At 47.8% G+C, this 144,179-nt stretch overlaps 2 protein-coding genes across 2 annotated transcripts; one reads left to right on the top strand and one right to left on the bottom strand.

The window, feature by feature from the left end:
• Positions 1 to 55,306: 55,306 nt before the first annotated feature.
• On the top strand, positions 55,307 to 80,692 carry LOC144145162 (uncharacterized). The gene is made up of 6 exons (XM_077676668.1): positions 55,307 to 55,464; positions 56,666 to 56,766; positions 60,565 to 60,627; positions 63,699 to 63,773; positions 78,216 to 78,269; positions 80,540 to 80,692. Exons 1-6 carry the CDS (start codon positions 55,341 to 55,343, stop codon positions 80,621 to 80,623), a joined length of 501 nt encoding a protein of 166 aa, XP_077532794.1. The 5' UTR covers positions 55,307 to 55,340; the 3' UTR covers positions 80,624 to 80,692.
• Positions 80,693 to 89,028: 8,336 nt separating this feature from the next.
• Positions 89,029 to 125,700, bottom strand: LOC144145161 (uncharacterized). Its single transcript, XM_077676666.1, has 6 exons — positions 125,566 to 125,700; positions 123,365 to 123,465; positions 121,321 to 121,383; positions 109,246 to 109,320; positions 93,090 to 93,143; positions 89,029 to 89,191 (listed from the first exon to the last, which is right to left on the bottom strand). Exons 1-6 carry the CDS (start codon positions 125,684 to 125,686, stop codon positions 89,108 to 89,110), a joined length of 498 nt encoding a protein of 165 aa, XP_077532792.1. The 5' UTR covers positions 125,687 to 125,700; the 3' UTR covers positions 89,029 to 89,107.
• Between the last annotated feature and the right edge of the window lie 18,479 nt (positions 125,701 to 144,179).

The raw sequence follows: 144,179 nt of genomic DNA, 5'->3' as shown, positions 1-144,179 counted from the left end.
TTGACTTTTCCCTTGAATGGTCACATTTAATGTTTGATGTGTGCTTCTTTTCAAGAAATACTGATTGCTACTGCAATTAAGTTCAGTAATTATGTGTGGAAGAAGGAAGAAGGTGTAGTGGAAGCCGCTCGGCACCCGCACGCAAGTGGCTCCCGCCGACGGGGACTTTTCCTTTCTGTCCGGTCTGCCGCCCGCTTGACGACAGTGCGCCTTTGTGTAAGACGCGTATTGGCGACGCCGCCACAGGCTTACTACAGGGGTCATTCGCCCGCCCTCTTCAACGGTCGCCTTTCGGGGGAGCGCTTAACTTGTTGTCCGGCCGACTCCTGGCATTAGTCCTGGGGCCGTTGTTGCCTGCTCACTTGGGGGGCCTTTTTCCTCTCTCTTTTCAAGGACGCTCTGCAACGGCTGCCCCAGTCGGTGCGCGTGGTTCTCGGGGGTTGAGATGAGACGTCCCTTGATCGACCGGCGCAACTTGCCGACCGCATCACGGTAACATCTACTCCACATTTCGCGCCGATAGCTGCTGCAAGAACACACGAACAACCAGATTGACTGTCACGCCTGGAGGAGAAAGTGCAACAAATTACCGAAACCACTCAGCAACTTTTTCAGTCTGGCACTCACCAACAGGACGAGCAACGACGCAACCGATCCCCTTCAAGACAGCCAAATTCTTACCAGAGGAGCCAGTCACGAGATAGACAGGACGGAGTTTGCTGGTACCACCATCGTTTCGGCACGGGTGCTAGCCGCTGCACTGAACCCTGCTCATTTGCGGGAAATGCTCCGGCCAGTCGTTAACGGTGGCTTGCGACATCGGCCCTCCACCCAGCCGCCTGTTCTTCGTAGTCGACCGCGCAAGCAACTCGCTCCTGCCTGTCGACACGAGAGCCGAAATCTCTATGGTCCCGGCAACCACCGGAGATCGCCGACGTAGCAAGAACATGTCGTCGCTGCAGGTGCTGAACAACACTGCCATCGCTACGTACGGATTCCGCTCGCTGACAATAGACGTCGGACTCAGGCGCCTCTTTCGCTGGGTCTTCGTGGTGGCGGACGTTAATTCCGCCATACTTGGAGCAGACTTTCTGAGCCACTTCAACCTCGATGTGAGCGTACGTGACCGTTGCCTCAAGGATAACAACACGTCCCTCAAAATGCGTGGTGTGGAGTCAAACATCTGCTCATGTGGCATCTGCGTCTTCCAGTGAGTATCTGCCTACCACCACGTCCTGGCCGAATACTCTTCTCTCACGAAGTCCCGCAACACGAAACAGCCGGTGAAACATAACGTGACGGACCACATCGTCACCACCGGGCCGCCAGTCACCGCCCGGCCACGACGGCTGTCCAGCAACAGGCTTCAAGCTGCACGCAGTGAGTTCGAGCATATGCTGCAGCTGGGAATTATACGCCCTTCGTCTAGCAACCATTCGGCGCCGCTGCACATGGTGCCTAAAGACGACGGGGACGACTGGCGCCCGTGCGCTGATTACAGAGCCTTGAACACATCGACAACGCCGGACCAGTATCCGCTGCAACAGCTTCAAGATTTTAGTGCGCGATTGGGTGGTACGAAAATATACAGCAAAATTGACCTCGTAGCGGCATACCTCCAAATCCCCGTTGAACCGGAGGACATACTAAAAACAGCCAGAACAGCTCCGTTCGCCCTGTTTGAGTTTGTCCGTATGCTGTATGGCTTGAAAAATGCAGCACAGTCCTTTCAAAGGTTCATGGATGAGGTCACCCGCGGTCTTCCTTTTGTCTTTTGTCTTTCTCTACCTGGGTGACCTTTTGGTGAGCAGCAAAACTCCTACCCAGCACGAACAGCACCTCCGCAGCTCTTTCAGCGTCTGGATGAGCATGGTCTGGTGTTGAAACCTCAAAAGTGCATGATTGATGTCGAGGCTCTCAACTTCCTCGGCCCACACATCACTGCTAGAGGCATTGTGCCTTTAGAATCGAGGGTGGAATCAGTCAAGACGTTTCCTGCTCCAACATCTGTCCGCAAGCTGAGAGAGTTCCTCGGGCTCTTAAACTTCCACCGGTGGTTCATTACGTCTTGTGCTCGAGTACGCCAGCCATTGACCGACCTGCTGCACCGAGATGGCCAAAAGGCACCAGAATTTTGTTGGTCTGACGAACACCAGAACGCTTTCCAGAAAGCTGGGCGCGAGCTGGCCGCGGCTACCCTTCTTATTCATCCAATGCATGACGCTCCTACACGCCTCATGGTGGACGGCTCCTCCGCATCGGTCGGAGCAGTGTTGCAGCAACAGGAGGGTGCACAGTGGAACCCGCTTTTCTTCTTTTCGAAACGCCTGAATCCTGCAGAAGTACGATACAGCACTTTTGGAAGAAGATGCTCGCAATTTATTGTTCCATTAAGCATTTCCGCTACTTCCTCGAGAGTCGTGATTTCTACATCTAGACAGACCACAAGCCCCTCATCTACGTATTCAACAACAGCAATTCCTGCTACTCAGAACGGGAAATTCGTCAGCTCTCGTTCATCGCTGAGTTTTTTACAGACCTCTGCCACGTTCCAAGGGTCGATAACGAAGCAGTGGATGCCTTGTCTCGCGTCAACGCTTCCGGCACAAAAGTCCTGGACTTCGAGGCGATGGCCACGGCTCAGCGGGAGGACACTTAGTTGACGAGACTGAAAGGTGGGAGATCTTCACTCGTGCTTTCGGAGGTTGCACTTCCCTACGTCTAGGGCACGATAACCAGCGACACCTCCCAGGCATCCCCGCGACCTTTCGTCGCACTGAATTTTCGCCGAGTGGTATTCAAGACTTTCCTCTCCATCAGCCACCCAGATGTCCGCGCCACCCAGCGGCTGATAACAGAACGCTTCGTTTGGCCCGGCAATAACGCGGACGTGCGACTTTGGGCTTGGACATGTGAAACGTGTCAGCAAGTGTAGGTGACTCATCGCACTCATACTGCACTGCAGGAATGTCGGACTCCTGAGTCGCGGTCTGACCACGTTCACCTCGACCTTGTGGGAGCGCTACCGCCCTGCCAAGGATTCAGGTACCTGCTCACATGCATCGACAGATACAGCCGATGGCTCGTAGCTATACCAATTTCGGACATATCAGCTGAGACCGTCACGCAGGCCTTCATTCAGACATGGGTGTCCCGCTTTGGCTGCCCCGCGCATAACAACTGACCGGGGACGGCAATTCCAGAACAACCTCTTTTCCGTGCTTTCGACCCTCTTCGGCACTAGGCTGCAGCATACAACCGCCTACCACCCCGCTAGCAACGGAATGGTTGAGCGCTTGCATAGGCAACTCAAAGCTGCACTTAGAACGAAACTCCATCGACAGCACTGGGTGGAAAAGCTCCCGCTCGTTCCTCTAGGCATACGCTCAATGGTGAACGAAGACCGCAGCTTCAGCGGAGCGGGAATGGTGTATGGCTCAACAGTGCGCCTCCCGTGAGAATTCTTCTCCGACCAGACACTTTCCGGCCCCGCAGCCACCGACCACATCGAGAAGCTGTGCGCATGGCTTGGGCAACTCAGGCCAACGGCACCTCGCATCGCCCGCCACAGAAAGGGTTTCAGTTTTCCCGACATGAACTCAGCTACACATATGTTCGTGGCACACGACGCAACGAAGCTGCCCCTCGCTCCGCCGTACGACGGCCCTTTCAAAGTTTTGGGATGTAATAACAAGACTATCACAATCGACGTGCGGGGCAAACAAGAAGTCCTCGCCGTCGACCGCGCCAAGCCTGATCATATTGAGGTTTCTGTTCATGCAGCCTCTCAAGTACGTTTTAAGTGATAACCATTGGACTGTGACCTTTTGCCATTCAGCCGGTTACTGTTGCCTTTATTTAAAAGCTTCGCAATCTACGGCGGGGGCCTCTGTAGCGGAAGCCGCTTGGCACCCGCGCGCAAGCGGCTCCCGCCGACGGGGACCTTTTTCCGCTCTATTTTGAAGGCTGCGGGGGTTTGCTTTGTTTCCCTCGTCGGGAGTCGGGAGAAGCTCTCGGCGTACACATCTTTTGGAAATAAACATTCTTGTATTGAAACTGCAAACCAGCTCTACTTCCGCTTTCTCGCCTTCTTCAGCAGCCGAAATTCCGGGCTGCTTCAAAGGAAACACACACAACATCTGTGCATAGGCCATTGGGTGAAGATGCGTTTAGCGGCATATGCAGCCTATAGACTGCGACTGACCTGCTCCCCTCCAGGCTGCGTAGTCCTACAATGTTGCTCCTCGTTATCCATTATCATCGTCAACTTACATAAGACTATTGCTATCGATTGCTATTCAGTGCTATCGATGTAATCTGTAGTATTCTGGCGAACACGCTCGCATTCTAACATGGGAGAGAGAAAGCTAAAGTAATAATGACAGGAGGGGTGAATAAAGACTGGAGGGCTTATAAGCTTTGTTATTAAGCGTAGAAAGCGAGAGAGTTGTAATTGACTGTGAGGAAGGCTCTAGAGCGGCCGGCACAAAGACACGCCAGCGCATGTATCATAAGCGTCCTCCTACGCTTATGATACATGCGCTGGCGGGCCTAGGGATATGCATCTTTCTGCAATGTCCGTAGCATTAATAGCACTCTGTACAAAATTGCGCACATTAGAGGCGGCACACTACCTCATGGAGGCCGCACAGAGATTGTTCTTAAAGAGCCTGATATTCTTCACGTGAAAAAACAATCAACGTTTATTGGCTTGAAAAAATGCTTTTTCTATGGCCATTTTCATGTCTAAAACAAAACAAAAAAAACCCCGCTGCCTCTGTCAGTCTTTTTGTTTTTTTGCAGCCTTGAGCACTAACCGCGGCTACTGGAAGAAATCTGCTTGTTCTACATTTCCTTTTAATTTATTGAAATAGAAGAACCTCAGCATTATTTTGGCCCGTGAAGCTCCTATTGAATAGATCGTGTATTGTGCTTTTTATTTTAAAGTTTGTAGATTGTGAGCCAACACAAGCAAGAGATTCTTAATCTTTCGTACTTGTAGAGGGCTTGATTCCATCAAATTAAGTATGTTTCTTTTCCTCGTGTTTGCTTTCTTATTTTCCCATTGGTTTTCGTTTATTCGATTATATGCAAAAACTGGTTTTCTTTCGGCTCAATGTATTTTGCCGTGACTGTCCAACCTTGCACACAGGCCTCTCTAGCTTAAGCGGGCCACATATTCCGGTGTAAAATAGCTTGACTAAATTACAAAAATTTCAAATTCCCTCCTTCTAACGACGAACATTGTTGAAACGCAAAGCTCTGATGCGTGCATAACTCAAAGGGTGAAGCGGCAAAGTCCAAGCTGCTGCAATCAAAGTTCAAGCGTAACGATGAAAATGCGGACTGAGTGCAAGTCAAAGTCCGAACTCAGACGACAGAAAACGGAGTCCTCATGAGACAGGTGAACACCACCCCCTACCCTCCCTCCACCCGTTGTCTCACTTCAAAGTGGAGCGTTCAAATTCACCTTAAAAGACGAACTGCTTCGGACGTGTCAAAATGGCGCGATAGCAAAATGTTAGCGTCATATCGCCAGTGACTCAGGTTCGAACCCGACCACGGGAGGCGTTTTTAACAGCGAACCTCTTTAGCACGTCGTAACTTTGTATTTGCACAGTTAAACAAACCAACAAACTGCCGAGCGAGCGCACGTGAGCGCGGGCCTTGCGGCGACCGCCCGGCTGCTAACAAAACTAAGAAAATACCTAGCGCTGGCATGTGCGTGCGTCACGAAGACCGCCCGGCATTCCCTATGGTTGTTCGCCAAGCCAAGCCTACCACTTAGGGAGATTGACCAAGATTGGCAGAAAACGGTACTCCATCGTTCGCCGTAATAGTGGTGACATTTGCTCAGAACGAGCAAGACACATCTTAACGTACGCCCCTCCAAGGTGATGTCCAACGGTTATCACTTCTAAAAGAAATGAAAGAATCTCGCATTTCCAGCAACCACTATGGAGTAAAGGTCGTTTTGAAACTGAAAAAAAAGCAAATGGGCAGCAATCGCGGACTTAAACCTTCGTGACGGTCGTGAAGGTTGCGTACAGCTTCTCTACCTTCAAGTATTACGCGCTAGTGTTTGTTTATTGGTTGGTACAAAAAATCTGAGCGCGTACCCAGTCTGGGGGATTGGCCAAGTCAGATTTGGTAAAAATGTTAAGAATTCAAAGTAAGCGTAAAATTGAACTGTGGAGAATGTGAGGGATGCAATGTTAACAATTTTGAGAACCCAAGAAAATCGAAATAACTATAGCATACTGAAGCAAAAATCGGTACTACACGTACCAGAAAAAGAAAGTACGATATGTGTTTTAACAGGTTAGACCACCGGATTCTGAAATAAAAGCGTGAAGGGCGCGACAAGCATCCCTATCCCCGTGGCAGAAACCTATACCCGATGCCCCAAATGACAGTAAACTCGAAACAGACAAGGAAAGACCCGAAACAGACAAAACTCAAAACAGACAAGGAAAGACAAAAACTCGAAACAGGCAAAAACTCGAAACAGACAAGGAAAGACCCAGGCGCCGGAGAAGGACCTCCAGGAATGGATTTCGGAGAGAGGAGAACCGCCGGCAAGTAAGCAGGAAATGTTCAATTGTCTCCTCCTTTTGACAAAAATTCCATATGGCCGAAGGCGATATGCGTGCCCGGTGAAGGTGGAAGCTCCTTCATTTTGTTTTCTTGCGTCATCATCGTCTTCGTCATCATGTCCCCCCCCCCCTTATACAAACACACACATTGTAAAGGTTCGTTTTTTCTGCAGTGAGTTTGGCCATCAGTGAGACCAAAAATGCTTCGGTTTAATATTATTATTAGTATTATTAGTCCAGCGGACAGCGCCGTCGGGCGAATTTTATTCACGTTAGGCTATATCTGCACAGATATTTGGACATTTCAGGTCATCGTCATGATCATCACTTTACTCAGATACACTGCAGGATGAAGGCCTCTCCTATTGACCTCCAACCACTCCTGTCCTGGGCTGCTCGAGTCCACAGTTTACCACCGAATTTCTCCGTTTAATCTCTCCATCGGCTTCCATGTCTTCCAGACCCATCTCTTGGTATCCACTCTGCTACCCTAATCGTCCCCCGGTTGTCGGTTCGCCTCACTACATGGCCAGCCGAAGTCCATTTTTTTCCCTCTACTTCAACTATGATATATTGTACTGTAGTTTGTTCTCTAATGCAGGCAGCTCGTTTCCTGTCCCTGAGTATTAAGCCCATTCATTTTTCTTTATTTGTAATATATCTTCTACTCTAGTTTGTTCTCTGGTCCAGGTAGCTCGTTTATTGTCCCTTAGTGTTACTCCTAACATTATTCCTTCCATGGCTCGTTGAGCCGACCTAAGTTTGCCTTCTAGTTGCTTAGTAAGGCGCCAAGTTTCAGCTTCATACGTCATTTCCGGAAGTATGCACTGGTTGTAGATTTTTCTCTTGAGTGACAGAGGTAGCATACTTTTCATTATTTGGGAGTGCTTGCCGAGTGCTCCGTAACCCATAACTATTCTGCGGCGGATTTCTCTCTCGTGGTTGGGGTCAGCACTAACCATCTGTCCCAGGTAGTTACATTCGCTTACTTCTTCTAACGTTTGTTACCTAAGCTGAAGAGGACGTTTTTCGTATGGTTCTTCCTCATTATTTTAGTTTAAGATTAGCTTGATTTTTTTACCGTGGTTTAGTTTAATTACTTCACTTTAATTAATTTAGATTACATTACATAACTTTAGTGCTAAATTTTGATTTAGGTTACTTTAGAATAGATTTGAGGTTCGTGCAGTAAAAGAGCTGAGGTTGTCACCCCGTGAGTCAACGACCCAAATGGTGTGGGTGTTTGTTTATGTTAGGGAAAGGGGTGACAGCTGTCGCATGGAATTGGGTGCGGGGCCATTGACCCTCGCCGCGCGGCAGCCTTATTATTATTTTTTTTTGCTAGTTCGAAAGGGCCTGGCGTAGCGAAGCATGGCGGGAAAATTGCTGTGGACTCATTACCTTGTTAAAGCAAAAGAAGTTACTTGGAGGAATTGGAAACAACTGCACCTGGCGAATCACAGCGGGGGCTTGTGCCATGCCAAAGTTGAGTGTTTTTCAGCAGTTATGTGACACCCCCCTTATGGCCTTTTAATGGAAATCGTAATAACTAACCAGTTTGTTGTTTTGTTGCTGCTGTCGCTAGTTTTCTCATTGTTTTTCTTCTTGTTTTACTTTTTAAAATGTTGCGCGACCGCACTTTCAGTAGCCATGGTTAACCGGCACAGCTGTAACGTGCGGGCGCTGTTTGCGCATGTGTTGCTCCTTATAGTTGTTTGATTTTTTTTATATAGGTTGCGGGCGTTTGGTACTATCTCTGCTTGCCGTTACAGCTGGCGGCGTCGTAGATTATCAGCTGTCTTGGCGGGAAGTACGTATAAAGCGGGGCCATCCCATTTCAAAGTTGCCTAGGCCAGGTGTTTCCATTGCCAGATTGTCGTTGTTCTGCCGGAACCATCCGCCACCGCTGACCGTTGTTATTGCTCGGTCTGTGATTCGCACAGTGGCTCGCTGCGCGGGCGCTCTGTCGCGACAGAGAACAACTCATTCTCCCTAACCCGCTATAATTTTGACTCGTTGCCAAGGTTTTTTTTCATACATGCTTATCGGGTTGCGTTACGAAAGGAGAGGTTTTCGTGTAGTCAGCACTGCTTTCGCCTTGACAGAAAAAACTTTACTTGAAAACGACAGACAATTGTACCGGCTTGCAAAAAAAAATCAAAACGATACACAATAGACACCCTCAGTTCCGCTTTTCTTGCCCGCCTGAAACATGCATTGTTATCATTAACTTTCCCTACCCTCCATGAAAATATTCAGAAAAACAACACTGCGCCTCGCCCTCCCGTTTCACGACGACGATGGCTGAACACGGAGCTTTCTTGTGAAGGATTCCTTGGCTGTCGTCTGAGTTAAGACTTCGATTCGTGGACGTTTTGGATTTTGACTTGCTGAGCTTTGACCTTTACTCGAACACAGTTTGAAGTTTTGGTCGCACCGGCTTTGACTTTTACTCTTTGCAATTGATTTCGCACAAAGAAGGCTTGGCGTTCAACGATTGCTTCCGGAAGACGAAGGGGGGCATTATTTCGGTCTTATTTTGCAAGTACATGCACCTGTGCCAAATACAATGTTATTCGACCGCGTCCTAACGACGCAGTTGAATAGACGTCCGCATTATAACGCGGCGGACCTAGATTCGATTATCACTCAGCCATTCGTCCAAAGCTAAAAGAATTCCTGAACGGGAAGTTTACGTAACAAAAGCTTTTCGAACCTCTAATTCGGGACACATACTTCGTTCTTGTCAATAATGTTTAGCAAAAAGAAGACATTACGCATATCTAAGGCAAAACATCGAAGACAATTGTTACTCTCACTGTTATTTTATTTGAATATAAATGTATGCTTGATATGTGCTATACCAAATGACAAATACGCGTTGAAAATCACATGTCGACCTAGAAACACGAAAGATGCTCGCGCGAGTCCGGAGTATTTGTGGCAGTGCTCTAGGTCAACAGTACCAAAAGGTTACAGTTTATGGCGCAAACAGTGGAATGGGTGGAACTTTAATTGACTTGAGCAAATCTTGTGTGTGTCTATCGTGGGAAGAAGGGAAAAGAAGTAAAAACAATGAGGGGTGTCCGGGGGAGAGGAGAGGAATTGTATGGCAGAAGCGGCAGAAAACTATCATCTTTCGACGTTTGCGAAGTGAGCAGATGCGCGGCCATCATTTTTGTACACTATGTAACTGCTGTTTTATGGTAAAATAAATGTTACCATCTCGTAGAAAAAAGCACCCATAACTCATTTTTCTTTTTGACTGTTTCATTGGAACGCAAACTACCTGAAGTTGCTCTTGTGCTTCAGATGGGATACCAGGGCACGTATATATTAAACTGCATTCGAATATTTTAGGAATTGTAAGTCATTTTATTAGCCCACTTTCAAAGCTTATGAGAACCTAGCTTCATCTAGCCTGCACCGGATGGAAGATTTACATCTCATTGCATATCTACGAAATAAAATTTGAGCTCTACTTGCAATGCAGCCGAACGGCTTCAAAGGAATTGTATACAATGTGGTTAGATAACTGGCATTTTAAAAACAATTCACGCTGGACCACTAGAAGTTTTTTTTTAAATCGTGGAGTTCTTGAGAAAGCGGCGAAGTTTGGTTTTGTAGGCATTCAGCTGCATTTAAGGTGGGATTAAAATTTTTTTTTTGCAGAATCTTGCTCCACCTGGAGAACTTTCCCTAAATCATGTGGACTGCATTGCGAGTCATGTGCGTAGAGGGTGCATAATATTGTGGGTGACAGTCATTTTTATAGTGTGGTTGCCTGTATTAAAACAAGCGTACATGCTGAACAAGCAATACACAATCATAATATGTCCGCATGTTTAATTATACTGCCTCAACGCACGTTCGGTACTCTCTCTGACAAGTAGAAATCAAGCCTGTCGAGGATATTTCAAAACAAACCTACGCACAGTGCCGGATAAGGAAACCTTGGGGCCCGGGGCTACTGCGTCCTTGGGACCCTAATGATGCTAGTGCAATGGTAATGATTCGCGTTTATTATGCTCAAATTCTGGAAGCCCACGTAAGGCTCTCTGAACAGTGATTAATTATACATAATTTTACGGTTTCCGGAAACTGATTTCTTGGCTTGATGCTTAGTAATATATACCAGATTTTATCAGGCGTAAAAGTTACTATCGTTTGATTGCCGGTCCATAACAAATTCACAATAACTGAAAAAAAGCGTCCCTTTGTCGAGATTCGACACAATGCAACCCCGGTTTCAGGCACGCGCCATGTGTGCAGATATCTTATCATAGCTGTTCGGTCGACCAACCACTCTGTGGGGAGAAATGCGTTAATTTTTTTGACAGAATGCCGTCGGTTTCACTAAAAAAGCTTTTGCTTTTAAAGACACAGTTGAACTTTCGCGCTCGTCCCGCGCATTTTCGTCTTTAACTCGTCCTGCAGCGCCCAATAAAATGTACTCAGAATCATTTACAGTTGTTTCACTTTACAATAAATAGTTACATTCTACAAGATAAAAGAAAGGTGTCATGTTAGACTATGTCTTTTTCCATAGACATGATGGATAAATATTTCAACTTCTTGAGCATAGTGGAGCCAAAGAAGCTTTAATGAAGAACAAATTTCAAAAGACATGCTCCAGTGCATGCTCAGCTTTATATAGAGAAAGTTGAAGGAGAGCCGTCCCGCATTCCTCTTTCGGGGCGTTAGCCTACTTTCATCAGGACACAATCACTAGCCGAGACATCCAGCCCCTTCTCCTTGACTTTTTGAAGGACACAAGCCTTTGTCGCTTTTTGGAATTGGCCACAAATAGTTTTAAAAGGTGTCACTCGGGCGAGGAATTGCCGGCTGATCTTGTAAAGTTACGTCTGGCTATTTGCGCGCTCGCTCGCTCGCTCGCTCGCTCGCTCGCTCGCTCGCTCACTCACTCACTCACTCACTCACTCACTCACTCACTCACTCACTCACTCACTCACTCACTCACTCACTCACTCACTCACTCACTCACTCACTCACTCACTCACTCACTCACTCACTCACTCACTCACTCACTCACTCACACACTCACTCACTCACTCACTCACTCACTCACTCACTCACTCACTCACTCACTCACTCACTCACTCACTCACTCACTCACTCACTCACTCACTCACTCACTCACTCATTGAGTGTTCAGTCTGGTAGTTTGCTGCAGGAACATTTGGTATAAACGAACAGCAATGGAAACAATATCTTTTCAATTACGATTTAAAGAAGATCACTCGTGATTGGGTCTTGGAAAGTGCAACACTTCAGGTAGCGCAAACAAACTGAACCACTTCACCGAGAAATATCGAGTCAATATCACCTTTGTGCGATTCAACTAATCCACTATACTTTATGCAACGGGTTGTCATCGCAATGAACTTCCTTGTCAAGCGCTACACACTTAAATTTCCGCAGAAACTGCGGACGCACATATCTGAGCCCATCGGGCAGTGCTAATGTGGTCAATAATTACATTTACCGTCCATCAGGTTTAAACAGTTTACAATGTTCTTCAAAAACTAGTTTATTATTCACATGCCTGACCCTTTCTTATGTGGAAAGGTGAGCGCGCCTAAACATCCGCCTACTTAGAGGTCCGTATACCGAAAATATTACAGAAAGAATCTGTGCCGAAAAAGACCGGAGCCAAGCTACGGGCCTCTTTCATGTGGCGTCTTAGGTCCCGTTAAGCTGTGTACCGCGACTTTTGGTCCAAGACGTCTTCTCAGAAACCTCGGGAAAGTATGGAGGAGGGATAGGAATAACTAAATTAAATTGCAATTTACTCAAAGGTTGTCAACCACAACGTGAAGGACCTCCTTCCCCCTCTCCCTGTCACGGGCTAGTCAGCTTCGGTGTGAAGGTGAGGTTGAAGCTCCTACGCTGAACTTTCGATGCGGGCAGCAAGCACACTGAAACATTTTTTTTTGCATTTTTTTTTGACAGCGGGGCGCCCGTTGCTGCAGTCCCCGTATCCCCCTTTAATCCGGCCCTGCCACGCACGAAGATGCAAGAATGAAGAGAATCGACAGGGTGAGTGCAGGAGTGCAATGCGGCGTAGTTCGTCCTGTAACTTTTATTGATGTCTCGTCCATGAGAGCAGGTTCACGTTATAATATGCAAGCCCATCTAGCTCAACAACATGTTTTACCGTGTTGAGCTTCTTGAACCTACGTGGTAAGGTTTAAATTTACGCAGTGTACAATATTACCGAAAGGAGTGACACGCCGTTAGTCATAGACACACGGCGCCTCTAGACGCACACTAGGAACTCTGTAAACACACCCTGTAGACACAAATATAGGCACACACTGCCTATCACGAACGAAGGCGTCCTTCACGTAGTATTCGAAGCTTCGATCATATCAGACTTATAAAAATGAAAATAAGCCTACTTCACAGCTGTGCGAGACACCTCCCTATTTGAAAAAGTATAAATTCCTGACACATATCACCTTTCAGAAGAACGTCTTTGCCACGTCGCTGAGCAGAGCGGTGCTTCACAATAGCCTAGGCATGTTGAGCCGTATAGCGTATTTTTGAACCCTGTGTTGCATGTAACAAGTGTGCGGCCAGAAATGGCAATATTGTGGTAATAGACCAGAAAAAATGTTTGAGTCAAATTTCTGTAGGATTCAATGAATCAGAAAATCTCTATTCTAGAAACAAACTGGAAAAGCTTCCAGGGCTAAAAGCTGCATGACGCAGCTTGACGGGGCTCCAGAGGCCCGACAGGCCGCTGTGTTGCTCATGAATAAAGGCGGTTTATTTGAGACACGTGGGTGCCCTGCGCTAAACACCGCCAAGTTTCCAACCTAAACAGCGCATGGCGCTCTGTGCAATGCAGAACTTCCGGAGTTGCTGGTGACTGCTGTGCCATGTTAGAGAAGGCAGACGCAAGCCGCGAGCGCAACAGGTGCTGCTACCGCGGCTGTCTGCGTGCGCGGACAATGCCCAGGAGCGCACGCTCCGTTTTCTTGTGTTGTTCCGTAAGACAGCCCGCGATGCTTCCTCAAGCAAAGCTGACTGGAAAGCGGGTTATTTGATATAAACGCGATGCAGCAAAATCCACCTCAAGGAGCTCTGATGATGACGATGATAATGATGATGATGATGACCTTTATTCACGTTCGCTGGTATATGGGTAGGCCAGGGTGATTCGTTCAAGCAAAGAGCAGGCCATTATGCATGCCCGTTCTCATGAGCGTAACTGTGACCGTGCTCATGAGCGTCGTACGGACCCTTAAATACACAGTTTTGGCAGTCGGAATGCCCGTTGGGCCACAGTGCGGCTGATGCGTATAAGAACTGGCACGGCCCTTACGCCTACTACGCCTCACTACTTGCTGGAACGTGTTGAAACCCGTAAAGCTCTCTTAACTGCCAGAAATGTGGAACCGGGGTCCTGTGCAGTGCGCGACACCTTCTGTGGGAATGCTCGGCGCTAAAACGTTTCTAAAAAACGCTGCCTAAAGGAACTTGGCCCGCTACGACCGGGAAAGTACGAACTTTGGGTTAATCCACTTGAAGCCCCACTTCACAGGAAGCACCTGCTGGACGCTCTGTTAAATTTCATCAGAAAAGCCTGCATTGAGGAGTGCTTCCAGCTGCCCCTCTTCATCTGTTCTCCCCGCTCCTTAATTCCTATCCCATTTCTGACTTCTGGCCAGGGCCTCCAGTCATGTCAAGAGGACGTCTCTCACTGTTTTTTTTTTCCAATAAACGTGTGTTTATAATTATTTAATTATTAATAATTAATTAATTATGATTCGTTCATTCATGAATTCATTTATTCGCAATGCCTTAGCGCTGGGAACCGAATAAAACCGCAGCTATTAACTTAAAACTTGCACCTCAGGCTAGCCTCACCACCATATAAAGGCTACGAGCCCATAAAAGCACGGTGTGCGATATCGTGTTCCAAGGGGTATTTTCTCTATAAGCACTGCTAAAATACAAACCCGGACTTTTAATTCCCGTTCTCCTCATTGCACATATAGAACATGAAAGGAATTTAACAACACAGCTGTTCAAGCTCTTAGTTGTGGCGTATAGCGTTGCCACAGAAATACCAACAAAAACTACCGAGAGCCCGTGAGCGTCCACCTCTTGAGGAGCGGTAGCCGTTTCCTTGCACCGGGTAAGGAGTTCTGAAAACATTCAAAGAAAGAATACCGAGCGCAATTGAGCTTGCGCCTTGCGAAGAGCCCATGTCGTCGGGCAGCTCGATCTTCGAGAACACTCTGTCCAGCGTATGGGGCGTCATCTCTCGCGTGCTCTTCTGCTTGCCAGTTCACGTGCGTTCCCGCCTGCAGTGGTAAGCGCGTCAGACGCCGAGTTTGCGCTACAGACGGCACGTTCGCGAAGCAGGTTGCCGCGGGTTCTGTCGCGTGCCAACGCTGGTCGACTTTCGAACAGGTGTGCAACGCGGAGGAGAAAACTATGCGAGCATGCCAGTCATCGAGAGCTTTCAGCGGCAAGTTCAGGAATCCATGTAAGGTGCAACAGTGTGTCTCCGGCAACAGGAAAGAAGCTGCCAGCTCTGCTGCTTCCCCAGCCTTGTACAAATAGTGCAACCTGCGCCAGTTTTTCTTATGGCGTGTATAAGGCTGAATAAATTTTTGTGTTAACTTCACGATCCTGCGTTTTGTAGCAATCTAGGCTTTTGTTGGGTGACTAACGATGCCTTGTTTCCTAATACATAAATGATAATGGTGAAATTTCTTTCTGCCTTTCCACTCCATGCTTTTCGTGACGTTTCAAGCAGGTCACAAAGGCTCAGAGTGAGCCGATCGAGATTTCTCTTTGTCTTCGCTATCTTCCTGAAAAAAAAAACAACAAAAAAAAAACGCTGAAGAGAATTTTTCGAGTTCATGTTTTTGCTCGCGCTGCCTTGGCTGGCTCAGATAAAGACAATTTCATCGTTAAGCCGGGTGGTGAGGCAGTATTTATTTTATAAAGCCTGAAAAACAAAACTACCATGCGCGGTTTGCGTCGGCTGCACCAACTAACAACAGTGACATAAATACGAGATGCTACGTGACTGGACGATATCGAAGATTAGAATCTAAAGCAGTTTCGGTATCGGTTCTGTAAAACAACATTCTTGGCATCCTACGCTATTATTGGATCACAATTCAGGATCTCTAACTAAGTGGCATGCCGCGCTTCTGCCAAGTTGTCGGCTGTAATATGCGTTAGGTAAGCATAACAGTAAGGCTGTGAATCGTAGCAATCACTAGCCGAGGCGTACGCAGGGGATGAACACCCACCGCGCCAACGCAGACGCTCAAATGCTATGCGCTTTTCCGACATATTTGAAGCTTGCCTGGCTGGTGCCTGTATCGTAAGAGACGTGTTAACACCTTGTCAAGGATGCTGATTCGGGACTGTGCCCTCAAGCAGTCCGTGCTTATGGCAACACCACACCACCGAGAACTCGCCAGCACGTCAGTGTCCGTGTCAGTGTCAGTGTCAGTTTCAGTGTCAGTGTCAGTGTCAGTGTCAGTGTCAGTGTCAGTGTCAGTGTCAGTGTCAGTGTCAGTGTCAGTGTCAGTGTCAGTGTCAGTCAGTCAGTGTCAGTGTCAGAACGTTACAGCGCAAAAATGAGGAATTCAGTATAAAAAACGTTACCCCTAAACCAAATAAATCAACTTCAAAAAAAAAAAAAAAAAAGACATGCACTATCAGGAATTCGAACTTGCGACTTGCAAAACTGCATGTCTAGTGCTTCAAGCCAGTCTGCAATAAGCCAGCGATGGCAGGGGCGGTAATATAAAGTATATGACGTAGAGCCAATTTAGATGTTTATTTATATTTAGCATTTCAAGCAGCTTAGACGACTATTCCTTGTATAGCGCTCGTGCAGTGAGCGTCCCCGAAATTCCCACGGTATCTCACATTTAGGGACTTCATTCCTTAGATGGAAAAGCGTGTACAGGTGTGTAGTCGTTCCTTTATCGCTGCGCTAGTTCACCAAGCGCAAAAAGTGCCTCTTGCGTCGTGGTGTTTACGTTGCACGATAAAAGTTTCAGTTGATTTTAATTCCTTAGTAACTGTATTAACTTCGTTGACTCTTCACATGCCTTCAATTATCCTTGGATTTTTTTACAAGCGCACCAGTCAGTGAAGCGTCGCATCTGCGCTTGTGTGGACCGACTTGGATTTAGAGCTTGATACGGTCTACAAACTAATAAACTAAAGGCCCATTCCTCTCCCTCAGGCAGTAGTCTCTCTCCGCGTTGTCTCCGGTATATTTTCGCGCTGTGAAGCACATGGCACATTTTTTTAGATTCGACGGCATCTCATTCACTCGCCTTGTCCCTCCATACGGCGTTGTCGTTGTCCGTCCACACCCCTACCCATTCTCGTCGCCGCGCGAGCTGCGCTCTCCGCCGCTCACCCCCTCTCCTCTCCGATAGCGAACACTCTCTCGCGAGGGGCATTGGATTGGATTCGAGTGGATTGGCTTGGCTTGGATTGGATTGGATTGGATTGGATTTGGATTTGGATTGGATTGAATTAAAGTGGATTGTGTTGGATTGTGTTGCGTCATAGCCGCACCATGTTGCGTCATAGCCGCGGCAGGGGGTTCACGGCACGTTTCACGCGATGGGAAAATCAACCTAACGGAAACAACAACGGAACCCCCTATGCGTCGCATCTACACAGGGGTTCCCGCGAGGGGAGGTGGGAGGAATTTTTGGCGCGAACGTGCCGTGGCTTAGTTTTAACTGAGCGAATGAATTGCGATGGCCCACCGGGCGCCAGCCGCCTAAGCGCTGGACCGACCAACTGATTCTGTCAGAGGGTCGGAGAACCACACTGTTGCGCAGTGATGCCACGCCAGCGTGTTTTGGCATCATACGAAACGTCATACGAAATCAGCAAGGAGGAAGCAGAGAAGTGGACAGAAGGTTAGAGCTGATTTTTTACTGTATAAAGTCGCGTAAGAGCAGCGATAGTGGTCGAAACACGGCCTACAAGCTCCAGACTAAAATTACCGCTAGTAATCTCGCAATATTTACAAATTATTTCAGTGTCCCCTTAAAACCTGTTTTCAGTGGCTTTCACTTTCTGCGCAGACAATCAGAAATGATCGTTTTAACGTCGTTTTAGTGTGGTGGCGTGCCGGCAAATTCGTCCACCGGACACGCACTCCATCGGTGCAGGTTTGTTGTCTTAGAATCAGCTCCTCTGCAATGACCATGATGTGGTGCGACCGGTCAGCAGCTATTCAAAATTCACCAGCTTCTGATAAAGTAATTTGATGGCCGTTTTGTTTCAAGTCGATTGCGCTAATAATATGTCATCTTACTACAGCCTGATAAACCTAAATGTGCTAGGGCACACTAGGTACTGTAGGCTCTTGCGGTCATCCGTAAGCACCCGTCTTTTGACTGCGCTTGTAGGCGATGCAAAGCATTTCAAAGAAATCGAATGTGAAGCAACGCCGGACTGAGGCATCATCTTTTATGTTTATTAGTTAAGGTTTCTCTCTTTTGCAAACAGCGTGACCTGCAAGAGTTCCCATCTAAATATATTCTACATTTATGTTTCTGCTGTTTATGTGTCTGTTTCAGTCAAACGGTTAGAAAAGCTCCACCAATCCCTTTCACCATGCCTTCCCAATATGTGATATCGGAAATTGTAGTGACGGAAAGTGGACAGGGTATTAACATTTGTTCTAGCTGTTTTGGCGTTTTTCGCGCTAAAAAGCAACTGCTTCTGCTTCTAGTTGTATATTCGCGCCTCTAATCTACTGATACAAGCTAACATTAATTTACGCTAGCGTGTCCCTTTAGGCGATATGCATGCTCTGTATGTTGTGCAAGGGCGGCTTATGGTTCCTTTTATTAATGTTGCGAGGCGCGTAATATTTATTGCTCCCATCCTGCACTTAACACAAAAGGAAATGCTTAAGGCCGTTACCTCCACAGAAACGTCCTTGAAAAGTTTTTTTTAAGGTACAGTGGATGTTGGCTTATTTAAATGCAGAAATATTGCTGTGTCTGTCTGTCTGTCTGTCTGTCTGTCTGTCTGTCTGTCTGTCTGACTATTTATGTATATATTGTCAGGGAACATCTTTGTGAACAATGCCCCATAGCGCCATAACCCGCCACCGAAGACAACGAAGAGAAAATGGCTGGCCCGAGCTCTTTCATGGCCGCGTGTACATAGATCATCCTTGTAAATACATCACTGTACCATCGTACAATGTTGGTCTCATCTTTTCCTTGCCGCCCCGTAACATTTGGAGGAAGGTGCGGGGTACAGTACCATGCCGGCCCCGAGCTTCACCCCGTCTCGGCCCATGAACCGGTCTCATCCGGGCTCTTCGAAAGTGTCGGCCCACACCAGCCCCGGTGAGCCATAGATTTGACCATTCCCCAGCCCCGTGTCCCCTGCCCATGGCCCGCCGAGACCAGACAAACTGACCATCCACGACAAGACGTACCGCCGACGATGTTCTCCCGCCCAGATCTCCGGCGCTTCTCTGAGGGCTTTCGACGCTGCGTCGGGGGTCGGCGGTGGTCACAGATGTTCCGGGGCCGGTGTGCATCACGAGCATCGCCATCATGAGTGACGGCAAGGAATTCATTGTACATATTCTTATCGCAATGCTCATCGCAACCCTCCCCGTGTCTTGGCCTCGACCGGGACGGTCGTCCTCCGCCGGGGGGGGGGGGGGGGGGTGATGCAACGAAGCATCTTTGTCGACAATGACCCATAGCGCCATAACCCGTCACCGAAGACGTCGAAGAGGAGGTGGCCGGCCTGAGCTCCTTTCAGGGCCGCTTTTACACAGATCATCCTTGAAATACTCGCTGTACCATCGTCCAAGCGTCGTCTCATCTTTGCCTTGCCGCCACGTAAAAATATGTACGTAATTACGTATGCATATATTTCTGGGTGTGTCTCAATTCAGTCACGAACCAAAAACTAGAATTATTTTTGAACAAGACCTTTATATTGAAAAAATATAAATGAAAATAGAATAATTGAACATTTAACGAAAGACGCCTTTCGATTGAGCTAAAGGCGTATGTTTTTTCAAGATCGCTTTGAACTATCAATTTGAATTTTTTCACAACAGGTAACAGTGTTTCGAAGTAAATAAGAGACTTAGAGGAACGAAGAGAAGGACGGTATGAAACACGCGCTATTAGCAAGTGGTGATGATTTATATTAGCGCCGGTCTTGTCTCGTCACTGTCCCAATATTTGTTGAGCTCGTTTCGCTAATCTGCCGTTGAGTGTCAACCACTACGGCAAACAGCACATTTTATTTTGGCATTTCCAACACTGAACCGGTTCGGTAGGTGCTGTGTTCAAAGCAGAGCGAAATAAACTTGGTCGAATACGAACCGGAAACCAACTGCACTCGGAGCGCTCGGGCGGGCGCACGTGTGTGGTTGTGCCCGGGTGCGGCGAGACCGGGTTCCTATGTGTGCGCGCTCTTTTACTTCTGCGCGCGTCTGTACGTGCGTGCGTGCGTGACATAGTTAGGCAGGCTCACTCATGAGTGCAGTCGCACACACACAACTCACCACTCACGAGTGAGTGATGAGGGAGTCTCGTCATCGTTTTGGACTGGCGATTGCCAGCGCGAGTAAGTGTGAGCGCCATTCCCAGTGAGCCCCGCTCACCGCTTGGGAGGGCGAGTACAACTCGCGGCGAGCCCCGCTCACAATTCGCGAGTGCACGAGCCCATCGTGGGAAGCCCCGCTACCCCCTCTCGAGAAAGTGTTCACTCGTGAGTGCTGAGCCCCGACCTCCACTTACGAGCGCACTCATTTGACTTGTGCGATTTGTGGGGCTTACTGCGCTGAGCGCCTCTCTTGCGCTTGTACTCGCTGTTGGCTATTCGTTGCAGGAGCCGCTCGCTATGAAGGTTGTTAATGGCGCGATTGATCTTAGCCTCGCGAATAGGTCGGAAGTGCACTCCTGCTATGGCTCACCATGAAATTCACCTCGTGGTGGCGTGTTTATTTAAGAAAATGATTTCGACAAACTGCTGCGCACACTCGGATGCAAACGGTGACGACGTGGGGTGAGCGCGAGCGCGAGTGAGCACGAATGGTAAAAGCGAGTGGTGAGCATGAGTGCATGCGAGTGACATTGGGGAGGGCGACTGAGCGAGAGTGTGAGGAAGTGCGGGACAAAAAATATATTTTTTCTGAGGGAGTTTGAGTGACTGGCGTTCAGTTTTGCCGAGATATGGTGCGTGAGGCACAGTGAGACACTGGTTATTTGTAGCTACATGGTTCGCCGAATCTCTTTCTCATAAAAATGAAGTGACAATGGCCAATGACATTAACAATTGAGGAACACTTTTGTCACAGGCGAAAGCGGGGCGGGGGATGGGTCTCTATTTTTTGCGGTGTAATTTGCGGAAAGAATTGACGTCACTGGCAACTACGGCACATTTCCTCATCTGGACCATTTTATTTATTTTTTGTAAAATGCCAGATACACACGCCCACCTGAAATGGATATGCAGGCAACGATCTATTTCGCGCCATGCAAATATCCCCAAAACTAAACCCTCCAGTTATCCGGCTATCAAAAAGAAGCGCCTGAAAGACGAAAACTGTAGTTGGACGGCGGACGCTAAAAACAGCCAATCATTTATTATTGCAAACGTACGTATCATACACAAAAGATATTTTAAAAAGGAAAAAAGAATAATAGCGTACAAGAAGTACCAAGAAGTTCTGAGGGAAAATAAAACAGTCTGTATGGTTAGAGAAAGCACAATTATAATGTAAAAATATGCAAAATAGGAACGGTATTCTCGTAACTGTCCCTTTTGAAAACGTCCCTTTCACCGTGACGTACTTTCGGTTAAGGAGTGGGCCTTTGATTGAAATAGCGTAACTGTTCTTGCAAACGCATTTTAAAGAACTGAAACCATATCAGAGTATCTTTTATGTGTTTGTTGTTCCGCGAGCGAACCAACAATAAGGCGACGAAAAATCGTCTGCTCCAAATTGTCTGCTCGGAGTAGCCGCACCTCATAGCTCCGCCGTGCTTGCATGGCGTCACATCCGGGTGTTCGCTTTTATCCAATCAGTGCTCGCTCAAAAAGGACCTATTTGAAACGGACACAAAATGGTCAAAACACGGGAATACCGCCCTTGAACACTTCATGTTTGCGTATTGGCTTGTTAAATATGCGCTTCAGTTTTACAAGCATGAACCGCGTTCTTTTTAGTTTACAAAGCCGGAACATTTCTTTTCCGGAAAACAGTAACACATCGCAACGAAAAACTCATATACAGCATTTCGCTTGGCTTTAGTTTGTACACATGGTAAAAATCCTAAATATTGCAATGTAGGCATTTCATAAAAGCGTGCTATTTCTGTCGCAAGCCCTTTTGTAACCGTGCGCTTTTGCCGCCTCCCATTTTGTCGCGTGCTCTTTTATGGCCGGCTGTTTTTACCCCGGGTATTTTGACGCCGGCCTGCTGGAGTAAAGGTTTCCGAAATAAAATTTATATTACAGTCGTGGATTCCTATTCTCCTCTGCTCGTTGACGTAAAAGAGAATGTATCACCGTGTGGGCAATATCCATTTTTTTTCTTCTTTGCCTGTCGCCGCCAAGCAAGCACAGTGTGATCGAGTGAGATAAGTAGGCTTCCGTGTTTTCATAGACGGCGTGAATACTTCAGCCATATTTGTGGACTGGACGTCGGCTTTAGCGAAGAGCGAGCCGAAGCCGCGGAAAGTTTTGACGGCCACGATGGCTGGGGGAATCTTCAGGTGGCTATGATAAAACTGTGCTGGTTTTTGTTGCAGCCTTCTAATAATAATAGTAATGCTCCATGAGACGCTAATAATGAGACGTACAAAATGGCCCTTTGTATTTCCCTGTTCTCGTAATACCTTTAAAATTTGGCTATAAAATCGTTTCTTTGTAGTTTAAACTAACATAGCAATATTAACGTATCGTATCATTAAAACTGCAAATTGCTAGCTTTCATATTTGTGTCAATTTTTGCGAGGAATTGCAGTTGCTTGTTCAAGAAACGCTGACGCCTACACGCACCTCTGCCAGCGCCTTCTAATGGTTCGCTTGGAAAGCTCGATTGGTTCTCTTGAGCAACCGCTAATACGGGCATGCGGCCCAGAATCAAGTCCGCAGGAATTGAGTACAGTAGCCGGCCGATTTTTGCAACCTGGAGGGAAACAAAAAATAGTTCGAATAAAAGAGCAGTCAGAAAACTCCGTCAGTCAGTACTCCTAGGGGGACAACAGGCGGTTCCTGGGGAAAGATCGAAATACCCAGACAGTCCGTATTTTCGGATTCCGGAAAAACGGTAGGCTACTGTAATAACTTTTCGCGCTTACAGGCTGGGCCAGAGCATAGTTTTTCTCTTATTACTTTCAAATACCCGGATTTTTACGGCAACCTGATCTGTTATGTCGATAAAATACAATAAGTCTGAAAACCATGACTTTCTGAGGTTCTGTCTAAGCAAACCGTGATGTTAAAGAACCAACACGTTTAGTTATTTTTACAATTTTAGTACCAAATTAGAAAGGGGGGCACGCGGGTGAATCTGGACTGTCAGGTTGGTCAAATAGGCACCCGTTTGCTGCTGGTTTGCTGCCTCTATTGACAACAACCTAACACGACGGTAACCTCAATACCGCATTGTGCATTAAGGCATAAAACTATATTGCCGTGATTAAGACCGAAGCAATGTTATTGAAGAAATTAACGTTTGTTGGAGCGAACCCATACAAAAATGCCTTATGAGCGTCTATTGAAAAATGTTTGGTGAGCTATAGCCGCCTATGGGTCTCTATGGTCACTCATAAAAAGGCATCAATTAGGCTATAGCCAGCTATTGAAGTTCTTATAGATCCTGCACTAAAGACTGTAAACCATACAATTCTCTTTAGACGATTATAGGACATCCTGGTGTGTTTAGTCTATAAAGTCACAGGTATGCAGGTTACTGTAGCCAGCTAAAGAAATATGTATCGCTTTAGTTCTATAGACCAGGCGTGGCAAAGCTCTTTTGGCTAGCTATAGACCATTGTTTAGCTTTGAGTCTACAGACTTGAAACCATTCAGCTGTCTTTTTCCAGCTATTGGAAAAAATACTTCATTAAGCTAAACAGAGACAGCCACAAGAGCTCTTTTGGCTGGCTATGGGCTGTTGTTTATTTCTAACTCTACAGACTCAAAACCATTCAGCTGTCTTTTGGCAGCTCTTGAAAAGAGTTCGTCCTAAAGCTGTAGAGAAAAAGCCATAAAAGCTCATTTGGCTGGCTATGGGCCGTTGTTTAGCTGTAAGTCTACAATATTGGAACCATACGGCTGTCTTCTGCCAGCTATTGGAGAGAATTCGCTTTAAAGCTAAAGAGAGGCAGCCATAAAAGCTTCTGCGGCTGGGTACAGTACAATATATAACTGTAAACCTTTAGACATGTGATAATTAAGCAACATTTTGCCAGCATTAAGAAAGCGTTTGGCGCAGAACTTACAAGCCTGCATCCATAAAGGCTTCTTTAGCTAACTACATAGTACCATAAGGCTCCAAGTCTCCAGCCGCTAATCGAAAAGTGTTAGCCTATGAAGGTGTAATTCGAGCAACCATTAAATCCTATTCTGCTGGTTTAAATATGACTTATGACGCGAATTTCACATACTCATGATTTACGTAGCTGCATCTACAACACAGATTGGATAACGATGATGAGGTTGATCGGCCGGTTATATGAGCGTATTTGTTCAATAAGGTTAGGTACTTATTATACCAACAATACGGGGAATTACAATTAAAGGAAGCTACAGATTAACGCTCAAATTCAGGTTGCAACTTTGGATACTGCGCGTCCGCAAAGCTTGCAAATGAACGTTGACCGAAAGACGTATAATTTCGGAGAATTCTTCCTCTGCGGCCCTTAGCTGCCACGGTCAAGTGAAAAAGCGGGCTTCTCTGAAAACAGCCCTCATAGTGTCGAAGCAGATTGGAAAAACTTTCGCGGCCCACGGTACGCTCTCTTAGAAATATGGTGGAAGCTGCGAACAACCGCATTCTTTCTCCCGCGGAGCCCACTTTCAGATTAGTCATTGAGAAAGGGGGAGAGCGACCCACGCCGGACCGAAGGAGGCGCGGCGAGGAAATTCTGGGCAGCGATGAAAAGGTAGAGGGGACACCCCTGCTTCCTGTTTTATTTTCTGTTGTTTGTTTGGCATACTGGTTTTGGCGATGGGTACTGAAGGACACGGCCGTGCGGCCCGCGCTGTGTTAGTATTCCTGTGCGCAGGAATGCTAGTGACAAACAATTTTCCCTGAGTACTGAGAACAGATACAACGTTTTCGGATGAAGAAAACAAGACGTTAAGCGATGTAGTGTTTACAAAAAAAAATACAGCGAACAAGTTAGAAAAAGATCGAAAGATGGGCACGTATCTCCGCACTATTTGCTATCGCGATGGACCTGCTTATACCTGGGTGTACTCAGTCAGTCACATTTCGTCTCCTTGCTCATGTGTGCGGGCATGGCACGTGTTGCCTGGTGCTGGGAAATTACGATTCCACGGCAATGTGCTTGTGTATATGGTGGGACGCCAAGCAAATGTGTCGCTTTTTGGTGTCGTAAATTTCGGTGTTTACGGTGACAGTACGTTACGATTAATTCAACATCAACTTCAAGTCATGCGAAAATGGATACCTGCGATACTGTGACAGGAATTTCATCGTACGCAAAACTCCAGGGTGAGTGATCTTACGAACTGAAGAGACTCTATAGTACGAGAAATGCAGGACTTTTTTTGGTGTTCACGAATACTTTTCTAAACTACCCTGCACCACATGGGCATTGCAACGTACACAGAAGTAAAGATTTGGCCGCGGTGATGTGATAAAAATATTTAATTTTTTGTGAACTGAGAAAACTTACAAGGAACTAATTTAGTGAACTTGGAAAAACGTTTTTTTTATCATTGCATTGTGTGCGACCATCTTCATTGTTTTATTGAGAGTGCATTTCCATTTTAGCCACCGTACTTGCAGCTGTGTGCGTTGAGTACTGAGTGTAATGAAAGAATTCTGAGTGCTCCCTTTTCTGTGGACTACCCAGCACCTGTAGGTATTTCTGTCTCGGCGGGCGTTCGCGGGGAATGTGCTGCGCAGTATGGCTGTCGAGCGAGTAAATTAAGCGTGAGCTAGAGTGTTGGAATGCGTGTGCTGTGTGTTTCGATCGGTCTATGTGAACAACTGTTTACTGGCGGTGAAGTGGCGTAGATATATAGTAGCCCTTTATGTAATGAATGGAATGAATAAACGGCTTGGTTTTGCTTTCCTTGAATTTCTGTGTTTAAGCCTTTTGTGAATGAAAACTGGCGAAGTGTTTGCAATCGCAACCTCGCACTCCTCCTATATCGCTGAAGTGTTCACGGAGCATATATTACAGAATGCAGATAGGCACACAACCTAAGTACCACAGGAGAAGTTATAGAGATCTGCAAGACTCTATGCCGGCATGGCAGCGTGATAATGGACCTTTTTCCAGTAGCAACCTGCGCATGCGCGGGATGCTGGTGCGCCATTCTTGGCAGCCGCCTCCGGCAAAATAAACAAAGGGGCGCCCCCCCCCCCTTTCTGTTGGGCAGAGGCTTGCTGTCCAGCGCTGCGCGTTTTTATTTTTTCTCTTTCAACAGCTCGAAGTGGGTTCGTAAGTGCACACAAAAAGGGCTTTCTAGGGAAAGGGTCAAAGACATTGAGGCTGACCACGCTGGAAGCACATGCAAGCCAATGAGGGAATAACAAAAATGAAAAAAAGTAAAAAAAATGGGTGCTTCAACCACTGAAAATTAGTCACGGGAACGACGTCTGCTGCCGTGACATTCACGTGAAAGGCATGGGTGACCCGTTGGTGCGGAAGGGGCTACAGTACCAGAATATTTTTTGCGGATGAGTTCTACGAAAGCTCGACTTTTTGTGGGCGTGCATTGCTGCCAATTTTAGTTCGGCGTGGCGGCCACTAGGAGGATCGGTACTGGAAAAAGGTCCATTTCTCAGTGGCTGCTGCTGTCGCTGTGTTTCAAGTAGTGGTGATTCTCTTCTGGCTGCAGCCCATGCCAAAATATTGTATGGTCGGCTATTGAAAAACCTTCTTATGGTTGTCTTTAGCCATTTGGCCCAATTATCTTTAGACATTTCTATGGCTGTCTTTAGCCATTCCTATCGACATTCCTATGGGTGTCCTTATATTCTTCTATACCCATAGCGATATCGAAAAAAGAGCGAAAGATAGCCATAGAACCGGCTATAGAAGAAGCTAAAGACACCCGTAGGGATTTTGATACGAATAGCTAAACTCAACCATAGAACCGGCTATCGAAGAAGCTAACGACGCCCATAGGAATGTCGATACGAATATGTAAAGAAAACCACAAAACCGGCTATAGAAGATGCTAAAGACACCCATAGGAATGTCGATACGAATAGCTAAAGACGACGTATTACCGGCTATAGAAGAAGCTAAAGATACCCATAGGAATGTTGATCAGAATAGCCAAAGACAGCCGTAGAACCGGTTATAGAAGAAGCTAAAGACACCCATAGGAGTGGAGATAGGAATCGCTAAAGACAGCCATAGAAAAGTCTAAAGAGAATTGGGCTCAATAGCTAAAGACGACCATAAAAAGGATTTTCTATAGCCGACCATACAATATTTTTATGGGAATTTACAACCGGCATTAAAGCATGGATTACGCAACCGGTTAAGAAGAATGGAACAAAACCCGCTTCGGCGGGTCACTACCTGAGGCGTTGTGCTGCTGAGCACGAAAACACGGATTCAATCCCGTTCGTGGCGGCCGCTTTTCTGATGGAGACGTAAACCAAAAACGCCCGTGTGTGCGAGATTTCGGCACACGTTAAAGATCCCCAGGTGGACAGAATTGATATGGAGCCCTCCCCTACGGCGCGCTTCTTTGCCTGCGTTTCGTCGGCGCGTTAAACCCTACAATCAATCAAATCAACAAAGTGGCCTGCACAGGCGAACGTCACCGATTCGAATGTAGCGGCGTTTGGTTTCCACGCCTGATGCGGTGTTTATTTATTTATTTATTTATTTATTTATTAAAATACTCTCAAAGGCCGAAGGCGTTTCAGAGGAGTGGTTAACATTTCATACAATATTAGTTACAGCCGTTTTGAATGATTTAGGATACGGAATGCTGGTGATGGAGGTGGGGAGGTGGTTCCAGTCGTCGCAGGGGTTGGGAATCAACGAGTGAAAGTAGAGGTTTGCGCGACAGGTAAGAACCCCTACCTTGAACCTGTGATCATTACGTGCGCAGTTATACGATAGTGGAGAAAATGAGAGCCTGTTTGAAAATGGGGTTAGTAAAGTAAATCTTATGAAAAAGGCACAAGCGCGCAATTTTCCTTCTAGCAGCAAGGTCACTGAGTTTAGGAGAAGATTTATTTGACGTGATGCTAGCGGTTCGTGAGAAGTTTGGGACAATGAATCGAGCATCCCGGTTATGAATGGCTTCCAAGGATGAAGATAACACCACCATATGAGGGTCCCAAACCGATAATGCATACTCTAATTTTGATATAACAAGGGTTTTATGTAGTAAGAGCTTTAAAGACACTGGAGCAATAGCAAAATTACGGAGTAAGAAGCCAAGCATGCGATTAGCATTAATAGTAACATAATTAATATGTTCATGCCATTGCAGATTAGTACTAATGTGGACGCCAAGGTACTTATCAGAAGAGACAGAAGATAAATGTACATTGTTAAGTTCGTACGGAAATAGGTCAGACGGTTTATACTGCTTGACACCAGAAGAAACTCTCATTATTTTACATTTGCTAACGTTAAGGTGCATCAGCCAAATATTGCACCAAACAGATGCGGTATTAGTGTCGCATTGGAGAGAGACGCAGTGTTACGGATTAGTTATCTCATGATAAACCACGCAATCATCAGCAAAAAGACTAATTGTATAAGAAATGTTGTTAGGAAGGTCATTATATAAAGTAGAAAGAGTAAGGGACCTAACACAGAACCTTTCGGTACTCCAGATGTTACGTGTTGCAACGGTGAGTTACAATTGTTAGCACTTACATATTGTGGTTGGTTAGACAAAAAACACTCTATCCACTTGAGTAAGCTGCTTTACATGTTAAGAGCACTAACTTTTAACAAAAGAAGTTGATGGGAAACTGGGTCGAACGCTTTTTGAAAATCAAGAAAAATGCAATCGGCAATGGCACCCCGGTCTGTTATAGAAAACAAATCATTAGTGAAAACTAAAACTTGCGTTTTACGTGAAAAATACTTTCTAAAACAAGCTGACGCTTATAAAAAAATTTGTTGTCCTCGAGGAAAGTTATCAAATTGGAATGCATTACGCGCTCAAGCAGTTTGCAGGGGATACTTGCGAGTGTAATGGGCCTATGGTTGAAAGGGTTGGAGTAGTGTCACTAAATAAGCTACGCTTATTTAGTGAAAGCCTTTATTTAGTGACACTAGGTTGGAGGCATAACCTTGCTTCGGACCTGGCACCACCCTTCCCGCCTTGCAGTCGTTCGGCAGCACAGAAAACTGCAAAGATTGCGAAAACAGCTTTGACAATATTATGTGACGAGTATGTTTCGCTTAGCTTCAAGAACTGCGCAGTGATGCCATCAGCACCGGGGGAGGATACCTTTAAATTCTGAAATAATTTACTTATGCCAACCCAATTAACATAGGCGGGAAATGCACATTATCAACTTTGGGTAACATAGTAGAAACACGATTACAAAAAGAAAGAACAAAGGCATTTTGCAAGGCAAAGCAACACTTATCCGGTGGTATCACACTACCGTGATGATCACACAACTGGATCGTGTCCTTTTTAAAACCATTCACTGTTGACCAAAAGTTACGTGGGTTAGTCTGCAGCGAAGAGGGCAACGTTTTAGTAAAAAAGTCACGTTTTGCTGTAAAAAGCGCAATATTATATTCAAGGTTTACATTTCGATAGGCTGACCACCTTTCACTACTACCAGATAATACTGCGCTACAGTACAACCGTTTCTTTTTGTTGCACAGCCGGTTAAGAGAGGAGGTGAACCACGGAGAGCGGAAAGATGATCGGGTGGTGCGCAGGGGAATAAATCTATTATTGAGGGATTCAAAAGCATTACAAAATACTCACCAGTTTTCTTGCACAGTGCGCAAAGAAAAGCTACGCAGATAGCATTCCTTAAAACTTTCTATTTCCGCATCGATTGCGGCCACATCTGCATATTTGTAATTTCTTATAGTTTTAGCAGAAGCTGCTTGTTTTGAGGCGGTGACATCATAAGTAAAATGAAGAATACTGTGATCGCTTAACCCAGGAAGATAATGAACAGAAGAAGTTTTATCAGGGGTTGTGGTTAGTATCAGGTCCAGCAGACTCGAGGAAGTACGAGTGACACGTGTAGGTTCCTTCACTACTTGGGTGAAGTGAAAGTCATTACAAAGATTAAAAAAAAAACGAATTTACTTCACGTGTGCCAAAGGTAGCATGGTTACCACTACCGATCGAAGAGGTATCAGGAAGATAAAAATCCCCTAATAAAAAATTACTGCCCTTCCACTCTGTGAAGGGCGACCTGCAAAGCTACACGCAGTTCACGGAGTGCACGAAACAAAACACGTTTATCGTAATTTCCGCTTTAGCATATGTCCTTGCCAATTAGCTGAATGAATCTCTGACGGTTCCAATCTTTGTTCTTGCCGATAAGTATGGGACTGCCTGTGTCTCTCCCGTAAGCATCTCTCTGTGTGTGTAAGGCCGTGTATAGTCTGTTGCCGCAACTGTCGTAATAACTTTAAAGAATGACGTCATTTCACGTCTCACCCAACCGAATTGCGTGACATAGCATTTTTTTACGCCCATAGATCACGATACTGATTTTGCGCGGGTAATTTGAACATAGCCTAACACACAAACCGAATCCGCTCTACCACTAAGGACAGGTCCCATTGGGCCGTTTAACGTTCGCGTTTAAATGTCGCACCAGCACAACGGACATGCCATCTATCAGTACGGGCTTGAAACGTGTATCTGCGCGTGCACGCCTCCCCTCCCCGCACCCACTATCCTCCACTACAAACCTGCGCATGCATTCCTTACCCCAGCAACTGGTCATGTGCGCGAGCTTAGAAGTGACAGACACGGCCAAAAAGTTACACCATCGTCCCGTAGGGGAACCCTGAGTAGTATGCAAAGCAGCCATGGGGTCAATTCAAGTGCTTATTAGTTTTCAGTTCATCGTTTCCGTTAGGTTGAGGTACGTAGCTCCATTATATTTACAGTTTCGTTACCATGGTAACCACCACACTTTTAATTTACCGTAACTACGAAATGGGAAATTGCCTTGAGCCCATGGCTGCTTCGCATACTACTCAGGGTTCTCCTACGGGAAGATGGTGTAATTTTATTAGATGCGACGGGGCTATGTCCCTCCCTTGTCGTTGTTGCGCCGTCCACACCCCCACTGCGCATGCTCGGCTTGCTGAACGCCTGGTGGTGTCTTACTCTTTAATGGCTCCTGGAGCGACAGTGTTACCGGTGTCTTCTTGGGCCGGGCCGAAATGAGCCGAGCATAAGCAGTGGGGGTGTGGACGGCGCCACAACAACGGAGGGACATAGCCCCGACCATGAGATGCTGGAGCGATAGTGTTGCCGGTGTCTTCCTGGGCCGGCGGATAGATGGACGACGGACGACGGACGACGGAGCCGAGAGCAAGAGATGCTTTGCATCTACAATATCACCTGAAAGCCCTCTGAAGAAGTGATATTGGCTCCCGCCGGCGTTCCAAGCACGAAATTTGCTGTTCATCCGGGATGGATTCACCGCTATTCCACGAGCTGAACTTGAGGCGGTAATGGCGCTGCCAGCAGCTTTCTGTTCTTTTTGCACCCATTCGCGCTTGTGTTCGGGCCAACGCTTTGATTCTTGCGCTTCTTCCTCCAAACGAACGGCATGCATCCGTCCCATAACGAGTTAAACCTGGAAGCCCTTGAGCTCTATTCTCACGTACCAACATGTGAATGTCCGGTTTCCTTACCCCTCGTATGCATCTTACTGTGTTGGTAGGATGTCTGTGTAACACATCAAGCCACACCCGAACCACTCGATTGAGGAGAACAGCCGACTAACCGCATTGAGCCATGTAATTTCGACATGTAAATACCAGCACAACCGGCATATCATCGGTAGCGGCATGAAGCCTAGCTGTGCGTGCACGCCCCCATTTTTCTACCCGCAAACCGTGCACGCATAAACCGGCAACCGGTGATGGCGCATACTTAGGCGTGAAAGACACCGGCGAAAATGTCGCACGGAAGGCCTTCCAAGCTGAAAAAGAAGTATGAGGTCAAGCCGGCGCTCCAACTGGGGAAGTTTCTCTTCTACCGGGAGGGACTGGCAGCTACTTATTATAAAGAAAAAAATGCAAGCTCACACAAACGCGTATGAATGAAAGGTAGCAATGTTCTACGCTACCTTCCCAACCATTACGAAGGTTTAGGTCTATGATTGCACCCGATGTGCTTCTTCTTCACTGCTGCAATTGTTGCTATAGGTGTGAGTTTCTTTGATTTTTTTAAAGTGATAATCATTGGATATCATCTTAGAGCGGGGTACGTTATGACGTGTATTAAGTGCGAATGCACTTCTTACGCTACCCTGAGTCACGCTTCTGCCGCCGTCCGTCTTCAGCCGCAGGTGTTATCGCGCGCGCGCCTCCTCGCCCTTAGCAACGGCGCGGAGCGGAGGGGAGAGCGTGCGTAGCAACGGCGCCATGACGTAGTACGCCACGTGACGTCGCGCGCTCTCGCCTCCTCTCCCCTTCCGCTCGCCGTGACGTCACGTGCTCTCGCCTCCTCTCCCCTTCGCTCGCCTGCCGTTTGCGCGCTCTCGCCTCCCTCTCCCCTTCTCTCGCCTGCCGTTTGCGCGTTCTCGCCTCCCTCTCCCCCTTCGCTCGCCTGCCGTTGCCCGTTCTCGCCTCCTCTCCCCTTTCACTCGCCTGCCATTGCGCGCTCTCGCCTTCTCTCCCGCTTCGTTCGCCTGCCGTCGCGCTGCGCGAGGGTTTAAAGGCGAGGCTGTCGCGGCCCGAACGTGATCACGCGGGGGTGTTAATTTAACTAACGGGCAAATGCCACCAAATTTCAACAAACTCCCCCTCATAGCATCACCCGTGCATTCGCACTTCCTCATGCTCCCCTTCGGGGAAATGTGGGGGAATTTTTTTCTCTTTCCGAGCAAGTTTTGCAATGATTACGGCGAACGCTGGAGTCTTTCTCGTTTCAAGCGTGTGTTTCCACGATTACGGCAAAGGCTGCGGCGTTTTTTTCCAATCTTGGCTCATCTCCCTAGGTGGATATGCTTGGGTTGAGAACCGTGCGCAGGGAACTCAGGGCGGCCACCAAGGCACGCCCAAATGATCGATGACAATTTTTTTTTGTTTTTGTTGCTCCTGGACGGTCGCCACACTCTTCGCCGATTTTCCTAATTGGGTATGCTTGGATTGACTAACGTGTGCATGGGTAGCTAGGCGGCCGTCGCGAGGCATGCACACAAGAGCAATTGAAATTTTCTTGGATTTGTTAACTACCGCGCGCACGACGCGAGGTCCGCGCTCACCTACGCACGCTCGGCCATTTGTTGGTATTTCTAACTGCGGACACATAAAATTACGCTTGGTTAAAGAGCTTCGCTTTTAAAAGGTGCAAGCTATTCCGGAAGAAGGCGCCCGGGGCTGCAAAGGCGGGAAAATTGAATCGCATTGAACAAACCACTGCTCAATTCTTCAAGGGAAAATAACGAAAGGGAGGGGAAGCGCGTGTTCTGTGGTAGGAAACAAATTACACCATCTTCCCGTAGGGGAACCCTAAATAGTATGCGAAGCAGCCATGGGGTCGACTGAAGATCCCATTTGTTTTCAGTTCGTCCTTTCCGTTGACTTTCAGCTTCGCGTGCCTTTGTTGTATCAGTAGCTTCTTGACGTAGTTTGTGTGAGTGAAGGACATAAGGCGCGTTCGTAGCACATGCTCCCGTCTCGTTTTGTAGCGCAGTGGGAAGAACGCCACGTACCTCCCGTTGCGGCCAGTCTTGGGATCGAAACGGGTGCCGCCTAACTATTTCTTTTATATAGTGGACTCCGCTGACGTCAGCCCAAGTGCTGACGTCAGCCTGTACGCTGAAGGGGTTGAAGAGACGCGCATGCACAGTAGAGTGCGGACGGCGGGCAACGACAACGACAACGAGGGAGGGAGGGACACAGCCCTGAGAAGGACACAGCATCTAAAATTGGAGAACGGCACAACAACCCCTCCGGCGAATCACTGCTCCGCACTTAAAGCATTCAGGTTGGGGGAGTGCATAACTTCATTGTGCCCCAGACGAGGGCAAGTGAAAAATTGAGATGGGAGTCCCCTTCATTCTTCCCCCCTCAGACCACGGTCAGGAGTCCTTGCGCACTGGCGGCGTCTTCGGTCATCTGGACGGCCCGGAGCTGAACGTCCGGTTCTAAACGGAGCAGCACAGTCTCCCATTGCTCTGAGGAAGTGATGTACAGTGCTTGAGGTGTGGTGTTCACTTTAAAGGAGTACTGACACGAAATTTTCATGTTACGTTTTTTTCTCTGCTATGCGTGCCTACCAGCCCATAATCATAGAATGGCAGATTAGACGGTCGAGCGCAGCGTAAACATTGATTTACGGCGTCGTTTATTCGTGCCAGTTTCGGTTTCGACAAAAAAACGCCGAGCGGCCGCCATGACAGGATGTATCACATGGCGTCACCATTCTTGCCGTATCGCTGCCTCTCTGGAAGCGCGAGGTCGCCCAGGAAGCGCGAGGTCGCCCAGACCGGCCGAGGTCTTCGCCGTCCCCACAGGCCCGGGCAGCATGACGTCAGTCCCAAAACCATGACGTGTACACACGCCCGAGCAGCGCGCGCCAACCACAGCCAGCGCGTCGGCTTCGTCACGGGAGCCCCGACGTCGGCAGTTTGGGGCATGTAGCAGATGATGTCACGTCGGCCCGCTCTGGGCTTTCTCTTGCGGGCGCAGATTAAAATGGATTTTAAATATGTTCCGCTGAACGGTTGCTGTTGAAACTTGCTGGGAGATATCTCCTGATAAAAAGGAAGCGTTTTACATAGTTATCTCAGCTTTGAAATTTCGTGTCAGTACTCCTTTAAGGGGGCAGGCCCATAAAATGTTCAAGGTCGGCCCTTGGTGAATATAATTTACACTTATTTTTATATAGACCGGGGCAACAATCACTGTACGTCACCGGGTTCGGAAAAGTTTAGGACTAAAGTACACGCGATGCTACTGACTGCCACTTTCCCAAGGTGCGATGAGGGGTTCCAGATATTTGGGCCTCCCTAATCTGTAATCATCGATTATCTCCCTATACGTAACCATGCGATCTGTAAACCGCCCCTCCTCCTTCCCCGTGCGGAACGATGCCTGAGGTGTTTCTGGGAAATCTGGGAAGCTCAAACCTCGAGCTGCCTCGTGAGCGTTTTCTTTCCCCAGAAGTGCAGAGTGCGCCAGTTCCCATATAATTCGGACCCCTCGGAGTCTTTATTCTTTGAATCCTCTAAGATATTTCCCTTTGCGAAGTTTGTGATTACCGATTTGGAATCACCTAATATGAATTTCACTTTTGTAGAAGAAAGCGCCAGTGCAATGGCTGCCTCTTCTTCTACCTCCGGAGTGTCCGTGCGGATCGTTGCGGAGGCTATGCAATGACCCTGCCGATGGACTACTGCCACGGCCATGGCGTTGTGTCCACGGTACTCGGCAGCGTCCACGTAGACCACGTCATCAGAGCGTTAGAATCACTGTTGGAGGGCTTTGGCTCTTTCATTCCTGCGCTATAGGTTACGCACGGGATACATATTTTTGGGCAGAGGAGTTGTGTATATTCGTGCGCTCTGCTAGGCAAGGATATCCACCCTTTTTCCTTGTTGAGTCTCATAGTTGATTTGAAGCTCTTGTAGGATGTGTCTGCCTGTTGTGCTTTTGGGGAGTCTAGCTGTGCGGTTTTTTTTTGCTTCTACAAGCTCGATCATGGTGTTGTGCAACCCCATCACTCCAAAGCGTTAATTTGGTACCTTAACGGGCATATCTGGGGCCTGCTTTTAGGGTCGCCTAATGATGCTATTGATTTTTTTTCTTTCGTCGCCCCTTAGTACCAAGAAGGGCGTCGTGTAGACTATGCGGCTAAGAACAAAAACCTGCACTAGTCTGACCAGGTTAGGTTCTTTTATACCATGATGCCAGTTGGCAATTCTGGAGATGGGGCCGACTGTCTCGTGTACACTCGTTTCGAGCGCCTTTAGGGTCTCTGTGTTGCAACCATTGGCCTGTATGCGAAGACCGATGACTCTGGTGCTCTTTACGAGGGGAATAGGTCTGCCGTCCGCATAGAGCTGGATATTGGGAACATCTCGTTTGTAGCCTCTCCTGATTGGTCTGTAAATAAGCAACTCGGATTTCTGTGGCGAGCAGCTAAGGCCCTTCGGGGTCACATATGCAACTACGACTTCTATCGCCTGCTGTAGTTTTTTTTAATTCCTCCGTCACAGCTACCGGTCACCCACAGTGTGACGTCGTCAGCATATATGCTGTGGTGCAGGCCCTCTATTGTGTTTAGCTGCTGTGGCAAATTAACCACGGCGACATTAAAGAGAAAGGGAGAAAGAACAGACCCTTGCGCCGTTCTTCTGCTACCAACTTTCATCTCGCCAGATTCAAATCCTCCAATAAGTAGATGTGCAGTGCGCACCGAGACAAAATCTTTGACAGTTATAGACCTTTTCTCCTACCTCAAGCTGGGCGAGGTTGCAGAGCACTGCATCATGTCACACATTCTCGAAGGCTTTTGTTAGGTCCACGCCTAGTACTGCCCTGGTATCTAGTTGTGAGCACCCGTCTCCATAAATAATTTGGTGCTTAAGTCGGAGCATAATGTCCTGAGTTAGGAGTTCTGGTCTGAACCTTACCATGTTGTGGGGATAGAGGTCTCTCTCCCCCATGAATTTGTCAAGTCTATTGGGAATGACGTGCTCCAACAGTTTGCCTACATACGAGGTAAGTGATATAGGTCTTAAGTTTTCGAGCGTCTGTTTCTTGCCTAGTTTAGGAATATAAACAATCCTAGCTGATGTTCATTGAGGTGGTAAGGTTCGTCTTTCCCAGCAGTAGTTAATGTACTTGGAGAGTGCGTCTATAGAGTTGTCATCTAGATTGCTAAGCATTTTGTTAGTTATTCCATCAGGGCCCGGGGCAGCCTTGGTACGTAGGCAATGTATGGCATATCAATCGCACTTCTACTGCAGTGATGGAACGCTCTAGTTCGGGATTTGGTGCTCCTTTGAAGGTTGGGAGAGTCTCTGTAGGGTTACTACCAACATAACGCCTTCTGATTTCTTGAATAAGTTCGTCGTCTGTGTCCTTGAATTTATGGAGTATTCTACTGAGATTCTGCCTCTGAGTAAGCTTGCTCTTTTATGGGTATAGCAGGCAGCTCAGGATGTACCACGTTTTCGCGAGTCCCATCTGGAGCTCCAGCTTATCGCAAGCAGAGCCCCTGTTTGACGCGTGAGTTGGTTGGCGTAATCTTCAATATTTCTATTTAGTAAGGCGGGCCGCCTGCGGAGGTTACGGTTGAGCTTCTGGTTTTAAGGCGTTTTTAAAGGCCCGCCTTGGCTTCCCACACGTGTAGTGTCTAGAGTCTGCTTGTTGTATGTTGGCTTCCTCGGGTATAGTTTTGGTTGCTGCCTGGACATGTGCATGAATATCTGATAGCCATGCTGCGATGTCCTCTATCACTGTACAAGTTGAGTTTTGTTCAGCAGCCCTAATCTGCCGGAAAGTGTCGCAGTCTGTTATTTTGAGCTGTTCAACTGTGGCCCCAGCTGGTGCTGATCAGATGGTAGTTGTTAAAATTGAAGGATCACCCCATAGGTTTTCTTGAGTGTTCAGCCATGAGGCGTCCTTGTGAATTTAAGATCTGTAGTGGTGTCCATGCTAATACTATTCTTTCCTTGCGGCGTAAGTAGGATCTGTGACCAGGGTGAGGACCATTTTTTGTGCATCTTGCCAAAACTGCCGGCCCTTGCTGAGGTCCTTCCTATACCCCCAAGAAGAGTGATGTGCATTGAAGTCGCCCACAAAAAATAAGTGCCTGTTTTCGTGCTGCGTCTACCATTTTGCAAAAAAGGTTTGCAAATCAGTGCTTTTGGCGGGGGCTGCTGTACAAGTTACGCACAAAAAGGCTGCCGACCCGCGTTTTTTACCGGATAAAATTTTTGCGAGGATGTGGCCCACTGTCGCAATGCCGGTATTGTGTTGAATAGCTGGGATGTTACGTTTCACGAAAGTAGTAACGGTTTTTTTGGATTCACCCAAGTTCCAGTCGTAGTATGATTTATAGCCTGATATTTTAGCCTCGCCTCCCGTTTCCTGGAGGGCGATTTAGTCTGGCGTCTCCGGTTGCAGCTGGTTACTTGAGAACTGCCATAAATTTCCCTGATTTCGTTTGAACCCGCGGCACTTCCATTGCCAAATGACGTACAATCTTTTTCAAAATTTTGTAGGCCAAGCTGGAAACGCGAAGGGCGCAAAAAAATAAATGTACAAGCTTACGTCCCGAGCGAGACTGAAACTTTTCATACATGAAAGCTGGAGAAAACACCTTTTTTTACTGTCTCAAATTTTTCCTCACATTTAAACGAAAAGCCGATTATTTCAATTCTTTGTGGTCGAGAAGGCTTAGGCCCACAAACGTTTGACAAAGGGTGCACATATTTCAATTGTTACTCCGGCCCATAGTGTCCGCTAGTGTTATCAAATATTTTAGCACCTTCCCCTATGTAGAGCCTCAAATATGGCTTGGATTTATATGGTGCTACGCCTGGTGTCTGTTGTGCTATTTTTGGGCGTTTTCAATAGCGAGTACTCTAGTGTTCTCGTTTGCTAGTTGCTTGTTTACCGACTCCGCAGATTTGGAGAAGATATCTTCCACTTTCGCGAGACGGGCATCTATTTTTGTTTCTAATCCCTCGATAAACGTTTGCGTGGTGGGATCACAGCGTTCAGTTCCTTCTTTTCGCTTTAGGGGCGGTGGATCCACTTCGGACTCGCAAATAACTTCTACTGCTGCAGGTTTCACGGAAACTGGGATTTGCGTTGCGGGTTCAGTATTAGGGCGGTTAGCTTGCGCTGCCGGTGGTGGAAGGTTTTTGGCCTTGAGTTAGGCATTCTCCACCTTAAGCTGTTGATTTTCTCTAATATATATTTCAAGCATTTGCTTGATCTGCATTAGCTCTGCTTCAAGTGCAGAAGGGAGCCCTGCCTTATGTTGTGTATAGTTTGGAACAGTTCGGGACACCAGGCTGGCCCAGCTCACCTTGCTTTGATCCGCCATAGACTTGCGGTTGAGTCTGGAGCGTGAGCGAGATGACAACTCTCTGGGCTTCGCCTCCGGGCGAGGAGACTTGGAACGAGATCTGCGCTGGCCTCTTTTGCACTCCTTCTCCGCGATTGAGGGAGGAAGTCAAGGAAACGAACCAGAGTGGCTCCTCTTTTCCGCAATTCTCCCTTCTCGACGGTGTGCTTCCGGGCTGGCACTGCTGTCGGTGTTGTGCGTGCTCGTGAAGCTGTCCTTGGGCGTGGAACCACGATGCTGCTTCTCCCACTAACGTTGTTTGAAGAGATAAGGAGTCTTAAACAATTTACGGGTCTTCTTGTCACCAGTCGTGTTGCCTTTCCCACAGATTGCACACTGCAATTAAAAAAAATGATTGTCTGGTGGGTTCTGGAGGTGCAGCTCTTGCAGAAGGCTTGTCGGGTTGGGGACAAACATCTGCGCTGTGTCCGAGTCGACCACAGCCCGTACAGAATTCATGATTCTTGATTCTCCTTATGGCGGAAGCAGCGATACTGTGCACCTCTATAGTAGACGTAGTATGTGACGCAGCGGCCCTCGAATACGATAATGACTGAGTTCGTTTTGCCCGTGCGTCGGTCCTGTAAAACCGTTGGGTTCTTCTTTTAGATGAGGCTGCGTGTGATGTCGTCAGCGGTGTAGTAGTCAGGAATACTATGGATCACTTCTTTGGCAGTGTCCTCCGGGGCGGCAGTGTATGCGGTGATCACGTAACTGTGCTCGCCGAAACAAAGCTGTCGGATTCCGTTGTACGTTTCCGCGTGGGCCATCTTTGGGGTGCTCACGACTATGAAATTTTGCTTGGGGCTTGTCTGAAGTAAATCGTCCTCGGCTAATTCTTCAGGATTGCTGCGGCGGAGAGAACACCATCTCTGATCTGTGCGTCGATTAATTTGCCGACGTCATGTTAGTCCGCGGTTGGAAGACGATCTTTATGTCCTCTTTCGGCAGCGGCTGCTGGCGCGGCAACCGTATTGCGTGCTTGTGCTGTGGCTCTGGTGTCTTACTAACAGATGAGGCACTACCGCACCTGGTTGCCGCTGAGAGTTCTGGGCTAGGTTTAGACGTGCGCATGCCTTGCCACTTCTTTCCCAGTGACTCAAGAGTCAGCCGGCATCATTTTCGAAGCCTTTGGGTGAAATAGTATCACCCTCTACTTCAACGAGGTCAATAGTGCACGACAAAGAAGCCAGCGGCGCGGCTTGGGGTGGCGCCCTCCACGCGGTCACGTTGGGGGTCCCATGGCGCCCGTTACCATCGATCCGGCATGCCGGTGGTTTAAAACGCTGGTTAGGATTAGATTGTTGTGGCGTGGCCGCTCGGTGAAATGGGTGTAAAAAGCCTACTGGTGGGACAAAATTTCTCGGAGTTGGTTCTTCGAAGACCTGGAAGACTTCGGAACCCGATGATAGAGCTTTCAACAGGTTGGTCGTGGAATTTACGCCACAACAGAGAAAGATCTCAGAGCTCTTGCAAAGAACGTTTGCTTGCACATGGGCACGTGAAGTCCTCTTTCAACCGGGAGCCGTACTCTTCGGGGCCGCCGCAACAGTTCCGGCACGGTTGGGGAAACAGCTTTAATTTTTTTCCCACCGAGATTCTATTGATTTACACGTAGAGCCATTTGTAGACATGGTTGAAAAGTACGCCGAGAGTTTTGCCCTCCATTGAACTGTCTTGGTATGCATCCCGTGATACATTCCCCTTGTCGAAAGTGACCGTGTCGGTTGAGGCCGTAGTAAATGTACAGATGCGGTCAGGTAGCGCGATGACACAAAAAATGGAGAAGTCCTCGATGCCGCTTGTGAAGATGATGGTAATGAGCGCTGACCCGTGAGCAGCAATGCCCTCCAACACAGTGAAGCAGCGTCCATAGTCTCGGAGACGCGCTCGAGATGTGGCCGAGGGAGCGGCGTCCATAGTCTTGGAGACGCGCTCGAGATGTGGCCGAGGGAGCGGCGTCATCGTAATTTCAGGTCGCGACTGTTTACGTCGGTTGGTATTGCGTACTCCTAGTTCAAGCAACTTGCACGTAAAGCTCCCATAGCATTGCTAGTGCCGGTGTAGTTTCCCAGTTTTGTTCTTGTTTTATATTGGACATATATTAGAATTAGATATTGAGGGGCTAGTCCTAAAGCGAGTTTGTAGGCTTGCCGGATGAAGGTATTAGGTTTTTCTTTTTCGGCGCATTCGAGAAAGAGGTATGGTGGGTCGTGGCGTAAGCCATTTCTCACTATTGCTTGTGCTTTTCCGAGTGTCCTTCTCCTGAAGGCCGTACCGGCTATGGGCGGTGCCGCGCTCGAGTGGCGCAAGTTGTGGGGTGGTGTGTAAATGTACCGGTATAAATGTGCCTAGATTTTAATTAGCCGCTGAACAGGCCCCGTTCAGTAGCCTTCTTGCCTTGACCGCCAGGCATAAACGGCTGGTTCCACTTAGCGCATCTCTCGCAAAGGTCTGCCTGAAGCGCTTCCACCGCACCCAACAGCTCAATCCTACAATCTTCGTGCATCCAGCCGACACCCACGCCTGTGCTGTCATGACTGCTTCACCATGTTGAATCACCTGCTCACCGGTTGACCTATCTGTCGGGTACTTTACGTACAACATCAAATACTGCAACGACGTGGTGAACCAGCCTGTATAGAAGGGGCCATGGAGAACGAACGCCTCTACTACGGCTCCGTCTTTTTTATTTAACTGGCGGCAGCTAACAACTGAAATCGGGTCAACCACCAACCCAACGTCTGTCCAAAGGTGTCCGGCACGAGTGTGTACAATTCTATGGTCGTGCGACGGCTGGCTCGGAGGTCACGAGCCTTTTCTGTTCGATGCGGCACCCCCATCTGCTAAGGCTCACGAGGAGTCCGCCAGCCATCGAGGGAGCACGACGCGGCGGCCGTCTTGGGCCGTCCCGTACAACTTCGCGGGGCCCCCCGTAGGTGTGTGCTTGTGCCATGGACGTCGTGGAGGTCGAGGGTGAGTCCATTTCACCAGAGGACTTTAGTAGAGAAGCGGGCTGGATAACTAGCCATCACAGGAAGTGGGTGAAAGCCCTAGAAAAGCTAAGCCAATCGCTTGAACAAGACGACGCCGGCCTCCCCAAGAGCTCCGGGGTCAAAGGTCAAATGACAATAGCGCAACACCAGCGCGGCCGCTCCTCCTCGTCGCGGCGCAGGCAACAGAGGGCGCCACGGGTCCGAGACCCCCCCAAGGAGGACGTAAAAATTGTTTTGAGACCACGTGACGGTCTTGACTTGGCGCGCTGCAGCCAGGCACTGCTGAAGGACGGCGTTCTCCGCGCCGCGAATTTCAAAGCCGAAGAGGTGGACGAAAATACGCTTCGCGTTAATACCCTCCGAAACATCGTGGTAGTGAGCACGCCCAGCTTGGAGCGAGCGCCACGTACGGCAAGACCGAGTCGCTCACGATAGGAGACAAAACCTACGGAGTGGTTGCGTATGTTACGCCGCCGGGGGATTGCGCAAAGAGCGTAATCTACAACATTTCGGCCACGGACAGCGAGGAGAACATCTCGAAAAGCCTAGTCAATCGCCTAAACCCGACTGTGCTCCAAGCGAGACGCCTGGGGAAATCGAATGCGGCCATCATCGTCTTCGAGGGGGGACAAGTCGCCTACTTTGTTTACTATCGAGGGGCGGAATACCGCTGTTAAATCATAGGAAAAAAAAAGGAGTGTGCGAGAGGTGCGGACGCCTCGGTCACCGAGTCGACGTGTGCCCAGTGACGATGGCTACCATGTCGGCAAAGAAAGTGTGTCGGACATGCGGTGCCACAGAACCGCAGGATCATCACTTGTGCGAACCAAAGTGTGCCTTGTGCGGCAAGGGACACAAGACAGCGGAAAAAAAGTGTCCTCAGTGGTACCAAGTTCCGTACCTACTTAAGAAGAGAAGGCAGGAGAGGCAACAGAAGAAACGCAGCGGAGGAAACACCTCCAACAACAACCAGGGGAGCCCAAGCACTCAAGGCCATGGAGGGATCCTCAAGAACTTCAGGGATCGTTCCGAGTCCTTTCCTCGTCTCCCGTCGCAAAATGACGTAGAGAACCAGCGCCAGGGCGGCCACGAGCCTCGGAGTGCGTCCCGTTCGAGCCACTGACGTTCCTAGAGTTCCACATCGTCTCGCACCGGCAACTCTAGCAGAAAATCCAAATCCAGGTCTGCCAGCAGACGCAGAGGAGGGCGACGGGCCTCCAGATCGCCCTCGAGACCGGGACGACAACAAAGCGCCTCCACCTCGAGAGGAGGACTGGCAAGAAAAGGCAGCAGCGAGGAAAAACCGGCGCTGCAAGACAAGGGACAGAACTCGAACAAGACCAGGGAAGCGCTGACAGTGTCGGCATCCTCGGTCGAAACCAGGGTAAGCTGGGCGAGCGCGGTCTCCCAACCTAAGGGGCAGGGTAGAACCAACTCGCAGGAAAACAAAAATAAATATGCACGAGCCGCAACAGAGCAGTCTGAGCTAACCAAGGTTAGGCAGTTGCTAGAGATTCTCATTGCAGAGAATCGCTCCCTAAAGGAGAAAATAGCGAAGTTAGAATCCGCTGGAGAAAAGACCGCCGCGCCGAGCGCTGGGGGGGGGATCAGGCCTCCGCTAGCGAAAGCGAGGAGATGCTGGTGATGGCAGCCGATGATAAAGGTGAAGGGGTGGGGACGAAGCCGAGTCTCCCCCTGCAGCCGACATCGGGGCCATTGGTTTCTCCCGTGACGACGGAGATAGATGAAAAGCCGCCAGCGGTAGAGGCACCCGAATTCGAGAGAGCCTTAGACCTGGACGACCCCGAGATTGAGTCTCCTCCGCAAAAGCGAAGGGTAGGCCGCAACACCGGCAGATCAGGAGTCAAGCGCAAGGCCAAGAAACAAACGAGGATACAGGAAAACACAGAAATGAAATTTGAGGCATTCAGTAAAGCTTTCGAGGCGAAAATGAACGCGAAACTCGAAGAGATAAGGGCTATATTCAACGCATTTGCGGAAAACGTAACCAAGCAGCTTGACCCTTTCAACATGAGAGTGTCCGCACTAGAGAGTGCACAGACCGCAGCCAGACAGCAGCAGCAGGGTAGGGGAGTAGGTCCAATCAAATCCACAAAGCCGTACTCGAGACCGGCAGCAGAGGGTTGAGATCTGCCTTGTTTGATACAACGGTAGCAAATCGAAACTCAACCGAATAATCATGGCTAGGGACGATCGCAAAAACAGCAACAGGTACACCATTTGGCAGTGGAATTGTCGTGGGTATCGACGCAAGCGTGGTAACCTCCAACAATTCATAGACTCTAAAAGCGGTGGGGGAGTGCCAGACGTCATTGCCCTACAGGAAACGGGAGGGCAGGTAAAATTATCGGGATACACGTCTCATTTTGACGAGGAGCACTCGGACGACAAGCGGACCCCGGTCACGACCCTGGTTAGGCGCAACGTTCCGGCGATGCGACGCGAAACGGGCATAGGGACCGTAGACCATGTACTCGTGGAGATTATCTCCGCTCAAAAACTAGGACAGGGAAGTGTCTTCGTACTAAACGTCTATAGTAGTCCTCAGAAGAGACATAGATTCAAGAAACGTTTCCTCAAAGTCCTAGATATTGCGGGTAAGCAGCCGCTTGTAATAGTGGGAGACTTTAATGCACCGCACCCGGCGTGGGGGTACAAGAAGGATTTGATCAAAGGGAGAAATCTTTGGCTGGACTGTCAACAAGAGGCCCTCACTCTCGTGACGGATCCCGGGTGCCCCACGCGCACGGGAAACAGCGGGAGCGTCGACACCACTCCGGACCTTACATTTGTAAGGAATGTCGGGGAAGGCACCGTACGGTGGACGAACCTTAAGGAAAATTTGGGCGGCGACCACTTTATCGTGGCCACTGATTTTGTGGCGGGCCCAACGAAGGCTGGGTGTGGTACTCAACTGAGGCTGGTGGACTGGGATTCCTTAAGGCTCCCGAGGCATTGCGAAACCGGTGATGGCAACGAAGAGTCGGTAGGATCTACCCGCGACATAACAGATTTGGGAGCGTGGGTCACACAGCTGCACGGTGACGTTAAAGCGTCGACTAAGACAATCCCGGAGGAAGCGGGACTCGAGCAGACCGACGCCACGCTCCTGCATATGTGGGAAGACAAAGAGGGTCTGCAAAGACGACTGGCCAAGCAAAAATACAATCGCAATTTCCGCAGGCGGCTAGCCAGACTCAACAAAGAAATTGAAGACTACGCTAATCACTAGTCACAACAGACGTGGCACAAGAGATGTGACGAGATGGACAGGCAAATGGGGCTAGCAAAGACCTGGAACACACTCAGATATCTGATAGACCCCCAAATAAGCAAAACAACTCAGAAGCAGAATCTAAGCAAAATCATTCACAAATTCGAAGGCTCAGACGAGGAGCTCGTAAGAGAGATCCGAAACAGATACGTGGGCAATGACCCCCGCGTGAAACTCTAGGATTACGAGGGACCTTGGAACTCTAAGTTAGATGAACCCATAACGCTCAACGAGGTGCGCAGAGCCATTCAGGCGCTGCGTACAAAGTCGGCTCCGGGTCCCGACGGAGTGACAAACAAGAGTCTCCGGAACCTGGACGACGACTCGATAGAAGCGCTGACTCGGTACTTGAACTGGTGTTGGGAACGCGGCTAGATACCCACACAGTGGAAAGACGCAAAGAGTGTAATGATTCCGAAGCCTGGGAAAAAACTTCACCTAGAGAATCTAAGACCCATTTCACTAACGTCGTGTATGAGCAAAGTGTTAGAACACGTAGTCCTAAACAGACTTCACGCGCTCATGGACGAAAGAGATCTATTGCCCCATACCATGATCGGCTTTAGACCGGGCTTGTCCACTGAAGACGTGATGTTGAGACTCAAGCATAAAATCCTTGACGGAGAAGGGTGCTCACCGTTAGACACCAGAGCCATCCTTGGCCTGGCCCTGACGAAGGCATTTGATAGCGTCAAGCACGAGGCAATTATGGAGAGTCTAGAGGGCCTGGGGGTCGGTACCAGGACTTACAACTACGTTAGGGACTTTCTGTCCAACAGAACGGCACGCCTGGTCGTGGGCGGAGTAGAATCGGATGTCATAGAGATGGGGAGCAGGGGCACACCTCAGGGCTCCGTCCTGTCCCCGTTTCTCTTCAATGCAGTTATGATCGGGCTCCCGAGAATTTTAGATTCCATAGAGGGGCTGGAACACCGCCTGTATGCAGACGACATTACCATCTGGTCGTCCGGAGGCGGTAGCGATGGAGAGATCCAGGAGCGACTGCAGAGAGCCGCGGAGGCGGTGGTAGAATACGCTGCCCCGAAGGGTCTGCGTTGCTCGCCGCAGAAGTCCGAGCTTCTATTATATAATCCTGGCAGGCAAACAAAGAGCGCGATGGAAGCAGCTAAGCGAAGTCCTCCGATTGAGCTCTGGGCCGAGGGACTAAGGATTCCCGTGGTCCACAGCATCAGGGTTCTGGGGCTCAGGATCCAAGCGAACGGGCACAACATGGAGGCTATCAAAGCGCTGAATGGTAGCGTGCACCAGACGACCCGACTCATCTCTCGCATAGCCAATCGGCATCGGGGAATGAAGGAGGAGAATCTCCTTAGGCTCGTACAAGCCTTCGTCGTGAGTCGCGTGGTGTGCGTGGTGCCATTCCCCAATATGCTCACAAGTGAGAAAGAGAAAGTAGATGGGCTGATGAGAAGAGCCTACAAACAGGCCTTGGGCATACCAATCACGACATCGACCGAAACTTTCGCGGCAATGGGGCTGCACAACTCGTTTGACGAATTGGTAGAAGCGCAACGCATAGCGCAAGCGGAGAGACTCTCGAGGAGCCGGACGGGCAGACACATTTTGGCTTCTCTCGGTATCCGCTACGAGTCGCAGTTTGGAGAGAAACACTCTCTCCCGATTGCTACGAGAGGGGTGCTGAGGATTCCCCCTCTCCCGGCAAACATGCACCCGCAGAGGGACGTGGCGAGGAGAGCGGCCAGAGCGGCAGCTCTTAAGAGGCAGCTCGAGCCCAACGCGGGCACGACAAATGTAAACAGAATTTACTACGTGGACGCTGCGGACTATCGAATCAAGCGAAAAGATCATCGAGCAGATACGGCGCAATGGCTGCTGCGGTGGCGGATCCTGAGCGAAACCTGGTCGCTTCCGGCTCGGTCTGGACGACGAGCCCCGAGGTGGGGAGGAGGTGGCAATCGCCCTGGCAATCAGAGCTGCAGTCGCCGACGGGCATCTCGAGGACGGCACACCGGTGCAACTCACCCTCGAGACGGCCACCACCAGTGCTCCAGCATGGTCAATAGGGGAGAAGGCTGTCACAGCTCGCATAGACAGGGTCGTGATTGTCAGTGACTCGAAAGCGGCGATTAGGAACTTCGCCAAAGGCCGCGTGTCGCTTGAGGCTACAAAGGTACTAGTCTCTATCGGAGAGCACAATGAGTAGACTGAACAAGAATTCCATTACTTTGCTATGGGCGCCGGCACACTCCGGCCTCCCGGGCAACGAACGCGCTCACGAAGGAGCTCGAGCATTAACAATCCGAGCTCGCGTCTGTGAGTCCGCGTGTATCGGTGCACACGGAGACGGCAGAACAAAGGCGCCTTCGTCGCCGACTGGGTCGGAGGGAACCGGACAGGCTGACGGCGGAGTCAATCTGCCCTCCAACCACTGGCCTTCCGCGAGCGGTCGATTGGTAACGTATAGGGAAATATTGGACCATTACAGAAGCTCCCGGATCAAATACCCGCCGGCGGACAAAATACTAGAAAGGGGGCAGACGGTGGCATGGCGACTCCTTCAGGCGAACAGGTATCCAAATCCGGCGTTGTACAACCGGTGCTGCCCCGGAATGTACGATGCACATTGTAAATGGTGTAAAGCAGCCAAGGCGGATCTCGCACACATGCTCTGGGCCTGCTCGCGCCCAACCGACAATAACAGGGTGTCAAATGACATAGCACAAGCTGATCCCCCATACTCAGGGAAAGACGACGCGAATAAAATGGTAGAACAATATAAGGAGCGACAAAAGATCCTATCATCGCTAGGAATAACGGGACCGCTGAGTTGGGAGACCGCGCTGCTCAGTACGGACCCCCAGATCCAGAAGAAAATGATCCAGCTGGCCGAGGGTGCCGCTGGGGCCCACGGGCTCCTGGCCGTCACCTCAGGAAAAGGAGAAGTTGTACATCCTCCTTTCTATGTGGATTCAAATTATTCTCTCTCTCTCTCTCTCTCTAGAGTATTAAAGGGACACTGAAGTGAATTTGTCAAGCTCCCATTTTTGCTTGCACTGCGTAGACTGGCTCAAATTAGCCCACTTTTCATCGTTTATCCGGTCGACAAATCGGTAATTATTTTACAAAGCGCGAAAGAAGAAAAACTACCATGCGCGGTTTGAGGCGGCCGCACCAACTAAGGCTGTGACGTTGGGAGGAGGGGCGCCGTGATTGGACGATGCCCAAGGTTAGCAATCAAACAAGTTTCGGTTTCGGTTTCGGTTCTGTAAAACATAACCAATGGCGTTGTTGGATGGGCATTCTCAATATCTCAGTAATCATCGTACCGCGCTTCTGCCATGTTGTCGGCTGTAAAATGCACGAGATAAGCCTCCCAGGACGGCTTGTAGTCGTAGCATTCACTAGCCGAGACCTACGCAGTGCATGAACGCCCTCCGCGTACCCGCAGACGCCCAAATGTCATGCGCTTTTCCTCCATATTTGGAGCTTGCCTCCCTCATGCCTGTATCGTAAAAAGCATGTTCGCACCAGGCCAAAGGTCTGTTCATTCTGGCCTGTGCCCACTGCCTGCAAGCAGTCGGTGCTTATGGCAACAGCACGCCAACGAGAACTCGCTAGCGCGCCAGTGCCAGCCTGCGCGCGTTTTGTGAACTAGTTCGTGTAGCCATGAACGTTGCGGCCCAAAAAAAGGTGAACTCCATATAGAAAACATCGGCGGAAAACAAAAAAGTTAACTTTCAAAAAAAATTAAAAAGCACGTACCCGCGGGGATTCGAACTCGTGACTTGCAAAACACTCGCGGTGACATACCTAGCGCCCCAGACCACTGAGCCGCGGAGCGGGATGCGAAAGCGTTGCTAATATAGGGTATATATTGTACAACCGGTTTACACTTTTATTTAGTTTTGGCATTTCAAGCAGCTTAGGTGACTATTTGTTGTACTGCGCTCGTGCAGTAAGCGTCGCCCGAGTTTTCACAGTAGCTCACGTCTAGCAATTGCATTTCGTAGACGGTAAAGCGTTCGCAGATGCGTAGTCGTGCTGCTGACCGCTGTGCTTGTTCGCCCAGCGCAAAAAAGTGCTTCCCGGGCCCTAGTTTTACGCTGTACGGTTAAAATATCAGTTGATTTTATTTCCTTGGTACGTATATTGACTTCGCTGACTCTTCTCCAGCCTTCAAGAGGCCTTATATTTTCCTACTAGCGTACCAGTCAGCGAAGCGTCGCATGTGCGCTTGTGCAGCGCTTGTGTGAAGCGACCTTGACTTGGAGCTAGATACAGTGTACAAACAAACCAAGTAAAGAAAGGCACATTCTTCCATTCACAAACGTGTCCTGGCTTCGTTTCAACTAAGCGAACGAATTGCGACCAAGCAATTTTTTTTAACCTCCTTGATTGCGACGACCCGCCGGCGGCCGGCGGACGAAACGCTGGGCCGACTGACTCTGTCGGCCGGGGAGCCGTGCAGTAGCTCAGCCAATTGCCAGATAATCCCCTCCTGACGTCACACGAAAACGCCACAGAAAATGGGCGAGCGTAAAGAGAGGAGGACAGCATTTTCGAATTAGTTTTTCTACTAAATAAAATCGCGTAAACGCGCCTAGAGTGGTCGAAACATGGCCTGGAGACTCCGGACTACAATTTGCGCTAGTAATCCCGCAATGTTTACATATCACTTCAGTGTCCCTTTAACTCGTGACAGTGACAGGATCTGCGGCGCTGGGTGAGGTGCTCCACAGCAATAAAGGGTGCGCAAAACAAACATGGCCACGTACTATTGCAACCCATTTCAGCAGAGTTTATACAAGCCAAGCGATTATTCCATAGTAACAAAGGAAAACAAACGGGCCATCTTTGCAATTGAGCTGCCAAGCCTAAAGAAACAGTGGAGCTGGTGGTCTTCACTAGCTTTAAATTGACTTTTCTTATCTCTGCCACAGATACAGCTAAAAAGCATGGCTTTCTTCACGAAAACTGAGTAAAATTGAAGTGCACAGGACCCCTCCCAAAGCCCAAAATCCAAACTGCCAATGCTCGAAACCAAAGTCTACTTCAACGCCCGCGCTGCGAACCGAAAGGAAATTGTAAGCGTCCTGAATGCGACGTTGGCGCAGTCGTACGGACGCCGTTTTCGTAAGGCAAGAGACCCCGGTTCGGTTACGACATCGGGAAGCGCATTTTTTGATAGCGTACACTGCGAACACCTGCTCGCGTGCTCCTTGCCTTCTCGCCACTTTCCCTTTTTTGCCACTTTCCCTCTCGCCACTTTCGCTTTCTCTCCACTTCTTTTCCTAGCATTTTCCTTCTCTTCACTTGGCCGAGCGGAGATTCCGTCAAAGGGACCCTGCAATACTCCTGGAGCAGTGCAGGTAAACCTGCACTATGATTAGATTACAGTGCCACGCATACCTGAGCCAAATATTACACGTGCACTTAAAGCAGTGAGCACGCAAATCACAGCGAAAGACGCGAATAAACCAACCGCACTCTCTTTAATTTTTCTTATTATGCACCCCTGGCATGGCCTGAAGGACGTCATTGCGGCCGTGGCTGTGCTATTTGCTGTCGCTGGTCAACTTCGCGGCTTATTTCTGACATTTCGTGTGACGATCCGCCGTCGTCGCCGCTGCGTAGCAACCTCTTCTATGCCGGAACCTGTACCCACAGCTTTGGCTTTTCCAAGGTGTTTTGAGTGCGCGCGAAGTGAGGAACTCTATACCCTTTCAACGAGACCACTCGAAAACAAACGCTTATTGCTTCAAAAACGCCTTACAAGCCTGCGCGCTCGCTTGGGAGCAGGCAGCCATGCCTGCTATTTTGTGGCACCAGACCGAAACAGACAGAAAATACACCCCTCCACGTTGCGGAGAAAAAGAGAAAAGTCCCCCATATGTGATATATCTAAGTCTGCCGAAGACAACGCCACGAGGCATCCCCTTTCCGGGAGAGAGCGCGCAGCTTTCGTCGCAATGTCCGCAGCCGAGTTGAGAGGGAACATGTATGCGCAATTTCACATCGCGCGTAGTTTCAGTGATAGTGAACAGAGTTTCACAATTCACGCAGCAGGAGATTGCTGGAACAGTAGACTTTACCCCAAAATAAATTCCAAATAGTTGATGGTAAGCGCTGCAGGATCCCTTTATTGTTCAGTACTGCTAGAGTACACTGGTAATAAGCTTGGCGGTTGAATTACTCGATACGACAGTTATAATCGCGACCACTGCACAGTTTTGTGATGCTTGTCCTGTCTGCAGTGTAGTGAGCCGCGAAGCGTCTTCCTCAACGGGAGCTGTGAAAGGTGATCGCCCATGGAAGTGCGCCTTAAGATAAGGTGCAGGAGAGCACAACAATACCGCTCAGCGAGCAATAAGGCAAGCGCTAGCTGGAGCCAACACCGGCACTACTAGACACTTAAAAAAGAATTACGAGTGCTAAAAACAGACAAAGAAGGGTACCTGGTTGTGATGCCGGATTGTATGTATTTTAAAAGGGCTCTTAACATGATGAACAGATCCTTTAAAGAGGCAGCAGTAAGACTCCAGGAAGCGAAGAAACGCGCGCTAGCATTGCTAGATAAGTGCAATTGAGACACTTTGTCGTTGCAAGTAAAAAAAGAAAACGTACAAACACTCCAAGTGTTTTATGCTGCGAAAACGCATAAACCCGAGGTTCGGTTCAGAGCTATCGTGTCGGAACCCGAATCCTGGCAGTTTATGCCGTCGTCCTTCCTTGAAAAGATTCTCGCGACGTTGAAGGTGAATTATCCATTTTTGGTGTCAACTTTGGAAGAAGTTCCGCAGTATGTGTCGGGTCTTAAGAAAGAGACATACACGGGCTTCAGTGTCGTCCTACAAGACCTGTACTATTCTTTGCCGCAGCCAGGATGGGTTACTACAGAGTGTGAGAGCATGTATTAAATAAGATAATGATGAAGTCGCCTTCCGTAAGAAAAGTGCAATGTTGATGAACGCATTTCTAGAGGAAGCTTAGCCTGCATCTTGCGAGCACGTACCTGATGTTCGAAAACAGGGTGTACATCCAAAAACAAGGAGTATGCTTTGGATGAAAAGTAGCCCCTGTGTTGAGTGCGGTGTTTCTGAGTAAGGTGAACAGATTTGTGAAAGCAGAGTTTGAAGGAAGTGTGCTCAGAATCTTCAGGTATGTAGACGAATATCTGGTTCTGGGCAATTACACGGAAATATAAATGTTCACTTTACGGGTCGTAGATGTATTCACCTTAAGAGCAGGAGGGCTAAACTTCACATACAAGATGCTAGAAAAAAACTGTTTACAATTTCTAGATGTGCAGTTCACCTTTGAAGAACACCACATGTGCTGGAAGTGTTCACCACGCACACAGAAACCACTCTTTGAGTACACGTCGGGCCACCCAAGGATTGTTAAGAATGGGATATTAATGGCGTGCCTAAAATCCGCTATCGACAAAACATGCGAACCCAGAATGGAAGAAGCGTTCACTGAGCAGACATCGTGTTGAAAAGGCGGAGTACCCAACGACGGTGCTGCAAACAGTCAGCGAAAGGCTACTAAAACGGGTTGAAATGTAGGGTAAGAATAAGTAAAAAAGCGCCAAAAATAAGGACAAGAACATCTCAGTAATCCCTTACGTGCACGGTGTGTCTCACAGGCTCAAAAAAGCCGCCGCCAAATGCAATGTGTATGTGTTTATTTTCTTCCTAAAACGAAGTCGGACGCGTTTGCCCAGCGATTAGCAGACTGTACGAGGAAAGGGCAAGCAGCAAGGCTAGTAAATGTACTATGCGTCACACGTACAAATTGTTTGGATGTAGAAAAAACGTTGTGTACAAAATTATGTTCAAATGTGGGCACTAGTACGTCGGTCAGACGAGTAGATGCATAAATGTAAGGCTCAGAGAACGCACACATCTGGCTGCGCAGTCTGCGCAGTGCACAACAAAAAGGTGCGAGCCGTTGTTTGTCCAAACGACCAGGGAGTTCCGCCACCAAAATAGAACTACAAGAGAGATAGTAAAACCCTAGCAGATGTCGATAACAAAGGGAGCATGCATAAGTTAACCATCATTAGCCCTGTACGATACGGAAATTGAGTTGTTAGACGACATAAGATAATGTAAAGTGTTTTTTCTTGTGTTCGTGTGTATGACGTGTTGCGTACACGTTTGATCATGCGCGGGTGTGGCCAAAGCCGGTATATATGTATGTGTGATGAATCAAAATCCTGTTGTTAGTATAGGGTGGTCTTCTTGTCTTTTTCATTCAGTCTTCGTGTTTTGTGCGCTGACGTTACAGTTACGATAGACGGGTGGTCAAGAGACGCTCGCGAGTTGCCAAGACCGCTCTGTAAATAACGTGGCAATAATAATTGACAGCCCATTACTTCCACGGTATTATGCTCGGTTCTCCGTTCGAAAAACAACTTGTAGCAGATGTAACCAAATAATGGTGAAAGAACTTGGGCCACTACGCAAAAGGCATACTACTTTCGTAGAATGTACGGCAACAATGAACTAGGATGGTGAAAACCCAAAACAAGCGACCTTGGGCCGTGTCTTTTCACCATCCCTGTTCAGTATAGAATACTACTAAGGCCAATAATCGCTCACTAAAAGCATAGTCACTAACCAAATAAATGACAATTTCTGGGTACTTTCTGGTGTGGCAACTGCAATAAACGCCACCAAAGTCCCATTGCACCAGCTATTATGCGGCTACTCCCGTAGGAGCGCCAAAAAAGAGTCGCATGTGGAAATGAGAAGTCTTTGGAAAGTAATGCCGCCTGTTAAAATGGGGCGGGCATGCCTGCCAAACTAACTATATATATAATCTGATTCCATGTTAGCCGTATAAAAAATTATTTATAATAACTACCGCGTCAGCAATCATCGGAAATATCCACCGGGGTACGAAATAAGAAAATGCGCGCATGATTTCAAGTGCGACATGAGTCGGAATATGGTTGGGAGGTTTCGAGGGAAGACAAGGTCGGCGAGAAGATGAGGGAGAAAAAAAAAGAGCACTTAAAAAAAAAGTCGATGAGGCGCTGTGGAATTGAGAGGCAGAATAGATAAAAAAATGATGTGACTGTTCAGTGGAGCGTTACATTTAACGGCGTCCTTTCCAAGTTACAATTTACTCCTACATTGCTTATTTACGTATTCAATTGCATTATCCCGAAGAAAACGGTTCCGTAGGAGTTCACGTTTCGGTTACCCCACTAAACCGAAACACGTGGCTCTTCCTAACGAACAGGTGACGTCCTCATTAAGAAAGTATTCTTTTTTTTTACGGTTATCAGTGATTAAGATCTCGTAACCGTTTATATGGTTTTAGTAACGGTTTCCGTTAACTGCACGAAGTGAAAGTGCAAGAACTACAAGTTTTGTAAAATGACAGGATACCCTGGACAACTTTCCAAAATTTTTGCTGATGAGAAAATATTCTCGCGTTAGGATAAATGACTAACAGAGTGTATGTCTGCGAAATATTACACAGAGTTCATAAAAGTACTTAGGTTTTTCTGAAATCAAGCCTGCAATAAAAAGCTCAAATTTTGACCCCGCTTTAATTTTGCTTGGTATTCTCGGAAGGGGAGGCGGTCGGTAAAGTACCAGCAATATTCGAGCGTAAGAAAGAATACTTGGCAGGTACCGTTGGAGCACTAAAACATTGCATGAATTTCGCAGACTCGTACGCAAAGCCACGCTTCAGTTTACTTCAACGGCTGAAAAAAATTGCAGTCTGCTTAAACAAAGCAGGCGTACCTGTCGCACTCAATCTCACCCTGCTTTTCCCGCTCTGACAAGTCATGCATCAAAGGCAATCTATCGTAGTAACAGCGTGATCAATTTTTTTAACGTACGCCTGCAGCCAACAATACGGAACCACGTTTGCGATCTCAATTTTACTGTGCCAACCGTTACTTCCACATCTCTCCACAGCTACGTTGTGTGGAGTATGATGTCGAGTAGGAATCGTGGTATTTACGCAAGCGCAGGTTCATTTGCACTGACTTTTTTCATCGTATCGGTGGTGTTTTCCGAAGCTCTTCAGCCAATGCGTTGGTGCGGTGGACCACTAAGTGAGTGAACGAGTATAACTTCTTAATGTACGGGCCTTTGCGCGAAATGAACGAAACTATCTAAAATGGTCAAACTAATTGCAGCACGCCAATTTCTTGCCAGCAATCACGCTAACATTTTTATATCTACGCTACCCCAATCAAAATCCACGACATGTAATACAGCTAACACAATCATGTTCTTTCTATGCCGTTATTTGTCGCGTTCTTGTTTTAACACAGGTCGATTTAAAAGCAATACATTTATTGGGATTATTATATACTCAGTGAATAATGACTATTCTCACAAAGCTGCTTTTGTTGATACTGCACACAATTCTGTAAGAAGAAATTTGGAATGCAGAAGAAAGTTGCAATAGTCATCGAACTGCTCATTCCGTCTTCGGAGCACACTTATGCTCTCCGGGACGTTTTTTACTTATTATTAAAAGTAACAACTCCGCCCGGGCATCCTCAAGCAATACGTCATCACCGGCGTGTGCAGAATGGCATTGCACTTTTGTACCTTCTTTATATTTTATTTCTGTATTAGGTTTTTAATTGTTACGTTATTTGTCGTATTTAATCCCAACAGACATGCAACTACACCGCATTTGAATCGGCGCCATTGGTTCCGTTGCTTGCAGTCATATTAAATGTTACGCAGCTTAAATATTATCAGTCGTTTTCTTGTAACAATGTTATGTTTTTATATTCGCCTTTGTTATAAATGCATTTCAGTTTTATACCCCGTATGAATAACCTCCCTTCAGAAAAGTTTGCATTTGTTTCCGTTAGGATGTTTTGAGTCCTGTTTGCTGCCTTACTTTGTTGGAGTGGAAGATTAGCGGGAAGTTGTGAGAGATAAAGTGCGATCACTTAGCGGAATAAAATATTATTGAGGACTCCTACCAGCCTAATCGTGACGACCACATAGTTTCTTAAAATATCAGGCTTTACAGTAATATAGTACTTTTGTACTGTACCGTCGAATTAATACTGATTTATCAAAATTATTTGACAGAAATTAGAGATTGAAAGTTTAGGGGCTTCCATAAAATCTATCTGGCAGTGGCAAACAGAACATTCCGATTTAGCGTGACAGCTCAAAAGAATATTCACTGTAGCCGATAATTCTACGACTTTGATCTACATGTGCAATGACGCCACTATAGAATTTACGGAGCCCTAGGCAGCTGATAAAAGCGGCCGTCTATTTCAGATCCATGGGAAGCCGCAAAGGCAGCAAGAATCGCCACTGGGCTTTTTCTGTCATGCAAGGATGAAACCATTGCCTTGAACATAAAACCTTCAATAATAAAGGTATATACTTATTGTATTGTGCCGCGCTGACATGCTTGAGAACATATGAGGGAAACGAACCGGTAGTACGGCGCTACAGTTATTATCCTTCGCATTTCTCTCTGCTAGCCATAAACACTGCGTAAAAAGTTCCTTTCACGAATGAAGCCCATGAGGGAGAATCGAATGCCTTACGAATTGGTAAGGCATTCGAGATCTAATCGAAAGGCGTGGGTTCGGTCCCCACTCTGGGCGCGTGTTTTTCTTTCTTTCTTTCTTTCTTCCTTATATTAAAAAAAATCTTAACTTCATTAACCATAGTAAAAAATAGAGCCTAACCACACCCCTATGCCTCCTTTGGCGTTGTAGACTGCCGACCTATGTTTCTCTCTCTCTCTCTCTCTCTCTCTCTCTCTCTCTCTCTCTCTCTATATATATATATATATATATATATATATATATATATATATATATATATATATATATATATATATATATATATATATATATATATATATAGCGAATCAGAATGGGAGATGAGGGGCTCATTGATATAAGACAGAAATAAGGGTTGGCAGTCAAGAAAACCTCGGGAAGCAAAGGGGAGGAAGTGGTAGGTAATTGAAACAGATAAAGAATTTCGAAAGAAAGTGGAGAAAAAAAACACCCGCCAGGTGGGATCCGAACCCACGACCTCGTGGTTTCCAATCCCACCTGGCGGGCATTTTTTCTCCACTTTCTTTCGTTCCAAATTCTCTATCTGTGTCAATTACCTACCACATCCTCCCCTTTGCTTTCCGAGGTTTTCTTGACTGCCAACCCTTATTTCTGTGTTATATATATATATATATATATTATATATATATATATATAAATATATAAATATATTTAAATATATAAATATATTTAAATATATATATATATATATATATATATATATATATATATATATATAAATATATATGGCCCAACTCCAACGCACCGACCCTGAACTACTGCTGCTTATACAGCATTTAGAAGGTCTCGATGTCTGTGTTCCACGTGCATTTACCCGGAACATCTCGCCATTCCGTCTTCGGAACGGCGTGCTCTACAAACGGAATTTTGGGGATACGAAGGACTCGTTCCTACTGGTCATACCAACAGTCATGCGGCCCGAAATTTTGTACGCCTGTCACGACGAAACCTCGGCAGGGCATCTGGGTGTTAGCCGTACTATTGGCCCAAATTGTTGCACACAGTTCAGCACTATGTAAAGACCTGCCGCGACTGCCAGAGAAGGAAGACTCCACCTCTGAAATCGGCAGGGCTACTTCAACCGATCAAGCCACCTAATGCGCCTTTTCAGCAAGTCGGCATGGACTTGCTGGGGCCATTTCCAACGTCGACGAAGGGTAATCGATGGATCGTGGTCGCGACTGACTACCTCACACGGTATGCGGAGACAGCGGCTGTCGTACGAGCAACCTCGGCTGAGGTAGCACAGTTTTTTGTGCACAACGTCGTTTTGAGGCATGGGGCACCACAGGTCGTCATAACAGACAGAGGTACAGCTTTCACGGCGGACCTCATGCAGTCCGTTATGATGCTGACGCACACCACCCACAGGCGGACTACTGCATACCATCCGCAGACCAACGGCTTGACGGAGAGACTAAACAGGACCCTCGCCGACATGCTTTCCATGTATGTAGACGTCGAGCACAAAACCTGGGACGAAATTTTGCCATACGCCACGTTCGCCTACAACACGGCAGTTCAGGAGACCACAGCAATTACTCCTTTCCAATTAGTTTACGGCCGCACCGTTACTACTACCTTAGATTCCATGCTACCGGTTCTTGAAGACGAAGAGAACATCGACATTGATAACTTCGTGCAAAAAGCGGAGGAAGCACGTCAGCTAGCACGGCAGCGGATCCAACGTCAGCAGTGCGCCGACGCAGCTCGCTACAATCAGCACAGGCGGTTGGTGTTTTACGAGCCCGGAGACGCTGTCTGGGTTTGGACACCAGTGCGCGCGCGCGGACGTTCAGAAAAACTGCTGCGTCGGTACTTTGGCCCATATAAGGTCGTGCGCCGCCTAAGTGACGTCAATTACGAAGTTATACCGGACAGTAGCGCTTCTTCCTCGAGACGCAGGACAACTTCCGAAGTCGTACACGTCGTGCGCATGAAGCCTTACTATGACAGAAACTGACCTCACCCTCATCAACAAGAGGTAGAAATTTTAGCTGACGCCAAAACTGTAGTGTTACCAGTTTGACGGCAACCCGCTGCGCCATCTCGTTTTGGCTATGATCGTCTACAGCCACAGCCTAGCATCGAGACGATGCTATCTTAGAAGAGGGGGCAATGCCACGGCCCATTGATTCAGCGACAGCCTAGAAAGGAGCTCTACACTGAATACTATCAATGCCGCCAATCCCACCACAGCACGAAGCCAGATGCGCGTGTTCTGGCGCATGGAAGTGAAAGAAGACGAAACTCGTTTTTGTGTCCCGCTCGGTACTGGCATCGCCATGAGCTCTGTGATCGAAGCCTAATTCTGGCAATAAACTTATTGCTTACGAGTAGCGAACCCCTACATTACGCTACAATATATATATATATATATATACGATAGAGAAGTCAAACTGAAAAACATAACAACATTTATTCTAACGTTTCTAACGTTTCGATCTTTGAAAAAGACCGGCCCCTGGTCGAAACGTTAGAATAAATGTTGTTATGTTTTTCAGTTTGACTTCTCTATCGTACAGCTAACCTCATAGCCAGGAACCTTTTCTCTTAACTTATATATATATATATATATATACAGAAAGAAATGCTGGCAGTCTACAACGCCAAAGAAGGCATAGGGGAATGGTTAGACTAATTTTTACAGTTAGTGACGTTACATTGTTTTTTATTATTAATTACGTGAGAAAGAAGGAAACAAATATATAGAAAAAAAGAACGATATATATATATATATATATATATATATATATATATATATATATATATATATATATATATATATATATATATATATATATATATATATATATATATATATATATATATATATATATATATATATATATATATATATATATATATATATATATATATATATATATATATATATATTTATATATATATATATATATATATATATATACATATATATATACATATATATATATATATATTTGCTCTTTAGGCTATGAGCTGCTGTTTACACAAACAGAATTAAATAATCGACATTCTCCTAAATGCTGTCTTCTTTAGGTAGTTGCGCTACTCCACGTTTCATACCACTTCAAAGTCTTTTGCCGTTGCTCGCGTTATGGAATTTCTGAATTTGTTCAAGAATAAAAGTGATCCAACCATGAAACATCAGAAAAGATCCCATAGTCGTTTGCGCACAAAACGCATGAGTATTAAGATATGACCAACCTGATATGATAGATATGATATGAGAGATATGCTAGATTGATTGATGCGTTCGAACACAAAACATGGCCGAAACTGTGAGCCTCCTAAAGTCAAACACATACTGTAATATTGAAAGATTAGGCGTCAAGTGAAATTATAACAAAATTCTTCTTCAAACGAATGCCCAACCTTGAGCTATTTCGTTTGCGGCGCTGTATCCTCCAATAAACACATTAATTTTTTCAATACCGTTAAGCGTTGGATATCGTTTTGAAACAGGATGGTAGGTAAAGAAGCCTTCGCAGACTTTCGGCAATGAAGTACTTTTAAGCGTTGCTTAGACAATGACAGTATAATTTTAAATACAACTGGGTATATTTTTTCTTGGTGTTGCAGGAGACTACCAGAGGCTGCGCGGCTTATCGAATCTGTTTTGCCGTGGCAGAAGACAATCGAAACGTAAGAGAACCCCTTAGCAGGAGGCGTGGCCTCGAACAAGACTATTTGTTGAACTAGCAAACCAAACCAAACTTTGAACTTATATACTTTTCAAAATTAACCTGCGGCCGTCTATCACCAGTTTTGCAACAGCCATGAGGGCTCTTGAGTACATCACCTAGCATGTGTCGCAAAGCGTGCTATGGTTACTAATTCTATCTTGTGGGATCTATCTATCTACGTCCTATGTAACAACTTTATAGGCAGTCATCATTGCGGCACCAAAACTGTCGCCATCGTCGGTGACCGTCATCGAGACGGCAGTTCTTGCTCGAGTTGTTTTGTCTTCCTTGCATCGCCATCTCGTAAATCAAAGCACCACAGTATAACTGGGGCGACAGAGCCCTCTGTCTACCTTGTTAGTTTAAACTCTATGATGTTGTTGGTTAGAATTTTTCTGGGTGACTGCATTCAGCCTCCTGTAATCCACACACAAACGCCAGCTACCGTTTTTTTGCGCACCAGCACCACCGGGAATCCCCACGGGCTCGTTGAGCGGCGAATAATACCCTCTTTGAGCAACTTATCCAACGCGGTGTCAGTCACCTTCCGCTTGGCGGGCCTGCCGCTTGGCGAGGTTTTATTTTACGTGCCATACAGATATGTGCTTCACAGTGGCATGGTGATTTTCACTCTGGAACAACCGTTATATGCAAGCGCGAAGGCAGCAGGGGAGGGTAGATGAGCATATAGAAGCGAGTCGGTAAAAGAGCCAAAAAATGCGAAGCTAAGGGAAGCCTCCCTTTTCAGACGTAAAAGATAGAGCAACCATTTTCTGTACGGCACGTAATCTGAGAGCGCCTCCTCATCGAAATAAAAGAGGCCCTTAGTTTGGTTCCGCAATGCACATGATAGTGATTTAAGGTGAGGACAAAACCTGAAGGATTAAATTTTTTTGAAAAAAAATGCCGTATTTGGAGTCGTTTCACCTGTAGACGCAGAACCTTTGTCCAGCTACCCCTGTGATCTGGCCGTTGTTCTAGCTCGAGATACTACTTTCAGCCGGAAGCTGGATAGTACCCACTCCCACTGCTCAACGGCAAGGAAGTGTTAAGAGGGGGAAGTTTGTGAATTTCCGGGCTTTGTAGTGAAAGGTTGCTGGTGTGGGCCTACCAGTGCATGTAAAGTGCTGTAATGCAGAGTAAAAAACGTGTGGTGGAGACTTGTGTTGAGGAATTTTGCCGCTTCCTTTGTCACATTGTGGTCAGAACATAGGGAGGGGGGTATTCATACCGTGTCTATACAATACGCGTGCGTAATCCACGTGTATTGTAGCAGTATAGTATCGTGTAATGGTTACGCATTCAAAACAAATAATCCAGCTAAGTGTATTTACAAGTCCTTTTTTAAGTGCAGAGCACTTTAAGCGCTCGCCTTGTCGTCCTAGCTCGCTCACTCGACCCAAGTATACACAGCACCAAGGCGGTGTCCCGGGGTAACGCTGTGTTTGACGGCGTACCCCAGAGGCTTCGAAAGCCAACCGCTGTATATAGTCATAAGGTTCGAAACTCGTGAAACGCTGGCGCTTGTCATATATCTTCCCGTTGTTTAGCGCAAAGAAAACTATGGGTACATTTGAGGAAAAATATACGTAGTTAACCGGCAGCGCCCGCGTTCCGTTAGTTAAGGACGCCCGTTGGGTTGGTTTTTATGATAGCAAGCGCAAAATGGGGCAGTGCAACGCTGGCGCGTTCGGGGAGAAAAGCACAAAGGGAACAGAACTCCCGCTGGCGCAGTTTCAGGCAGGGGCGCGCGAGCACTACGAAGGCGAGAAATTGGAATTGAATTTGGTGGTAGCAGTAAGCGGAGAACGGCGCTAATGTCCGTTATGGCGAATCACTGCTCTGAACATGCGACAGCTTTCACATTGAGTGGAACGGCTCTAATTTTTTTGTAGGCTTGGCTCAGTTGAAAGTAAATGTGTTTTCTACCCACTTCTCCCAATGGCGGCTGCTATCATCGTCATTACCCAATACCCTTTAATGGGTATGTAGGCAGGCGGAACACCATTTCGAACCACGTAGTAAATTTCTTTAGCTCTATACAAGCGGGGATTCATGAAACCAGCTTCTAGCACAGGCGATTTAGCAGTAAAGTGTCATTAGCAGAAGTCATAACGCTGTCCCCTTAGGTATAGGAACACCTCAGAAGTGTGTGTTTTGTTGCAAGAAACGGTTGGTATAAGTTTTTTGATTACCGATCTAGCTACAGGCTTTATTTTACTTTAGTTGGAGGCGCGTAGAATGTTAGGGCCACCAGCAGCTCCAGACTCGGCTTTGGTCTCACGTATGGCCATGTAGCAACCAAAATGCGCTTCATGAAAGCCACATTTTCACAAAGGGAGGGCAAATGATTATAATCGTGATGACTACACAAAAGAGCAACGCTCTCGGTGCACGTAGTCGAACCTGGGCACCTTGCGTCATGAGGCCTACGTTCATCCGATTGCGCCATCCCGACGCGTTCAAAGGCGATGGAATTTGGGAATTTGACTTTTCCCCTGATACTGTAACCTATAAATAAATCAAATTCAAACAAATAAATGGCAAACTCCACCTTACCTAATTTCACGCAAACAAATATTCTCGTTTCAACCACCCTCTGGCAAGATGAAACGGGCATTCATGTTAATGCCTCATGGGGAATCAAACATTTTGGAAATAAATAAACAAATAAAAGTGATGATTAGCGCTTTGCTAAAGCGTAGATGTGGTGACAAACAGTGCTAGCTGGTAGGTGGAGATGGTGAGCGTGCATGTTGCAAGGTTTGCCATCTAATGGCGCATTTCGAATTCGCCCGGTTTCAAGCGCTGACTAGTCACGCGGCACCACTTTTCATGGTCTCACTAGTCATTGTCTACACTCTTGTTTTATTAGTCGGAAAATTTTGTTCACGGCTTCGGGGGCACTTTTGCAAGGTGATCCTATGCATGTTTCCCTGCTGGGATGGAGATTCGCCGCTCAAAATTACACTTTCGTTTAGATACGCTAACACCTTACAAAAATTGTGGTAAGTGTCATCCTTTTCGCAGACAACTGCTACTTTTTTCGACAAGTACCTGCAATGCTTGGAAAAATTAGGGAAGGCGTGGACCACTGGCTACCCGGTAAGTGAAACCGTATATATTGCTCTGGCTGCCTTTCACGAACAGAAATGCCGCGTGCTTCAAAGAGTACAACGGAAAACCGTTCGTTTTATCTGTAATCATTCTAGACGTACCAACTAACCGACTGCTCTTTTGCAACGAGCGGATCTGCCTACTTTGGCCAGCCGCGCCAGGCTTCACCGTTTGAAATTTCTGTACCTTCTCCTGCAAAACATATTGAAACTAAAAAAAGACTAGTGGTCTGACTCTGTAGGATAACTCTAAGCGACAAACAAGAAACAAGCATTGTCACACACCTGATGAATACTCTTTCAAGAACAAAATTTTCGGTCACTCTTTTTATTCCACGAGCCATACGCAACTGAAATGCACTGCACCCCACTGATTTGACACAGCCGACAGCTGAAAAATTTGTACCTCGAGCGAGTAAATGTGTGTCGACTTTTATATAGTTATAATTTCTTGTATTTGACTAGACCGCAAGATTTACCTCGGTGCCAGTGCTTTTTGCGTTTTTTTATTATTGTCTGGTATCTACCAGCAAGTGAACGTCGGTTTATATTGTGGTCTCTACCTCACAATATGCACCACCCTAGCATTGCACAAGGCATGCAGTCATGCACGCTGCGAGGAACCACCGCGGGTTCGAGCTATTTGAGAACGCTCATGAAACTGAGACGCCGTCGCGCCAAATCAACACCGCCTCTGGTGTGCAGGTGGAGTAGTAGGGGCGACAAAGGAATATGCCCAGGGTACGGAGGGAAGACGTTTATTTTACACCATCTTCGCAGTTACATAATTTACAGTACAGGTACGCACTTCCCTTTAGGTGATAGGGGCGATGGGGCGCCACGCGCCAGTGTGAGCGCGTCGTCGGCGCAGAGCCAGTGGGCTGTTTGGTCAGAGTAAATTCCGGGGCGCGGCGCAACCTTTGTGCGCGCGCATCGCCGTGCTGTCCAGATCGGCTCACAGCAGCGAGGAAAACGCGGCCCATTGGCTCACAGGTGCGTACCACACGGCGTGATCGTCAAGTGTTTGGTACGGCCTTACTATATATGATCGTAGGGACAACAGGAGCAGCCTAAGGCACGGGCCGGCAGCTGGGAGGGCTGGTGGGCTTTCGCCGGCGCAGCCGAGTTGCAGCCGGCCGGTAAAGAAAGCGTCACATACCTTCGACCAACGCCTTCGGCGTCCTGGAAGCGTCTCCCCGTAGGGACCCCTGCGAAGAGCGCGCGTTCGCGTCCCGGCGGGAGGGGGAGTCGGGAATCGTTCAAACGGGCAATGAAGTGAGGTTAGCTCCGCTACCAGGGTGGAGCCCCTGCTCCGTGACAGTGTTTTATCACTGTTAGAACTGTGCGCAGACCTTCCGTCCAGTCGCGGAGAGAGAGAACAGAGGGGCGACAGAACGGCTGGGCGCAGAAAAGGAAAAGCCATTAAGAGGTGCCTCTGGCCGTAACGGGACACCACGACTGGAGGGAGGGGGCCGCTCGCAGAATTCGGGGAGGCGAGGGAGCGGCCCGGCTGGTGACCGCGAAAGCGGAGAAAAGCAAGAAGAACGACTCGGAGGGGCCCACGGACGAGCATCACTCCGGCGACTGTTCGAATTGGCTCCAACGAGAAGTGTGAATAAACAGTTTAACGAACGAAATATCGAAGTGCTTCTTCTGGGTTAATTCAAAAACCTGCAACGACAGGAGAAGTATTCTTACACAAACTTTTTGGTGCCGAAACCCGGGAATGGATTACCACATCGACCGGACCCCACCGACTCCACTTCAAGCACCGACATGGAGATTCAACGAAAGAAACGACGGGCCGTCCGATCACAAGTAACCCGAATCGCTAAAGAAATCGACGAATGCCTTGCGGCCAGCGCTTAGCCGACCGTCGGCGCATTGAAGGCAATGCTGCAGCGCCTTGAAACGGCCAGCGTCAAGCTGTCAGAAGTGGACGCGGCGATCGAACGGTGCCTGACAGATGAGGACGCTGGCGAAGAGTTCGAGCAGGTTCTGGAATATTCGGACAAGATCGCCAATCCCTTGGGCAGGCTCAAACACAACATCGAGACGCCGCGTCTTCCTCGTCAGGCACAGGCTCCAATCACGAGCAGCAACGAGCCTCAACCGCAGAAATCGTCAGCCCCAAAAACGAAGCTGCCAAAACTGGAACTCATTCGGTTTGACGGCAAGCGGAAAAATTGGCGACCGTTTTGGGAACAATTCGAACAATCAGTGCACAAGAACGCGGACTTGACTGCAAGCGACCGATTTCCTTACCTGAGGTCCCTGATCACCGGAGATGCTGCGGCTGCCATTGCAGGACTCCCGGCGACTGCCCAGTGCTACAGCGACGCCGTCGATCTTCTACAGCAGCGTTTCGGCAGCCCACCGGCGTTGATACAAGAGCATATGCAAGGCCTCATCGACGCGCCGCCGTTGACGTCGTCAAAGAATGTGCCCGCCCTTCGGCGTCTTTACGACAGGCTACAGGTGCACATGCGGGCACTCAAGTCGTTAAGTGTGGCGGACGAGTCGTACAGCGCAATGCTCTACCCCGTGTAGCTACGTGTGCTTCCAGCGGACATGATTTTGGATTATCATCGCCGGCAAGCCGAGGATATTGACGGGAGTAGCAGTGTAGCATCAGCGAATGGCGACTCTGCATCAACCGGCTCATCAGCGTCATCTCAAGAGTGTCCACTCCGATCTCTCCTCCAATTCTACCGACGAGAGCTGGAGAGCCGCGAGAGGGCAGCGGAAAGCCGACCCGACGACAACCACGGTAAGCCCCCGCCTCCTTTTCGCAAGCATCACGCGGCATCAGACAAGGCCCCCCCTAGAACCCCAACTGTATCGGCCTTGCACGGGATGTCGTAAGACACACAGTGCCTACTTTGTCAATCGAAGGCACACGACACTCCCGACTGCAACGCAAAAATAGACCTGAGGGAAAAGAAGGCCATCCTAACATCGAAAGGCAGGTGTTTCCGCTGCACCAAGCGCGGACACCTTGCGAAGCGTTGTAGGGCAAGCATCGAATGCAAAGCTTGCAAACGGCGGCACGCAACGACGATGTGTGACCCGGAGTTCTCGAGAAAAATGCATGCGCATGGCGAAGAAACGAAGGTGAAGGAGGTGTTTAACGCTCCCATCTCTCTGCATGCATCCGAGAATGCAACCGATCGCCCCTCTGTGCTTATGCCGACAGTGACAGCACGGAACAGTGGACAGAGCACAAAGAGTCTCACAAGAATTCTTTTCGACAGCGGCAGCCAACGATCGTTTTTTACGGAGGAGCTGTCTCAGAGACTCGGCTGTCGGCCGCTCCGCACGGAGAAACTCTCGATTGGAGTGTTTGGAGGGCAGAGCGACGCACGAACATTCGGGGTGGTTGAGGTTCGCCTCATCAGCCGGCATAATGCAAACACGGAACGGGTAATTGATGCGCTGAAAACACCCCCTATCTGCGAGCAACAAATTCCCTGCCCTGACGACGAAATTCGCAAGTCTCTAGAAGAACTTCGCTGCCCACTGGGTGACGACACAATACTAAGGAACGCGACCACGGGAATCCTTGTTGGCCCGGATTAATATTGGGAGTGCATTACGGGCTCTGTAAGAAAGCTGCAAAACAAACTCATGGCAGTGGAGACAAAATTCGGTTGGGCAGTTCAGGTTCAGACTTCGACAATATGTCAGCTGGTAAACTGTGCCCCCGCGGTCGTCCTACGTACGACAGTAGCCGACCAAGAAACAGCGCCAATTTTGAGGCAGTTTTGGGAGCTAGAGGGCGTCGGTGTGTCGGAAACAACACAAAACCCGTCGAACTGTCAGGTTAAGGACGATTTCAAGAACAACCTTCAGACAGTTAACGGGCGCTTCCAGGTGAAGCTGCCGTGGAAGGATAACGTAGAGTTGGCGGACAACCGCGCAGTAGCAGAGAAACAATTTCGTTCCCTGACAAAAAGGCTCAACAGGGCCCTGGAACTCCTGGAAAGGTACGACACCGAGATTCGGCGACTGATTGACGATGGCGTAGCAGAGGAAGCGCCCACTGATCCACACGACGGCAATCAGCGTACCTATTACATACCGCACCAACCTGTTCTCCGAGACAACAGCACGACACCCAAGCTTAGAATCGTATTCGACGCGTCATCGCACAGTACGGACGCAAACTCGCTGAACGACAACTTGGACAGTAGGCCAAATCTAAATCCAGACCTCGTGCGCCTGCTACTAAATTTCCGAAGCCACCCAGTCGCACTCGTCGCTGATGCGGAAAAGGCGTTTCTGCAGATAAGTGTCGCCCCTGAAGACCGCGATGCGCTTAGATTTTTGTGGCTTACTCGTAAGCCCGAAAATGGCAAGCCCTTGCCGGAAATCGCTGCATTCAGGATGACTCGAGTGCCGTTCGGGACAACGTCAAGCCCTTTCCTTTTGGCGGCAACGCTGCAGTGCCACCTTGAAAAAATGGAGCAGCAATACCCAGTAACAGCGAAGATGCTGAAAAACTGCATCTACGTCGATGACGTGCTGTGCGGCGCCTCCAGCGAAGAGGAAGCGGTAAAGGTGTACGGCGAGGTTAACCGCATTTTTGCTGCAGCATCGATGCGCCTGCACAAGTGGGGGTCTAACAGTACCCAAATGAGAGAACTTTTAGCGCAGGACATCCTCAACGAAGTACCTCTTGGTCAACCCGCCAACCTGCTAAAGGTTCTCGGCCTTACGTGGTTATCTAACGAAGACCTCCTAACCTTTGCTCCAGATCCTGTCATCAAATGTTCTGCGGAGCAAAGAAAAACGAAACGCTTCGTCCTACAGACAAGCGCTCGGCTGTACGACCCACTTGGTTTCCTGTCAGCTTTCACAGTGAGGGCAAAAACACTGTTCCAGGAAATTTGGAAAGCAAACATCGCCTGGGATGACCCCTTACCCGACCATCTACTGAACGAATGGACGAAGTGGTGCCAGGAGCTACCTTTGCTGAGTGCAATGAGCATTCCCCGAACGTACGAGGGAAATATCGGATCGAACCCTGTGCACCGCACACTACACGTGTTTTGCGACGCTAGCGAGAAGGCGTACAGAGAGCAACACAGAGAGTGCACAGAGAGCAGCACAGGAGAACGAACCTGCACCCTGATCATGGCCAAATGCCGCACGGCACCAGTGAAGCCCATCACATTGGCAAGGCTGGAGCTGATGGGAGCCTTGATGGCATCTAGACTTTGCCAATACATTGGGTCAAGCCTCAAGCTTCATATCGACAGCGTCCACTTGTGGACGGACTCGATGATCACCCTTCACTGGATCCGAGGTGACGCGACAAGGTGGAAGGAGTTCGTAAAGAACTGGGTTGCAGAGATCCAACAAAACACGGACGTCGCACAGTGGCGGCATTGCCCAGGCAAAGGTAATCCCGCCGATCTCATGACGAGGGACATGACCGCGGCAAGCCTAAAATCGAGCAAGAGGTGGTGGCACGGTCCATCATGGATAAGACAACAGAAGGAAGTATGGCCGTCCGAGGAGCGTCCGTCTAGTTTCACGCCTGAAGAGTTTGAAACGAAAAGGGAAGTGAATGTAGCGACAACGACTTGCGAGGAACAACCCGATCTCCTGAAGTTGACGCGTTTCAGTTCGGCGACAAAGGTGAATCGCGTGATGGGTTGGGTTATGCGCTTTCTGCATAACCTGCGCAGTAAGGAAAAGACATCCGGTCCATTGACGGCAGCCGAGATTGAACGAGCCGAAGAGTATTGGCTGAAGAAAGCTCAACAAACGGCCTTTTCGGACGAAATACGCCGCACGACACAGCGTATGAAGTTTTCAAACGGCTCTTCGTTGAAGGACTTTAACTTGTTTACAAACGAAAAGGGCCTGCTCAGAATACGCGGCCGACTTTGTTCTGCGAACAAGACGAGGGATGAGCGCCACACGATCGTGATGCCCAAGGAGCACCGATACACAGTCCTGCTGTAAAATCGAGCACATTTACAACTCCTACACGCGGGCGCCAGAGACACCCGTGCAGCTGCGCGAACGATACTGGATTCTGCGTGGACGCCAACTCGTGAAAAGTGTGGTGCGATCTTTTGCTGTCTGCAGGCGGTACAGTGCTTCCCACATCGAGGCAGACACCGGACTCCTTCCCCCCGAACGGACCACCAAAGCAGTGCCCTTTGAGGTTGTCGGCATTGACTTTGCCGGCCCCCTTTTTGTGAACGAGAAGGATAATGTGGTGAAAGTGTATATAGTGTTGTCTACCTGTGCCGTGACGCGTGCAGTGCATTTGAAACTCGTTACGGACATGAGCACCGGAACTTTCATCCATGCCTTTCGTCGCTTTGTGTCACGCAGGGGGTTGTGCCGAGTAGTTTACTCGGACAATACCTTGACTTTGAAACGCGCCTCTAAAGACATGGGCAATCTTTGGAAGGCCCTGCGGCACCCCGATTCCCAGAGCTACTTCTCCACCTCGGCCATTGAGTGGACGTTTATTGCCGAACGAGCGCTGTGGTAGGGAGGGTTCTATAAGAGAATTGTTCACAGTGTAAAATTGCCCCTAAAGAAGACCATCGGCCGCCAGACCCTTGGCTTTGTCGAGCTGTCAACGGTGCTCGCCGAGGTCGAAGCGGTCATAAATTCTAGGCCGCTCACTTACACTTACGAAGACCCTAACGATGGTGCCCCCCTCGCACCAGCCAGCTTCTTGGCCGGAAGACGCCTAACCGCACTGCCACAGCACGAGGAAAAATTCGTGGAAAGCTCTGCGACCTCGCTCCGACTGCTCTGGCAGAAACGAAAGCAGATCCTGCATCTGTTCTGGAATGTGTGGTGAAAACAGTACTTGGGGCAGCTTCGTTCGGCCTACGCCTCGAAGTAAACGAAAGGAGGGGTCCCTGGGGTCGGCGACGTGGTGTTAATACGGGAGGAGCGCCCGCGGCTGCTGTGGAAGACCGGCATCGTGACAGCAGTGTTTCCCGGCTGAGACGGCAAAATCCGCTCTTGTGAGGTCAGGGTGCCGCAGGGAAAAACAGTAAAGCGACCGGTTCAGCTCCTGTTCCCATTGGAAACAACATAGCGTAGAATGAGCCCTGTCTCATTCCGCGGGGGAGTGTTAGAACTGTGCGCAGACCTTCCGTCCAGTCGTGGACAGAGAGAACAGAGGAGCGACAGAACGGCCGGGCGCAGAAAAGGAAAAGCCATTAAGAGGCGCCTCTGGCCGTAACGGGACACCACGACTGGAGGGAGGGGGCCGCTCGCAGAATTCGGGGAAACGAGGGAGCGGCCCGGCTGGTGACCGCGAAAGCTGAGAAAAGCAAGAAGAACGACTCGGAGGGGCCCACGGACGAGCATCGCTCCGGCGACTGCTCGAATTGGCTCCAACGAGAAGTGTGAATAAACAGTTTAACGAACGAAATACCGAAGTGCTTCTTCTGGGTTAATTCAAAAACCTGCACCGACAGGAGAAGTAATCTTACAATCGCCGCAACGGTAGCTGCAGCCTTCACCTCAGGCAGGAGTTTCAGAAGACGGCTGGGCTCTACACAGTGGCACCGTGACGATCCGGCATTTCGAGGAGAGAGGGGAAAAGCGCCGCGCCATGGCACAAACCTAGCGATCGCGCAATGGCTCGGGCGCCAGGACCCCACACTTCCCTCTCCTTAAATGCCCTCGCCGGTCTGAGAGGAGTTGACCGGCCATCGCTCAGGCATGCAAAAGAAGGCGAAAAGTAGAAAGTATGCATGCACAAGGCAGTCTCAGTCCCCAGCCCATACAAAGGATTTACAAACTACACTACCAACACTACCTCCCTCCAGCACGAATGATACATACAGGAAAACTACACGTGACACTGAGATACACAATACTTTGTAATCGGTTCCACATTTACGCAGAAAATGAAGCTATTGAAATATACAAATACACTGAAGGTGACACTGTAATAATAACAATAATATAATAATATATACATGCAGGACGATGCTATGCTATATAGGATTACAAAAAAAGAAACCCGCACTATTACTATAAAGATTTAGGGCGGAAGAGAAGACAGATGTATGCGACAAACTACGCTTTGCTACGAAAATATTATTTCCATAAAATTCATGCGGCGCCATTCGGCGGGGCTTGTGCAAAGTTTGGCGGTTGGGAGCACAAAAGTGTTTACGGGGTAACGTCCGTTGTGGTCAATCAAGAACGGAAGATGGTGGGCACCAGTTCCGGGACGACCTCACCGTTGCGTCGAGATAGCAGCTCCACGAAGGGGGTACCAGCCAGGAGGACATGCGTCTTAAGAGGCCAGCCGGCAGGTATGATGACCACGATGGCGCTGATCACGTGTAGACCTCGCGTGGCACTCGATGGGTGCCCCGCCAAAGAGCGACGAGCGGCGCCGGTGGTGGCTGCTGCCCATCGTGAGCGAGGCAGCTGCCGGACGACAACCGGGGTGCCGATGACGCATGGTGCGGTTCTATATGACACCACATTGTCGGCATCTGGAGAGGGCACCTCTACCGCAGCACGCAACTGGCCGCCAGCGCCACTCTCGTCAGTACACGGCAGCCCGCCTACATTTGCCTGCCGCAGGCGCACAGGGGGTACATGTCGTTGAACCTCCCGAGTCAGCACAGCTGTCCAGGGCCCGGTCAAGTTCACGGCGCAGGAAACCCCCTCCTCATCTGTCGGTTTCTCTGTTTGCGGACCCTTCCCCACACCGACGAGACACCACGTGACGGCGGCGCGCACCGGACGAAGCAGAAGCCACTCGCGGAAGGCACCCTGGGTTGACTGATGCCGGCAGACGCACACACCAGACGCACTCACGAACGCCCCCACAACACGCGCGTCACAGTGTTCGTGCCACCGGGCCAAGTTCCTTCGCCACAACGCGGTGCGCTCCAATCGTAGCGTCCGCCCTGCACACTGGCGCCGTCTTTGCACAGTGGCGCCGAGACGAGCCGGCATTTCGGGGAGAGAGCGGAAAAGCGCCGCGCAACGGCAAAAACCTAGCGATCACGCAAAGGCTCGGGTGCCAGGAGCGCCACAATATCTACATAAACGTGGCCATTGTTCGCCCATCGCTGCGACAAATGTTGCAACACTTCCGTGATTTCATGCTTTTTTTATTCGTTTACAACATGCTTTTAATTATGTTTATTGTCTGTTTTTACATAGTGACGCCACTCCTATTACAATAACATAACTGGATGGACAGTATATTGAAGGAAATAAATAATTAAGGGCCCTTTTTAAGACGATGTTATTTTTACCTTAACTGCAAAACATAAATTCGTGCAGTTTTTTGTCATTGAGCACTAAGGTCAAGGACGACGTCATGTTCCTACGATGGGCATAATACCGCGAGAAATTTACGTAATGTTTGTATATTCCATGTTTAATTGAACTCTGTATCTGAGCTCAGAAATTGAGTACTTCGGTGATTATCCGCGTGCAGGTATGAGTTGCAAGACGGCAGGACTGCGTTGGGACATTAAGTGGATGGTGGCTCCTGGGCAAGATCGAAGGTGTCTATATTTCATTGACAGCGACGCTCTGGTTGCTGATCGTAATGTGTGTGGCGTCCTCAGCCACCCCCGCGTCATGGTTGCTCCTTCCGTTTACCGCACACGTGGGTACGCGCCTTACGAGGAGCGCCCGGCATCGTCAAGATTTAAGCATGGCGCTCGCAAAAAAATGCCAAGAAAACAGTTCACGTACGTGCGGGCGTCAAGGCGGAAGTACAAGAAAGCTCGCGCTACGCACAACTATTAGCGAAGCTGGTTGCCGCCGGTGCTAGCGCGTACTGACACGTTCCACTTTAGATAAAATGTGAAAGGCTGCGGAAAAAAACAATCCAGGCCTGCCAGAACTGTATGAGGAAGACGACGATATATATGGATATGACAATTACTACTGCTACCACAGTGAAAACCGAGGACTGAACGTGTATATAAAGAATTTCAAAGCTAATTCAATGCGTAAGGGTGTGCCTTTCACTGCTTACATAGAAAGAAATCCTCCAGCTCTGCTATGGTTCAAGCCTTGGGCAATTTAGTGCAAGCTTCGCCAATGTTTTTATTGAAAATTCGACCCACTTTAGTTTCCCCAGATAGCGGTAGCAGCCACATCTTTTCATCTGAAGCGTTATTCTGCGGATGCTTCAAGCGTGGCGGTCAGTTAGCGGAACTCAGCAGTTCTAACTTGAGGCATGTAAGTCCACAGAAGGCCGAGAACACCCCGAGCTCTCTGCCGAAGTTGCTTTTTCAGTGAAAACAGTGGTCATGGCTGCTCTTGTTTTATCACTGCGATGGAAATGAAATAGAAGTGATTGAGCTTGCTGCTGCCGGAAGGCTGCATGAAAAGTGCTTATTTTTCAACGGAAAGCCTGTTGGCAGAGTGGACTTGATTTTCGACACGCTGAAAAAGCCTTAGAAAGGGCAAACGAATAATAGACAACACAAGTTTGACATCGAAAAATAAAAAAATTTGGTTTCAGCTGCACATATGATTGCTTTCTTTTTGTCTGCTTTTTGTATCGGTTAAGTATGATTTTGCATGAAACATTTTCATTTCACCGATCTTGGTTTCGGTACAGCTAAAAGGTCTTTATAGATAGGGCTTCTCGAACTGACGATACTTGATAAACAGACCAGCATAACTGCCGTGAAAATATGAGAGCTAACTGACATGTCATTACGAGTGCTTGATTCGTTATCACCCGAAGAAAAAACTAGTTGCTTCGTAGTTGCACTTACTACGTTATCAGATAGGGCCCTTGCTGTTAGATAATGAAAACAGGTAGTTTCGCTGCGCAGCAAATACTGCACATTTTCTGCTTCAAAAAGCGTTGCAAATATCTCTATTCTAGCACCTTTCTCTGTTGCTTTGTGTTCCGGTGCATTTATTTCTGCGTATGTACTCTTGTGGTGGGCAAATCAACCTTGTAGGGGATCCGTTGACTGGAAGCTTACTATAATCTTCGGCATTAGTTTTAACGGGTGTTGTTATAGGTTTGGAAAGCGTCAACGAAGTGGTTCGCAATGAATTGAAGGCAGAAGTGGCACATATGCATCGATATTCAAGTGATATATTTCGTAGTGTCGACAGAAGCCATGTTTGGTTCAGTCGGCGGCCACTCCGTCCTTGGGGCGTTGTTTCCATCAGTCTGGACCGGACCTCCGGCGATCCCAAGAATTGCAACAAACAAAAAGCATGATATAGCCTGTATGACGCAATCTAAAAATTGTTTGCATTGCAGAACTTTTTCCCTGAACGTTCCTGTCTCAAAAACAAAGATTTCTTTATTTCATTTCCAGTTTGTAAATTTGTGCTTTGTTTTTAAGTAAGTGCATGTGGACTGGCGAACTAGACATTGGCGATTTACTTACTTCATTCCTTAGTTTTGTTCAATTCGTTCTTTTTTGTGGGCCCAACGATGGTGTTCTGTTATGGTTATCAGTACGCGAGGTACATAGTTTTCTGCTTGGAAAGCTTGCAAATATGTTTTTATTTTTCCAATCTTTTTATAGTGACAAATGTTTAGGGTAATATACCAATCACGCACACTGATTTTGAGAAATGCCAATTCGCGCTCGCAAATGATATTACAGTAATCGCGCGGGGGCGGGGTAAAATATTTATACAGCTTTTCAGAAGCCACTTTCGGCCGCTGCTCCTGAGCCCATGCTTGCTACTACTCTATAAACATATTGTTACGGGAAGCGCAAGTTGGTGCTGGTGCATAGCTCCTTGATGCCTAACACCGATGACAAAGAAACAGTTCACGCCATGGACTTGTGGCTCGAGTGATCGTGGCGGCTGGCGAATAGATCGTATTACTCTGTGGCACCACCATGTAGATACATCACTCACGTCTTCCATGCTTCGTCTCATCTCCCTTGCTGTCACTCAACAGTATGACAACATATTGCAGGGTAGGCTCGTTTTCGTGTCAGTGCTTTCCTTTAGGAAGATCTTGTAGCGTAACTGAGCTGTCACGTTCGTAATTTGAGAACTGACACCGCCGATCTGAGAAACGGTATTTATTCAAAAACTTTATAGCCGATCTCTTATAAGGTACAATGAAAGCGCCGCATAAATCTTACGCCTTGCCAAGAAACATTTCAAAAAAGGGTGAAAGTTCGAAACTGAGCGAACTGGATTACTTGCTCCTAAAGGCAACATGGATAAAAAACGAGAAAAAGTGGAATGGTGGCTGGACACATTGTTCTGGAGACTGCAAGCAGTCGGTCCATCCGCGGAAGAGCAGGGCTACTGAAGACGAGACTACTTGCACATGTACAAAATTAACCTGGTGAAGAGTAATGCACACCTTTTTTTTGGCGAACGGCAGAAGCGAAATGACGTAACAGAACTTTATGGCTAAAAAATTCAATTTATTTTCAAAGTTATTCAATTATTGTTCCGGTTGTTGAGTAGCCATACAAGACAAAGAGCACTTATGATGTCACCTTCCGGTGACCACTGGTATGTGGCACTCAGGATAAAGCGGAAACTGGTAATGGGGAAGTCAGTAGGGTAACTTTACAATAAGAAAATTTAAAAACCACCTAAAAACAACGAAGTAAATGACGAGGATTAAGGGGCATGCAACCAGAAGAAAACTCATATCAATACCCTTTATTTTAAATGACAGCATGGGTAAGAGAACCCGCAAAACAGTTTGGGACATCTGTCTAAAAAAAGGACCCTGTTTGAGTAATGGAGGGATTGTAGTGTATATAGACGTGGCACGGTGCACAGATAGAATTGTTTGAAATGGAGAGTAGCAAGTACGGCAGCGTCAGTGTCTACGTTGCAGAATAAAAAAAAACACCTCAAAATGAGACCTTTGGGATGCAATCAAAAAGCTCGCCATTTGCGGACGCAGAACATCGCTGTTGGCGACAAGGGCGGCAATGCCACAAAGAAAAATTGGATAGAGAAAGCATTGTAAAGGCTCCCCGAAGCGGCGGTCCATATTAGGAGCGTTAAACATGGCTCCAAAAATAGGTGAATGATCCACTTGACTTTGCGTGGCCAAAAAGGTCCAGTAAATGTCCGAAAAGTACCAGCAGTACCATCATAAAGGAGAATACAGTGCGAAATTGTGCACACGCGAAGAAGTATTCTGTTCTTACGTAATACTGCAGGTCCGAAAAGAGGGAAAAAGTTTCCGGTGCTCTTTCAAAGAGCTGCCAGCGTAAGAAAATTTACAGAATTCCCCTTTTCTCGACAAGAGTGGCGTACTGGGGCCCTATCTCAGAGATAAGAATAACTACGTACCCTATATAACATCTTCCTTCAAAAGATCTCCTGTAATGAAGGACTTCTCCCAGAACACCAGGCTCAAAGTAAAGTTTTTCAACAACGAAAGCATTTTTAAAGTCCATCACAGACTTGAATACGTCAACCCTAGACAGAACAGGAAAATCCAGCACACTTAGAAGTTCCACCGGCAGTCGAGAGAGTCCAACCCGCACTAAAATCCCAACAGGGAATGGCAAAAATCTAATGGGAATTTCTGTCGTATAACAAACAACTTCGTTACGCTAAGGGAAGTCCTGTTGTTACTTCAAAACCATCGGTTGCTACGAAACATTTTTCTGTCATAATGACAAAGTCTTATTTCTTAACGACAATCATTCATACAGTCGTCACAAGAGAACTGCCGTTTACGCTATTCGTCACAACGGGAAATATTCAAACCATGTGCAACTATGGGTGGAACACAGGATCATGACAAGACAGGAATTAGGCACGACGGAACATAAAACTTAGGACAGAAATACGACACAGAACAAAACGTAAAATCCCCGACACGAGAAGAATAGAAGACGACAGTACAACACGCGAAAATACGACAAATCGCAGAGATTTTTCTCGTCGTCATCCTTGACTGAAATGTGTTTTTCGATCAAGCAGGCAAAGTTCATCACACATTTATCAAATCTACATGAACTAGCATGCCTTCTTTTCTGCGGTAGACGAACCTTTGCGACAATAGTTGGTGTTCTGGTAGCATTACGCAAGCGCTTCTCGAAATGTTTGTGGCGGCAGCAATCATAATTTTCGGTCATATAATGATAGTAGAAAGTATGATAACATAATAGTCAACTCATGCGCACACCCTGAGAACCACCGTATTAATGCAAGCGGGCTTTTTGTACTAATCATAGCCCGTACTACCGTCATCTAGCCCGAAGTACACAGGTGTATTACGCTACTTTCTCGAGGCGCTTCTTTTGAATACCATGTGGTATAAGACGACAACGGCACTGTGCAAGCATAGGTCTGAATAAATTATCTTCTGATGTTTTTAATCACAAAACTTTATCAATAAATCAATACTAGCCGCATGTTACGTTGTCCCTTCACCTCGCCTTGCATTGAACTATCAAAGGTTGATCCAATTTTTATTGTTTTGTTTAAGTGGGTTCCAAAGAAGTATAATATCGATACTGACGAGGCAGTGGCAGCTCTTCGTGTGAGTGAACCATTTTTTTCCTACTAAATGCAACCTGCTACCTCGACACCTTTCATGTTTTGAGATTTCTCAAGCGCCGTTGTTTTACTACAAAATTTATACATTCCCTATGTTACGCTAACATAGGGTCACGTTAGAACCAATTGAGAAATACCCGGTGGTTCGATAAATTGCCTCCCGGACCAGAAATATTCATTCTCGCTTATATATAGCTAACAGTTTGTTGCTTGTGGGTTAAGTGATTGCTGAAGGTAGACTACCTAGAGCAGTCTTGTAAACAAAATTTTGTAGCACCATCTTTTGGCGATAGATTGCTCTTTTTTCACGCTGTGTTTCTGAATCGCCGACCACTGTTACAAATTGTAAGACGTTTCCGTTAGTTGTTTTCATTTTTATTTCGCTACTATTCTGTCAAACCTAATGGTGTAATAAATTGATATAAAGATGTTTCTCTTAAGATAGTTCGAAACGACATAAAAAAAAGCTAATATCTCACATATCTTAGTTATAGAGACATCGCAACTTGGCCCAGGTCATAAATATATTTAATTCATTAGGTACAATCCCTTGGTAGGCTTCCTTTAATGAGGAGTTTTTGCAATGAAGAATTTGCTAAAACTGGAATGTGATAACTTTAACGTCATCATCCCAACTCGCTTTTAACACGTATAAAGACAAAAGCGGCAAAACAAAAGCCTGAGCAGTAAGGAAGAATTTTCAGTAATTACTAACCAATTATTTGCTCTCACGGCGATAACATAGCTGCTTTAAAACAATAAGTACCGCGCTACCACAGTCTCCTATTGCTTATACAAACAAAGGTCAAATAACCAGCTTCATTTTTATATAATACGTTCACACTTTTCGGGTAATTATTTAGAGCTCTTTCATTCGCGATATTATACACCCGGTATTTATTTGCAGGTTGCCTGATCCAGTTACCATTCTCGCAAAAAGAAGTATTTTGCCAGAATTCTCATTGGACTTACCACGTCTAGCTCATAGGGCATAAACGAAAGCCGTGCCGGTTTCCAAAATTTCTGTATTGAATAACAGAGTTCGCAACATGTGAACCCCTACCACAGACGACTGTAAAATAGTACGGATAATCTAAAACGCCCTGCCTACTTGTATACAAAACTGCAAATTCCAAATCTATAGTGAAAAATATAGAAATGAATACCACTAAAATAATTTACAAGGAGGTTGGAATATTGCAGGGTACAGTTGAGCAAGCAAACTCCCAGCACCAGCCTTACGCGGTGTTGTAGAAAAAGGCAACGAGAAACAGCAGGTACTGTTTTAATATTCGTATAAACGGTGTAGTTCACATGTATGTCACAAAGACCCGTACCAAAGTCTCTGCAACGGGCACACCTTGCTGACCTGCTGTATCCCGTCTTTATGGAACAGAGCAATTTGTCGCCAAGAGCTTACGCATGTAGGGAGCTATGTAATTCCTGATGCTAAGCCATATAACACAGAAAAGAAACGTTGAATACCTAATTCTACAATATTAACCATCAACACACAAAGCTGACGAACAGTTTAGGACCTACAGACAAGGCTATTCTACTAGAGCTACACCGTCGTTTTATAGCTCGGTTGCAGAGTTCACTACTTGGCGTCTCAGCGTGGGGCCGTTTTCATAGAACTGGAAGTATTACTATTACAATCTTTGGAAAGAACGCAACCAACTAGCCAAGAAACCTCAAAGGATAGTGTGTCCCCCAAAGGCGTATATGTTCTTTATAACCTATTAAAAAACGCCATTTTTCTGCTAAACATGATTTCTAAAATGTTCCTGCTTATTATTTCTAGAGCTTCCGGAATTAGCACAGGATATAAAACAGCCCTCTCCTATATTGAAGAATATCTTGAAGTAACTTTAATAAATGTTCTGAAAAACTTTCTTCGCTGCGATTTCTTCACCTTACTCCGTATACCTGGTACTTTAAAAACTGGCGTTTCATTTTTCTATACGGTTATTTTTCTATAAAAAACAGCTTTTAGAATATACGTAAATGCCACATTGCTTGCTGTAACTTCCTGAAATAACGCTCGTACGTTTGCATATTGCAAATACCACATTGCTTGCTGTAACTTCCTGAAATAACGCTCGTACGTTTGCATATTGCAGTGGCTTTACCTGCATATCTTAATGGCCAAGCCGACGTTATACCGAAAATATCGCCAATTAACGTGTATCGTGCGTATTTTTTAAAGCAATCCCATGTTTCTTCATGAAGGACGTGCTGTTTCCTTTTCAGCGCTGCGGAAAAATTATTGGTCCTGGAGACCTCATTTACGTTTTAAAGACGGTGGAGTACTTCAAGGACTTTGTAACCGGCTGAAACGGTGTTTCCTGCCAGATTGTTGCTCATTGGAACCCATTGATTGGAAATTTTGTTTCCTCACTAATAAAAATGTGACCGTTCTCCTATGCTGTGTGCTTTGCCTTTTGTTGCACAATGATTCCCTGCCACTTTTTAGTTGAAACAAAAGCAACTAGAACGGAGGGATTGCCAGAAATCAAAACCGTCTGTTTCATTTTGTGTGGAGAAGCTTGCGAATCATTGTCATCTCCGCGAAAACTAGCTGGAACCGAAAATGTTACAGCTAAAAACAATAAACGTATCTTTAAACATTTAGCAAATACTTCGCACTGTCCGCGGCTCTCAATGTTCTGCTCTGATCTACCCGACGTAATCCGCCCTACCAGCTCAGAAACAGGTTTTATATTCTATTCTTTACCAGCATATTCTATAACTGCAAAGAAAATCAATGATGTCGATAAGGTATGATGAAAGTTCGAGTAGGAGAATAAAAACTCACTACTTTGCAATATTTTAAAAACCCACAGAAATTCTTTCTGCAATACATAAGTGTTCACATTATTCTGGCAAGAATCTAGGAAGAAAATCACGTGCGCCAAGAACAAGTGTCGCACGCCATTCCGGCGACAGAGCGAAACTACGTGCATACCTACCGGGCAGTGTGCAAGTGTGCGACATAGTGTGCCCGCACAAGTACACATTTGAGTCGTCAGTTGTATTAAGAAGTACGTGTGAGCTCTGCGCTCAGAGCGTACAGGCGCAGGCAGAAGTTGTGCGAAGTTTTTAATGTTTTTTCAGGAGTCCCGCAGGGTTCCGCACTGGGCCCTTTGCCTGTTCTCGTATATGTTAATGATGTTGCTGATTGCGTTGAAGATGGAGTTACCGTGCGACTCTTTGCCGATGACTGTTTACACTAGCGTGCATGATGTTGCAGACCAAGTGAGGCTAAACTCTTCCCTCCGTAATATAGCCCGTTGGTGCGACACAAGGGATTTGAAAATTAACACTATCAAAACAAACTCTATGAGCATAACACCGAAGAGATCACCTCTCGAATTTAACTACACATTGAATGGCTCCCAAGTGTCCCGAACAAATTCCATAAAATATCTAGGCACAAAAATCACGCATAAATTGAAATGGGATGCTCACATTGAAAACGCCTGCACCAAGGCCTTTTGGGAATTGTGCTTCATTCTCAGAAAACTGTCGGCAGCCCCTCCTCATGTCAAATTAACGGCTTACAAGAATCTTGTGAGACCCATCCTCGAGTATGGTAGTATAGTTTGGTATACACATCAACAATATCTTGTACACAAATTAGAAACATTCAAAATAAGGCACTTCGTTTTATTTACTCTAAATATTCTAGACACGAGAGTGTAACTTCGTTGCACATGCTAGCGCGCATTCCAACCTCGTCGTCACGTCATAGTGTTGCGGCTATGAAGTTCATGTATCTTTTGTATCCGGAAGCTATAAACACAAACAAAAGTGATTACCTTAAACCTCGTCAACGACACTCAACAAGGACGAATCATGACAAACCTTTCAGACTATTCCGCAGTCGTACAAGTACATTCAAGTATTCTTTTTTTTCGCTGGCCAGTGAAACTTGGAATGTATTACCGTCCGATGTTATCAACGCCCCATCTGTTGATAGCTTTGCCAGGAACGCGGAATTGTGGTTTACTTCTGCTTTGAAACAGTGAAGGCGTTCGGCAAATAAATTTTTCTTCATTTGATTTTGTACCAAACGTGAACAAAATTACATTGCAAGTGAATTGTTACCGCTTCTTTGCGCATGTTTGAGCTTACTGTTTTCCGCCTTATTTTACTCTAACCCGTATTGCATCTGTTTGCAAGTGTTTTACTGCATTTTTTGTGTTACAAGAGACTTATTTACCTACACCGTCATTCCTGACGGGTCACTTAGTATTATCTGTCAAACTAAAAACACAGCGGAGAGCGTTCTTGCATTTTCTTTTCTTTTTATGTGCTTTGGCAAAGTCGTGGTTGATTCTTGTGTCCTTCTTAACGTCCCATTTGCCTTTTGTACCCATTGGTGTAATGAGAATTATTTGCCCACTTCCCGTATGAGCCTGACCAAGGCTTACAGTATTGATAAATAAAAAATAAAAATAAAAATAAAAATAATAACTTTGATGTAATTCGTAGATGCTCTTACAGCCCATTTTTTCTTTCACCAGCCTTAGGTTTTTGTTGACCGAGAAGAAACACGTCTACGTCCATGTGACTACTTCAGAGCAATCAGATCATCATCATCATCAGCAGCAGCAGCAGCAGCTGCAGAAGCAGCAGCCTGTCTACTCCCAATACAGCGCAAGGGCCTCTCCCATAGATCTGCAGTTATCCCGGTGTTGTTCTAATTGCAATCAATTTATCTCCTCAAACATCTTGATCTCATCTGCCCATCTAATGTTCTGTCCCCCCTCCCACGCTTGCCTTCTCTAGGGATCCAGTCTATTGCCCTTAATGACCAACGGTTATCTGTCTTCGCATTACATGCCCTGCCCACACGCATTTCTTCTTAATTTCTACCAGTATGTCCTTAACACACGTTGGTTCCCTGGCCAACTCCGAACTCCGATCTCTTCTTCTCCCTTAATGTTACACCTGTCATCTTCCGTTCCATTGCCCGCTGAGTCGTTCTCAGTTTAAGTTGAACCCTCTTAGTGAGCATCCAAGTTTCTGCCCCGTAGGTGAGTACCAGTAAGATGTACCTGTCGTACACTTTCTTCGTCAGGGACAATGGTAGGCTGCCATTCATTTTAGGAGAATACCTGCCGAATGCACGCTACCCCTGAATTATACTTCTAATTATTTATGTCTCATGGTTTGAATCCTGGGTTACTACTTGTCCTAATAAAATATATTCGGTTGCCAATTCCACTGCCTCGCCCCTTTCTCAAATCGCTGTGCTCGCCCACCTATCTCAAATAGCCGTGCTCGCCCGAGGCTATTGAGTAATAATTTAGTTTTCCGCATATTAATTTTCAGGCCTACGAGTTTACTCGGCTTGTCCAGGGCTGTAATCACGCTTCGCAATTTGTCCCCCGAGTTACTTAGCAAGACAACGTGATCAGCAGATGTGAGGGGACTTATGTATTTCCCATTGTCTTCTACGCCCCCCAAACCCCTGTTCCCAATCTTATGTTCTGAATGACTCTTGCAAACCTGCTCTGAATAACATTAGAGAGAGAGAGGAGAGAGAAAGAGAGAATAAACTTTATTACGAGCATAGTAATGTGGTGTGATGCCCTCTGTCTGACTCCATTTGAGACCACTCGTACCAGTGCTACCACGGCTTTTTCCACGAGCCTAAGCTGGGAATCAAGACCGAATGTGGACAGCTTCTGCCACTGCTCTTGGGTAGGGTGCGCAATTCTTCTAATAGTACGGTTGGCTGAACACAACCATACCATGTAGTACAGGGTGCCCGGGGCAGCGCAAAATTTGCACAGCGGGAAGTACTGCGTTGGATGAAGCAAGGAAAGTTTGGTCGGATGAGGAAATGTACTATTTAGAGGAGCCTGAGATCGTGGTCCTGCCCCTTGGTTTGCGATTAGTGGGCGGGAGGATAGATCATTCTTCGGTACTTTTAGTACTCCGTTAGCTCTTGATACGTAACCAAAAGATACGCAGCCTCTAACCACTACCCTAGTATCCCATGTCTGGATATATCTCGGGCGATGTCGTGGGCGGTCGTGTTGTATTAGAGGGTTGAGAGGGCGGGTGTTCAAACCATCTTCGCTGTTAAGTTTGTAGCACTTTAGGCGGTCGCCTTGTCGTCCTAGCTCGCTCGTTCGACCCAAGTATATAGACAACAAAGCCGGCGTCACGGGGTAATGCTGTTGTTTGTGGCGTACCCCACAGGCTTCAAAAGCCAAGCGGTTTATATAGTCATAAGTGTTTGAAACTCGTGAAACGCTGGCGCTTGTCATACATCTTCCCGTTGTTTAGCGCAAAGAAAACTATAGGTACATTTGAGGAAAAATATACTTAGTTAAACGGCAGCACCAGCGTTCCGTTAGTTAAGTACGCCCGTTGGGTTGGTTTTTACGATAGCAAACGCAAAATGTGGCAGTGCAACGCCGGCGTATTCTGCGAGAAAAGCACAAAAAGAACACAACTCCCGCTGGCGCAGTTTCAGGCAGGGGCGCGAAAGCACGGCGAAGGCGGGGAATTGGAATTGCATTTGGTGGTAATAGTGAGCGGAGGATGGCGCTAATGCCCGTTATGGTGAATCACTGCTCTGAACGTCCGACAGCTTTCATATTGAGTGGAACGGCTTTATTATTTCGAGTACAGTTTGCCCGCCATCCTTCGAGGGGTCTACTGTTATCTGATACTCACCAGGTGCTTTGACCACTTAAATTTTTTTTGAAGCCTCCTTTACTTCTTTCGTCGTTACTGGTGTGATGTAAACCTCCACTGAACTACTTCCTCATTGGGTATTATCGTGGACGTCGCAGCTACTGTGCAGATTCCTGTAGAGTTCCGGGACTACTCTACCTATTTCTTCTTTTTTGTGATGAAATTGCGTTGCTTGTCTTTAGTTGTATACATTTGATTTTTCTCCATGCCTAGACACCTCTTCACTGATTTCAGGCTGACTGCGTTCTTTACAGAATGATCAATCCACTCTATATTATACTTCCGTATGTCAGCTGTCTTACGCTAATTAGCTTCGAAAGCTCCGCTACTTCTATTCTGGGAGCTGCGGTGGAGAATATTATGCTTTGCCGTTTCCAAATTAGCAGTGTCCTCCCTAGTGATCGTACGTGCTACTTGCACTGCACACTCCGTAATAATGTGGGTAACATTGACGCTCGCTTCTTGTGTCGTAAACTCTGCTTCCTCGGTTTGAGCTGAATATCGGTTCTGCAGTGCGAGCCCAAATTTTTAACATATCGTTTTATTGCTAGCTCTTTGATCTGCTTCTTTCGTACTCGCTTGTTACGGCCCCCTCTCAAATGTAGGCCAATTGGAAATCTTACCACATGCTGGTCACTTCACCTCACCTTTCCGAGAACTTCCCCATTCTGCACGATGCCAGGGTTTTCGCATAGCATGATGTGCGTGTCATTTTTATGCTCCGAAGTGAGCTCCTCCACGTACACTTGCGGGTCTCCAGTTTGCGGAAGAAGGTATTCATGATGGGTAGATTATTCTGTTGTGCGAACTCCCTATAGCCCAGACGATAGTTCCCAACTACCTTGTCTCCGTCTGCATCTTCCTTACTTTAGCATTGAAGTGTCCCATAACTATGGTGTACTGTGTTGTTACTTGAGCCATTACCAATTCGACATCATCGCAAAAGCGTTAAACTGGCTGGTCGTCATGGCTAGATGAGGCACGTAGCCTTGTACTATCTTAAATTGGTACTTCTTGTTAAGATTAATTACAAGACCGGCTACCCTTCCGTTATTGCTATAGTGTTGGTCTATGTTGCAGTGTTCGCGTGCCGACAGTGTCGCAAACAAATGCGGCAAGAGCTCTCATGCGCGTTAGCCGAGTGGCAGCGCCACACGCTCGCTTTGCGCCGGGTCTCAGCGGGCCTCGGAGAGGCTGAGAACGAAAGCGCACGCCTTTCTCGAGTGGTGGAAAGTAGAGCAGTTTTCTCCGCCCGCTCGAGACACGTCTCGTAAGAAGGCCGATGTCCTCTCGACCGGTCGCAGTCGCTTTCAGAGAGCGGGGGCACCTAAAATACAGTACAAACAGGGGAAAGCTCAGGGCAATGACGAGAGCTCAAATCGCAGCTCTCAGCGCAAGAAGTGGCTTGTAGACGCCTGGCTTTCTCAAATTCATTGTTTTTCGTGATGTAGCTTTCGCCATTTACGATTACATTTATTTTTGTGTGGGGCATTTCGAATCACGCGAAATGTCACCTTTCTTGTTTGTATGCCTGGATAAAGTACTGCTGGGCTAAAATATAACTAGTGCAGTTAGTTATTAGCGTATTTTATCGCCACTAAAAGCCTGGTAGAGCTTCAGTGTGGGTTTGTCTTCGCACTTACCGGCGACGTGGTTGTGTCTTCCTGTGTTTGGTTGCTTGCCTGACCAAGCCAAAGACGTTCTTGGCAAGCCACCAAAGCTCCAGCTCGGTGTCGCACAGCCCAGGCGCCGAGTCGAGCATCTGGCGAGCATTTCTCTCCGGAAGCATCCCTCTGGACAACAGTTGAAGACCGTTATCCACCGGGATCTCGGATCCCAGAGGAGAAGCTGTTACGATTGAGCCCGCCGTCGGGCTTTCTTTAAATACTCCTCCGCTGTGCAGCAAGGCCACTACGCGCGCCTTTCATAGAAGCCTCACCGTGTCGGTGACTCATACTTTCACGTCGAGACGCACCCCCAGGACACGAGAGCCCCGTGTTCGCAGCGGAGTCCTGCTCTCTGCCTTCTCTCGGGCTGAGCAGGCGCCGCTGCTACGGACTGCTCTCGAACACTGCAAAGAGTTTTGAGTGTGTCAGTAACGTTTGTGGCGTGTGCACAATCTAGAGGGAACGCTTGTTTTGACCGTTTACGCTTTTGGGTATAAGTACGACCCCTGCAAGCGCTATAAGCCATTCCTGTTTGAGAAGTGAATCATTGCTGTCACTCTGCTCGAGTCCTGTACTGTTACCTCACCCGTCGGGGCGTTGTTCTTTGGATTCGGCTAACCTCTCGCTATGAAGTAAACAGTTACGTTAGCCTATGGCTTCTGGACTTCTTCACGGCTGCAACATCGGCTGGCCGCTCTCCTCAAACCACGCTACCACACGTATGTCGGAGGCGACGGAGGTCGGCTCGGGTGCACCCTTCCGGTCGCAACACTGCATGTGTGCTGAATGTGTGCTGCCGCTATTGACCACAACCTAATCCGACGACCACCTAAATGCCGCATTTTGTACGAAGGCATAAAACTATACTGTCGCAAAGTGAAACGGAAGCAATTTTCTTGATAATGGTTGCATTCCGAAAACAATTATTCCGAACATTTATGCAGTACAGAGGCGGCGAACAAGCAGTCAAGTAAATGATGGACACAGGGGAACGTCGCGGATTCGATTGGAGTGGCATTTGCTTTCCCTGGGTTTATCTGATGTAATCGTCTTTCTCAAAAAGTCGGAATACCTCGGCAGCACGTCGATGAGACAAGAACAGTTTACGGAGAGGAATTAAAAGGTACATTTTTCCCAATAACCCTGGTATTGCAACATCCTAAAAAAGAATTGGTGCACTTTGCATATCTAAAACGCCGCCGCTTACACGCCCTGGTAAATCTCCCCCCCCCCCACAATCTGTGGCTACGAACCATTTCATTAAGGATAAGAAGAAGATATGAGCAAGCCAATGAAGAGCTTGCTTAATTCCTGAGTCCTTTATGGCGTGCTTAAGAGTTATCCTACACAAGAATTCAGAAAGGGCTGCTATTGGTGACAAGAGGACTCACCTTCTCTTTATGTTTATTTGGGCTGTTCTTGAAGCCCTGCTGCATATGTTTAATGGTTTTCTGCCCGAACTCCATCTCAGAATTTTTTAAAGTCAATTTTATTAAAGTTTTTATAGCAATGCCGCATCAACTTGAGTGTATCAATTCAATATCTGCGAAATCCAAACTTATCAACCTAATGTTGCTAAAATTCACCACATAATGTTTATTTGCTTGGGGCCGTCAACTTCCCCTACCCGACAAGTAAAACATATCTAATATTAGATTTGACATAGTTGCAGTTAGGTTCGGTAACAAAGTTCCGCTTTTTTCTCAAATTCGCTGTAGGTGTGTTTGCTCATTTACAAAAAAACGCATCACGTGTGAATGTCTCTTTGAGAGCATCGAATCACTGATCAGTATGCTGATGTTTGAGTACACTAACCTATGTGCGCGGGCTCACGTTCTTCCTAGCCATGGCTTCCCAACGTATCCTACATGTTCCGCCTACGCCAATGTCCGTCGAAGGCCGAGGAATGTCCATATTTGCTTGTTGGAAAAAGAGCTCATGTGTTGTTTTGAATTGATGAAAATATAATGATTTCTTTTCGAGACGAATTTATCTTATGGAAAATTCATCCCAGTATTAGAATAGCTTGGCAATGCAGCTGAACCACAGAAACATTGAAATTTAAAGAAGGTATGTGAACTGGTAAGCTAAATACACTTTGCAAACTTTGGAAAGGCATCCAGAGCCACTGCAAACAGCGCAGAGTACTAGCGAGTTCTGCAACAAGTTATTTGTCTTTATATGTTTAAAAATCCGGGCACTATATATTTATGCCTGCTTACAAGTACTGGCAAACGTTCGCGCTGTAATAAATGCGAGAGAAGCAATTTTTCGTGATTCGTGTACGTTTGTGCTTACGTGGCTTAAATTTGGTTTGGGCGCCAGGAGGGCAAAAAACGCAAAATAAAACTAAGCTGAAATATTTTATTTGTTTAATAACGAAAACGTCCGAAAAGAATGGTTCTTATAGATCAACAAAACCACTGGAAACAGCGCTTCAGCCAGATGCGAAGTCTTTAAAGTATTCCACAGTCTTTAGAATGTAAAGGAGGTCTTCGGGTCTCACGTTCTTCCAGCAGCGCTGAAATGAGAAGAGAATGTACAGTTTTCAAAAACTAGGTTTTATCAAATAACAACGTACAATATTCGTTCATCGCGATTTGTTTCCTGTGCACGCGTTTTCTTTGCCAACACAACGCGATGTATGTGACCATAGCCATAGGTAAATTTACAAAGGCAATTTAGAGAAGTTACAATAAGGAAAGCCTCCTTTATATACGTTCAAACACATACTGTGGGGAGCGCGATGAAATGATCTACAAAAATCGAAACTTTTTTCCTAGGCTGCACAGCATTCATAAGAGAAGAAGGACATGAAAAAGAGGTTCTCAAGCACATGTAGTTAAGGTATATCACATACACGCTTGAAAATAAGTTACCGCTGCCCCATTAAAACTTAATCTGCGAAAATAACAACACAACATACCAAGAAAATTTCTACAGACTGGTATTAAAATTCCATGCTCAGAGAATTTAGGAACATCATTTAAAAGGGCGTGGTGTGTACTTTGCTTCAAAAATTTGTCATGGATTATATTTGATACAACAACAAACCCGTGTTACGTCGAGATCTGCACCGTATCCTCATTGAAAAAAATTGACCGCATATCTGCTTTGTTCAAGGCAAATGTCATCAAAAAACGGTAGTCTTATGCCGCGATTGCCGCATAAATACCTACAATCTTTCCCTCAAACACCTCTTACGCTCTTGATCGTAATTTGTCCTGACCCCATAAATACCATAGAGGTTTCCTCAAGTCTATTCAATTTCCCTGTGTTGGACAGGCTTCTCACCACAAATAGAAACCTTTCGTTATAGTTCAACGTGAATTGCAATGGCAGGTGTATGCTCGGGTGCGAGCTCTTTTTTGGTAAAGCTATTTGTTCTAATGCGCTCTTTTTACTGTCGGAAAATCGAGCAGACATCTATTTTCCAGTGAGGGGACACTGCCTAGTACCAGTGATGTATTGATTCTTTCCCTCAAATAATCGTATGATATTCATTTTGCGCAAGAGTGTTTAAAAGTGTGAAGTGTTGTACCAGATTTAGTAGAGTAGAAAGGTTTTGCCTCCATAAACTTCTGGTTGATAAATTATATACCTTCCGGCCAGGTGAGTCAATCGAGAGTAAGACAAGCTGAGAGACAAACACAACAAAACATACGGGTTTATTTAGGTCAGTACCGAGTTGCGAGCACTTCAACCGGGGTACAACGATATTACGCGGTTCGACACCATTGGAATTGAACATGCGTCTTTGCGTTCTAAAAAGCAACGCATCTGTGCATATTCGGGTTAAAAACTTACAACCACGGAGTTTAATATTTATTGGGAAATTGAAATTGACATTAAGAAAGGTTTGCTTAGTGTCCAGTTGTCACATACTTGAATTTAAATTTAGCGTGCGCTGCATACTTGGACGAGGGAGAGGGACAGCGAAATAAGACAACCTATGCGTTGATGCGAAACCTAGCACTTTGCGCAAGGAAGTATAGAAACCGATTAAACCTACAGAAAATGCCAGTTGCTAGTTGGGGCATGAACGCATTGTTTGTATTTTTCCATATTCCCTGTTCTTCGTCCACATATTCGGCGCACGCTAAATTTGAAATAAGGAGTCGAATTTTAGGAAATAAGGAGGAGGTTTCTCCCGGGTTTTACGCTATCCCTAAAATGAGACTGCTACGTACGCACATGCAATCTTTATGTGTTGCACCCTGCATGTCAGCATAGTTTGCCCGGACTGAAGACTCTTTCGTACACTACTCATGACATATTTTCCTATAATGGTGAAACTGAAGAAAAAACGTAGTGCGGGGTTCATGTGAGGTTTTTCTGAAACACCGCATGAGGCTCTTGTTAGGAACTTGATTGCTGAACTGTAATATGCAATGGCAGACGCCAAAAATACGATTTATTCTAAAGCCAAAAAACTTTGCTCATCTCAAGAGCCTAGAAACGATGCCTCTGTACGCTGTGGAAAATATAGTGGCACGAATCTTGCTTGAGCGCCTCTCACCCTTTCTTGAAGAAAAAAGCCTTATATCCGATGCCATGCATGGATTCTGGAATAATCATAGTTCTTAAGATATTCTCCTCTGAATAAAGAACCGGGCCTTTCTTCAGCGGCCTGATCTCTTTTCTGGTATTACCATGGTAATTTTGCTGGGGTGCAAGCTGATATTCGAAATCAGATATTTGGCGGCAGCTGTATTCTTGATCAATGGAACTGATAAATGGGCCCTGTAATAATATCTATGATTTGCAGTTGGCCACTGTTGTCCTGCTATACCTTCAGAACTGGTTCTCAAGACCTCTTCATTGCAAAAACTTGTTACTAAGAGGTGTTGACTGGTATATTTGCGTTTTTGAGGCAGCGTTTGAAAGAAACATTTCTATCTACTTTTTAGATCACCGAGGTGACTTGGCGCAGAAAATACATACCGCAAACTCTAAATAAATCAACAAATTAGCTTGTACCAGTGTGCCCAACCTTTATCGGCGATTCAGGAACGCGGAAGTGTTAGAACGGTTCTGCTGCCTTAACGTAATGCTGCAAATTTATTTTGTTCATTAGTGCTTGAAGTGAACACTGTGGGAATTAGGTCCGCTGAAATCAATAGTTATAAAGGGCCATCAAAGCTAAGTCGACAGGTTTTGTAAAAATTAGGCGCTTATAGTACTTGAAAACTACCTCTACAGTGAGGTGATGTGCCGAGGGGGACACGTAATGGCGTTAAAATACTGATGTCGGTGGCCTCATTACCTAAAATTGAATAATTAACCTTTTAGTGGATGCTATAAGCAGGCACGTTTTCATTGAAAAGTTGGACGCAATGGTATTTCTACGCAGTTTCACTCGGCATATTTCTTCTGGCGCATCTGTGCTCGGAGATATAAAACTGCGAAATTTAATTGCTGTTCGCATGATTACGCACGCAAGACAGTGAGGTGCGGAGCAAAACTCCTCCCTTTTGGGGCGTGCCTGGTGTGTACGGTATTTAGTTCGACAACGGGGTGGAGGCATAGGCAAAAGTGATAACTGGCGCCGTTTCAGTTTTGGCTGGCGTTATCGCAACCTGCAGTCCTCGGAACCACTATGGAAACACAGAATAAAGGGGAGGAGCTTTGCGCCGGTCTTCACGTTCTAGCATGCGTAATCACGCGATCGGCAATTAAACTTCGCAGTTGATATCTCGGGCTAGGTATACGCTAGAAGAATTCTGCCAAAAGAAACTGCATAGAAACACGGTTGTGTCTAATTTTTGAAAACAAAAGTGGCTGCTTACTGCAGCCAATAAAAAGTCAATTATTGAATATTAGTGAATTAGCCCACCGAAATAAATAATTACTGCCTAATTCTGTGTCCCCCTGGGCGTGTAACCTCACTATAGAGGTGGTATTCACGTAAATCTAAGCTTCTATTGTTAAGAAAACTTGTCGACCTATATTGATCCCTCTGTACAGTAATACGTTCGCGAAAACAAATAAAAAATCATTGTCATTGAGTGAACGTCCATCGCAATAGCACCTCTACAAATGCAGGTGGCGTGGAGGCAGCATATATGAAATCAGCGATGGTTGATGGTGAAGCAATGTATTTGCATCCTGCTGCCACAGGGCGATATGATCTATTTACAAACGGGCATGATAGTTCGAGGAATCAGTAACTGCTTTCCGCTGCTTCATAGTCTTTGGTGGTAGCTTCCCTAAAGCTAAGCGCCAGTGTGCATTTCTTTTGCACGCCCTAACAATATCACCGTTAGTTACTTGCGAAGTTGTTCGAACATGAATGCATGGTAGCCTCTGTTAGCAAATATTCACAGTTCCTAGTGAAACGTAGCTTTAAAAATCACTAACAAAAAATACAAAATTACGCTGCCCAATAGGACTTAGTAGAGGAAGGAAGTCAAGCTCACACGAAATGCTGCAAGAACCTCGTCGGTATCGATGTTATACTCCTTCGGTTTCCACTGAAAGAACAAGATAAAAGTTACGTCAATATAAATGGTTCACACTAATACGATGTCAGCGCGCTTCAAAAAGGTTACAAGTATTGTATCAGCAATATTAGCTTAAGTTGAAAATGAATAATAGCTTAGAAATTACCTAGAGGCGAATTTTTGTACCCAATCAACATCCCAGTTATTTTGTGCTCCCGTAAAAGCATCTTTCAAGGGTGCGCATTTTGCAAAAAAAAAAAAAACAGTAGCCTGATGTGGTTGTGCACATAATGCTGCGTAATGGTAGTACGTGCTTTAAATAGTCAGGTACGTTTGTGGACAATAACATGGTGGCTCGCATGGTGTGCGTATAAATTGGTTTAACTTACCATAATGAACCACCAGCATGTGCACGCCAGCTTGAAAATGTCACGAATTACTTGCCGAAATGTCACTTTACCAACTTTTATTAGTAACAAAACTGTATATTTTGTATAATAAACGTAATGCGAGGTTTAAAGTGAAATCTGCAAACCACTAACTTCGCACGCCTGTCGAATTAAAACTCCCTCTGTTCCCTCGGAGAGACAAAACCTTACCTAGGTTAGTGTTTTGTCCAGTGTGCGGTGGAAGCACTGAAAACAGAGTTTGACATATGGATGTGAAGCTGCAGTACAAGCTACGAAGTGTCCTCATTATCTGAGCGGTTTTGACACGCACTGCCTCGACAAACTAAGGGGCGTTTTCCTAGCCATATATCTTTTTTGTCATCGATAAAAGAAGCATGGGAGTAATCTTTGCGCTCACAAAGCAGAATTGCCGTGGTTTAGCTTTGATTAACCCTACTTAATAGCGAAAGCAGCACTGCTCTGGCTGGGCCCATTGTCGAGGTCATGTCGACGTGTGGTTTCGCAATGGTGTACAGATATGTTTGCAATAAATACACTGCTTATTCATCGTCTTTCGTGCGTCACGGAGTTTTTAAGCATCGCCGCTGTGCGAGTGACCAGAGCTGTATGTTAGTCTTCCTCCAAGGCACATGGCTGTGCGCTGCCCGTGACTTCCTGGTCTTCTCTCCCAGGTGACAAAACGGGTTCCACGCACGTCTCCGCTCCCTCCTCTGCTATCTCGACACTGCCGCCTATCTCTCTCCGCCATCGGGCCGCTTCTCTGTGCCGGCTGCCAGGTTGCGACATCGGCCGGCGCGTCTCATTTCCTCTCGGCGCCTATCTTTCGCCAGAACGGTTGCAAGCTGGGCTAGTTGGAAAGATATATTCTTGACAAGACAAAGGAAGTGGAACACAAGTTGTATCAACTCGCGTTTGATTGATTTGATTGATTGTGGTGTTTAACGTGCCGACGCAACGCAGGCGATGAGACGCGCCGTAGTGGATGGCTCCGGATTAATTTTGGCCACCTGGGGATCTTTAACGTGTGCCGAAATCTCGTACACACGGGCATTTTTGCTTTTCGCTTCCCTTAGAAAAGCGGCCGCCATGGCCGGGAATCGAACCTGCGACCTCGTGCTAGCGCAACGCCTTAGCCCCTGAGCCACCGCGTCGGAACGTGCGTTTGAGTATGAATTGTCATTAAAGGGCCGCACATCATCCCATCTTTCTTCACATTTTACTAAGTGACGCGGGTGTAAACCTAATTATTCTACCACCGAAATTTTATTTAGGCACCGTGAACAAACGCCGCGCGAAATTGTAGAAGCGTTCGACATAGCGGGAAGAATAGACAAGTGTGTCAGCCAAGCAAGCATGTGTGTCCATCCCAAGGAGATTGCATGTAGGCGTAGGCCTTGACTGTAGCCGGTGTCTATCTAGTTGCTTTGTAAAGTTTTTTTTTTAATGCGAAGTGTTTGATTGTTCTTTGTAAGTGTATATATTCACCCTTCTTCATATTAAACGTTATTTTTCAGACCAGCCGCTGTCTTTACGTTCCACTTCCGCTGTCTTTTCTAAGTTGCACTGGTTTCATCCAGGAATAAGCCTATCTCTCCCCTGCCGCATCTCTCTTCCCTCCATCGGGCCATTGCGCCGTGCCAGGCGCTTGCGGAAGGTGGTGTGGCTTGACGTCTAGCTCTGAAGGTCATACCTTGTCATCCCGCGAAGAGCGCTCCAGATAGCGTAGCGTAGCTTTCGCTTGAAAAAAACCTAGCAGCACATGACAGCACGATGAACAAGACTGTAGAAACTACGGTTGTTTGTGGCCCATATGATATTTAGAATGCCGTGGCCCCTTTTCGTGTATCCTCTTACTTTATATTTGCTTGTTTTCAGAGTTTTCTCCCCGCACAGTTAGCGTGGGGAACTAAATAAAGATTTTGCTGATATTTGGGACCGGTTGTCTACGTGTATCATAATGGGCTACCACCCCAATGAACTTTTCGGCGACAATTAATAGCTGAATGGCGTTGTTTGTCAAGTTGCTACTCCAGTCGCGGACTGCATAGTTTTCGATACACAACATAGAAACTTCAAGATGTACCTCCGCAAAGCCCCAATTTGAAAATGTATGCAATTTCTGCAACGTTTCAGGCACCAACACCGCTCTCCTCGCTATTGTCGTTTGCATTGTATAACGCAGCCTAACTCATACCTGCCAAGAGTAACATATACAACGCTTTTATTGCCCGTATTTTGAATGTTGCGCTTATTTTTCGAGAAAAAGTTTTCACTCTATTTCTTAAGTTTATCACTAATGCAGCTATTATGATTTCCATTGTGAGTTTACTTGGTGGGCCGATACCTGTGTAAACCCGGTCGTTTCTCCCGTGAACTTGGTTGAGGCTATAGGCTGAACTCTCCCGTTTTATATCTTATCCAATACAAGCTTTGTTTCTAGCGTTCTAGTTTCCATGTTTAAAAAGTAGCTCGAAAAAAACAGCACGAAAAATGAACGAGAAGTAGACTGGACAACGCTGCCCTCACAACTAGTGTATCTTGGAAAACCACACTGGTAATATACATACCGCAGACTCCCATGTGGCGTTAAATTATTGCAACCAATAAACAGACACGAAAACACAATCACTCGCGGCAGCCGCTTTTCTAATGGAAGCAAAAATCAAAAGGCCCGTGTGTACGAGATTTCGGCGCACGTTAGACATTCCCAGGTTGTCAAAATTATTCCGTAGCCCTCCACTACAGCGCGCTCATCGCCTGCGTTGTGTCGGCACGTCAAACCCTACAATCAATCGATCAAAACACAATCACTCATAGGTCTGCAGAAATGTAATTTATTACCCTGCGTGGTATGCAAGGGTATTATTCAGATAGGCATATCATCGTCATCTAGCACTACTCAGGGCATGGTGATTCATCGGTCGGCAAATGGCCTTATTGGGAAGGCCTCGACTATCTTCCTGGTTGTTAATCTCCGCGTTGTGACAACACCTTAGTTTCGTCAAAAATCGGTGCACAGCAGTGTGCACGGCAGTGTTTTGCAGATGGCTATGCTGATTCCCTTTTAGTGAATGCTGGTGCTCTGACAACCTAGTGTTTATGCACCTCCCGGTTTTCCCCCGCCTATGTGTCCACACCGAAGTGGCAACGAATACACGACACCAGTGTTTTTTCCAAAATAAACTAGTTGTGAGTGCAGGGCTCTACTATCTACTTCTCGTCCATTTTTTGCTGTCGTTTTCCGCATTGATTGTTTATTATTTCCTTGTTTACTCTCTTATACCACGTATTACTCTTAACTCACCATCTAATGAACCCCATTCGCAGGGGGCACAGAAACGCTACAACCTGCACAATAACTAAATTTTGTCGAGAATAAAATCAATGTTGGGGTTTCTGTTACATTTTTGTCTTCTTCTGCTTGTGTAAAAACGTGTGAACGAGGCTATATCTACCGAAGCTGCCGCCTCTTCCGAGAGATGACTTCAAGGTGATCATCCGGGCTCGAGACTCTTTAGACCTCAATGAATGATTGGACAACCGTACAGGTGGGAACCAGCCTTCGCAGCAGACTCTAAGCAGACAAATCGAATTCGTTTGACAAAACCATCCTACGACACAATAAAATACGCATCGGTGTAAAGCAAAATATCATAATTTGCAGGACTCCGGATTTGAACTGGCGTAGGAGCTGACCAAACTCCAAACGTTGCATCTCGGAGCAGCCGACTACGCAGTCACGGCATACACGGCAGACCCGCAGGGATCAGTGAAATGTATAGTTCCTAGAACTCTCTCGGGAACAACACCAGACGACACTTTGGACAACCAGGAAGCTCCAGCGCATGGAATTCTACATGTTCGAGTGTTGGAACAGACATAAACGACAGTAATCACATTCGCCGGAAAACGATTCCCCTTTTCGTGTATTACATGAACGGCGAAATCTGATGCACTCGGTACCGGCCAACAAGACATGTCTGCCGAATTTTCCTCCAGGAGGGGCATCGAGGCGACGTGTGCAGTACTTCCGATACGGCAAATGTCAGACATGTGAAACCCCGATCCTGACCACCCATGAGCGCCAAGTAGTGTGATGTGCTAGGGAGCACACCGAACGGCGACGCACGAGTGCCCACACAGGTAGAAGCGCCCATGTCTATCGCAGGCTACCACCTGACTACCACCTGCATCTGGCCGGATGAGCCGCAGAGCCTGCCCGCCCCTCCGGCCAGAAGACTCCGGCCAGGGGTACCAAACGCCAGGACACCGAGTACGCTCCTAGTCTGGTCACCGAGCCAAGAGGGGGCACTCGAAGGAGAGCGCCAGGGCCAGCAGCCAGCGTCAGCCTGACGCTGGAGCAGCAAAGGTGAGCTGGGCAGCGCAGGTTTTCCAGAGCACCACTGCTCAATCCCTCCCTACCTCTCCCCCTGCCACACAAAATCTTGCAAGCAGTCGTCCGCGCGCACAACAATTTATCGCCGAATTGCCGCAAGCTAATGATGTAAATGCCCAACTTATGGTGCAAATGCGGTAACTTCAAGAATCCGACACACGACAACAGCACTTCTAGCAGCATCAGCAGCAGTGGCCCAAGCATCGCAGCTGCTATCGCGCCCCCACGGTGGCCTCCCGAACCAGTGCAAGTTACACACCCACCTCAAACGCCTGAACAAACTCTATCTAGAATTGAACCAATCGAAATAGAGAGTTAGTCGCAACCGGAACAGTCGCCGCTAGACATGATTATGAACATAATTGAGGATACGCACCGCGCTATGCATGCAACGCAGGATAACATGCTCGCCATATCCAATTAAAGTGAAGACACTAAGCCTACTCTGCACAAAGACTCTGTGCGAAAGAAATTAAAAAATCGGACAACGGAAGCGTCGCATTCAGACGTGAACACCAATCTACAAACTCCGCAACATGGCTAGTTCTCGCAAAGGAAAAAAAGCTCTCCTGCTGGTCTGGCAGTGGAACTGTCGGGGATACAAGAAGAAAAAGGCCAGTCTAATACAGTTTATATCATTCCTAGAAGGACCACCGGAGGTAATAGCTCTGCAAGAAATCGGAGTTGCACCGTCTCAAACAGGGTACATCACATACACAACAGATCCAGAAAACAAGACAACCACGTTGGTCAGGCGTAATCACGCAGTCATACAGCACGCAATATGTGGAACCGACGTTGATCATGTTATAGTGGAAATATTGCCACCAAAATGCTGTCACTTGTTTTGAATGTCTATAGCCCCCCTAGCCGCAGAAAAGAATATTTTGATTACCTTTTCACCAAAACACTAAAATAACGAGGCGAAACCGCCAAATCATCGTGGGCGACTTTGACGCTCGTCGTCCTGTGTGGGGACAGCATGTCTCCACAGTCAAGGGGGCACGTCTATGGGAGACAATACAAAAACAGGGACTTACAACGCTCATGCACCCAGAGCACCCCACAAGGGTAGGAAATAGCGTGTCTAGAGCCACGTGTCCTGATTTTAGTATAATTAGGAAAACACAACACCCGGAATAGAAGAATACCGAAGGAACGTTGGTAAGCCATTATTATATTGTCGCTACCCAGTTTCCCGTCTTACATACCAAGAAGAAAATAGGGGCTACCAATATTACAGATTGGCACTCCTTCCGTACCACCAGAAATGGCACCACATCTGAAATAGACTCAATTAACGAATGGCTTGCCCAGACACACGTGGACGTAAAAACCTGCACCACAGAAGTAGCTCTACTACACATGCACCTGTGGAAGGCTCACACAGTCTACATCTGTGGGATGCAAGAAGATGTCTGGGCAAAATAATGAAGCGCCAAAAGCAAAACAGACGGATTAAACTGAGAATAGCCAAAATCACAGAGGAGGCTGCAAATTATGCCGCAGAGTCAACGCGACTAAATTGGCAGCAGCTGTTCAAAGGCCTGGAAAGAAGATTGAGCCCCGCGAAAACATAGTGATTGCTCCGCCACCTGCCGGATGCGTGTAGGAGCAATTCGCCACAGAAGCAAACGACTCAGCGCATCATGCATCCTACATCCAAAATGTAACACACCCTGAATACAGAAGGGGATTGAGTGGATTGCTAGACCACCCTCTAACGGTGGCTGAAGTCAAACAAACACTTGCCTCTCTAACCCGCAACACCGCTCCACGCATATATCAGGTTACGACCCAACTCTTAAGAAATCTGGACGTCTCTTCTGTTCAAGCCCTAACGAAATTTTACAATCAACACTGGGAATCCGGCACCCTTCCTGAAGATTGGAAACACGCTCACATACTACTCATCCCGAAGCCAAATAAACCTTGGACCCTAGGCAACTTGAGAACGATAGCGCTCACGTCGTGCCTCGGAAAACTCATCGAGCACATATTTCTGAAACATCTACAGCCATACTTGGAAGATCACGAACTTTTGCTGACACGATGTTTGGTTTCCGACCGAAACTATCAACCCAAGACATTCTGCTACATCTAAAGGAGCACGCATCCAGCAGGCCTGTTCACACCAACGTTTATAGAACCAAGGTCAGTTTTAAAGGAGCCATGAAGAGAAAACACAAGTTTGGTTCATTCAAAAGATTGTCTCGTTAGAATCATACTGACACCACTTTTAACGTAAACTCCGCTCAAATAAGCTACATAATTAGGAAAAACGGGAATGGTCATGCGACCCACCAGCTCATTTCCCGCAACCGAACCTATGTCGTCACATGAGCTAAGCTCTGCGATTGGCGGAGGCTGGCAGAAGCAGACGCAAATTAGGTAGAACTTACAAACTAGACGAACGAGCGATTTGCGCTTAAATTTAGGGCACATTCTTTACAAAGCAATAAGAATGATGGGACAAACAGTGGAAGTTACGAAAGCACATGTAAACATAGAAGTGCTGATGCGTTCTGCTGTTCGTACTGCGCACAGCATGCTTGGTTTAGCTGTACAGCACTACGGGGCTTGGGGCTTGTCTCAGACGACACTGGCCGATTGACGCAAGCAACGGTGTCTTATGTGACCCCATTTGTCGAGCGAGCACTGTTTCAGGGAACGAATATTTTCTCCCAGAACAAAAACAAGCCAGGTTTAAATGCGGGCAAAAACAAACCAAACGCTTGCCATGGTATGGTGGCGCCATCTAGGTTACGGAACGTAAAGAAACGCGGGAACAAACCAACACCGCTGTACAGGGTGGAGACAACCTTTGAATGGTCCCGTGGCGCCGGAATTGGGCCAACGGGCTCAACGCGTTATTCTTTTCGTTTCCCACGAGACCTAGCAACGCGAAACAGACAATATGATTCAAACTTTTTCAGTAAACCGCGTTGCGGCGATAATTTTAGCGCGGTTTTGACACAATGACTTGCTTCGGCGGCGAGCGAGCAACCGAAAATGGCGGCGCCAGCGTATACGTGTCTCTACCCTGTACGGCGGATGCGTGAATGAAGTTACTCTAGGCTGCAGAGCGGTCGGTTCCAGTGATGTCACTTGGGACCACGAAAACGCACGATTGAGCGGGAAAATCATAATTTTAACCTAAATTGTTTAATTTCTCAGTGAATAAAGCACCGTTTGTATCCGGACAAGCGCTGGGGCACTATAAAACACGAAATCTTTCGAATAAAACCAACTTGCATTTACTCTTCATGGCTCCTTTAAAACTCTCCGCCCCCGCCATACCAGCAATACGGCGCCCGAGCGACCCACAGCGCCAGGTGGCGTCGCCGTCGCAACCGGCTCCCTTCAGCCGCTGGGGAAGCACGAGCGAAAGCAACGCGGGCCGCATCTCTACTGCCGTTACGAGCTTAATCGCGAAATATGCCGATCTTCGTGTTTATAACCTTTTATTTACGCTTGTAAGTGGTAAGTCTAGCCACACGTCACCGGAGCTACGGCGCTCAATCGGCGACAACCATTGCGCAGTAGCCGCTTGCATTTCAAAGGCCGCGCGGCTTTGTGGCTGCACTTCCGCGTTCGTTTAGAGCATCGTCTGCCATTTCACATTACATAATTTACGTTTCTTGTTGAGGCGGCTGCATATTCTAACCCTCTAGGCAGGAAATGTGGCTGGTGCGTTATGCAGAGACATTAGTGAAGGCTGGCAAACATTGTCATCATTTCGTTAAAAAAAATTCCCTCGCACTTCCCCGAGGGGGAGAGTGTGTAAGTGCGAATACACGGTTGTTGATTGCGCGATTAAGGTGGATATCGTGATCTTCAAGTGGAGAGGAGGCGCCCAACACCCGCAGTCACTGAGCGGAGAGAGGAGGAGGAGAGTAGCGCCCGCCGTTACGGCGAGGGCTACACGAGCGCCCTCACGCGTCGGAATGCGGAGCGCCCGCTACGCGAGCGAGAGCTCTCCCGCCCGAAGTGGAGAGGAGGCGCCCAACACCCGCAGTCACTGAGCGGAGAGAGGAGGAGGAGAGTAGCGCCCGCCGTTACGGCGAGGGCTACACGAGCGCCCTCACGCGTCGGAATGCGGAGCGCCCGCTACGCGAGCGAGAGCTCTCCCGCCCGAAGTGGAGAGGAGGCGCCCAACAACCGCAGTCACTGAGCGGAGAGAGGAGGAGGAGAGTAGCGCGCGCCCATCTCCCGCCGTTGCTAGGGAAGACGAGGAGGATGACGAGGAGCGCGCGCACCCGCAGCTGTTGCTATGCGGACTACGGCGGCGGACGATTCAGGCTCGCTTAAGAAGTGCATTCGCACTTAAAAGCTTTATCGGTTGAATAAAAGAACCAAAAAGTTGATATTTTTTTAGTTTCAAAGTAAGGAGATATGTTCACGGGATATCCCTCTTGGCGAAAAGAATAGGCTGTCAAGTATCAGCTTCGCGTGGTGATGGGGCCGAGAAGGGAATCAAGACGAAGACGATGATCGCAGTGCGCCCGGCACAAACCGTATCTCTGTGTCTCCGCTGCAGGGCCTAGTAGCTCTGTAAATAGTGGAAATACCGCTATTATAATCTCGTCTACTTCGTGCCGGTAAATGAGATTATAGTAACTGTATTTACGCTATTGACAGAGCTTCTAGGCACTGCAGCGGAGACAGCAGCTGACCGAAATAGTTACTTCTTCCCCGATTGAAACACTTTTAAACGAAAAGAAGCTATCCCTCTATTTTCTGAAGAACAACAACCACAAAAAAGCAACATAACTTCTATTGTAATCTCTGCCAACATTCTTTCGCCAGCTCGCTAATTGAAAACGAACTCCTTCCATGTCTCTCAACGAAGGTTTACTGCTCGCTGCCAGCACGTCTAAATTTGCAGCACTTTCTTCGGCTGCACCGTTAGCGCTTGTTTTGGCTTTCTGTGCAGACGAGGTCTGTGCAACAATCTGCATGTTTCGGCGTGGAAATTTGTTTCTATTTGCCGGCGGCTTGGATAGGTAAGGAAGCAGGTTTGGAAATATTTTCGGGACGGCTCCTTCGACGAGGCTCCACTTTCCTCATTCAGTTTCTACTTTTTCACTGTTAATGAAGTGGGTGTCGCTCTTTGCTTTGTCCTCATGGTAAAAATTCACGCCACACGCGCGATTTGGCTGAGAGGTTTCGGTGCCGAAGTAACTTGAAGTGCGAGAAAAGCGCCTTTGGGTTTGGTTTCCCCTGTAACCACCCGTGCAACCGGGGACACAACACGCCGGCATGGTGCTCACCTAACCATCTACAACTGGAGTGCGCACGCACGCACGCGCACGCAAGCACACACGTGCGGAGACGCTAGCCGCACAACGGCAGGTGTATCCCTCAGAACGTGCTGACCTCAGCTGCCTCCTCGGCCACCCGGTGCTCCGCGCGGGAGCCGGGTGCGACTGCAGCGCCATCAATGCGGCTTGGTGCGGCGGCGCTGGGAAACACTTCGAAGTTTTACAACTGAACTTGGTTCTATAAACGTTGGTTCACACAGCGTCAACGCAATCTTGGCATTAGATATAAAAGGAGCCTCTGAAAATGTGCGCACGCACGCACGCGCACGCAAGCACACACGCGCGGAGACGCTAGCCGCACAACGGCAGGTGTATCCCTCAGAACGTGCTGACCTCAGCTGCCTCCTCGGCCACCCGGTGCTCCGTGCGGGAGCCGGGTGCGACTGCAGCGCCATCAATGCGGCTTGGTGAGGAGGCGCTGGGAAACACTTCGAAGTTTTACAACTGAACTTGGTTCTATAAACGTTGGTTCACACGGCGTCAACGCAATCTTCGCATTAGATATAAAAGGAGCCTCTGAAAATGTAACCCATCATACTGTCCTTGATGATCTAATGGAAACAAACTGTGCCATACGAGCGTACAACTTATTTGATCCTTTGTGACGAACCGAACGCCTACAATGCGAATCGGAGATCTCCGCTCAGACACCATAAGAACACACAACAAAAGCACGCCACTAGGCACCGTACTCTCTCTAACCCTATTCAACATAGCCATGATGAAGCTCCCATCGAAAGCGAACGAGATTGAAGGCATCCGTCATGCTATTTATGCCGACGATATTACGTTTTGGACCAACACGGGACTGGATGGCGAGATACAGGAAACGTTGCGAAGCCCCGTACACACAGTGCAGCAAATAGGCACAAGCAAGTGGGCTCCAATGCGCGCCGGAGAAATCGGAAGTACTTCTAGTTAAACGTCGGCGTCGAGGGTTCGCATATGAGCAACCCCAGATCAGACTGAGTTTGGACGGGCAAGAGATTCCCATTGTCGATCGAGCACGCATCCGTGGCTTGTATATACAGAAAAATGGGGAGAGCGGATACACAGTTCAACAAATCCCACTATCAGCAGCCCAAGTAATGAGAATGATTGGTCGAATTACCAACAGACATCACGGGCTCAAGGAAACAGATGTGACGATGCTTATTCAAGCCGTGATTATCATCCGGATCGTGTGCACAGCTCTGTACCTCCAGCTCATGAATTAGGAAAAGGAAAAGCTTCAGACCGTCCTCCGCAGGGCTTGCAAACAAGCTCTCGGTCTACCCCCCACCACAACAACTAGCAAGCTCCTCTCCTTAGGCGTGTACAACATGGTGGAGGAGCATATCGAAGCACACCTTATCAGCCAGTGAGAACGTCTCATGCTCACTCCTACCGGCAGACACGTACTCCGTCGTCTGGGATATTCTATCAACGCTGGAGGGCGCACCGCGAAGACGAAAACTTTACACCTCGAGCTCAGAAAGAAACTCAACGTGGCACGAATACCTCGGAACATGCAACCCGAGCACCATACCGGGAGACGATCGGCGAGAGCTAATGGTTCAAGCCCACATTCAGCAGTCACCAAGAATCTAGGTTCATGGACGCAGCCAAGTATCCGCATCGGCCAGCAATGGAAATTTACGTCATCGACGCAGCCCTGCAGAAGATAGCTTCGGCATCCGTCAACACAAGCAGCCCAACAGCGGCAGAAGAGGCAGCTATAGCCATTGCCATAGTATCCAGTACGTCAAACCAAAAACACGTACGCGTCATCAACGGCTCCTAGGCCGCCTGCCGGGGTTATGCAATGGGCAGGGTCTCTTCTATAGCGCACCGCATTCTCGCCAGCAAGGCACCAGAACACCTCCCAAGTGTTGCAATGGTATGGACTCTCGGAGACGACTCTCTTCGTGGCAATCAGCGAGCTAACGCTGTCGCCCGAGCCCATGCCTACAGGGCGCAACTGGAAGAATATAGCCCGGAGCCCATAATGCTGCAATACAACGCAATTCTGCAGCACCATCGACTTACCCGACAAGCCTTTCCTCCTCCGCACAAAAACTTGACAAGAGAAGAAGCGACAATCTGGCGTCAACTACAAACACCTCCCTGTACCTAGGAAGGCTCCACACCATGTACCCTGCAATTCACCCTTCAAATAAATGTGCTTGCACACCCCAGGATGCCTACTTTTACCACTTTATGTGGGCCTGCCCCGACATTCCAAACATTCCTTGAATACCCAAACCAACTCTCGAGGAGTGGAAAGCTGCGTTGATCAGCTCGGAACCGGAGGATCAGCGACAGCTGGTACGACGGCCACGAGTGCAGCCGAAGCTACATGTACCCTTGAATAGGGGCACCTCTCCTCCTCAAGCAAGCGGCACCCTTTTCTCCCCAGTGTAAAATTAAGTTATTCCTCCTCGGATTCGGGATACTTCCCGCCTGTTCCGACTAAAAGTGCCTACGGCAGCCTTTCCCCATTTCGATGGTTATCATGTGTTTAGTAGTCGTAATCGCAACCTCGCTGCTATTCCAGTTCTTTCTACTATTTTCGCTGGGATGGGAATTTTTTCTACCCGACCACGCTTATTTCGTACCTTTGAATTTTACTCGCAAGGCTCATTGGTAACGTTAAAGATTTCTTATGGGCTTCCATTAGACTTAATAAAAGACCGCTAAAATTATTCTATAATAAAGAAGCTATTTGAAAATGAGCTATTTCTGCCCGGTTAAAATAAATCTGACGTCCTAAATGAATACTGCATTCTCCACAATTATTTACTATTATTTTGTATCTGAAAGCACTGACCAGAATTGGAGTCTACGAAGTTTTGAGAAGACAACTGTAATATACATCGTACTTTGTTAATGTCAGCACTGCGTTTGGAAATGGGAGCGTGAGCTGAGAACGCTTCGGCAAGGCTGTGTGAACGTTTTTTTTCTGGGTACTACAGCGCGACTCTTGCAAGCAAACAATTGTAATAAGAAAAGTAAAAACTGGTAATTATGATGCTAATATAAATAAACATATTTTCAATAAAGCAAAAAGCAACTGAAAAATAAAACATACAAGTTTTAAAATAAAGCGAAGAATGGAAGCTATCGCTTTCTGATAAAACAAAAAGTATACACAAAGAAAGCCTCGAAAGGACAAAATCACCCGGAAATATCTGTATTGCAACCCAACTCCCGAGTACCAAAAAATAAAAAAATATTTAAATCCGAAACATAACCAGCAAATTGACACGTTTGATATAAGATGGAGACACCAAGTCGTCCCATAGAAATCTATTTCGGAGTACGCCTTTCTTATCACAATTATGCGATATACTTTTCGCGTTCCAAGTGTGCGAAGAAATTTCTGCCCGGAGAAAGAAAACACCGCGCCAAACGGCTAACCTTCCTTCTACGCAAAACAGCAAAGTCATTAGTAACAAATCACTTGACCGGCCAATGTATCGCCTGATATCTGTGGAACGGCTGCATCCAGCTGAATCACAGTTAATTGAAATTTCACTCAGCTGCTAACCGACACTGGCCTCTTTGTTCAAAACAAAAGCCGCATAGGCGATATATTTCGTCCCTTACGTGCCAGATAACAAATGTTACCATCACTAAGCACACCTATAAAACAAACGACGGTAACCGCATGCAAGGCAGCATTTAAGGGAACTGGAATAGCGGTTTTTGCAATGAGTTGGCACACAACGGTTCGTACAGCAGTGACGTGTTCCATGTTCGAGCTTCCAACTGCCTCAGCTCTCTCTTAGAGCGTGTTACGTGCTACAACTGCGCAACAAATATTTGAGAATGGGCCACCTCCCAGCGAACACCGCTAACAATTTTTCAGAAAGCGGTTGTCTACAGAATGTCGTTATGACATTCCCGTGATCAACTATGTGATTGCTATGGCTAGGTATAACATAACACTACCAACATGCTATAGAGAGATATAGGTGTTTTTTAGCCGTGTGGCTAAAAATGAATATGAATTCATATAAAGTAATGAGGAAGAAGCGTGAGAAAAGCGTTGTGCCGACGTAAGTTTGCTTTCTAGCCGTTTAGTAAGGGCCAAGTTTCAACTCCTTATGTCATTACCGGCACTCTGGACAGGCTGTAGATTTTCTTTTGAGTGACAGTGGTAACTCCCTTTTCATTATTTGGGAGTGCTTGCCGAGTGCTCCCCAGCCAATATTTGTACGGCGCTGTAATTCTCTCTAGTGGTTGGGGTCAACGAAAGCCATCTATACGAGGTTATATTTTTTAGTTTTTCTAGCGCCTCGTTTCCCCAGCTGAAGAAGGCGCTTTCGGCACGCCTATTCCTTATTACATTTCCTTTATTCATATATACGTTTAGCCCCACGGCTGTTCTTCCTGATTATAGTTCTTCAAACATTTTTTGTAGGTGTTCTTCGGTTTCATTCAGCAAGACCATGTCATCCGCAAAGCTCAGATGACTCAGTTATTCTCCGTTTCTCCTTGATCCTACGTTTTCCTGTCAAGCTTTTTTAATAGTCCCCTTGGACACGCTGTGAACAGTTTTGCTGAGATGGTAAATCCCGGTCATACTCCCTGTCGGATAGGGAATATCTCACTTTTCTTGTGAAGTGTTATCCTGCTCGTACATTCCTTGTATATGTCGTCTGGAAGTATTATGTAGGTTTCTTCTATTTTCTAGCCTTTAAATTCTTTTAGCATGGGTGCGATTTGTACTGAGTCAAATGCTTTCTCATAGTCTATACAATTCACGTGAAAGGGTTTAGTATATAGTGCCGATTTTTCTATTACTTGATTGAAAACATAGTTGAGTACCCTTTCCTCAACCCAGCCTTCTCTGCGGGGTGTGGGGAGTCCAGGCTGTCACTTATGCGGCTGCTATATCTTTGGTAAACATCTCGTAAACGACTGAGAGTACGCTGCTGGGTCTCTAACTCTTAAGGTCCTTGGTATCTCCCTTCGTATTATCAGAATAATGTTGAAGCTTTTTTAGGCTACTCGAACTTTTTGAGTTCTTAATAATTCGGAAAATATTGCAGCAAGCTTTTGCAGTGCAATATCTTCTCCCTTCTTCAAAAGATGCATGTCTATGCCTGATAAATTCAGCGCACTTCCAGCCTTATTGACTGCAGCTTTGGTACTTTACGTACCGTTATCCCTCGGTTTATATGATCTGGCAACTACAACATTCTATAGCGCCATATGTTAACACCATGAAAAAGCTGAGGCTGGCATGGTTTTTATTACAATAGATTTTCAACAAACTTCGTGAACTCTAGAGAAAAAGAGTGTCTTCTCTGATGTGCCGCCCAGTACGCCGATTTTACAACTCCCGAATTCATCTATATATACATATCAATTCACTATGTATAATACAGAAATGCACAACAAACGGCAGGAAACACCAAACGCACAATCATTAGCGTCCGCGTGCGAGTATTCCATGCATGCGAATGCACCTTCTGTCTTGGTCTCAATCTCCTCCAGTAGAAGTCTGCGAAAAATATATTTTACTGCAATCTAAAGTCTCTGGTCTTTAAAGCAGCCACTCAGGTTAAATAAATTTATTTATTTATTTATTTCAAGTGCTCACCAACAGCACAGGGCCTTCTCGGGTGATGCACCACACACATAGGTACAAAGAATACGAACAGGCAACATCCATAGATGCATGGGTACAAGGAATACAAACAGTACAAAAATGGGCAGCGTATAAATCAAAAATTGGTAAATGTGGAAGTGCAGATAGATACATACAAAAGTGTAGTGTTATCGAAAGGAGACCCAAATATTTTTGAACGGTAAAGGCTCTTAGGACGTGTCTGGAGTATGCACAGGAGAACACGTACGAACATGGGCAAGGTAGCGCTGTATGTGAGGAAACACGAGAGCAGGGAGAGAAGTGCAGGAGCGACCTCTCCACAGCATGCGTATTCAAAATATCATACATTTCAGAGAGTGCTTAAACAGTACTAAAAAAGTCTAAAAGCTGAAAGTCTACTCACAGGGTAGGCAGTGGTCCACGCCTTCCCTAATTTTTCCAGGCATTGGATGAACTTCTCCCGAAAAATAGCAGATGTCTGCGTATCGAGACAGAACCACAAACGAAATATGTTTATGTGTCAAAGTGTCAATTTTCTCCTTCCTGACAGTTGTAATGGGAATAAAAAAGATCGATCGGCAACTTTCCGGCGTAGAGTTGACAGCTTAGCAGACCGAAAAAACCCACAAAAAATGAAATTTAAAACGACACAAAAGAGAGTAGTAAAAAAATAAAAGAAAACGAGCTCCGGGAGCAGTTGTTTGCACACGAACCTGGGCAGGGCAGATGTCTACTGCATCAGAAGCCACAGATTGTGGTGTGCGTGGTGCAAAAAAGCGATGTTTGAAGGAACAGCATGCCCAAGACAACCGTGTGGGTGAGTTGGCAATGTCAAACAAGTGGTGAAAATAAGGGACAAGCCCTGTGCTGACAGGCCGACTGGAGGAAGTATTGTCCGGGGGAAAATAAGGTGTATTTATGATATTTACTCTATTTGCTAATACAGCAGCGCTTAGACGAACGGTTCGCAAGTTGGCCGATAAACATTCTCGTCTTCTTCCTCGAACCAAGGACCGAAAAGTGTCTCTTGATGCTGCTACGTCATCGTAGTTTTTGCCGGTGCGTTTGGAAGCGTCACGTAAAATGACCCCCGGCGGGAAAACAACCTCCCGGCGCTGGCTACGAGCCGCTATAGGCCGATGTCCTGCAAGCCTTGAGGCGAGAGACGTGAACAATGTCCGACGAAGGAAACGCCTGAGATGGGGAGGGCAGTAGAGGAGAAAGTTTGTACGTGACAGTCATGACCTGTCGGAGAACGTGATAAGATCCGGCGTAACCAGGAATCAACTTCGCGGAAAGGCCAACACGGCGAAGAGGCGTCCACAGGAGGACCAAAGTGGCCAGGCGGAAGAGACGCAGTGCGGTGCTTATCGTCATCCTCGGACTTTTGGTCCACCTGCGAATCGCACAACCACGCCCAAGTGAGGTTGCATACTAGCGCAACCCGTGTGATGGCGCCATGGGCGTAGGCTGCCGGTGGGGAAGCGGGAGTAGACAGTAAAGTGTCCATTGGCATAGCTGGTTCTCGCCCGTGCAAAGGATAAAACGGGGAATAGCCGGTGGTAATATGACTTGAAGAGTTGTAAGCGAATATGACATATGAAAGCAGGGCGTCCCACTCTTTGTGTTCGAAATAGACGTACTATGGCGGTCACACTTAGTGGGAACACGGGAGCGGGTGGCGCGAGCTACTACTAGAGCATCCTAATGGCGCCGCATGGAACCAGCACGCATGCGCATTTCGGGGGCAAACAAAGGTCTCGTGGCGCGAATCGTGTCGTCAGGCGGCAGCGTGTCTTCTGCTACTTGCGAGTTGCCGCCGCTTAAGAAGTAGTCCACGTTGTCAGTGGCCGCCGTGACCGGCAGAAATCAATACTGCAGTGCTGAAAAAAGTGGCAGCATCTCCACTCCATGGATGAAGGCGAGGGTGCGGAGTACGGGAACTCGAAATGACATCCAAGTTGCGCCCCGAGTGACATCCGATTGGCGCCCAGAACTTTATTCTATTTGAGTCGTGAGTTGCACTTTGGTTATTCCCTAAATGAAACTACAGCTCACCGCTCAAATCGAATTTCTCTTGATTTTCTCTTGATGGTGGCGTGCGTACGGATGGACGCAGACGGATATTGGGAGGTCCTGAGCTACTCCATGCCGTTAGAGGCGAGGGAGTAAGCCGTTTGACTCGCAGGTACTAACTCACGATCAGAGCCCAATGGGTAAGACGACTGACACTAACTCTGTCTTGCCTACCAGACACTCACTCGAATCCTGCCGGTGCTTGTGCGATTTTTTGCGATTGTAAATGCTATGCTTACGGACGCGGACGGACATTGCTTGTCCTGACGGTACTCCGCACCTAAAAGTTTAGATTTATTTTGATTTCTGTCCCCAACCCGGCACCCTGTACCACATGGTATGGGAGTGTCAGAAAACCCCACCCCTTACCTTAAATCATCACCCAACGTCCGAGCAGTGGGCGGGCCACCTGGCCAGCTCCGACCTTTGAGTCCAGCGTAGCCTGGTGGAGAAGGCTCGGGTAGCCAGCGCGGACCAGGGCTTCCCGGACTAGAGGAGGCCCCCCACCGGGCGGGCGCCCAACCATCAGCGCCTGAAGCTCGTCTACATAAAGTTTATCCACTCCACTCCATGTGCAACAAAACGGTGGATGCAGGAAAGGAAGAAAGAATCGAGGTCTTTCGCTGCGACGCGCAGCGGCGTACTCTAGTCGTGAAGATCGCTGCCCGAGCCGTCACAGCGAGCTGTGGAATGTTTTCAATCCTCGACGAGCCTGACCATAGGCGACCTCTACCCGCATTTTCTGCAGCGGGCGTCAAAATCTACGGACGGCTCATCTGTGTGGGCGTAAATTAGGACGAATCTTAGCTGATTACGAACCTCGTTTCAAACCAAAAAAGCGAGTCTCGGCTTTGCGATGCTTCTGGTCCTCATTTTGTGTACCTTCGTGTGTTTTGTGCAATGTTGTCAATAAATGTAGCTCCTAGTTTCCTTCTTAAATTGTGTATTTTCTGTCATCTGCTAGCCATGGCTCGCGGCATAAATAGCTTGACTGCAGGTTGAGGAGGGCCTTTGTTTAACTAGAGAAGATAGCTAACCTGCGATAAGAAGTTCTTTCTGCAGTGAAGCCCCCCCCCCCTTCCTAGACAAGGAGCATTACGGGGAAGCTAGGTTGTCGATTTCAAAGAATTTTGATTTCACGGCCCGGCAGAGCTTATATTGGGAAACAACACCTACGATGTGGTAGTGTCCCGTTCTTGGTTTTCTGGCTAAACACGCACGCAACTTCCTCCCCTGGGCGTCAGTGATAGTATTATAAGTTGTGCAGTGAAGCCGACCTGAATGCTTTCCGCTCTCATCCGCGAAATTTCTTTCGAGGGGCGGAATGGCAGCTTAGAATAAATCTTACGTTTTTCGGACAGCTTAAAGTGTAAGTATGTTTACACTGTTTATATGCCCCCGGTGCCAGCAGCAGCGCTCTATACTAACACCACAGACCTATTGCCGCCGGCGATATCTCGCAACTGATCTGGTACAACATGCGGCCCACGTGCAGCTCCCGTCTCCTTCATAGGGAAAAATACAATGAATGTAGGGGCACAATTTTAAATCTCAGGTTAGGATACACCAATCTAGGCTAGCCCGGTGGGCACGGTCGTCGTTCCATACGTTAGTTACAGAAACTTTTAGGACAAGTCATGGTGCACTTGAGACAGTGATGAGTGCTTTAGTTAAGCTTATTTTTTGCTGCCAAATGGATATTTGAGAAACTGCGCGGTAGTTTCTTCAACCACGTTGGTTGAAATTATTGCTACGCTTATGCGGCTGCAACTTCTCTCGCAGCTTGCCCCGACGGCTCGTGCTAGCGGTCTTCATGGCTACAGAATGAAGATGCGCGTCGAATGAAAAGGCCCCGATTTCTTTTTGCTTCCCTGAATCATCGGTTTTTTTTCGCACGTGAAATAGATCTCTAAATTTTTTTCCAGCGCAGCAGTATTTAATTCTGCCGTTCACGGCGCCCACTGGCAACCTGGACTATTTCTTCAGCAGTGGCAGCTCGCAAGTAGCAGACGACGCGCTGCAGACTGATGACGCGATGCGCGTGACGAGATCTGTAATCTCCTTGTCCCCGCAACGCGCATGCGCGCTCTGTCCACGCGGTGCCCTTAAGATGCTCTAGTAGTAGCATACGCTGCGTGCTCCTGTTTTCCCACTTACTGTGACCGCCATATTACATGGCCAACATTTCGGTGAGTGTGCGATGAAAGCTTTCGGTCAGGCCATTTGTCTGGGGATGGTACGCTGTGGTCAACTTGTGTCGGGTGGAGAACGAGCGTTACACGTGGGGAACGACTTTGGATAAAAAGGAACGGCCGAGGTAAGTGAGCAGTTCCCGCGGAGCTGGAAAATGAAGTTTTCTAGGAGGAAGTCGGCAACACTAGTGGCACAGCTTGTTGACAGGGCACTGGAAATGGCATATCGGGACGCGTAGTCGGTAGCAACCATAATCCACGTATTGCTAGAAAGCGATGAAGGGAAAGGGCCAAGTTGGACCAGGCCGACGCGGAAGAATGGTTCGGTGGAAACATCCTCGTGCTCAAGGGGGCCTGGAGGGAGCACTGACCATATGTAGCGGTGCTTTCACAAGTCGCAAGCGTTGAAGTATGGTTTGGCCGACTTATAATGACCAGGCCAGAAGTGTCGGTGTCGGGCGCGGTCATAAGTGCGCGGTCATATGTGCGCGCAACACCGAGATGGCCAGCCCACGGTGCGTCATGAATCTTTTGGAGGGCATCTGGGTGCAAGTGTTCAGATACAACAAAGAGGACGTCAGGGCCATCCGACCGGTAGTCGCGATGGTAGAGGACTCCTTCAAGGAGAAGAAAAGCTGGGAGCGATGGGTCAGAAGGTTCACATTTTATGCGTCCTATGATTGTGTGCAAGGAAGAGTGGCGACGTTGCTCTTCACCTATCTGGAGGAATTCTGATATTGCCAAGAGGTAGGCATCGTCAGCGGCATCAGCGTTGTAAAACGTACGGACGGGGTAACGGGATAGACAGTCGGAGTGTTTGTGCAAATATCCCGAATTATGAACAACGTTAACGGTGTAGTTTTTTAGTCGTAGTGCCCAACTACCAAGCCGCCCGGGGGAGGGGGGAGTTGAACTTTAAAAAAAGTTGGATCGGTCGGCCGATGTCGAGGGTTGAAGTGATGATCGATGATCCGATGATTGCTGGCTCATTGGCCGACGGCACATAGGTAACGACGGTGTACTCCAAGCAAACTCAAAATGTACAATATGTACACTTTATTTACATTACGTATTTACAATTCATAGCTCGTGATCGCAAACAAGAGGTCGGGCAAGGCCCGCATCAAGCGGGGCTCGCCGCGCTCTTCTCTCCTCTCTCAATCTCCTCTGTCTCTGTTCTTCCCGAAAACATCAAACTCTTCGGTTTTATTACCAAAACACCGCCCACAAACAGGATGTCACAACTTGTGAATGAGGATGGCTTATTGATTAAACCACACTAGGCCACTGATTGGCCACCGTGGCAAACAAAGATAGATGGGTTCAAAATAGTCCCGTGACCCATCTCTCTCACTCTCATACAGAAACCAAAAGGTATTCCGCAAAAGACAGATATAATGAAAATGAAAACCAACCACTAAAAGCAGACCTAACGACGGGAAAGGCAGACCTAGCCATGCACGCCTATGGCTGTGCTCCGCGCCGCCGAAAAATTTATTTCCTTTGTAGACACGTAGAGTGCCTAGCAAAGCCTGGTCGCCTATACCTATTCACGCATCGAAGCCGCGGAGTCGCCAGGCTCAGACGTGTGACGAATGGCAACTTCGCACAGTAATTTTGAGCAGTGCAACTGTCATAGACTAAACATTTGGTGACCAAGCTTTGACCCCTTGACCGACCCTGGGGTCCCGTCCGGTTCGGGGATTCTAGTGGCAGTAAACGCGGTCGTTAAAATATCAACGGTGGTCCCCCTCTGCTGGCTTCTCAGACGACCGAAAGGAAATCCTTCTTCGAAAGCTTACATCGCTTTCAGCTATTATGGAGTGACCGACGCGCTTGTAGGCGTCGTCTCCGGGCCCGCTGGCCGGGTGGACACAAAAGCGCGGCGAGTAACAAAGAAGCCTCCCCGGTTTCCCCTTATACCCTCACGCCAATGGCAGCTCGGTCGGTGTGACAATAAACGCAATACTGGTAAACAAGATATGCCCACCGAACGATACCTAGCTGGCAGGCAGTAATAATTAATAAGTGAGGGGCCCTTACTTAACAGGGGGGGGGGATCCTTTAGAGACGACAGCCAGCAGAGAGTATGTTGGTCTTTCACTACGGTGAATTCGTGACCATATAGGTGCGCTCGGAATAGTCCCACACTAAACACCAGCGCAAGGCACCCGCATTCCGTGATGAAATAGCTGCGTTGCGCTGGTGAAAAGAGGCTGCTGGCGTACGGAGTCACCCGCTCGTGACCACACTAGACTTGGGCGAGCACTGACCCTATGCTATGGCCACTGGCGTCAGTGTGGACCTGCGTCGGAACAGAACGGTAAAAGTGGCCAAAGAGTGCCGAGCGGGTGAGAGTGTCGAAGATGTGGGAAAAAACTGTGGCTTACTTAGGGCCCTAAACAAACGAAGCGTCAGTCTTGAGAAGTTGTGTAACGCGTTGGGTGATCTGAGCGAAATTCCGGACGAAGCAGCGGAAATAAGAGCACAAACCGACAAAACTGCGCACATCTGTTGCTGAGCCCGGAACAGCAAATTTTCGCACAGCTTAAATCTTGCCGGGGCCAGGTTGCACACATTTAGCATCGACTTGGTGGCCGAGGCTGGTGATTTGCCATCGTCCAAGCTTTCATTCTAAAGAGGTAAGTTGAAGTCCCGCTCCGCGAAAAACAGCGAGAACGTGCGACAGGCGTTGGAGGTGGGGACGAAACATTGGGGAAAAGACGATAACGTAATCAAGATAGGAAAGGCAAGTCGACTATTTAAAGTGGGGGGGAAGCGATTCCATCATTCGCTCGAATGTAGCTGGGGAATTACAAAGTCCGAGTGGCATTACTTTGAATTGGTAGAGTCCGTTCAGAGTGATAAAACTGCTCTTTTCGCGGTTCTTGTCGTCGACAGTGACCGGCGAGTAGCTGTAGCCGAAGTCAATTGAAGAAACGTACGTGGCGCCATAAAGGCAATCGAGTGCATCGTCAATTCTTGGAAGGGGATAAATGACCTTTTTTGTAATTTTGTGAACGCAGAAAATAAAGTCTGCGCAGTCGACACAAAATCACCATGTTCCATCTATCTTTTTATCCAGGACAACTGGTGACGCCCAAGAACTTCATGACGTCTCAATGATGTTTCTAATGAGCATTTTGTCCACCTCGCATGGATAACAAGCCACTCAGCGTGAGACAGTTGGTACGGCCATTTGTGCACAGAGCTGGCATCTCTGGTGTTATTACGATGACCGACGATAGATGCCTAGCCCAAAGGCCGATCACCGAAATCGAAGGTGTCGGTGTATGGCTACAAAAGACAACGCAGTTCTTCAGCTTGCTTTGGCTTTAGATCTGCTGCAATCATTCGGCATCTTTTCGTGGAGGAGTCGGTAGTGGTGTTTCAATATTGATTGGATGTTCACAAAGGTTTGCAGTGAAAACATCGTAGTCACGAACCCACGCCAACGTGGAGTGCGGAAGGACTTGCGCACAGAAGCCGAAAATCAGAAAGGGCAAGGTGACTTTGTTGTTGGTGAGTTGCTACGGTGTGAGGTGGTGTCAAACTGTGCGTAAGAAGCACGTCACGGATTGGTTACACTACGTAATCACCGTCAAGAATTTATGAGCTGCACGACAGGGAAACACAAGTTATTGCTCACCGCGCCATGTAAATGTGGTGTTTAGAGGAATGCCTCTCAACGGACGCGTCGTCGGGAGCGGGTAAAATTGGCATCTCGAGGTGAAGGACACCGGTAGAACAGACAATGAGGGAGGTGTGCTCAGATATAAGGTCACGGCGAACGATAAGTTCATGCGAGGACGTTCAAGCACCGTGAACAAAACAGTCGTTTGACGACCAGCTTAGTCACAGGAGCAGAGCACATTCCGAATATTACAGGCGTCCCTCCATTAGCGATTCTAAGATATGATGTTGGTTGTGCCATATCTTTGCGTAAACGGCGGCGAAGATGAATATAACATATAACTGCTCTACTGTATCGAGGAGGGAAGTGACAGGAACGCCGTCAACTTCAACGTCGAGTAAATGTTTCATGGTAGCCGAGGTCAAGAAAGGATTTACGGGCGAAGTCGTTGAATCAGCGCCACCTCCGGGAGCTGCATTTGCTAGTTTTCCGACGGTAGGTGGCCGTAGCTGGTCGGAGGCAGAGGGTGACGGGCTTGTGGTGAGCGGGACTGGCGTCGTTGCGGGGACTGCGAACGGACAGAAAATCGAGGAGTATGGGGACCGCGGTCGTCCGTGTAAGATCGAGGGGCAAGGCGAGGGCGGTGATCGTCGTCAGGTGGAGAAACCTCGGTGGAACGGTGTTTTAACGACACACGGCGGGGCGATGGCATGCAGCGACTCCGGCAGTATTGAGCAATGTGGCCCGACCAACAGCAATTGAAGCAGATCGGGCGGTCATCGGGGGTTCTCTATTCCGAAGGACGGCGAGGTCGGTAAATTGGAGGCATAAATTGATTCCGGGGGCAATGGGCGGCGAAATGTGTAGCGATGCCGCACGACTCGCAGAATGAATGCAAGTCAGGCCCATGTCTGAAATTTCGCATGTTATAAATTTGCATAAGTGTACGCGCGTCGACGATCGTTCCAAAGTACACAAGTTCGCAATGAATAAACAGAAGGCTGCAGTCGGATCGGACGAAAGTGCGGTTTCGCATGTTGTTTCCTGCTCTTCCTAAAGGAAGGGTGCTATCACGTGGTGGCTGTGAATAAACTTCAATATTAGTTGGCGCGCGTCTTGTAATATTGTGACAGCCTCGAAGGTGTTATACAGAGGGCGTGTGCTTGTGGCACTTGATGCGGGAGAGGAACGGTACGCCATCGGCGGCAAGTTGACCCAGCGCGACGAAAGTGATGCCAAATTGTTGTGCTTGCACATGAGTTACCTGCTTCCCGGGGCCGATAGTGTCGTAATCGCCTTGTAGTGTCTAGGCAGATTGAGGCAGATTTGTTTGGGGGCGATGCGATAGCACTCCGACTTCCTTCTATTGGCGTAGATCATTTTTTTCACGAGGGAGCGTGCACATGACGTGACTGGTGCCAGTTGGCGAAGAAGGGTGGAAGAATTGGCAGTTTCTAAGGCAATAATGAAACATACATTGAGTCACTCTACTGCTGCAAAGCAGTGAGGGAAGTAGTGCTTCAAGTTCAAGAAAAACCAAAGTGTTCAACAGATGCAAGAAAATCGCAAGCGTTTGTATAAATTGTGCCACATTACTGGGCTATACTTATAACACAGCAAACAATAAGTGCGGAAGATGGTTTTACAGAAGCCAATCTGCTGATAATGTTGATAACTATTTGCTGTTTATTAATATCTTCGTTAACGGGATTTTATGAAAACAGGCTGTCGCAATACGCTGTCTTGGCTCCACTCCACAGGATGCGTTCATGAGGTCAACATAATAATCAACGGTCACTATCGTCGAGGTCATTGCCATTTTTTGAGCAAGCCATAAATTGACGTTCTGTATGACACCGCAGATTCCCAAATAACAGTGAGACAGCACTGCGCTGGCACAATTATGACGATGCGGTGCGAAGGACGAAATATACGTTGACTCTAATATTACACTCATTACTGCTTAACATCTATGTGGGCATGCCTTTCTTGCTGTGCTGTATCGTTTAGTTACGCTACCTCCATTCACGGTTGTGCATATGAAGTTACGTCATTTTTTAAGTAGTGATGCTTTAGTTTGAAATATGATCGTTTTTATCACTATCTTTGCCGGGACGTAAAGTTTGGTATATTATCCCTGCTTTTCAATTTATTTGTATCTAACTGCTCCCAATTTCCTCGGGAAATCGTAAGCCCTGTCGATATTGCTGCTGACCCCTCAAGGTTCCATTCCAGCCTTATATCTCTCGCGTCTGCAGTGGTGCAAGTGTTTTCAGCGTCCTTCACTGCTCCCAGAATCATTGTTGGTGTTTCCAGACACATAAATCGACCGTATACATCTATCGCAGGTTTTCTGCTGCGTTTTGTTCTACTGCAACCATCACACTGCAATCTATGTTAACCTACCAGATAGAAAACAAGCCTACATAACAACCATTGGAAGTGTCACTACATTGTCAGTCTTGTTCAGTGCAGCCACCAGCTTTTCTTCCTTGAAACATAGTACTCACCCCTTCCTATCTGTAACAGCGAACATGCCGAACAATTTCTTTGTTGCTAGCCCATTGCAGCAAACACGCCTTAGTGAGCACTAAGTACTGCCAATACCAATGGAGGCATTGTTGTGACGTATATTACTGCGACATCGCAGCTACAGCTGCGGAAGATTTTCCTATCGACGCCTTTTCGTGCCCCAGGACTGTGAGAGAGATTTCTTTCAAACTTTCTGGCTCAAACATTTCAGTAAGGCAATTCTATTCAGTGGACTCCTAAGTAAATCTTACCTGTCGTACCGCGGACCATCTATGCCCTGTCATAGCGAATGGCCACATTCCTCGCCCGAAGCCGTTTCCGTACTGAATCCTATCCAAATAGTTTTGGACAGGGTTGGTCGAACCGGCCGCCAGGTGGGTTCAACAGTTGGAGACTCGTTTTCATTCATGTTTGTGAGTGAACGACTCACAACATTCAAGGATCCACCAACAAACACTGCGAGGACCAGCGCATTCACTTTTTCATGCCAACTACGAGTACGAGTAGGAGATGGTGTGAAGCCGGTGGAGTGTGGCGACTTCGGCTCAGGAAAGGTGAGAGTGGGGTAGAGGGAACCATTCACGCTGGTGTCTAAAGTGCGAGAGAATGTCCGCGTAGACATTGTGTGTGTGTGGGGGGGGGGGGGGGGGGTGAGGGGGGTCTTCTTCTGGTCTTGCGTTTCTCCGGAGATGTCCCGAATAGTGTGTACTCAGGCAGCGGCGTGCGCTGCTGATTTCCTTCTGGCACATGTGCGAAGTTGTCCAAACTAACTAGACGTCGTGGAGCAGCTGGATGGTCTTGAGGATATTGCCGGCGAACGGTAATATGCATCCGAACTAGAAGTTGCGGCAGGCGGCTGCTACTTCTGAGTTCCTGTTGACCGTGACGTTGTCGCTGTTTGTAGTGGTTCCTAGGACAATGGCGATTTCCTCTCGGGCTTTTGTTGATGTGGGGCATATTGTGCCGGCTGTGAGAGGGGCTCCTCGGCGGTCCATCAGCGGGACTGCGGGGGCGGGTTTACCGGCTTAGCATGCGGCGCCCATGTAGCGAATCCAGGGTGCCCTGAGAGCAACTTAATAACCGCATCGACGCGTACTTTACGATGTGTTTTGTTGTAATAGCGGTGCATATTTCACGGTATGAGAACTACGAAACGTGTTTTAGCTTATAGAGGGGACACGTTGTGGCTGGTCTTTGTCGGCACTAGATTTACGAGGCGTGTAAGGGGGAAATCGTGAAATCCTTAAAAGGTATTTTGTACTCCGGGTTGAAGCACCAGGCACGTAGATGTTGAGGGGCGAGACCTCGGCCGAGTTTGGAGGCTTACCGGATGAAGGTATTCCGTTTTTTTTCGGCGCTTTGAGAACCTAGTAAGGTGTGCGAGGGTTTAAAGGGTTGATCAGTATTGCTTGCGTTATTATGACTGTCCTTCTCCTGCAAGACGGCGACGGCGGTTGGCGTTGAGCCCCACAAGGTGCATCAGCTGCGTGAGTGTGTGTGTGAGGTGAGCCCGTATGAATGCGTCCATATTTTAATAGGCCGCCGAACACCCGGCGTCTTGCAGCTTTTTTCCGTGGACGTACAGGCATAAACGGCGGCTTTCAATTTTTCGGTGCCTCAAAAAGGGAACTTCATAGAGCCCTAATAATTCGCCGCGTCCACCGGCTCACTTCTATCACGTTCATGTATGCAGCCGACACCCACGTGTGCGCTATCATTATTGTTCCGCCATGGTAAATCACCAGTTGAGAGCGGCATGTCCACATCTGCCTGGTGCGTTATTTACAACGTCAAATACTGCAACGACATGGCGAACTAGCCTGAATAGATTAAATTCTTTGGATTTCACTCCTCACAGTGAGACGAATTGCAGCGCACGCTGGGTGAATGAAGTACTACACAACGACAAAAGATGCACAAAACATGGCCACGTACTATTGGAACAAATGTCTGCAGATTGTACGCGATTCTAGTTGGTTTGAGTGAATAGTTAGCAAAAAGAATCTTGATAAAGGCCTGACATCGCACGACGCGGTACTCTTACGTTTTGGTTGTCTTCTGCCACGGCAAAGCACATCCGAACGGCGGAACAGATTTTAGGAACCTCCTGCAACACAAAAAGAAAATTCACCGAATAAATTGAACCTATAAGGAATAAGGAACATAACTGTAATTTTTATGAGTAGAAGAATACGTAGACGTAAAAACCTGGCAAGGTGTTTCACCCGGCAAGTATATACGTTCAGGAATTAGAAACGCCGGAGTTGAAGTGTGCGTGCAGCAAAGACACTACAGTGAAATATATGGCCGAAGCCTCAGCATTCACTGAAAGAAGCATTCCGTAAAAACACTCGCTTCTGGCATTGTTTTTCCAACGTTGCCATTAAATATCTCTTTATACAAGGATTCAAGTTTTGACACGTTTCTGCGCTGGTACGCTTCTAGTACGTCATCTGAATTCGGTCGTGACACCTATATTGATATCGGTGTTTTTTGTACCCAAACTATTAGTTGTTGGTTTGCTATGTCGCAGTTGTGTCACATATACCCCACAATGATTGTATATCCCACAACAGGAGTACCCAGTAACTAAAATATAAGGTAACGGCGAAACTTAAAGTAGAAAACACGTAGCGCAGATGGTATTAAGCCGTTCGAAGTGTACAAAGTTTACAACACCGCCCACCTTCCTGCATACGCAGTGCCTGAAAATGCAGTTATTACACTACTTTAGGGGCACTCCTCTATCGTGTTGACGGCCTTGCAAAAGTGGTCAGCAAGAGAGCGGAGATGCAACTGAGGGTTTAGTACCTTGCCTGAATGTTGCCGCTTCTACTTGCCGGGAAGTAACCATCCAATTAAACTCCCCCGAAACAGTTTGTTACATCAAAATACAACAGGGGCCAACTTGTGTCGTTATGAACTACAGCCGCAATGAATTGCTTACTGCTCCGGCCGCCTTCTCTATAAGACAAATATCCGGAAAAGTCAACGGAGGCATTTCTTGATTCCAATAAAAATCAGGCAGCAGCCGTGGCGAAGGTGCCACACCTTGTGATTTCATCTGAAGTTGGACACCTTTATCAGTACCAGAAGCAATTGATATTGAAAAGATTGTTACAGATGCACTGAAAGCACACAAAGCTATATTTAGGTTACCGTTGAATGAAACTAGGACAGGTGGTGAAAGGGTAACCCTATTTTTATGGCATTGCTGGTAACTTTACTCTACGTGGGTGGACACGTGGGAGGACTCTGGAAGGCACATCAACGATGTTCTTTTGTGTTTCGTTAAGTTTGAAGCTAGTGACTCGGTAAACACAGGCTAGGATGTTTTGTGGCAGATAAGATTCGACCAGTCATAAACAAATTCTTGTTTTCGCCAGGCCAGATCACAAGTGGAATCGGTTGCCTCTAGCGATGGTCGTCACTATGGGAAGCGAGTATTTTTTATTCATTACTGCCAGTTGAATAGTTTATTGATGACACGTTTCCTGCATTATGTGTATCATAATAGTCTTTGCCATGACTTGTCGACATTTGAGCAATATGCCACTTAAATTTATATGTTTTTGACAGTTTGCTTTTTTCTGTTGTATTGGGAATACTACGTATTGTCTTCTTTGTCAGTTCTATATTTGTTGTAATTTGAGCTTGTGTTCTCTTTTGAGTTCTGTTGTGTCGCCGTGCCTTTCTAATGCCGAATTCGTAGTGTGTAAACGAAAAATGAATAACCAGGTCGTCGAATTCCAACAGTCATAAACAAAGCTTCATGTATGCGCAGCTTCAGACTTGAACCCTCGATCATGCTATGTTCTCGCATTCTACCTTACTGAGTTCCTAAGCTCAAACCCGCCCATCAAGTTGGCTTAAAATTGCTTTTGTACAAAATCCCGCCTGCTGGTCACGCTTTTTAAAAATTTATTGAGGCATAAAGAACAGAATATGCTTCATTATAGCGTTGATCAGCACACCGAGAGGAATCCGCAAGGTTAAATTAAAAGTCGGGACATTTTTGGGTGCCCGTCACTAACTTGGGGGGAAGGGTGTATACTGCTATACTGCGGAGAATAAGTCAAATTCGATACCTTTATCAATGAAGCTTTTATGTTCAGGCCAATGGTTTCATTTTTACATGCTAAAAAATGGCTAGTAGCCATTCTTCCTGCCTTGGCTGCTTCCCATGGGTCTGAAATTGGAGAGCGCTTATTAGCTGCGCCGCGCTGAGTACATTGTGCAGTAGAAGGCTTTTGTGCATAGAGAAAAGTGACAGACATGTTGGCCAAATTAAACCGTTGTTGGATCTTTCACGGTCAATCTGGATGTCTTGTTTGCAACTGGTATATTTTAAGAGCGTCCCTCAACTATGGCTCTGGTAGGGTTACAAAAGTAGTTTAATTATCACTGCGATCACTCTATCCATGAAACTGAAAACGTGTAGCCAAAAAAACCACCTGTCAATCGGTTCTACAGAGTGATGCGGCCGTCACCAATATTTCAGGGTGTATCTCCCACTTCTAATAAATAAACCAAAGTGATCGCACCCAACATCTTTTTACATCGCCGTAATCTGCTAGTAATTGGAGTACTGCCGCAACCACGAATAAAAAAATACTACCGAGAGCATAAGTCAACTTCTTTGAACCGCAGTCATTGTAGTAACCGTAAAATTTAAATCGATGTGATAAGAGTCAAGTGTACAAGTAAAACGCTATACACGAGAGAATTCCACCTCAGAGGAACAGCTTTTTAATACGACTCTAAGAAAGAGCTATAAGAAAGAGCTATCGCTACGAATTCAAAGACTATCTGTGGTAAAAGTGGCATCAAGCAGACGCTCTATAGTTTCCCGGTAATGTGGGTACACGTGCCAGAAACTATGGTTACCACAGAAAAAATCTATAGTGAAAAATGCTATAAAGTATTAAGAAAACCGCTTAAAAAAACGCCATGAACACTTATTCCGCCGAAACGGTCTAGCAGATTTGTTTATTTTATAGACGACAAGAAACAGAAAACCGCCAATTCTATGAATGAGAACCGCAGAAAAGTGAACTCATTATTACTGCGCAATTGCGGCGGTCTGAGATTGCTGTTTATGAAAATATCCTGTTTGAAAGCGCAGCCAGCGTCGTAAAACAGCGTATAACTATTAAATAGACAAATCCGAAAATAAATTGTTTTTTTTGGTATGCCGGTATTAGAATATGACGCAAAAGAAAATTTTGCCCTGTGCCGACATAATAAAGGTAGCGTATCTAGATCTCGTTTTGGTTTGGGGATTGCCCATTCAAGTTATGACAAGTCTGACATAATAAAGGTAGCATATCGAGTTCTCGTTTTGGTTTGGGGATTGTCCATTCAAGTCATGACAAGTGAAAAAAGACAAAATGCGCTGACGGGGACCAAAGAATGCGGATGCCTTCCAATAATTCTCGTATAATCGTACTGTGTTCAATTTTTGTGTGCGAATTTGTATTGCTAAGCATCGTGCCGAAAATGAAATGAATATTTGGTAAATAAATAAATGCGAAAATCAACTAGCCGTGTGTAAAAAGCACAACAATAGGGGAACGCGAAGCTCGCAAAAACCAAGTCCAACATCGAACGAACCAACCCCGGAGCGAGCGGATCAAAGTGGTCTGCGCGATGCGTATCAGAACACCTGTTTCTTGTCGGCACTTTTTTTAGTGCACTGCGATTGTGTCCTCCAGTGCTTCACTGATACAGGCATTCCATGGGTTACGCTTGCGGTTAATCATGGTGGTCGTCGGACGGAGGGCTGAATTTCTGTGTAATTTGGCACGTCCATGCACCCGTCTCCAAATCCAATCTTTTTGACAAGGCCGAGATGACGCAATTGGATAGACCTCGGCCTCATAACGCCCGGAACCCACGTTTGTTTCGGGCCACAGGAAGCGTTGTAAATTTCGTTTGCTTCACGCACTATCACGATCAGCATTTTCAGAGATATTCGGCTTTTTTTCACTGCGTTTTGGGCGCACTACCGATGACATCAGTTAAAGGGTAAGAGATTCGCTTTAATAATTTCCGTTCTTTCAGATATTCTGATTGGGAAGAATTGAGTGAGAAAATACTGTATAGCAGCCACGTATCGGTGGGAGCTCATTTTGTGATGACTTCATATATGGGTAGCGTGATTAAAAAAAAATAAAAGCATTCTTACTGCTCACTAACTGAAATGATAAAACGACCTTGACCAGATGCAACAGTGTTGTTCATTGTGCTAATATATATCTACATAAAGCGCTTATGTTCGTTTACTTACTTAAGGGTCCACCACACCAACGCATTGGCTGAAGAGCCTCGCACAACACCATATATGCGACAAGAATATACAGTGCCGATGTACCTTGTCTGGCGAAACTGCAGTGATTACTCCAACACATCCTCTTCTGCAAGAAGAAACTGTGGAGAACTGCCGATGAAATAATGGCTGGAACTCGAAAATTTTCATCCTGGGTTCATGCGCTTGCAGAAAACATTAATTACGGCGTTACCACAAAAATAGCTCTTCCTTTATGGCATGTCAGCCCGAAAAAGTATGGAGGGATTGATTGAGGCAGGCACGCTGGCGATGTTTACACAGACTGCGCAAATTTTAAAGGCCTTCCTGTGCTGTGGAGCTCGGCTTTGAGCACAACTTAGCTGAATGCACGACAACTTTTTAGCGCTGTGTCGAGAGCAGCGAGGCGTTGTTGGCTTCGTTCAGGCAGTTTCAGTAATTTAAGTGACAGCCTCATTTTTCAACATTCTGAAAAACAATGTCATCGGGTTCAGCAAAAGAATGTTCTTATTCCCAGTCTCATTAGGTAGGCATGTTTACGTGTGCCATGCCTTCCGTACTTTGCGAGACGAAGGCTGTCTCAGTCATTTATCGCAACACGACATTAACATCTCTCACTGACAATTGTCGAATTTTAGCCCGGATATCTTGCTTTTTTTCTAAGACTTCCATTTGGCATACTTTCATCGCCTGCATTTACGGTAGCCAATACCACCACCATGTAAATCATAATTTACTGATAATCACCGAAAACTGCGTATTAATTCCTACTTTCTTATTATCAGTGCGTATATGAATTGGGTATAGCCATTTACTTTAAGTGCAGAACACATTAGGGGCCCACCTTGGCGTTGTGGCTTGTTCGCTGTCATAATATCTACCGACTGCCAGAATCAGGTGGTACAGCTGGGTAACGGGGCCGAGTAGAGCACCATGGCGTTACGGAGTAATGCAGCCGAACATCAGCGTCAAAGAGCAAGTGGTTTATACGTTAATAACCGTTCGAAACTCCTGAAACTCTGGCGCTTGTCGTACATCTTCCCCATGTTTAGCGCTAAAAAACTGCAGATACATTTGACGCAAAACCAGTGTATACAACCGGTAGCCCCACGTCGATTTTGTTAGGAACGCACGTTGGTTGGGTTTTACAATACTAACCGAACAAAGTGGCGGCTAAAAACGACGCGTTATAAACTGCGTAGTAACGCGCCGGCACGTGCGGGATGAAATACAGCACAAAAACAACAGAACTCCCGCTCGCGCTGTTCGGGGCACGGGGCGAACGAAAACTGCGAAGGCGGGAAATTTCAATTGCATTGCAGAAATCTCTGTTCAATTTATCAAGAGAGGAGTAAGACAGGGAGGCGAAGAGCATGATGGGTGGTACCAGTGAGCGGATAACGGCGCCACAACCCCTTATGGCGAATCACTGTTCTCCACTTCCAAAAGCTTTCACGTTGCGTGGAACGGCTTTGGTTTCTGTAGTCGATTAAGCAAATATTGAACTAGTACGGGAGCCTCCTGCCATGGATATGAAACTGGATACGTCAGTAAGAAGTGTGGAACCAGGCAGGATTTAGAGATAAGAGGGTCCGATTTAACAGTACTACTCAACAGCCGTGCCTCGCTTTTATTTCTTTTGCCTCTCAATTCAGTGCCACCTTCTCCCCTTTGTTCTCCCGCTACCTTCTTTTTATCTCTCCTCATTTAGTTCCCGAACTTGTTTTCTCCTCTACGCCTTGCAATTATATCGTTCGCCGTTGCTACGGGCTATAAAACACGTTTCGTATTACTCGTACCCTTCCACCAACCTGTGCGCCTGTCGTTGCAGATTTCTTCCTCCTTGATGTCATCTTGCAGGACGGCGCCCCTAGACAACTTCTTACCGGCAGATGTCGGTACTTCTTCCCTGGACTTGTCAACGACCTACTCCTTTCTTGCGCCCTTACCCACAAGATTTCGACCGCCTACCGCCCTCAAACAAATTACCGAACACTCAAGGACATGCTCTCGATGTACGTGTCATTTGCGCACCGACATTTTGACCATGCGTTACCCTGGGCCACCTTCACCTACAACCCTTACCGCCATTAAACACCTGCAATCTTTCGTTTTTATCGTGGTTATGAACGCGAGCCGACGTTTCAATGGACACTTTGCTTCCTCCCTGCACAGCTGCAGCAGAATGCACCAACGAAGCTATCACACGGGCTCGCACGGCAAGTCACTCGTGTAAAATTATCAGCGTCCCAGATGACACAGAAGAGCCGTTACAATAGCTCCCAACGGAGTGTTAGCAATTCCCCTGGAACGCTCGTTTTGTTGTGGTCCCCCACTCCTCGTCCGGGATTGTATCGGGACTTTCTTTCGTGTTACACCGGCCCGTACGGGGTGTTGCGCCAGGTCACATCACACATTATTACGTGTTTGTAACAGTCAAGACATAAAGATGTCTAAAATAAAACTATCTTATATTTAGGCAACCTGGAACGCCTTTAAAGTCCGCGATACTTGTTTTTTTTGTTTTTTATGAGAGCTTTGCTATTGAATACGTTATTGCTTTATCAGTAGTAACTTAGGTCAGCGGGAGAGGCCTTCGTCCTGCAATGGACCTCAGTAGGCTGATGATGATGATGAGTAAAGACGCCCATTTAATACCCTGTTTGAAAATTACTGAGTCAGATATCGCTAAGAAGAGAGTGTGGTTTAGCAACCACAACGAAACGTTCCTTTTTTTGGCATAGACATTTCAAGGCAAAAAACACCGAAAGTGCCTTATCAAAACAATGCATTACACATACTGCTTTTCCCGCATTATGTTTCCTAAACAAACAGAACGTAAAGATGTTTCAAATCAGACTACCTCGTTTAGGACACCTGGAATGCCCTCTAAATTTGTAATTGTTGTTTTTTTCTTTTTTAATCAAAGCTTTGCTGTTGAATACGTTATTAGTGTATCTGTAGTAAACACGCCAATTTTTGTAGCCTGTTTAAAAATTACTCCGGCCAATACAGATAGAAAATTAGTGTGGTGTCGCAACCAGAACTAAAAGTCGCTTTTCTTGGCATGAAAATTCCATTGCATAAAAAGCAGTGAAGGTGCTTCATTACATTACTTCATTACATGAATAGATTTACACTGTGTTGCGACGTTGTCATGCCACCGCTGACAACCCGTTGCTGCATACGAGAAGGCGTACCCGACGCGAGCTCCGTCGCCTCCGACATGCGTGTGGTAGCGTGGTGAAACGAGCGGCCAGCCGATGTTGCTGCCTTGAAGAAAACCAGAAGCCGAAGGCCAACTTAACTTGTTTATTGCATGGCGAGAGATGAGCCGAAGCCCGATAAGAACATTAGCCCGATTGGAGAGGTTACAGAACAGGACTCCAGCAGAGTGACAGTATTGATTCACTTCTCAAACAGGCATGAACTACAGCGCTTGGGGGGGGTCTTATTTATACCCAAAGCGCTAACGGTAAAACAAGCGTTCCCTATAAATTGTGCACACGACACGAATGGCACAGACACACACAACGCTCTTTCCAGTGTTCGTGAGCGGTCCGTAGTAGAGGTGCTTGCTGAGTCTGGCAGAGGGGAGAGAGGAGATCTCCGCAACGGCTTCCGCGTCCTTGAAAAGTCTGTGCGTGTTTCGTCGGCCACAGCCGAAGTTTGAATCACGCCGGTAGCGAGGCGCCAGCGATCGCAGACATGAAGCATCCTGTTTAGATCCGTCGGCTGCAAGCGTGAGTCACCGACAGGGGGGCCTGCGTTGGGTAGGCTTTCCCCACAGCCATGGAGTGCGGCACAAAGCCCTGCGGCGGGCTCATTCGTAAGAGCTTCTCCGCGGGTGGCCCGAGATCCCGATGGATAAGGGTCTTCAACCATTGTCCGGAGGGATGCTTTCGGAGATAAGTGCTCGCCAGATGCTCGACTTCAGGGCTAAGCTGTACAACACCTTGCTGGAGCTTCACCGGGCCGGTCGCTGGACGAATAGTGTCTCGCCAAGAACGTCTCTGGCTTGGTCAGACAAGCAACACAACAAAACAGGAAGATACAATCGCATCGCCGGCAAGTGCGAAGACAAATCCACACTGAAGCTGTACCAAGCTTTTAGTTGCGATAAAATACGCTAACTAACTGCACTAGTTACGTTTTAGCTTATCAGTACGTTAGCCATGCACACAAACGTGAAAGGTGACGTTTCGCGTAATGTAACTGTCCCACACAAAAAGAATTGTAATCGTAAAGGGTGAAACCCGCTTGAGGAAAAACAATGCAGTTGAGAAAGTCAGGTGTCTACAGGTCGCTTCTCGTGCTGAGAACTGCGATTTGAGCTCTCGTCATTGCCCTGAGCTTTCCCTTTATGAATCACACATTAGGTCGCCCTTTCTCTGAAAGCTGCTGTGACCGGTCGAGAGAGAGAGAGAAACTTTATTGCGTGTCCGGGAGAGTGAATTACGCCATGGGGGTCGGCCCCGATCCCGGGCGGGTCGAGCCCGTAATGGCTTGCGCCACCGCAGGTCCTTCCCGCTATCGGGTCAGGTCGAGATGACATCGGCCTTCTTTTGACACGTATCTCGAGGGCGCAGAGAAAACTGCTCTAAGTTCCACCGCTCGAGCAAGGCGTGCGCTTTTGTCCTTGGCCGCTCCGAGGTCCACTGAGACACGGCACAAAGGATGCGTGTGTTGCTGCCACCCGACAGGGGCGCAGAGGAGCTCTTGCCACACTTTTTTGTGACACTGTCGGTAAGAGAACACCAGAGAGTGTTTTCGTTCTCTTTTCCGGCTGTCAAGACCAATCTAGGTACGGGCGGCCCTGTCTCAGAAGACGGCTCAACCATAGGCGACACCGGATCGCTACTAGCTCGGCTGGCCGTTCCTCGACATCGAGTAGATACTCCATGTCGAGGAACGGCCAGCTGAGAGCTAGTAGCGATTGCAATTGGAGGGGGAACGCTAACGGCTCGCCCAGTCGTGGCGCCGTTGCTACGGTTAGCTGCGCCGGGAAAACTGTTCAGTGTCTCAGCTGCCGGCTCGGCCACAGCGTTGCTCGGTTCTGAACTCGCGTCTGGAGAAACACCATTCGTCTCAATGGAGTCGTGTTGCCACCTTTCACTAGCGTCGTGGTTTAGGCTTTCCCGCGGAACATCGTTAGTTAGCGAACTGCGCGTGTTCGGGTCAACAGCCGTTTTCAAGGCCTCCCGTGAGCGTGAGCACACGGAAACCGGCGAAAACACAAACTCACCGATTGGACCCGCTTCAGAGCGGAGTGCATGGAACCGCAGGGCGAGATCACGGACATCGAGAAGTGGTCGAAAGACATCGTGCAAGCAACCTCGTTCGCGACCACGGAAGTGGAAACGGACGAAGACGTGCAGCAAATCGACAGCCGCCTGGCCCACATGATCGAGGCCAGGCAATCCCTAGAGACGATGGAGACGCCAACGCCATAACCGCACACTACGCAAGCGGGTGGCCGAACTCGGACGCGCCATCGAAAAGTACAGCCGCGAGCTCTGCGCCCAGCGATGGCATGCCATCTGCAGCGAGGCGGACGGGCAGCTCCACCAGGGTCGAACCTGGAAATTACTCCGCCATCTCCTCGACGAAACGAAGAGCAAAGGGTACCAGCAACACCGCCTGGATCAAATCATACACACTACCATCAAGAAGCTGGGGCAGGAAGAGACGTCCAAACGCCTCAACGAACGCTACCTCCCGAGCACACCTAGCGAGAATCACGACGGATATCACGGCCCGGCCAACCCAACCCTCGACCGCGACATCGATGAGTGGGAAGTCCGGGCGGCCCTACAGAACCTCAACTGCAAGTCGGCGGCCTGTCCGGACCGGGTCACCAACAAAGCCCTCCGCAACCTCAACGACGGGGCAATCGCGGCCCTCACGGATTACTTCAACCGGTGTTGGCGCGCGGGAACCCTCCCGCGACAGTGGAAGGCAGCCAGAACGATCCTCATCCCCAAGCCCGGCAAGCCACCTGGCATCGAGAATCTGCGCCCGATATCTCTCACATCGTGCGTGGGCAAGGTGCTCGAGCACGTCCTCAACAACAGATGGCAGCGCTACCTCGAAGACGAAGGCCTCTACCCCGACGCCATGTTGGGGTTTCGTGAAAGGCTCAGCACCCAGGACGCCATGATCCTGCTACAACACAACATCCTTGACGTGACCGTCCCTACCCAAGACAACAGGGCGGTGCTGGGCCTGGATCTACAGAGCGCCTTCGACAAGGTGCGTCACTCAGCCATCCTAGCGCAGGTCTCGCGCCTGGGCCTGGGGCAGAGATCATACAACTACATCCGCGACTTCCTGTCGCACCGGACGGTGGAAATACAAGCGGGCGACCTGCAGCTACCAGAGAGGGAACTGGGCAGCGTAGGCACCCCCCAAGGCTCGGTGATTTCGCCGGTGCTCTTCAACCTCGTGATGATCGGTGTGGCCCAGCGACTTTCGGGGATCCTACAGGTTCGCTACACCATCTACGCCGACGACATTACCCTGTGGGTCCCCGGAGGGAGCGACGGCCACATCGAAAGGACACTACAAGAGGCCGTCGACGCCATGGAAGACCACCTGGCCAACACCGGGCTGAGGTGTTCCGCGCAAAAGTCCGAACTGCTCATCATCCCACCACCGGGCAGGTACCGCAAGAAAGCAGAGGAAGACTCCACCACGATCACACTACGCACGAGCGACGGCACCGTCATCCCCAAAGTGAGCAACCTCCGAGTCCTCGGCATGCTCCTCGAAGCAAGCCGAAGCAACGGCGCCATGGTGGACCGCGTCATCACGAAGCTGGGCATCGCCACCCGCCTCATCAAACGCATATCCACAAGACGTCAAGGAATGAAAGAGACCAGCCTCCTACGGCTGGTACAATCCTTCGCCATGAGCCACGTGGCCTACGTGGGGGCCTTTCACCCGTGGAAGAAACACGAGAGAGACAAGATCAACGCGTCCATTCGCAAGACCTACAAAGCCGCGCTGGGGCTACTCAACAGCACCAGCACAGAACGACTACTGCAACTGGGCCTCCATAACACCCCGGAGGAAATCAGCGAGGCCCAGAGAACAACGCAACTCGACCGCCTCTCATCCACAAGGGCCGGTAGGAATATCCTCGAACGGCTTGGCTACGGCCGCGGCCGAGCGGGGACGGAACCGCAAAACACACAGAGCCTCCCAAGAGAGATGCTCCAACGCATCAAGGTACTCCCGCTGCCCCGCAACGTCCACCCCGATCACAATCCGGGACGCAGGGCGGCCAAGGCCAAGGCCCTCACCGATGCGCACACAAACGACACGGGCGCCCTCTACGTGGACGCAGCGAGATACCCAGACCGCCCGAACACCTACGTGGCCGTGGCGGTGAAGGCTACAACTGGTGATGTGTACAGTGCGTGCAGTGTCCGTGCTCCGACCGCCTTACAGGCAGAGGAGGTGGCGATCGCGCTCGCGCTAACACACCCGCGGTGTACCACAGTGCTTAGTGACTCGCGTTCGGCCATCGCGAACTACGCTAAGAACACACTGTGCGATAGGGCAGTGAGTACAGTGCAGTGTCGTGCAACGTCCGGCGAGCTGGCGACGCCGGTCACCCACATCCGCTGGTTTCCGGCGCACACGAGCGTCGAAGCTAGCAGTCACCCCAACCGCAACGAGACAGCGGACGCCGCCGCGCGAGAACTTTCCAACCACGAGGCGCCCCCCCGCTCCTCCCCGGTGGACGGGCACCCAGAAACCGAACAAGAACCCCTTGCGTCGTACGGGGAAATACTACAGTGGTACAGGCTCGGCAGGCGACTCAAGCCGCCCCCCCACCCCAAGCTCACCAGAGCGGAAGCCTTGCTATACAGACAACTACAAACGAACTCGGTGATCACGCCGGTGCTGGCGCGCCACGTGTGTCCAGAGGTCTACGAAAGTGTCCTGTGCAGTGTCTGCGCGAGAACGAATGCAACGCTAGCCCACTTGCTGTGGGGATGTGAACGACACTCGCTGGAGGCAGACGGTGCAACGCGCCTGCCCGAGGACATTACGTATGCCATGAACTCGGGTGAGCACGAGGTGCAACTACGAACTATCCAGCGGCTCGAGGCTGCTCTCTCAGGGCAGAAGCGCAGGGAAGCGTCGTCGGGGCGTCGGCGGGTCAACACCCGAACACCCACCACGCACCGACCGCGCCGACGCCCGCGAGGCACTGCTTCGGGGACGACCTAATACTCGTCTAGGAAGGGCAGGCCCTGCGTGGCCGAGGCCCCTACCCTCCGCAGGAACCTTCAATAAAGTCATTTTTTCTCTCTCTCTCTCCGAACCCGACGCCGACACCTCTTCGCTCACAGTAGGGGCCCTACACACAGTGGAACTCCGGTGCCCTCTATCGTGAGCGTCTGGGAAGGCGCTACCTTCGCCATCTTTCAGAGTTTCGCCGTTCCTCTCAGAGGTGGCGACGCTACCTTGACCCCTTTGCAGTGAGCTCGGCTGATTGTTTGCGTGGGAGCGCTTTCAAAATCTGACCCCGTTCACGTAACAGCTGATCACACGTGTTCGACAATAGTTACCTGTATTGTGGAAGAAGTTGTAGGGGTACCGCCGCCTGCGGGACCAGTTCACCAAAAGGACCTGCGATGCTGACATTAGCAATCGGAAGGCGCATGTTCCATGCTGCTACGGCCTGCTTCACCCAAATACTCTGTCCCGTCAGCTGATCTGGTTCAACGTACGAAGGGTGGACCATGTCTACCGTCGCCGCGGAGTCGCGAAAAACTCCGCACGGTTTACTCTTGACCACGAGCTCACGCACGTACGGCTCTAGAAACTGCCTGCTGTCCTGACTCTGGTCTAGTACGTAAAAGACAAGTTTTCCCTTCTTGCAACTCGCAGAGAAATACGCCATCTCGTCGCAGTTGTAACACGCAGCCTGTGTGCGCGCTTCAAAAGGTTTCTTTCGGCGCTGCTCCGCGGCGACTGCGCTGTTTTCGTTGTCGCGGCCAGTTTCCCTATCCGAGAAAACTATTTTGCAACCTCCACTGTCTCCCTGGGGGAGCTCTGCCTTTAGGCCCTGACTTATCAGGCCTCGGCCTGAACTATTTTTGCCGTGTTTCGGCCCCTGCGAACCTCAACGTGCGATTAACTCGTCAGCTAGCTGAGCTGCATGATCCACAGTATTTAACCCTGACCTATCTTGCACCCAGAGTCTCAGGTTCTCCGGTAGCCGGCCGTAAAACTGTTCGAGACCGAAGCACTCAACTACCTTGCCGTGGTCCCCGAAAGCCTTTGCCTCTTTGAGCCACTATTCCATAGTAACCTTCAGCTTATAGGCGAACTCCGCGAACGACTCGCCCTCAGCTTTCTAGGCTTCACGGAATTTTTGGAGAAACGCCTCTTCGGACAGCCTGTACTTAGCCTTCAGCTTATAGGCGAACTCCGAGTACGACTCGCCCTTTGCTTTCTAGGCTTCACGGAATTTTTAGCGAAACGCCTCTGCCGACAGCCTGTACTCACGCAGGAGGGTCGAGGACTTTCTCGTAGTCCTCCGCCTCCTCCTTTGGCAAGCGGGCCATATTACGTCGGATGCCTCACCTGGCAAACGCGTAAGCAGCTTTTCGGCCATGGGTCTCGGCTAAACTGGGCCCTCTTGCACGTACGCTCGAAATTGACCAAAAACTCCCACCTCCCCTCTCGGGAACCCCTGTGTAGATGCGACGCATAGGGGTTTCACGCTGCAGCGTTGGACTGCGGAGGAACGGCGCTAGAACGATGGAGCGGAGCGGCGCAGGCACCGCGTTTTATAGCGCGCATAACGGTGAGGGGACGCGCCGGCGCCAGTGCGTCTGCCACGGCTATGACGCAACACAATCCAACACAGTCCACCAATCCAAATCCAATCAAATCCAATCAAATCCAAGCCAAGCCAAGCCAAGCCAATTCATTCGAATCCAATCCAAAGCCCCTCGCGAGAGAGTGTTCGCTATCGGAGAAAAGAGGGGGTGAGCGGCGGAGAGCGCAGCTCACGCGGCGAGGAGAATGGGGGAGCGGCGGACGCCGACAACAACGCCGACGACGCCGGATGTAGGGACAAGGCGAGGGAATGAGATGCAGTCGCATCTAACAAAGGACCAATGTCTTCTCCTACATTGTAGGGTCACATTAGGTCACTCATTCGCAACGTAGATCGCTCCAGTGCTGCAGACTGCGCGCTGCTGTCAGTCCGACGCTTAGCTCTAGATGCCTCGATGTCTAGACACTTCATTTCCAGTTCATGCTGTCGCTTGTCTCGCTCGAATAGTAGCTCATGCTATCGTGTCCTTTTTTCGCGCTCCTCACGCTGGCGCTCAACCTCTGCAGCCTGACATTTAGCAGTCTCCCTGCCATTGATTAGCTCAATGCACTCCGGCAGCTCGTCATCGTCAGCCCTAACAGGGCGTAGCCAGTATTAGCTTTGGCTCTTTCAGCGCGTCCAAAACGCAACTCTTTTGGAAGCTCCAACAACTGCGGTTTTTTCAACGCCTTCAAATTCATTGCCCGTCTAGAGTACTCCTTTTCCTCTGCTCCAAAATTATTGTGCGTGTATAACCCACGCGACAAAAACAAACGCCCTACCAGCTATCCTCAGAGGCCTGGTAAAAATCACTGAAGAAATGTCTCGCCCTCACCATTGACTGCCGTAAATTCTGCGAAGTCCGAAGCCGCCTTGACGTCCATGGTGTCGGATCTCGCACCGCCGGCTCCAGGTGTTACGAAGCTGCCGTCGGACCACTGACAAGCAGTTGTTGCGACGTTGTCCTCCCATCGCTGACAACCCGTTGCTGCATACGGGAAGGAGTATCCGAGCCGAGCTTTGTCGCCTCCGACATGCGTGTGGTAGCGTGGTGAAGCCAGCGGCCAGCCACTGTTGCTGCCTTGAAGAAGACCAGAAGCCGAAGGGAAATTTAACTTGTTTACTGCATGGCGAGTGATGAGACAAAGCCCGACCAGAACAATGCCACGATTGGCGAGGTTACTGTACAGAACTCGAGCAGAGTGATAGCATTGATTCACTGCTCAAACAGGAATGAATTACAGCGCTCGGGGAAGGGGTTGCGGGGGGGTCTTATTTATACCCAAAGCGCTAACGATCAGACAAGCGTTCTGTCTAGATTGTGCACACGACTCGGACGGCAAATACACACACAACGCTCTTTCCAGAGTTTGTGAGTGGTCGGTAGTAGCGGCGTGCGCTTAGTCCTCCAGAAGGGAGAGAGCAGGTCTCCGCAACGGCTTCCGCGTCCTTCACCAGTCTCTGCGTGTTGCGTCGGCCACCACCGAAGTTTTAATCACGCCGGTAGAGAGGCGCTAGCGACCCGACATGAAGCGTCTTGTTTGGATCCGTCAGCTGCAAGCGTGAGTCGCCGACAGGGAGGTCTGCGTAGGGGAGGCTTCACCCCACTGCCGTAGAGTGCAGCACAAAGGCCTGGGGCTGGCTGATTTGTAACAACAACCTATCTTCTATTTGCTCACTTACACATAATGAACTTTACAGGCCCCACCAGGTAGACCATATCGCTTTAGGTAAAGGATAACATTTGTACAAGGGCCAACCAGCAGGCAAAAAAAATTGAGAAATCATTTTCCATCAAGCTGCTGCATTCCCATTTGTAAACATGAGTGCGGTCGTCACCGTTCCCTCTTGCAGAAACTATTTCTTCCACAGGGTCAGACTGTTTTATTCGGCGAATATAATATTACAGGAGGGGACAATACAAGTAGAAAGAAGGAGGACCGCACTCACGAAAGAAAATTAAGCATTGTGATTTTCTAAACATTTATTTGCAGTGTTGTTATCTGTAACAAATTTGTAAGCTTAAACTAGTTCAAAATACAGTCGAAGGTTGTTGTGGGTATGTTACTGACTCGAATAATATTTAGGGTATGTTAATGAGGACACAAAGCTGTAGTTGTGGAGAGTCGTCCATTCTGCTGAAAAGGTGTTTTTTCAGATGAATGGGTCAGTTAGCCTACCGGGAACTTCTGTGTCAACATGTAGATTGTCCAATTTAACTGAACATGGGCGCTGGCCGACGATATCATTCTTAGCGTGCTTGCCGGAACAGAGAACGCATTTTTTGTCTCTAAGTGTCGCTCCAATTATCATTCGTAACATCACCCCTTGAGCCGGCTTAAGTTTGCTTTCGAGTTGCTTAGTTATGCGCCAAGTTTCCTCCTCATTATGTCATTGCCTCACATTTATTTCTGAACTTACCGCTGAAAGTTCCCAATGACTTGCAGTCACGGATCGTTTTGTGTGCGGCTTTTACATCTCTCCAAAGTGAACGGCGTTAGCACGTACTAGAACCCTCGCCCAAGCACAAAATCAATTCCCGCGCTATAAACACAAAGTAAATACTGTGCGCGCAGTATGAAGTGGTCGCTCAATCGGAGAGCCGCCGGTTTCATAACGCGCTTGACCCAGGGTTGATTCCGACGACGGGAAGCGTGTTTCAATAGCAGATCACTTTATGGGTTCGCGTTGCCGTCGTAGTTCCCTAACGGTCGATGTCAAACGACTGTGGGAATCAGGCGGCGAAGCGGGATAACGGACCCAAGGAGAGCCTGGCGTACCGTCGTTGGGCAGTCACGCTGAGGCGTCGAATCCCACGCGATTTAAAGAGTCATAGCAGTTCGAAACTGGTTAAGCGCTGGCGCTTGTCATACATCTCCCCGGTTTTTAGCGCAAAGAAAGCTGCAAGTACATTTCAGGCAAAATCTGTGAAAATAAACGGCAGCCCCCCCCCGTTCATTTATTTAGGAACGCTCGTTGGGTTTGTTTTTACGAGAGTAAGTGAAAAAAGCGCCGCGTTAGAACAGCATTGGCGTGTTCGAAATGACGCAGAAAGACTGCAGCCACGCAAGAAAAAAATGGCGCGTTCGAAAGGCCACAAGAATAGTCCAGCCGCGCAAGAAGAAATTGCACGTTCGAAATGACGTAAAACAGCTTCAGCATACGAAATTAAAGCAAACAAGAAAAGTGCAGAACTCCTGCTGGCGCAGTTTCAGGGAGGGGGCGCGTGAGCACTGCGAAAGCGGGAAGTATGAGTTGCATATTAATCAAGAGAGGAGTGATACAAGGCGGCGAATAGCGTGATGGGTGGTAGCAGTGAGCGGATAACGGCGGCACCACTCATTGTGGCGAATCATGTCTCCCGACTAACTGGCAACGCATTTTATTGTTCCCAACCGCTGCTAAACCGTATCCCTTGGGCTTTTGTGGTGGCCAAGGGTTCACACGGATACACTTAACGACGGTCAGCCTACGCTGGCAACGCGTATAATACTCGCAAGCCTTACAACGATGCCCCTGCTACGCTGCCCTATCCGCCGCCTTCTTGTATAGAACTCATCCCCGGTACCCGTCGGTCGGTCTCTCCTCGACGCCACCTCGCCGATGTGGCTTCGTCCGAGTGTCCAGGAGGAAAACTGGTTACCGCAGTTCCAGAGGCAAGAACTGCGGCACCGTTGAAATACCGAAGCTCTTGTCTCTGTCATGCGAACACAATTGAAATAGACGTTGAAGGTATACGCACATATGCCTTGGTTGACAGTGACACTGGGGCGGCGGTATCAGTTATGGACGAAAAAATTTGCGGCCGATTAAGAAAACTGATGAGACCAATTTCTGGTTTTCATCTCCGCACTGCCACAGCGCAGCATGAGCAGCTCGCCGTTTGAACCAGCAGCATTTTAGGGCAAAATGTGCTTCATATTATCGAGTTTCTCGTCCTCCCCTCTTGTTCCCATCATATTATCTTGGGGTGGGACCTTTTGTCAGGCAATAACGCCATTATTTACAGTGCCCATGCAAAGCTAGCTTTAACTCCTTTGTTTGACGACGAAACGGACAGTATGCGTTTATTCTGAGCTATGCCCATCCGAAGGTTGCACAGTTCCTCCAGCTCTTAGCGTTCTCATACCAGTGATCTGTGACACGATTTCCCACGCAACAGTCGTGTTCGCGCCTTATAATCTTTTGGTGCAACGAAAAGGCACCCCCTTCCCTATTCCATCCTTGCTATTGAGAATGGTGCTGTCACTCTATCTGGGTACAATACATCTCCTTTCTCCTTAAGTGTGCTTCGTGGCGATTCCCTTGGGCGTGTGGAAGCTATTTACAGGCCGCATGTGTCACTGTTCTGTCATGATCAACTCAATGCGCCGAACTCTTCCTTCTGATTCTGCTGCCCTCGTTTCCGCGTAGACGACAGCCTCGATCCTGGTATGTGCGACCAACTTCTGACCCTTCGTCAGCATTTCGAATCGTGCTTCCACTGTAAGAATACACATCCACTGTCTCTCATCCAATAGACACTGGCTGCCATCGCCCTTTGCAATAGCGACCATATCGCGTTTATGTGAAAGAACGTTCTGCCATCAAAAGCAATGTTGATGAGATGCTCCAGCGTGGCGTCATTCGGCCTTATCATAGCCCTTGGGCTTCACCAGTTGTACATGTTACGAAGAAGGATGGGTCTATGCGGTTTTGTGCGCATTACCGCCGACTTGACAGGATCACTCGGAACTACCTAGCAAGGATGTACTAGATTAAATGTGCTGCCTAGGTTAAATACTAGGTTAAAACCATGCTGCCAGATCCTGAATATGTCGTCAATATACCTTTTATACTACAGTGGCTTTGAATGTTGAGTGTCAAGAAAGTTTGATTCGAGGTGAGCCATAAAGATATTGGCGTTGTTGGGTCCGATTCATGTTCCTATTCGCCTTCCGCTGACTTGCACCTAATGGACCCCGTCAAACGCAATCTTTTATACCCCGCAGTTGTGTTCTTGAAAACACAAAAATGCGCGCCAGTCCACCCTGTGAAGGTGGTTGAAGCTGTAAACGACACCCACAACGATTCCCCATGCGACGTCACTTGAATTCACACAAATGGCTGTACAAGCAGTGAAACCAAACACAAGTAAAGTGCACTTAACTGCACCTTGCATTACTTCAATAAAATATTCTTTGCTGAGGCAAATCAATGCATGATTCATGACTTGATTTATTTAATTCATTGGGGGGTCTTAACGCGCCCACTCTGCACCGGCGATGATGCGCGCCCTCGTGGAGGGCTCGGAATTAATTTTGACCACCTGGGAATCTTTAACGTGCGCCAAAATCTCGAAGATACGGTCGTTTTCACTTTTCGCCTTCATCAGAAAAGCGGCCGCAGCGGACGAAAGTCGCACCAGCTTCCATAATCCTTGAGTGGTGGTTGCTTAAAGGAGCCATGAAGACAAAATACAAGTTGGGTTTATTAGAAAGAGTGCTCAGTCCCGATAACAATGATACCAATATCATTGCAATCTTCGAACAAATAACGGAGATATTAAAGAAAACGTGTGAAGCCGTGGCGACCCCTTAGCCAATTTCCCGCAACTTTTCTATGACGTCACGGAACCTTGTTTGTGCGATTGGCAGCCGCCTAACTGACCTGTCGCGACGACACTTGACTGGACGTCTGTGAGGGGGCCTCCAGTTCCATTTGACCCCATCACTTGAATGCTAACGTGCAGTTAACGCACTGAAAATTATGTTTTATTGTTGGCCCGTATGACGTCATTCTTGCTCATAACACGTCACTGTGGCGCAAAATTTGAAAGTTTTTAAATAATTCTTGCTTTTTTTTCGTTAAAAAACATCTTTCGTGGCTGTAATGCAGCTGAGTGAGATACTGAATCCTATTTCTTTCAAATTAAACGAAGTTGTATTTTCTCTTCATGGCTCCTTTAAGTTGAGTGGGCGAAGCATATGAGGGGGAACGTTTTTATGAAAAAAGGACGTTAAAACCTAGTGTTAGATGATTTCACTTCTCTGTATCTGCCGCCGCCCACGAAGGCGGCGAGATCGGCGGCAGAAACGGAGAAGGGAGATGCCATGCGTTGGTGTAAGCTTGCTTGGTGTAAGCATACGGCTGCTACACGTGACGTGCTCGGGACACACAGCGGCGCGAGAGGTCGCGTGACGCTATCACATGGCATTCAGCAAGAACGCGGTGGTTAAACCAGCAGATGTGCTCGGTGAGTGCACCGTCTGTCTCCCCCGTCTCCGCATAGGTTCGTAGCTCAATCGGCAAGACAGCGAGCTCTCGCATCGTTTCTGTATCAATTCCAGGTCCGATTCCTGGCGGTTCCAGTAGCTTCTTTTATTTGTCGCGGGAGATTTCTGTTGACCCCAACGGTAGGGACAGAACCCTCCGGGGTAGAGGTGAAAAGCTTCAATTAAAAAATGGCGAACGATTACGATTCTCGCGAATGCAGTGCGATTGCAGCGCGAACTGTATTCTTCGCGGCGATGGTGCGTAGCTGCTGTGTCTCAGGAAGTTATCGCATCGTCAGCAAATGCGTGACGGCGAGCGGTATACTGTGTCGTTATCTCTTAAGGCGTTTGCTGCCGGATAGCACGTCTCCTGCGTTCTCGGAATTCCACCCTCCCCCTCACACTTTCGTCATATTTTCAGCCTCCGCCTTGGTGCTCACTTTATCTTCGGTAACATGCTCGTTCTATAGATTAAACGACACCGACGCTGAAGGATTATGCGAAACCACAGGAGCGGGCGCTTAAGGGCTGCGCTCTAACGTATGGCTGTACGTAGCCGCCGCTGTGCACCCTGTGATCCGGTCCCTTCGCCGACGAGTGACGGGCCGCACATCGGCTCCAAATAATGCATCCTCCCCAGAGTCTTCTAGAAGGTACGCATGTAGTCTCCTGGCGCGTGGGCAGTGCCCAGTTGCCTCTGACGCCCCCACCCCTACTCAGTGCATCTTCGCAAGAATCTTCTGGCAATGGGCAGCCTCCCTGCAGGCTGCCTATTTCCCCGTCCTACTAACCAGAGGACCCGTCCGTCCAAAATTTACTTTTAGTACCCTCGGGTGTCGCCGTGGTGCGGCATTTTGCTTTTCCGCACCCCCGCCCCCGGAAGGCTCTTGAAGGGCCAACCTCGTTGCCATACCACGCATTGTCGCCGGAAAGTTGTCCCTCGCAGGCAAGCAGACGGGAGGTCGTTTACTGGCAAGCTGGCAGTCTCTTTGGCCTGCAGGAGAGCCTCCGCACCCGCCATGTTTTTTTTATCCATAAATTGTGTACGCTCTCATGCGCGCACGCACGCCTATTTTCACACAGTTAGGAAAACAAAATTTTCATTGTAAATATATTGGTTGGTCTGCTATACTTTCATGCACCCCTAGGTTCAACGGCGTGTTAGCTTCAACACGAAATCATTAGCAGCACTAGAAGTCGAAAACAGCGCGGTGTCGGTGTCCACCTTCTACTGTCAAGCGTGGCAGGTAGCGTTAGAGCGATTTCCTTCTGCTCATCTTTTATTTCTAACAGACCGGTTGCGAAGAAAGAACGGCTATAATGAATCATTGGACGGCGTGTATAAGACGGCATTGGATACGGAACCACCGGAGATAGGAACTTGCTAATTGCTCTTCAGCGACAGTTGACAGCGATTCGGCTCTAGGAAAGATAATAGGTAAGTGTAGCCACAAGAAGCAGTAGTGATCACTCGTAGAGAGAGAGAGAGAGAAAAAATAAACTTTAATTACAGGCGTCCTCCTTCAATGGGCCGAGTCGGCAGCCGTTTCCATCAAGAGCAGCTGACCTTCCAGGCCGGAGCTGGCCAAGGTTCTGCCAAATCTCTATGGAAACGTGGAAGCTGGGTAGACTGGGGTTGACTTATCGCAGACGCCTACTATGTGTATGAGATTCCCAGACTCTCCACAGAAACACCGAAGTGTAGAGAATTGTGTCCGGTCAAAGCGGACAATTCTGGTGGGGTGTGGGACAGTGTTAACCCATAATGCGCAAAATAATCATTCCTGCTTGTTCGGCAGCGATTTGTGCGGGGAGGTATGCGCACAACAGGAGAGCCTATAGTGCTGAGTAAATTCCTGGCATGTGACTTCAGGATGCATGCGCTAGTGCTCGGCTTCATCAGAGCTGGCTGAGCGGGACAAATCTTGAGCCGCGAGGTTGGTGATCTTGTTTGATGGGGATGCCAGTATGAGCTAGTGCCCATACAATCTTGGCTGGTCTCGCTGATGGTCTCTAATTGATCATTAAGGGTGTTGTAAAATGCAATCGACCATTGGCAAAGTTGGACCACGCCGGCCAAGAGCCTGTTATGAGCGTTTTGGCGCGGCTTTGGCTCAGCGCACGTGCTATCGCCGGTTCCTCAACTTCAAGGAGGCATGTGTTCAGGGGTTTAGATGCTACACCTGTGGAAGGCTGCAGAACGTTTGTACAAAGAAAGAGAAGGTATTAAAGAATGCTAGCGTGTGCCTTTCGCATCAAACTTGTTGATCGTTCCTGATTTTCTTCTGTCAGTTTAGTTGCTTCCTACAGTCTTACCTCAGAAGACACAAAATAAAGGTTGGCAGTCAAGAAAACCTCGGATAGCAAAGGGGAGGTTGTGGTGGGTCATATAAACAGATGAATTTTTTTAGTCATAAAGAAAGACGTGAAAAAATGCCCGCCTGGTGGTATCCAAACCCACAACCTCCAGAATACCGGTCTAGTACAATAACCACTACGCT

The sequence above is a fragment of the Haemaphysalis longicornis genome, unplaced genomic scaffold (genome assembly GCF_048455015.1).
Source record: "Haemaphysalis longicornis isolate Haplotype H1 unplaced genomic scaffold, Haemaphysalis longicornis Haplotype H1 scaffold_7, whole genome shotgun sequence".
NCBI lineage: Eukaryota > Metazoa > Arthropoda > Arachnida > Ixodida > Ixodidae > Haemaphysalis > Haemaphysalis longicornis.
The sequence above is the reverse complement of the archived record's forward strand: the minus strand, read 5'-3'. Positions and strand labels throughout refer to the sequence as shown.

What these genes read in the sequence shown, in the direction of transcription:
- LOC144145162 (XM_077676668.1), top strand. Translation starts at nt 55,341, where the DNA reads ATGATGTCGAGTAGGAATCGTGGTATTTACGCAAGCGCAGGTTCATTT. An exon ending in CGTGGACCACTGGCTACCCG is followed by an intron (nt 63,774 to 78,215) that starts GTAAGTGAAACC and finishes GTTTTGTTTAAG; the next exon opens with TGGGTTCCAAAGAAGTATAA. An exon ending in AGGCAGTGGCAGCTCTTCGT is followed by an intron (nt 78,270 to 80,539) that starts GTGAGTGAACCA and finishes TTTCCTTTTCAG; the next exon opens with CGCTGCGGAAAAATTATTGG.
- LOC144145161 (XM_077676666.1), bottom strand. Translation starts at nt 125,686, where the DNA reads ATGTGTTGGAGTAATCACTGCAGTTTCGCCAGACAAGGTACATCGGCA. An exon ending in CGTGGACCACTGCCTACCCT is followed by an intron (nt 93,144 to 109,245) that starts GTGAGTAGACTT and finishes TTGTTCTTTCAG; the next exon opens with TGGAAACCGAAGGAGTATAA. An exon ending in AGGTTCTTGCAGCATTTCGT is followed by an intron (nt 89,192 to 93,089) that starts GTGAGCTTGACT and finishes TTCTCATTTCAG; the next exon opens with CGCTGCTGGAAGAACGTGAG.